The 144,179-nt window shown below is 42.5% G+C and overlaps 3 protein-coding genes across 3 annotated transcripts in view; all 3 read left to right on the top strand.

Annotated features, from left to right (window-relative positions):
• LOC311124287 (uncharacterized protein) overlaps positions 1–3,927 on the top strand; it is a 4,338-nt gene extending 411 nt beyond the window's left edge. Inside the window, exons 1-2 of the mRNA XM_084198455.1 lie at positions 1–115; positions 1,895–3,927. The exon at positions 1–115 is cut by the window's left edge and continues 411 nt beyond it. Of these exons, the coding sequence (XP_084054581.1) occupies positions 1–115; positions 1,895–2,526 (747 nt within the window). The 3' untranslated portion in view covers positions 2,527–3,927. The remainder of the gene's footprint in view (positions 116–1,894) is intronic.
• Positions 3,928–26,589: 22,662 nt separating this feature from the next.
• LOC311124280 (uncharacterized protein) lies at positions 26,590–37,612 on the top strand. Its single transcript, XM_084198449.1, has 2 exons — positions 26,590–27,480; positions 34,832–37,612. The coding sequence occupies exons 1-2, from the start codon at positions 26,820–26,822 to the stop codon at positions 35,560–35,562; spliced, it is 1,392 nt and encodes a 463-aa protein (XP_084054575.1). The 5' UTR covers positions 26,590–26,819; the 3' UTR covers positions 35,563–37,612.
• A 10,224-nt stretch (positions 37,613–47,836) lies between these two features.
• LOC311124273 (uncharacterized protein) lies at positions 47,837–125,083 on the top strand (the record flags this gene model as incomplete). The annotated part of the gene is made up of 4 exons (XM_084198442.1): positions 47,837–48,231; positions 112,057–112,202; positions 123,777–124,633; positions 125,069–125,083. 4 exons carry the CDS (start codon positions 47,837–47,839, stop codon positions 125,081–125,083), a joined length of 1,413 nt encoding a protein of 470 aa, XP_084054568.1.
• Positions 125,084–144,179: the final 19,096 nt, after the last annotated feature.

Genomic DNA, 144,179 nt, shown 5'->3' with positions numbered 1-144,179 from the left:
GAAGAGAATATTACCGTGAAAGAAGAGGATGCCGTTTTTGGAGCGAAGAGGGAGGGAGAGATAACTGTCACATTGAAGGAGGAGGAGGAAGAGACTGAAGGTCTAATTAACACCAGTAAGTGCTGTCTTAAAAATAGTATCACTAACTGTTGTTGAACTGAGACGTGGTTTTAAAACGGCATTCAACTGAAGTGATACATGTGATTAAGTTCTTTTTTAATGTAGAAATTGTAAAAACTATATTAAGTAGCCTAATAATGGACTGAAGGAGCCGTTTAAACCAGAATCTGGGCTTACAGGAGACGTTCAATATGGAGATCCTCCTTTTCAAGCTTAATAATATCAAAATACGTTCTGGACTAAGCAAAGAATGGAGTTTCGCTGAGCAACTATGATCAGTACTGCTGTCCCACCGGTATGTACTCCCAAAAAAGGTTTAAATAAAAAGTTACAAGCAACCAAAATAATACCTTAAATACCTTGTCTGGAAATAAGTGTTGTTTTTGAGCCCCAAATCCACCTCTTCTGCACCCAGGAGGATCCAATTGAGATCTTCCCTGTATGTAGCCTCTGCTTCCAGGCTGATGAGGTGAAAGCCTGGTGGACCCTTTACTCAGTACTTTGTTGAAGCACCTTTGGCAGCGATTACAGCCTCGAGTCTTCTTGGGTATGACGCTACAAGCTTGGCACACCTGTATTTGGGGAGTTTCTCCATTCTTCTCTGCAGATCCTCTCAAGCTCTGTCAGGTTGGATGGGGAGTGTCGCTGCACAGCTATTTTCAGGTCTCTCCAGAGATGTTCGATCGGGTTCAAGTCCGGGCTCTGGCTGGGCCACTCAAGGACATTCAGAGACTTGTCCCAAAGCCACTCCTGCGTTGTCTTGGCTGTGTGCTTAGGGTCGTTGTCCTGCTGGAAGGTGAACCTTTGCCCCAGTCTGAGGTCCTGAGCGCTCTAGAGTAGGTTTTCATCAAGGATCTCTCTGTACTTTGCTCTGTTCATCTTTCCCTCGATCCTGATAGTCTCCCAGTCCCTGCCTGTCTCGGAGCTCTACGGACAATTCCTTCAACCTCATGGCTTGGTTTTTGCTCTGACATGCACTGTCAACTGTGGGATCTTATATAGACAGGATGTGTGCCTTTCCAAATCATGTCAAATCAATGGAATTTACCAAAGGTGGACTCCAATCAAGTTGTAGAAACATCTCAAGGATGATCAATGGAAGCAGGATGCACCTGAGCTCAATTTCGAGTCTCATAGAAAAGGTCTGAATACTTATGTAAATAAGGTATCTCTGTTTTTTTTGTTTTTTTATAAATTTGCAAAACCTTCTAACAAGCTGTTTTTGCTTTGTCATTATGGGATATTGCGTTTAGATTTATCAGAATAAACAAATCAAAAAATGCATTTTAAAATAAGGCTGTAACAAAATGTGGAAAAAGTCAAGGGGTCTGAATACTTTCCGAATGCACTGTATTATTGTCAGCCTATAACATGACATTATCTATTATTATAGAGCTCTGATCAGCCTATAAACATGATCTATTATTATAGAGCTCTGATCAGCCTAAAAGATGACATTATCTATTATTATAGAGCTCTGATCAGCCTATAAACATGACATTATCTATTATTATAGAGCTCTGATCAGCCTATAAACATGACATGATCTATTATTATAGAGCTCTGCTCAGCCTAAAAACATGACATTCCATGAGAGCAAGATTAGATTTGAAGCTCTACATCATCTCAAGTTTATTTTTTATTGTGTTGTGAAGACTGACCTCAGGCTATTGTGGGATATAGTCTGGATTAAACCTCATAGGAAGACGGTTTTATCATGTGGAGGTTTCATTCAAGTCGCTGTTTAGCTAAATTATATGTCTGTCTTTGACAGGAGAGAGACCAGACTCTTACTCTGACAGCAGGAAGAGTCCTTCAGGGGAACCAGACCCAGAGACGCCCAAACCAGAGAGACGACATCCGTGCTCCCACTGTGCAAAGAGTTTTACTCATTTAGGGAGTCTGAAAATGCACGAGAGAATACATACAGGAGAAAAGCCTTACCACTGCTCCAACTGTGGGAAAAGTTTTACTCAGTTAGGGGCCCTGGTTGGGCATGAGAGAACACACACAGGAGAGAAGCCTTATCACTGTTCCCACTGTGGAAAGAGTTTTATGTGGTATGGGAGCCTGAAGGAGCATGAGAGGACACACACAGGAGAAAAGCCCTACCAATGTTCCCAGTGTGAAAGGAGTTTTACCCATCGAGGGAGCCTGAAAATGCATGAAAGAATACACACAGGAGAAAAGCCCTACCAATGTTCCCAGTGTGAAAAGAGTTTTACCAGATCATGGGACCTGAAAAAGCATGAGAGAACACACACAGGAGAAAAGCCTTACCAACATACTAAAACACAGGAGGACAAGACATACCACTGCTCTCATTGTGGAAAGACATTTTCCCAGTCAGAGGACCTGAAATCCCATGAGAGAATAGAGAGGCTGTGTTCTGATTTATGTTTTTGACTTTGGCTAAGTAACACTAGGCTAATGCTAACAAGCTAGCTAACATCCTCCTATCTGGCTAAGGAACACTAGGCTAATGCTAACAAGCTAGCTAACATCCTCCTATCTGGCTAAGTAACACTAGGCTAATGCTAACAAGCTAGCTAACATCCTCCTATCTGGCTAAGGAACACTAGGCTAATGCTAACTAGCTAGCTAACATCCTCCTATCTGGCTAAGTAACACTAGGCTAATGCTAACTAGCTAGCTAACATCCTCCTATCTGGCTAAGGAACACTAGGCTAATGCTAACAAGCTAGCTAACATCCTCCTATCTGGCTAAGTAACACTAGGCTAATGCTAACAAGCTAGCTAACATCCTCCTATCTGGCTAAGTAACAATAGGCTAATGCTAACAAGCTAGCTAACATCCTCCTATCTGGCTAAGTAACACTAGGCTAATGCTAACATCCTCCTATCTGGCTAAGTAACACTAGGCTAATGCTAACAAGCTAGCTAACATCCTCCTATCTGGCTAAGGAACACTAGGCTAATGCTAACAAGCTAGCTAACATCCTCCTATCTGGCTAAGTAACACTAGGCTAATGCTAACAAGCTAGCTAACATCCTCCTATCTGGCTAAGTAACACTAGGCTAATGCTAACTAGCTAGCTAACATCCTCCTATCTGGCTAAGTAACACTAGGCTAATGCTAACAAGCTAGCTAACATCCTCCTATCTGGCTAAGTAACACTAGGCTAATGCTAACTAGCTAGCTAACATCCTCCTATCTGACTAAGTAACACTAGGCTAATGCTAACTAGCTAGCTAACATCCTCCTATCTGACTAAGTAACACTAGGCTAATGCTAACTAGCTAGCTAACATCCTCCTATCTGGCTAAGTAACACTAGGCTAACGCTAACTAGCTAGCTAACATTCTCCTATCTGGCTAAGTAACACTAGGCTAATGCTAACTAGCTAGCTAACATCTCCGACCATGAGGTCACTAAGCTACTCTCCTCCTGCTAAAGAAGAGGAGGTCTGCTGGACGGAGAAAGAAGCTCTAGTTAAAGAGGAGGAGGAAGAGGAGGATGTTACAATACAAAAACAAGTAGAGGGTGAAGCTGTTACCGTGAAAGAAGAAAATATGGAAGTTACAGTGAAAGAAGAGGAGGAAGTTACAGTGAAGGAAGAGGAGGAAGTTACAGTGAAGGAAGAGGAGGAAGTTACAGCGAAAGAAGAGGAAGAATTGAATGTCAATTTCTCTACCATAAGCCGATCCCACAGACCACGTGTAACCACACCAGCCCAGGACATCCACATCCGGCTTGTTCACTTAAGGGATCGTCTGAGACCAGCCACCCGAACAGCTGATGAAACTGAGGAGTATTTCTGTCTGTAATAAAGTCCTTTTGTGTGGAAAAAACTAATTCTCATTGGCTGGCTCTGACTCCCCAGTGGGTGGACCTATGCCCTCCCAGGCCCACCCATAGCTGCACCCCTCCCCAGTCATGTGAAATCCATAGATTAGGGCCTAATGAATTTATTTCAATTGACTGATTTCCTTATATTAACTGTAACTTAGTAAAATCTTTGAAATTATTGCATGTTGCGTTTATATTTTTGTTCAGTATACTTTTTATGAGAAAATGTGCAAGAATTGAAGGTGCCAACAAATGTTATAGTCATCATAAGAATATTTTGCTGTCATATACAAACAAATCTGCTCCTCCTCGATTAACTTCACTCTTTTCAGCTTCTGCCCACCACCTAATAACACAACCACACCACAGATAGAACAATGAGCCAGATATTTCACCTGATGTGTAAATGTTAAGCATCCGGTTGACGTTTCCACTCACTACCAAATATGGTGATGAGAGGAAGCCCAGTGGCGGGAGAAGATGGAGATCGAGTGAGACATTCTGCACATTTTCTCCTCGATTAAACATTTAATCTCAATACAGTTTTATGTTTCCAAAACTTGAATCTATAATAAACACAGTGGTCTAGGTTTTGTAGACGTTACCCTTTGCCACTGTAAAAAAATAAAATAAAAGGGCGAATTGATTTATTGCCCAAGCACACTTCACAGAGTAGGCGTTCCATAATGGGATGCAAATAAATGCTAGAACGCGCCAATAGGATCTCGCTAGCTCCTGCTTGGCTCTGCCCACTTCCTTTCTTTGTTCTGCCCACAATTATTAATTTGCTCCTATTGGAAACGACAGGCTCTGGTCTATCTTGGGTTAGTTATAAAAGTATTTGACCACACAGTCTGAGAAGAGCATGAGGTGTGGCTGAGATTAGTCAGTTTGAGCTAGCATATGAACTCGGTAGCACAGAGTAGATCCCCCATATGACGTTGAGAAATAAGTTAATAAATACGTAATAACGCCAAAACATAACTGTTTGTTCTTATAGCTAACCAGATCGTGACTACAACTAATTTACTAAGTATTTAACCACACTGTGTTGTTACATTGGTGAGTAAAAACACATGCTTCCTACCTTTTCACTTTTTGTCTGAAAATAAAATCTACATTTTACTCAACTTCGTTACCCACTCCAGTCAGCAGATGGCGATGTGGGACTTTAAGGCTATGCTGCTAGTGTGACGTATAATCTAGTGGACGGGACGCTTCTTTCAACAGCAGCAACAGTTAGTCAGACACCTCGGTAGCTTGCTAGACAAAATAGCCCAACCAATAAAGCTCTTTAGACGCTTTCGTGTATATTAGATACTGTGTTTTAAACCCACTTCTGTCGTCTAGTTAGTTATCCCATTTAATTTCATATTTACGGTGTTGTTGTTATTGGTCAGCTAGCTGGCTGGTTAAGTTAGCACTAGCCTAGCTAGCTAACATCCCCGACCATGAGCTCACTAAGCTACTCTCCTCCTGCTAAAGAAGAGGAGGTCTGCTGGACGGAGAAAGAAGCTCTAGTGAAAGAGGAGGAGGAAGAGGAGGATGTTACAATACAAAAACAAGTAGAGGGTGAAGCTGTTACCGTGAAAGAAGAAGAGAAAGACGTTACAGTGAAAGAAGAGGAAGACGCGTTCAGAGTGAAAGAGGAGGAGGATGTTACAGTGAAAGAAGAGGAAGACGCGTTCAGAGTGAAAAGAGGAGGAGGATGTTACAGTGAAAGAAGAGGAAGACGCGTTCAGAGTGAAAGAGGAAGAGGATGTTACAGTGAAAGAAGAGGAGGAAGCAGTCTTTGGAGTGAAAGAGGAGGAGGAGGAGATGACTGTCACATCGAAAAAGGAGGAGGAAGAAGAGGAGGAAACTGGATATCTGGTTCCGGTTTCCCAAAGGCATCTTAAGGCATCCAATGGTTCTAATGATGAACTTAGCAGTAAGATGCTTTTGAGAAACCGGGCCCTGATTAACACTAGTAAGTACTGTCTTAAAAACAGAGGCACAAACTCTGCAGTTGTTGAACTGATGTGTGGTGTTAAAGGGGAAATCTGCAGTTGCTACATCCATATTTGGACTTTTATATTATTTATATATATCCATTGATTCTTGAAGAATATAACACATGCCTCATGAGCTTAGTTCAACTGTCGTACCCCATCAGATCCCAAAATAAGCTTTTTCTACTCCAATGTTTAGAAACAATGTAAATGTAAACCAACACTGTATCGCCTCAACATGGTTAAAACTATAATATTGATGTCATGGATGGTCAGTCCTTGCATCCATAGGTCTGTCTATGAATTTGAGAGTAGTTACATTTCTCCAGCCCCATCCTCATCTTATTACCAAAACAGTGGTGGAATGACAGCTTTGTTATTGTTTGAACTGCAGATTGGTTGATTGATTGATGTGTGGCTTTTTTTAAAGGGGCAACCTAGGTTTTAAACAGCAGCAAAATTGGGGGCTGGAGAAATGTAACCACTCTCAAATTCATAGAGAAAGTTATTGTAGCAACCTTAACCCAAAACCTAGCGACCTCATCAAGAAGTTCAGACATCTTGGTATAACAGTTATAAGGTGTTGGCTTGACAGTCTCTGGACCCAGGTTTGAGTCCAGCTCAGGGCTACCCCTGAATTCACTACACTATGAATACAAGGACTGGCCATCAATAAGGTCAAAATCATAGTTTTAACCTGTTTTTTAAGATATACAGTGTTTGTTTACAACCAGTGGCATTATACAGTGGGGGAAAAAAGTATTTAGTCAGCCACCAATTGTGCAAGTTCTCCCACTTAAAAAGATGAGAGAGGCCTGTCATTTTCATCATAGGTACACGTCAACTATGACAGACAAAATGAGAGAAAGAAAATCCAGAAAATCACATTGTAGGATTTTTTATGAATTTATTTATTTATATGCCTCCCGAGTGGCGCAGTGGTCTAAGGCACTGCATCGCAGTGCTAGCTGTGCCACTAGAGATCCTGGTTCGAATCCAGGCTCTGTCGTAGCCGGCCGTGACCGGGAGACCCATGGGGCGGCGCACAATTGGCCCAGCGTCGTCCAGGGTAGGGGAGGGAATGGCCGGCAGGGGATGTTGGTAGAGCATGGCGTTTGCAACGCCAGGGTTGTGGGTTCAATTCCCACGGGGTGGGGGGGGTGGGGGGGGCAGTATGAAAAAAAAATATATATATATAACTAACTGTGGGTCGCTCTGGATAAGAGCGTCTGCTAAATGACAAAAATGTAATGTAATGTAATGTATTTGCAAATTATGGTGGAAAATAAGTATCTGGTCAATAACAAAAGTTTCTCAATACTTTGCTATATACCCTTTGTTGGCAATGACACAGGTCAAACGTTTTCTGTAAGTCTTCACAAGGTTTTCACACACTGTTGCTGGTATTTTGGCCCATTCCTCCATGCAGATCTCCTCTAGAGTAGTGATGTTTTGGGGCTGTCGCTGGGCAACACAGACTTTCAACTCCTTCCAAAGATTTTCTATGGGATTGAGATCTGGAGACTGGCTAGGCCACTACAGGACCTTGAAATGCTTCTTACGAAGCCACTCCTTCGTTGCCCGGGCGGTGTGTTTGGGATCATTGTCATGCTGAAAGAACCAGCCACGTTTCATCTTCAATGCCCTTGCTGATGGAAGGAGGTTTTCACTCAAAATCTCACGATACATGGCCCCATTCATTCTTTCCTTTACACGGATCAGTCGTCCTGGTCCCTTTGCAGACAAACAGCCCCAAAGCATGATGTTTCCACCCCCATGCTTCACAGTAGGTATGGTGTTCTTTGGATGCAACTCAGCATTCTTTGTCCTCCAAAAACGACGAGTTGAGTTTTTACCAAAAAGTTATATTTTGGTTTCATCTGACCATATTACATTCTCCCAATCCTCTTCTGGATCATCCAAATGCACTCTAGCAAACTTCAGACGGGCCTGGACATGTACTGGCTTAAGCAGGGGGACACATCTTGTTACTTTGGTCCCAGCTCTCTGCAGGTCATTCACTAGGTGCCCCCGTGTGGTTCTGGGATTTTTGCTCACCGTTCTTGTGATCATTTTGACCCCACGGGGTGAGATCTTGCGTGGAGCCCCAGATCGAGGGAGATTATCAGTGGTCTTGTATGTCTTCCATTTCCTAATAATTGCTCCCACAGTTGATTTCTTCAAACCAAGCTGCTTACCTTTATATCCAAGATGGCGTAGTAGTGCAGTTCTGTTTTGTCGTGTGTCTGTAAATAGCCTGTAAATACCCTATTTTTCTGTATTTTTCGTACATATTTCCCTATCAGACTTTTCATCCTTCTACAAAATATACTTTCCTGCAACCCGCCTCACTCAATGTGGAACGGATTCTATTATTGACTTACCTTTATCTAGAATCTAGAATCTCCAGTTGAAACTAGCTAGCCAGCTAACTAGCTACTTGCTATTAGCCACAGCTAGCGGTATTTCACCCAGAACATTGGATTTTTTTCTGCGGGATTAATTTTAATCACTGGACATTAATCACCGGATATTCGGCCAGTCTGCACACTGTCTGATTCCGCCGGAATCACTGAATCACTGGACCTTTAACTCCGGATTCATCGCTACCAGCCAGCTACAACAAAACGGACGCTGTGGTCTGGCTAATCATCCTGAGCTAGGCCCATCTCCCGGCTATCTACCTCTCTGTCAACCGGACGGGACCACCTAGTGTTGACACGGAGCCCCGCCGATCCTACACGACTGGTCTGCCGACGAAATCGTCTGATGTGGTTACGACGTTAACCACGAAGATTCCATCCATCTGCTAGCCCCGGCCCGCTAGCACACGCTAGCCGTGGCCTCTTACTCACTAGTGCTTTACCACTGGACCTTATGATAACTCAGCTATACAGCTGATGTCTGCTGGACTGTTCCTTTTTACGGTACTACATCCTGTTTATGTTTAGCCTCAGCCCAAACATGGTTAGTTTATTGTTGTTTCGGTTATTTCTAATTTTACTATATCACTGTAGACCCCCCAGCCTAGCTAAACCTGCCTTAGATAGCTCCTTTGCCCCTCCCCCTATACACGCGGAGACCGACTCAATTGATGCCTCCAGCGATGCTATCTCTTTCATTGTTACCCAACGCTTAGGTTTACCTCCACTTTACTCATATCCTTCCATATCCTTGTCTGTACATAATGCCCTGAATCTTTTCTATAACACCCGGAAATCTGCCCCCTTTATTCTATGTACCCAACGCACTAGAAGACCAGTTCTTAAAGCCTTTAGTCGTATCCTTATTCTAGTCCTCCTCTGTTCCTCTGGTGATGTAGAGGCTAACCCAGGCCCTGCAGCCCTCAGTATCACTCCTACTCCCCAGGCGCTATCATTTGATGACTTCTGTAATCGCAAAAGTCTTGGTTTCTTGCACATAAATATCAGAAGTCTACTTCCTAAGTTTGAGTTATTCACTGCGTTAGCACACTCTGCCAACCCTGATGTTCTAGCAGTGTCTGAATCCTGGCTCAGGAAGGCCACCAAAAATTCTGAAATTTCCATCCCCAACTATAACATTTTCCGTCTAGATAGAACTGCCAAAGGGGGTGGAGTTGCAATCTACTGTAGAGATAGCCTGCAGAGCTCTATCATACTATCCAGGTCTGTGCCCAAACAGTTTGAGCTTCTACTTCTAAAAATCCACCTTTCCAGAAATAAGTCTCTCACTGTTGCCGCTTGCTACAGACCCCCCTCAGCCCCCAGCTGTGCCCTGGACACCATATGTGAATTGATTGCCCCCCATTTATCCTCAGAGTTTGTACTGCTTGGTGACCTAAATTGGGATATGCTTAATACCCCAGCCATCCTACAATCCAAGCTAGATGCCCTCAACCTCACGCAAATTATCAACGAACCTACCAGGTACAACCCTAAATCCGTAAACATGGGTACCCTCATAGATATCATCCTGACTAACATACCCTCTAAATACACCTCAGCTGTCTTCAACCAGGATCTCAGCGATCACTACCTTATTGCCTGCGTCCGTAACGGGTCCGCGGTCAAACGACCACCCCTCATCACTGTCAAACGCTCCCTAAAACACTTTAGCGAGCAGGCCTTCCTAATTGACCTGGCCCAGGTATCCTGGATGGATATAGATCTCATTCCGTCAGTAGAGGATGCCTGGTTGTTCCTTAAAAGTAATTTCCTCTCAATCTTAAATAAACATGCCCCATTCAAAAAATACAGAACTAAGAACCGATATAGCCCCTGGTTCTCCTCAGACTTGACTGCCCTTGACCAGCACAAAAACATCCTGTGGCGTACAGCATTAGCATCAAATAGCCCCCGCGATATGCAACTTTTCAGGGAAGTTAGGAACCAATATACACAAGCAGTCAGGAAAGCAAAGGCTAACTTTTTCAAACAGAAATTTGCATCCTGTAGCACTAACTCCAAAAAGTTTTGGGACACTGTAAAGTCCATGGAGAATAAGAGCACTTCCTCCCAGCTGCCCACTGCACTGAGGCTAGGAAACACTATCACCACCGATAAATCTACAATAATCGAGAATTTCAACAAGCATTTTGCTACAGCTGGCCATGCTTTCCATCTGGCTACCACTAACCCGGCCACCAACTCTGCACCCTCTGCTGCAACTTGCCCATGCCCCCCCCCCCCGCTTCTCCTTCACACAAATTCAGACAGCTGATGTTTTGAAAGCGCTGCAAAATCTGGACCCATACAAATCAGCTGGGCTAGACAATCTGGACCCTTTCTTTCTAAAACTAGCCGCCGAAATTGTCGCTACCCCTATTACTAGTCTGTTCAACCTCTCTTTCATAACGTCTGAGATCCCCAGAGATTGGAAAGCTGCCGCGGTCATCCCCCTCTTCAAAGGTGGTGACACTCTAGATCCAAATTGCTACAGACCTATATCCATCCTGCCCTGCCTTTCGAAAGTATTCGAAAGCCAAGTTAACAAACAGATCATCGACCATTTCGAATACCACCGTACCTTCTCCGCTATGCAATCCGGTTTCCGAGCTGGTCACGGGTGCACTTCAGCCACGCTCAAGGTCCTAAACAATATTATAACCGCGATTGATAATAGACAGTACTGTGCAGCCGTCTTCATCGACCTGGCCAAGGCTTTCGACTCTGTCAACCACCGTATTCTTATTGGCAGACTAAATAGCCTTGGTTTCTCAAATGACTGCCTCGCCTGGTTCACCAACTACTTCTCAGATAGAGTTCAGTGTGTCAAATCGGAGGGCCTGTTGTCTGGACCTATGGCAGTCTCTATGGGGGTGCCACAGGGTTCAATTCTTGGGCCGACACTTTTCTCCGTGTATATCAATGATGTCGCTCTTGCTGCTGGTGACTCTCAGATCCACCTCTACGCAGACGACACCATTTTGTATACATCTGGCCCTTCATTGGACACTGTGTTAACAAACCTCCAAACGAGCTTCAATGCCATACAACAATCCTTCAGTAGCCTCCAACTGCTCTTAAACACTAGTAAAACTAAATGCATGCTTTTCAATCGAACACTGCTGGCACCCGCCCACCCGACTAGAATCACCACTCTCGACGGGTCTGACCTAGAGTATGTGGACAACTACAAATACCTAGGTGTCTGGTTAGACTGTAAACTCAACTTCCAGACTCACATAAAGAATCTCCAATCCAAAGTTAAATCTAGAATCGGCTTCCTATTTCGCAACAAAGCCTCCTTCACTCATGCTGCCAAACATGCCCTCGTAAAACTGACTATCCTACCGATCCTTGACTTCGGCGATGTCATTTACAAAATAGCCTCCAACACTCTACTCAGCAAATTGGATGTAGTCTATCACAGTGCCATCCGTTTTGTCTCCAAAGCCCCATACACTACCCACCACTGTGACCTGTACGCTCTTGTTGGCTGGTCCTCACTACATGTTCGTCGTCAAACCCACTGGCTCCAGGCCATCTATAAATCACTTCTAGGCAAATCTCCGCCTTATCTTAGCTCATTGGTCACCATAGCAGCACCCACCCGTAGTCTGCGCTCCAGCAGGTATATCTCACTGGTCATTCCCAAAGCCAACACCTCCTTTGGCCGCCATTCCTTCCTGTTCTCTGCTGCCAATGACTGGAACGAATTGCAAAAATCTCTGAAGCTGGAGACTCTTATCTCCCTCAATAACTTTAAGCATCAGTTGTCAGAGCACCTTACCGATCACTGCACCTGTACACAGCCCATCTGAAATTAGCCCACCCAACTACCTCATCCCTATATTGTTATTTATTTTGCTCTTTTGCACCCCAGTATCTCTATTTGCACATAATCTCTTGCACATCTAGCATTCCAGTGTTAATACTATTGTAATTATTCTGCACTATAGCCTATTTATTGCCTTACCTCCATAACTTGCTACATTTGCACACACTGTATATATATTTTCTGTTGTATTTTTGACTTTATGTTTTTTACCCCATATGTAACTCTGTGTTGTTTTTATTGCACTGCTTTGCTTTATCTTGGCCAGGTCGCAGTTGTAAATGAGAACCTGTTCTCAACTGGCTTACCTGGTTAAATAAAGGTGAAATAAATAAAATAAAAAAACCTATTGCAGATTCAGTCTTCCCAGCCTGGTGCAGGTCTACAATTCTGTTTCTGGTGTCTTTTGACAGCTCTTTGGTCTTGGCCATAGTGGAGTTTGGAGTGTGACTGTTTGAGGTTGTGGACAGGTGTCTTTTATACTGATAACAAGTTCAAACCGATGCCATTAATACAGGTAACGAGTGGAGGACAGAGGAGCCTCTTAAAGAAGGAGTTACAGGTCTGTGAGAGCCAGAAATCTTGCTTGTTTGTAGGTGACCAAATACTTATTTTCCACCATAATTTGCAAATAAATTCATTAAAAATCCTACAATGTGATTTTCTGGAATTTTTTTCCTCAATTAGTCTGTCATAGTTGACGTGTACCTATGATGAAAAGTACAGGCCGTTCTCATCTTTTTAAGTGGGAGAACTTGCACAATTGGTGGCTGACTAAATACTTTTTCCCCCCACTGTACAAGCTTATGTTTTGGTTTTTGATGGGGAAATACATTTGAGGCATTTATAAGTTATATTCTTCAAGAATCAATGGCTATACAGTATATGGGTCTTTCTATAACTGCCAGTGAGGATTTCCTTGCATTTATGGCAGTGTGGTTCCCTTAAGGGTCAGTCAACTTTGGTACAACATACTATGGGGAGTCACACTCTCGCGACATCGAGGCTATATACAGGGGGTACCGGTACCGAGGTAATGGGCTGGGGGCTATATACAGGGGGTACCGGTACCGAGGTAATGTGCCGGGGTAAAGGTTAGTCCAGATAATAATGAGGCTATACACAGGGGGTACCGGTACCGAGGTAATGTGCTGGGGTACAGGTTAGTCCAGGTAATAATGAGGCTATATACAGGGGGTACCGGTACCGAGGTAATGTGCTGGGGTACAGGTTAGTCCAGGTAATAATGAGGCTATATACAGGGGGTACCGGTACCGAGGTAATGTGTGGGGGTACAGGTTAGTCCAGGTAATAATGAGGCTATATACAGGGGGTACCGGTACCGAGGTAATGGGCTGGGGAACAGGTTAGTCCAGGTAATAATGAGGCTATATACAGGGGGTACCGGTACCGAGGTAATGGGCTGGGGTACAGGTTAGTCCAGGTAATAATGAGGCTATATACAGGGGGTACCGGTACCGAGGTAATGTGCTGGGGTACAGGTTAGTCCAGGTAATAATGAGGCTATATACAGGGGGTACCGGTACCGAGGTAATGGGCTGGGGTACAGGTTAGTCCAGGTTATAATGAGGCTATATACAGGGGGTACCGGTACAGAGTCAATGGGCTGGGGTACACGTTAGTTCAGGTAATTTGTACATGTCGGTAGGGGTAAAGTGACTGTGCTTAGATGATAAACAGCGAGTAGCAGCAGTGTAAAAACAAAGGAGGGAGGGGATTAATTGTTCAGCAGTCTTATGGCTTGGGGGTAGAAGCTGTTAAGGAGCCTTTTGGTCCTAGACTTGGCGCTCCGGTACCGCTTGCTGTGCGGTAGCAGAGAGAACAGTCTATGACTTGGGTGACTGGAGTCTTTGACGATTTTCCTCTGACATGCCTAGTATCTAGGTCCTGGATGGCAGGAAGCTTGACCCCAGTGATGTAAAAAAACAAACAAAATATAACTATTGTAAAATAGATTGTGTCCGTAAAATGTTGGAAATAGAAGCCTAAGTGTTGTTGTTCATTAGTTTGCTGCAATTAGGGGAGAGGTGGTAGGGTTAGTAATAATACATTTACATTTAAGTCATTTAGCAGACGCTCTTATCCAGAGCGACTTACAGGAGCAATTAGGGTTAAGTGCCTTGCTTAAGGGCACATCGACAGATTTTTCACCTAGTCGGCTCGGGGATTAGAACCAGCGACCTTTCGGTTACTGGCACACCGCTCTTAACCACTAAGCTACCTGCCGCCATAATAAAGGAAAATATATTTTTAAAATATATATATGTCTGTGTATATTTATATGTGTATATTTACATTTGAGTCATTTAGCAGACGCTCTTATCCAGAGCGACTTACAGTTAGTGTACACTATGTACACTACCAGTCAAAAGTTTGGACACACCTACTCATTCAAGGGTTTTTCTTTATTTTTTACTATTTTCTACATTGTAGAATAATAGTGAAGACATCAAAACTATGAAATAACACATATGGAATCATGTAGTAACCAAAAAAGTGTTAAACAAATCAAAATATATTTTTTATTTGAGATTCTGCAAAGTAGCCACCCTTTGCCTTGATGGCAGCTTTGCACTCTTGGCATTCTCTCAACCAGCTTCATGAGGTAGTCACCTGGAATTGTCAAGGGGTGCTGAAGGTGGGTGTGGTGCAGGAATCAAGCGCAGGACGCAGAAGCTAAGTCCAAAAGACTTTAGTGAGTTATTCACGTAGTACACGAGAACAATAAGCCCGGAGGCGAAATAACGGCACACACAGGCGTCAAACAAACGGCGCACTAACATGTGCGAAAACCTCTCCAAACACGGAGGGAAGAATACGTAGCTCAGAACACCAAACAGAGGAGCAATCACACACAATACCATACACACACAACGAGAACTAAATAGGACACTAATGAGGACTAACTAGACACAGGTGTACAACATCAAGACAAAACCAAACGAACATGAAACATAGATCGGTGGCAGCTAGTACTCCGGGGACGACGACCGCCGAAACCTGCCCGAACAAGGAGGAGGAGCAGCCTCGGCCGAAACCGTGACAGTACCCCCCCCCCCTTGACGCGCGGCCCCAGCCGTGCGCCGACCCCGGCCTCGGGGACGACCAGGAGGACGCGGAGCAGGGCGCGCGGTATGGTCCCGGTGGAACTCCGACAGGAGAGATGTGTCTAGGATGTCCCTCCGCGGCACCCAGCACCGCTCCTCCGGGCCGTACCCCTCCCACTCCACGAGATACTGGAGACCCCCCATCCGGCGTCTCGAGTCCAAGATGGACCGAACGGTGTACGCCGGATCCCCCTCGATGTCCAGTGGGGGCGGAGGAGTCTCTCCTATCTCACCTTCCTGGAGTGGACCAGCTACCACCGGCCTGAGAAGAGACACATGGAACGAGGGGTTAATATTCTTGTATTCAACAGGCAGATGTAACCTATAACACACCTCGTTCAATCTTCTCAGGACTTTAAAAGGCCCCACAAACCGCCGACCCAGCTTCCGGCAGGGCAGGCGGAGGGGTAGGTTTCTGGTAGAGAGCCAGACTCGATCTCCGGGTGCGTACACCGGCCCCTCACTGCGGTGGAGATCGGCGCTCGCCTTGTGACAACGGATGGCCCGCTGCAGGTGGACGTGTGCAGCGTTCCACATCTCCTCCGAGCGCCTTATCCAATCATCCACCGCAGGGGCCTCGATCTGGCTCTGCTGCCAAGGTGCCAGAACCGGCTGGTAACCTAATACACATTGGAAGTGGGTTAGGTTGGTAGAGGAGTGGCGGAGAGAGTTCTGGGCCATCTCGGCCCAGGGAATGTACCGAGCCCACTCCTCAGGCCGGTCCTGGCAATACGACCTCAGAAACCTACCCACATCCTGGTTGACTCGTTCTACCTGCCCATTACTCTCCGGGTGGTACCCTGAGGTAAGGCTCACCGAGACCCCCAAACGCTCCATGAACGCTCTCCATACTCGGGAGGTAAACTGGGGGCCTCGATCAGACACTATATCCTCGGGTACCCCGTAATGCCGGAAGACGTGGGTAAATAGGGCCTCTGCGGTTTGTAGGGCAGTAGGAAGACCCGACATAGGGAGAAGACGACAGGCCTTAGAGAACCGGTCCACAACGACCAGGATGGTGGTATTCCCCTGAGAGAGGGGAAGGTCTGTCACAAAATCCACCGAGAGGTGGGACCATGGTCGTTGTGGAACGGGCAGGGGTTGTAACTTACCCCTGGGCAGGTGTCTGGGCGCCTTACACTAGGCGCACACCGAGCAGGAGGAGACATAAACCCTCACATCCCTGGCTAACGTGGGCCACCAGTATTTAGTGCTAAGACAATGCACTGTCCGGCCAATACCCGGATGTCCAGAGGAGGGTGACGTGTGAGCCCAGTAAATGAGTCGATCCCGAATCTCGAGCGGAACATACTTCCGACCCTCAGGACACTGTGGAGGGCTGGGGTCGGTACGCAACGCTCGCTCGATTTCGGCATCGACCTCCCACACCACCGGTGCCACAAGACAAGACTCCGGTAGTATGGGAGTAGGCTCAACGGACCTCTCCTCCGTGTCATACCGCCGGGACAGCGCATCTGCCTTACCATTCTGGGACCCAGGGATGTACGTGATTTTAAATACGAACCTGGTGAGAAACATACTCCATCGAGCCTGGCGAGGGTTCAGTCTCCTCGCTGCCCGGATGTACTCCAGGTTCCGATGGTCAGTCAAAATGAGGCCTGAACTACAGCTAACAGCTCCCTGTCCCCGACGTCATAATTACGCTCCGCCGGGCTGAGCTTTTTAGAGTAAAAAGCACAGGGGCGGAGTTTAGGTGGCGTGCCGGACCGCTGAGAGAGAACGGCCCCTATACCGGCCTCAGACGCGTCCACCTCGACCTGAAAGGGTAATGCGGGGTCCGGATGCGCCAGCACCGGGGCCGACGTAAACAGGTCCTTCAGTCTCCTAAAGGCCCTGTCCGCATCAGCTGACCACTGCAGGCGCACCGGGCCCCCTTTCAGTAGGGACGTGATGGGAGCTGCCACCTGTCCAAAACCCCAGATAAACCTCTGGTAGTAATTAGCAAAGCCCAAGAACTGCTGCACCTCTTTGACAGTGGTTGGGGTTTGCCAATTACGCACAGCGGACACACGATCCACCTCCATTCTCACCCCTGACGCGGACAACCGATAACCCAGAAAGGAGACCGACTCATGGAAAAACAGACATTTCTCTGCCTTGACATATAGGTCGTGCTCCAACAGCCTCCTCAATACACGACGCACCAGGGCTATATGCTCGGCTCGGGTAGACGAGTACACTAGAATGTCATCAATGTACACGACCACCCCTTGCCCCTGCATATCCCGGAAAATGTCATCTACGAAGGATTGGAAGACTGATGGAGCATTCATCAACCCATATGGCATGACGAGATACTCGAAATGACCTGATGTGGTACTAAACGCTGTTTTCCATTCGTCACCCTCCCTAATACGCACTAAGTTATACGCGCTCCTGAGATCCAGTTTTGTGAAAAACCACGCTCCATGCAATGACTCCGTCATGGTCGCAATCAGAGGGAGTGGATAACTGTATTTCACAGTAATCTGATTGAGACCACGGTAATCGATGCACGGGCGCAACCCTCCATCTTTTTTCTTCACAAAAAAGAAGCTTGAGGAGGCGGGAGAAGTGGAGGGCCGTATGTATCCCTGTCTCAAGGATTCGGCTATGTACGTTTCCATAGCTTTTCTCTCCTCTTGAGACAAAGGATACACGTGGCTCCGTGGGAGCGCTGCTCCTGCCTGGAGATCAATCTCACAATCCCCCTGTCTATGAGGAGGCAACTGCGTCGCCCTAGCTTTACTAAACACGAGAGCTAAATCCCCATATTCAGGCGGAATGTGCAGTGCGGGCACTTGGTTTGGACTTTCCACCGAAGTCGCCCCTACGGAAACACCCAGCCAACGCCCCTCACACTGAGCAGACCACCCATTGAGAGCCCTCTGTTGCCACGAAATAGCAGGGTTATGGGTGCTTAACCAGGGAATTCCCAGCACCACCGGGTACGCAGGAGAGTCGATCAGATACAACTGTATAGTCTCTTCATGACCCCCCTGCGCACACATCCTAAGTGGCTCTGTGACTTCCCTAATCAACCCCGACCCCAACAGGTAGGAGAGGGATCCCTAAATCTAAACAAAACTTCCGATCAACAAAATTCCCAGCTGCGCCTGAATCTACTAGCGCCTTATGCTGGGAATGAGGTGCAACCTGTGAAAAAAAATAACAGGTATACAAAAGTGCGCAACAGAGAGCTCTGGGTAAGTGGGGCATCTACTCACCTGGGAGGGCTCCCCAGTGCGTGGCCTGTTGTCTCCTCCCTCGGGGAACCCTCCCCAGCACCTGGCCGCAGTGTGCCCTCCACGACCGCACTTGGTGCAGGGGACAGGCCCCCTCGGGCTTCTCCTCCTCCTCTCTCTAGCGCCAGCACCCCCGAGCTCCATAGGGCTCGGCTCGGAGGTGCCGGAGGGTGGAATGGACGGACCCCACTCGGGACGTCCACGGGTGGCCAGCAGGGTGTCCAGACGGATGGACATATCGACCAACTGGTCGAAAGTGAAATTGGTATCCCTGCAGGCCAACTCACGTTGAACGTCCTCCCGTAGGCTACATCGAAAATGGTCGATGAGGGCCCGTTCATTCCACCCTGCGTCTGTGCGCTCCTCCTCCCCTGTCTCAGGTGGACTAGACGCTCCCCCGCCGCTTTGCCCTCTGGTGGATGGTCGAACACGGCCTTGAAGCGACGGGAGAACTCGGCGTAGGAGATGGTGGTGGCGTCCATCCTCCTCCACTCGGCGTTGGCCCATTCCAACGCCTTGCCCGTGAGACAGGAGATGAGGGCGGAAACGCTCTCGTGTCCCGAGGGCACCGGGTGTACAGTGGCCAGGTAGAGCTCCACCTGCAGGAGGAACCCCTGACACCCGGCAGCTGTTCCGTCATACGCCCTCGGGAGCGAGAGCCGAATCCCACTGGGTTCCGGACCTGGGACTGGTGGACCGGCCGATGGGGGTGGCAGGGTAGGTGGAGGTACCCCTCTGGACTCCCATCGGTGCAGGGTGTTGATGACGTCCTGTAGAGCGGTCCCCAGTTGTCGTATCTGGTCATCCTGGCCGCGGACATGCTCCTCCAACGACTCAGGCGTGATTGTTGCTCCTGCTGATTCCATTATAAATGGTGTGTGATTCTGTCAAGGGGTGCTGAAGGTGGGTGTGGTGCAGGAATCAAGCGCAGGACGCAGAAGCTAAGTCCAAAAGACTTTAGTGAGTTATTCACGTTGTACACGAGAACAATAAGCCCGGAGGCGAAATAACGGCGCACACAGGCGTCAAACAAACGGCGCACTAACATGTGCGAAAACCTCTCCAAACATGGAGGGAAGAATACGTAGCTCAGAACACCAAACAGAGAAGCAATCACACACAACACCAAAACACACAACGAGAACTAAATAGAACACTAATGAGGACTAACTAGACACAGGTGTACAACATCAAGACAAAACCAAACGAACATGAAACATAGATCGGTGGCAGCTAGTACTCCGGGGACGACGACCGCCGAAACCTGCCCGAACAAGGAGGAGGAGCAGCCTCGGCCGAAACCGTGACAGGAATGCATTTCAATTAACAGGTGTGTCTTAAGTTAATTTGTGGAATTAATTTCCTTCTTAATACATTTGAGCCAATCAGTTGTGTTGTGACAAGGTAGGGTTGGTATACAGAAGATAGCCCTATTTGGTGAAAGACCAAGTCCATATTATGGCAAGAACAGCTCAAATAAGCAAAGAGAAACGACAGTCCATCATTACTTTAAGACATGAAGGTCAGACAATACGGAACATTTCAAGAACATTGAAAGTTTCTTCAAGTGCAGTCGCAAAAACCATCAAGCGCCATGATGAAACTGGCTCTCATGAGGACCGCCACAGGAATGGAAGACCCAGAGTTAGCTCTGCTGCAGAGGATAAGTTCATTAGAGTTACCAGCCTCAGAAATTGCTGCCCAAATAAAGACTTCACAGATTTCAAGTCACAGACGTATCTCAACATCAACTGTTCAGAGGGGACTGGGTAAATCAGGCCTTCATGGTTGAATTGCTGCAAAGAAACAACTACTAAAGGACACCAATAATAAGAAGAGATCTGCTTGGGCCAAGAAACATGAGCAATGGACATTAGACCGGTGGAAATTGAGATTTTTGGTTCCAACCGCCATGTCTTTGTGCGACGCGATGTGGGTGAACGGATGATCTCCGCATGTGTAGTTCCCACCGTGAAGCATGGAGGAGGAGGTGTGGTGATGGTGACACTGTCTGTGATTTATTTAGAATTCAAGGCACACTTATCCAGCATGGCTACCACAGCATTCTGCAGTGATACGCCATCCCATCTGGTTTGGGCTTAGTGGGACTATCATTTTGCTTTTCAACAGGACAATGACCCAACACTCCTCCAGGCTGTGTAAGGGCTATTTTACCAAGAAGGAGAGTGATGGAGTGCTGCATCAGATGACCTGGCCTCCACAATCCCTCGACCTCACCCCAATTGAGATAGTTTGGGATGAGTTGAACCGCAGAGTGAAGGAAAAGCAGCCAACAAGTGCTCAGCATATGTGGGAACTCCTTCAAGACTGTTGGAAAAGCATTCCAGATGAAGCTGCTTGAGAGAATGCCAAGTGTGCAAAGTTGTCATCAAGGCAAACGGTGGCTACTTTGAAGAATCTAAAATCTAAAATATTTTGATTAGTTTAACACTATTTTGGTTACTACATGATTCCATATGTGTTATTTCATAGTTTTGATGTCTTCACTATTGTTCTACAATGTAGAAAATAGTAAAAATAAAGAACAACCCTTGAATGAGTAGTTGTGTCCAAACTTTTGACTGGTACTGTATGTTATTGTTAGATGAAGTTATGGGCCAATTTGGCATACACTTAGTGTGTAAAGGTAGCCAAAGAGCATTTTACTGAATTAGTGGTGAATTAGTGAATAGCGACACAGAGCTTAATGTGAGTTTCCTTGAGTAGCACTCCCGATCTTGCTCTGATAATGTGTGGTAATGTTCAGAATACATTGTGAAATCTTCGCTCACCATTGTTGCTCCATGCAGATATACTACATCCATAACTAGAGGTTATTAGCATGGAGGAGTTCAGATATACTACATCCATAACTAGAGGTTATTAGCATGGAGGAGTTCAGATATACTACATCCATAACTAGAGGTTATTAGCATGGAGGAGTTCAGATATACTACATCCATATCTAGAGGTTATTAGCATGGAGGAGTTCAGATATACTACATCCATAACTAGAGGTTATTAGCATGGAGGAGTTCAGATATACTACATCCATAACTAGAGGTTATTAGCATGGAGGAGTTCAGATATACTACATCCATAACTAGAGGTTATTAGCATGGAGGAGTTCAGATATACTACATCCATAACTAGAGGTTATTAGCATGGAGGAGTTCAGATATACTACATCCATAACTAGAGGTTATTAGCATGGAGGAGTTCAGATATACTACATCCATAACTAGAGGTTATTAGCATGGAGGAGTTCAGATATACTACATCCATAACTAGAGGTTATTAGCATGGAGGAGTTCAGATATACTACATCCATAACTAGAGGTTATTAGCATGGAGGAGTTCAGATATACTACATCCATAACTAGAGGTTATTAGCATGGAGGAGTTCAGATATACTACATCCATAACTAGAGGTTATTAGCATGGAGGAGTTCAGATGTACTACATCCATAACTAGAGGTTATTAGCATGGAGGAGTTTCTGCAGCCAAATTGTGTTGCATAGCAACAAACAGCAAACACAGAAAGGGTCCTATATTGGAGAGTAAAAGTCGTCTGGCACTCTGCTTAGGATTTCAACAACTTTAATAACTTATTTCGAGCCTAGAATCATCGATGTTACTACTAATGTGAAAACAAGACAAAATATGACTATTGTTGCTCACTTGACTGTATAAAAGACAATTGTCAAATAATTTAAGGCATCAATTGTTGTACAATTTAATGGGTACGCTCTGGGTATCACCTTTTACCTCAAATAAACAGTGTATTTCTGCTGTTGTGGTTCTTTAACCATCTGTCTGACTTTGTCGTTCACACAGGAGAGAGACGTGGCTATCGTGGATCCTCTGGGGAGCCTCAACAACATGATGCTGACGAGGCAGAAAGGTCTCTCTCCAGATCAGAACACCTTAAGAAAAACCATCTGAGACCCACTGGGAAGAAATCTCACTGCTGCTCTGACTGTGGGATACGTTGCAAGTTTTCATCAGAACTTAAAATACACCAGCGAGTACACACAGGAGAGAAACCTTATAGCTGTGATCAATGTGGGAGGAGTTTTACTCGGTCAAGCTACCTGATAGTACATCTGAGAATACACACAGGAGAGAAACCTTACGACTGCTCTGACTGCGGAAAGACTTTTGTTAATTTAATAGATTTCAAATCACACCAGAGAACACACACAGGAGAGAAATCACCATATAGTTGTACTCAATGTGGGAAGAGTTTTACTCGGTCAAGCTCCCTGATAGTGCACCAGAGAACACACACAGGAGAGAAACCTTATAGCTGTACTCAATGTGGGAAGAGTTTTTATGCATCTTGCCATCTGAGGAGACACCAGAGAACACACACACAGGAGAGAAACCTTACTACTGCTCTGACTGCGGAAAGACTTTTGTTAATTTAATAGATTTCAAATCACACCAGAGAACACACACAGGAGAGAAATCACCATATAGTTGTACTCAATGTGGGAAGAGTTTTACTCGGTCAAGCTCCCTGATAGTGCACCAGAGAACACACACAGGAGAGAAACCTTATAGCTGTACTCAATGTGGGAAGAGTTTTGTTGTATCTTGCCATCTGACGAGACACCAGAGAACACACACAGGAGAGAAACTATATATATAGCGGGAGATAAATGATATAGCTGTGATCATGTGACAAGAGATACTTTGATAAAAGATCTCTGATCAAACATCAGAAAATACATACATGAGTTGTTTCATGATATCAATGAAATAATGTCACAATGTAGAATGTTTTAACATTGTAGAAGGAGTACTTTAATTAATAATGTCACAATGTAGAACCCTAAACATTTCCCCCTGTTCAATTTATTTCAGCGTGATATGGATATTAGCCTCTGGGAAAAATCCAGGCTATGAATTGAAAGAGTATTTATGTGATTTAACAAAAAGTTTTAAAAAATATTTAAAAAAGTTGTGTTACACGTTAATCAAAATGCAGCTAGCTGTTTTCTACAAATTGTCCTTCAACCAGTGATGTACACATTATTCCCAGATTCCATGTGGTGTTTGAGCTATTCGTTTTAACAGGATGTGCAACCTCATCTCCCCCCTCTTGCGCAATTGATTTCAACATGATATCGATGAAATAAGTGTTGCGTTCCTTTGTTTAGCGACCCATAAATGGAAATACATCACTCCAAAATGTAGCTGACTGTCTTCTGCAGGTTGTCCTCTAATCAGTGAGGTAAAAGTTATCTCCCATTTCCATGTGTTTTTTTAGTTGTGTTAGTTTCAACAGCAGGTACAACCTGATCTCCCCCATAATCGATATCAGTGATTTATTGTTGGTGCTTGTGCAGTTTATAAGGTGCTTGTTTTAATATGATTATTGTGGCACATTTGTGTAGATAGTACAGTTTAGGTTTAGGTTTTCAATATATCACAAACTGTTTTTGCATATTGGTTATTGATTTGGACATGTTAAAACTGTGTTTTGACATTGAGGTTTCCCACGTAGCAAAATGTCATTGAAAAGACATTGAAAAGAAGACTATGCCTGATGTCCAATATAAACTCAGCAAAAAAAGAAACGTCCCTTTTTCAGGACCCTGTCTTTCAAAGATAATTTGTAAAAATCCAAAATAACTTCACAGATCTTCATTGTAAAGGGTTTAAACACTGTTTCCCATGCTTGTTCAATGAACCATAAATAATTAATGAACATGCACCTGTGGAACGGTCGTTAAGACTTACAGATGGTAGGCAATTAAGGTCACAGTTATGAAAACTTAGGACACAAAAGAGGCCTTTCTATTGACTCTGGAAAACACCAAAAGAAATATGCCCAGGATCCCTGCTCATCTGCGTGAACGTGCCTTATTCATGCTGCAAGGAGGCATCCTCCCTCATGTGGTACCCTTCCTGCAGGCTCATCCTGACATGACAATGCCACCAGCCATACTGCTCATTCTGTGCGTGATTTCCTGCAAGACAGGAATGTCAGTGTTCTGTCATGGCCAGTGAAGAACCCGGATCTCAATCCCATTGAGCACGTCTGGGACCTGTTGGATCGGAGGGTGAGGGCTAGGGCAATTCCCCCCAGAAATGTCCGGGAACTTGTATGTGCCTTGGTGGAAGAGTGGGGTAACATCTCACAGCAAGAACTGGCAAATCTGGTGCAGTCCATGAGGAGGAGATGCACTGCAGTACTTAATGCAGCTGGTGGCCACACCAGATACTGACTGTTACTTTTGATTTTGACCCCCCCAGGGACACATTATTTGTGTGTGGAACTTGTTCAGTTTATGTCTCAGTTGTTGAATCTTGTTATGTTCATACAAATATTTACACATGTTAAGTTTGCTGAAAATAAACGCAGTTGACAGTGAGAGGACTTTTTTTTGTTGCTGAGTTTACATTCGGTTTTAGTTGAAAATATGTATTTTCAGGTCGTTTTTTCAACGACTTGACAACAACTTAATTTCAACGTACTTGCAGCCTATAAACATGGACGCAGTATAATACATTGGTCTATAATCCGTTTTATTAACAATCTTACATCACTCCAGTATTTCTTTACAACATTCAAGTGCTAATTGTCTTTATTCCACTACTGAAGAAGCACGACTCAAATCACCTACTCATATTTCAAACATCCAGCCTGACAAAATATACATTTTTAATTATTCAATGCCTCACCATTAAGTGAATTATTGCCAATACATATTAACAAAGGGGTGATCATTCTGTTTTGATATTTCATATTTACAATTCATGCAACATTTAGTAATCATAATTTATGCAACGAACTGACCATTTTGGGGTACAATTATATTGACATTGTTGCCCTGCTTGTAGAATCTCTGAGTTCATTCTCAGATGTGCCAACCCAAATGTACTAGAGCATGACATTGGGGACTCGGCCCCGATCCAACAACATGCCTATCGAGTGAACCCTGAAAAGAGAGAGAAGCTCCGCAGTGAGGTGGAAAGTTACTACGGATATTGCAGGAGTTTCCTCTTGAAATCAGACATGTCCGTGGTAAGGACAACTTGGTTGCTGATTGTCTCAAGGGTGGGCAGTCAAAAGGATTTGTGTTTTGCATTTAGCCAGTGCGTTGTCATGGATCACAATTTATTTTGACTGCACGTTTTTCTGTATTGGAGATGAGTTTTGTATGGGCTCGTTCCAAGGGGACGAGAGTTCTAGAAGCTAATGAGTTTTAGGAAGACCAGAGTTCTAGAAGCTAGTGAGTTTTAGGAAGATGAGAGTTCTAGAAGCTAATGAGTTTTAGGAAGACCAGAGTTCTAGAAGCTAGTGAGTTTTAGGACGACCAGAGTTCTAGAAGCTAATGAGTTTTAGGAAGACCAGAGTTCTAGAAGCTAGTGAGTTTTAGCAAGACGAGAGTTATAGAAACTAGTGAGTTTTAGGTCAGTAACTTATAACCACGGAACCACCCCAGACCTTTCATGCATGACTTAAAGCACCTGAGTATTAGATTTACTGCCAGGGTCTAGTATGTCACTGCCAGGTCTGATTTTCTCTTTGGTTTTGAGCCCACGGCAAGAAGGCACCAGAGCCTATTGTGTTAACAGGTTCACACTAGATAACACAACCACACAGTGCATGAAAAACATGAGGTGTGGCTAACGTTTGCAAGCTTGAGCTAGCTACCGAGCTAGCATACAAACTCGGTAGCACAGAGTAGATCCTCCATATGACGTTGAGAAATAGTGCATTGTGGGTAGTTTAGAAGATATCCGGAAATAAGTTAATAAATATGAAATAACGCAAAAACATAACTGTTTGAATTTAAAAGGTAACCAGATCGTGACTACAGCTAAGTTCCTAAGTCTTTAACCACACTGTGTTGTTACATTGGTGAGTAAAAACTCATGCTTCCTACCCTTTAACTTTTTGTCTGAAAATTAAATCTACATTTTACTCAACTTCGTTACCCACTCCAGTCAGCAGATGGCGATGTGGGACTTTAAGGCTATGCTGCTAGTGTGACGTATAATCTAGTGGACGGGACGCTTCTTTCAACAGCAGCAACAGTTAGTCAGACACCTCGGTAGCTTGCTAGACAAAATAGCCGAACCAATAAAGCTCTTTAGACGCTTTCGTGTATATTAGCCACTGTGTTTTAAACCCACTTCTGTCGTCTAGTTAGTTATCCCATTTAATTTCATATTTACGGTGTTGTTGTTATTGGTCAGCTAGCTGGCTGGTTAAGTTAGCACTAGCCTAGCTAGCTAACATCCCCGACCATGAGGTCACTAAGCTACTCTCCTCCTGCTAAAGAAGAGGAGGTCTGCTGGACGGAGAAAGAAGCTCTAGTGAAAGAGGAGGAGGATGTTACAATACAAAAACAAGTAGAGGGTGAGGCTGTTACCGTGAAAGAAGAAGAGAAAGACGTTACAGTGAAAGAAGAGGAAGACGCGTTCAGAGTGAAAGAGGAGGAGGATGTTACAGTGAAAGAAGAGGAAGACGCGTTCAGAGTGAAAGAGGAGGAGGATGTTACAGTGAAAGAAGAGGAAGACGCGTTCAGAGTGAAAGAGGAGGAGGATGTTACAGTGAAAGAAGAGGAAGACGCGTTCAGAGTGAAAGAGGAGGAGGATGTTACAGTGAAAGAAGAGGAAGACGCGTTCAGAGTGAAAGAGGAGGAGGATGTTACAGTGAAAGAAGAGGAAGACGCGTTCAGAGTGAAAGAGGAAGAGGATGTTACAGTGAAAGAGGAGGAGGATGCAGTTTTTGGAGTGAAAGAAGAGGAGGGGGAGATGACTGTCACATCGAAAAAGGTGGAGGAAGAAGAGGAGGAAACTGGATATCTGGTTCCGGTTTCCCAAAGGCATCTTAAGGCATCCAATGGTTCTAATGATGAACTTAGCAGTAAGATGGTTTTGGGAAACCGAGCCCTGATTAACACTAGTAAGTACTGTCTTAAAAACAGAGACACAAACTCTGCAGTTGTTGAACTGATGTGTGGTGTTAAAGGGGAAATCTGGAGTTGCTACATCCATATTTGGACTTTTATATTATTTATATATATCCATTGATTCTTGAAGAATATAACACATGCCTCATGAGCTTAGTTCAACTGTCGTACCCCATCAGATCCCAAAATAAGCTTTTTCTACTCCAATGTTTAGAAACAATGTAAATGTAAACCAACACTGTATCGCCTCAACATGGTTAAAACTATTATGTTGATATCATGGATGGTCAGTCCTTGCATCCATAGGTCTGTCTATGATTTTGAGTGTAGTTACATTTCTCCAGTCCCATCCATCATCTTATTACCAAAACAGTGGTGGAATGACATCTTTGTTATTATTTGAACTGCAGAGTGGTCCTCTGTAGCTCAGCTGGTAGAGCACGGCGCTTGTAATGCCAGGGTAGTGGGTTCGATCCCCGGGAACACCCATTCACAAAAATTTATGCAAGCATGACTGTAAGTTGCTTTGGATAAAAACGTCTGCTAAATGGCATATTATTATTATTATTATTATTATTATTATTATTATTATTATTGATGTGTGGCTTTTTTAAGGGACATCCTAGGATTTAAACAGCAACTAAATGACCCAGAGACTTGGTTTGGTAAATAGCTGAGGGATGGAGGTTGGAGAAATGTAACCACTCTCAAATTCATAGAGAAAGCGATTGTAGCAACCTTAACCCAAAACCTAGCAACCTCATCAACAAGTTCAGACATCTTGGTATAACAGTTATAAGGTGTTGGCTTGACAGTCTCTGGACCCAGGTTTGAGTCCAGCTCAGGGCTACCCCCTGGAATTCACTACACTATGAATACAAGGACTGGCCATCCATAAGGTCAAAATCATAGTTTTAACCTGATTTTGAAGATATACAGTGTTTGTTTACAAACAGTGGCGTTATACAAGCTTATATTTTGGTTTGTGATGGGGGAATACAGTTGAAACATATGAGGCATTTATAAGGTTGATTCCTCAAGAATCAATGGCAATTAGGGCTGACCCCATTTAGTCCACTGGTTGATTGTTTGGTCGATAGGCTGTTGGTCGACCAATATTGTTTTAGTCGAACGGTCGCAAATATACACCATCATGCCGCCCAAAGTTAAAGAAGGCTGGAGTAATGGAGAGGACAGTGTTTCGCTATCACAGGTGCGTGATCTTTTAAATCAACAACAATATGTCTACAAGCAATTGTTACAGCAACAGGAAAATAGCTTTAAGAGCCTTGTCCAAATACTGGTGGACTCAACTAACATAAAAAGAGACGATCTGAACAGAGAGGTCCAAGAGACCTTAAGAACAGTGCAGTTTTCTCAGAAAGAGGTGGATTATTTTTTACAGGTGACTGGGAAAACAGACTATCTAACTGTCAAACACAAGGCCCACGGGCCCAATCCGGCCCGTGACACATTTTCCTTTTCTTCTTAAATGTATTTAGTTTTTTACCCCCTTTTTCTCCCTAATTGCGTGATTCCGATCTTGTCTCATTGCTGCAACTCCCCAACGGGCTCGGGAGAGGCGAAGGTCAAGCCATGCGTCCTCCGAAACATGACCCGCCAAGCCACGCTTCTTAACACCCGCTCGCTTAACCCGGAAGCCAGCTGCACCAATGTGTCGGGGGAAACACCATTCAACTGACGGCCGAAGTCAGCCTGCAGGCGCCCGGCCCGCCACAAGGAGTCACTAGATCGCGATGAGCCAAGTAATGCCCCCGGGCCAAACCCTCCCCTAACCCGGACGATGCTGGGCCAATTGTGCGCCGCACTATGGGACTCCCGGTCACAGCCGGTAATCACACACCCTGGGATTGAACCCCAGGCTGTAGTGACGCCGCAACACTGCGACGCAGTGCTTTAGACCTTTGGACTTGGACGTCACTGCTCCCAGTGTGCTAACAGCTGGGGGAGACTTGGACGTCACTGCTCCCAGTGTGCTAACAGCTGGGGGAGACTTGGACGTCACTGCTCCCAGTGTGCTAACAGCTGGGGGAAGTCACTAGGCAGCGCTCCATGTGTGAAATACCCAGACTGCCGCATCTTGCTGGGTCAGGTCTGGGTGGTCTGCAATGAGCCTTTTCATTTAGTATCCGTTGGGGTTGGTCTGGGGCGGGATTCTATTTCCCCATAGTATGTTGTACCGAAGTTGACCGACTGAAACGGAACGTAATGTTATGACTTTTAACTTAACAAGGAACAACACCTGTTTGGCCCTGCACCGCCCGTTCCTGGGTTCGGTGAAGAGCGGTATTAAATTGAAGGAATTAATCCGATCCTCAGGCTCGTCACCTGTGGAAGGCGAGTCGCAGATTTAATAGTATGTTGTACCTAGTTTCCCTCCTTCAGGGAACAGTAGTTATAGTCATAACGTTAAGCTTGTCATATGATGAACTCCATCTTAAATACTGGATCTTGCTGTCGGACAGTGTTTTGTATTCAGATCTCTGAAATGCGCTCTACCTACGTAACATTTTAGTGTCTCCTTATGTTACGCTTGGAAAAAACAGTTTTCATGGGCACAGAAATCCTACATTTCACGGTTCGCAAAATCCAATGCTTCTGAGAGTCGCCTTAACTTGATTGAAGGTGACAAACGGTACGCGATGCAACAGCCAAAGTGCGGTGAAAACGTCGTTCAGAAGGAATGTCGAGAATATCTTGGCATCTCATTCGTTATGCCAGGAAAGACAGTTAATGCCGTTCTCCACGTTGGATCCAATATCCCTAACAAATGGATGTTTATAATGTGTTATTGTCTGATTGATTTACAGTAGGGTCTGATTGATTTACAGTAGGGTCTGATTGGTTTACAGTAGGGTCTGATTGATTTACAGTAGGGTGTGATTGGTTTACAGTAGGGTCTGATTGGTTTACAGTAGGGTCTGATTGATTTACAGTAGGGTCTGATTGGTTTACAGTAGGGTCTGATTGATTTACAGTAGGGTCTGATTGATTTACAGTAGGGTATGATTGATTTACAGTAGGGTGTGATTGGTTTACAGTAGGGTCTGATTGGTTTACAGTAGGGTCTGATTGATTTACAGTAGGGTCTGATTGGTTTACAGTAGGGTCTGATTGATTTACAGTAGGGTCTGATTGATTTACAGTAGGGTCTGATTGATTTACAGTAGGGTGTGATTGGTTTACAGTAGGGTCTCGTTAGATCTAACATTAAACCATTAAACCCCTACAACTCATCCAGAATGCCGCAGCCCGTCTGGTGTTCAACCTTCCCAAGTTCTCTCACGTCACCCCCCTCCTCCGCACACTCCACTGGCTTCCAGTTGAAGCTCGCATCCGCTACAAGACCATGGTGCTTGCCTATGGAGCAGTGAGGGGAACGGCACCTCTGTACCTTCAGGCTCTGATCAGTCCCTACACCCAAACGAGGGCATTGCGCTCATCCACCTCTGGCCTGCTGGCTCCCCTTCCTCTGCGGAAGCATAGTTCCCGCTCAGCCCAGTCAAAACTGTTCGCTGCTCTGGCACCCCAATGGTGGAACAAGCTCCCTCACGACGCCAGGACAGCGGAGTCACTCACCACCTTCCGGAGACATTTGAAACCCCACCTCTTTAAGGAATACCTGGGATAGGATAAAGGAATCCTTCTACCCCCCCCCCCCCCCCCCAATTGTAAAGTGGTTATCCCACTGGCTATAGGGTGAACGCACCAATTTGTGAGTCGCTCTGGCTAAGAGCGTCTGCTAAATGACGTTAATGTGCCCTTGAGCAAGGCACTTAACCCTAATTGCTCCTGTAAGTCGCTCTGGATAAGAGCGTCTGCTAAATGACTAAAATGTAAATGTAAAATGTAACAGAAAGCATCAAGGTAATGTGGTCATGTTTTATATGTTTCTGTGTGTCAGTTTGGACACAGGGATACTTTCCCCATAATGTGTAGAGGACTGGTCCTTGATGGAGAGGCTTTTGCACAACACACAGAGCTATTTTCCTTTATTCAGGACATTTAGAATGACAACACTTTACAGAGTAGCCTAGTGGGATTATTCACAAAGTATTCTTGGGTCCTACAGTAGGTCTGTGTTGTTGTTAGGTGAAGTTATGGGTCCTACAGTAGGTCGATGTTATTGTTAGGTGAAGTTATGGGTCCTACAGTAGGTATATGTTGTTAGGTGAAGTTATGGGTCCTACAGTAGGTCTATGTTGTTGTTAGGTGAAGTTATAGGTCCTACAATAGGTCTATGTTATTGTTAGGTGGAGTTATGGGTCCTACAGTAGGTCTATGTTATTGTTAGGTGAAGTTATGGGTCCTACAGTAGGTCGATGTTATTGTTAGGTGAAGTTATGGGTCCTACAGTAGGTCTATGTTGTTAGGTGAAGTTATGGGTCCTACAGTAGGTCTATGTTGTTGTTAGGTGAAGTTATAGGTCCTACAATAGGTCTATGTTATTGTTAGGTGGAGTTATGGGTCCTACAGTAGGTCTATGTTATTGTTAGGTGAAGTTATGGGTCCTACAGTAGGTCTATGTTGTTGTTAGGTGAAGTTATGGGTCCTACAGTAGGTCTATGTTGTTGTTAGGTGAAGTTATGGGTCCTACAGTAGGTCTATGTTATTGTTAGGTGAAGTTATGGGTCCTACAGTAGGTCTATGTTGTTGTTAGGTGAAGTTATGGGTCCTACAGTAGGTCTATGTTGTTTTTAGGTGAAGTTATGGGTCCTACAGTAGGTCTATGTTGTTAGGTGAAGTTATGGGTCCTACAGTAGGTCTATGTTGTTGTTAGGTGAAGTTATGGGTCCTACAGTAGGTCTATGTTATTGTTAGGTGAAGTTATGGGTCCTACAGTAGGTCTATGTTATTGTTAGGTGAAGTTATGGGTCCTACAGTAGGTCTATGTTCTTAGGTGAAGTTATGGATCCTACTGTAGGTCTGTGTTGTTGTTAGGTGAAGTTATGGGTCCTACTGTAGGTCTATGTTGTTAGGTGAAGTTATGGGTCCTACAGTAGGTCTGTGTTACTGTTATGTGAAGTTATGGGTCCTACAGTAGGTCTATGTTGTTGGGAGGTGAAGTTATGGGTCCTACAGTAGGTCTGTGTTGTTAGGTGAAGTTATGGGTCCTACAGTAGGTCTATGTTATTAGGTGAAGTTATGGGTCCTACAGTAGGTCTATGTTGTTAGGTGAAGTTATGGGTCCTACAGTAGGTCTATGTTGTTAGGTGAAGTTATGGGTCCTACAGTAGGTCTATGTTGTTAGGTGAAGTTATGGGTCCTACAGTAGGTCTATGTTATTAGGTGAAGTTATGGGTCCTACAGTAGGTCTATGTTGTTAGGTGAAGTTATGGGTCCTACAGTAGGTCTATGTTGTTAGGTGAAGTTATGGGTTCTACAGTAGGTCTGTGTTGTTGTTAGGTGAAGTTATGGGTCCTACAGTAGGTCTGTGTTATTGTTAGGTGAAGTTATGGGTCCTACAGTAGGTCTATGGTATTGTTAGGTGAAGTTATGGGTCCTACAATAGGTCTATGTTGTTGTTAGGTGAAGTTATGGGTCCTACAGTAGGTCTGTGTTGTTAGGTGAAGTTATGGGTCCTACAGTAGGTCTATGTTGTTGTTAGGTGAAGTTATGGGTCCTACAGTAGGTCTATGTTGTTAGGTGAAGTCAAAGCTAGCCAAAGAGCATTTTACTGGTTGAAGTTGAAGTGTTTTTTAAGTATAAAGCAGTTGATTTGAGATGATGACACAATCATTATATTAAGCAGGACATTCAAATGAGCCTTACAATTATAATCCTAAAGTAGTGTGAAATGCAGTCATAAGCCAACCTGTAATTGGAGGCTATTGTTGCTGGCAGCCTCTGAGAACTCCCCTGAGTTTTCCCCCACGGTGGTGAATTAGTGAATAGCGACACAGAGCTTAATGTGAGTTTCCTTGAGTAGCACTCCTGATCTTCCACTGATAGTGCACTGTAATATTCAGAATACGTTGTGAAAAACTAAAATATTCGCTCACCATTGTTGCTCCATGCAGATAAACTACATCCATAACTAGAGGTTATTAGCATGGAGGAGTTCAGATATACTACATCCATAACTAGAGGTTATTAGCATGGAGGAGTTCAGATATACTACATCCATAACTAGAGGTTATTAGCATGGAGGAGTTCAGATATACTACATCCATAACTAGAGGTTATTAGCATGGAGGAGTTCAGATATACTACACCCATAACTAGAGGTTATTAGCATGGAGGAGTTCAGATATACTACATCCATAACTAGAGGTTATTAGCATGGAGGAGTTCAGATATACTACATCCATAACTAGAGGTTATTAGCATGGAGGAGTTCAGATATACTACATCCATTACTAGAGGTTATTAGCATGGAGGAGTTCAGATATACTACATCCATAACTAGAGGTTATTAGCATGGAGGAGTTCAGATATACTACATCCATAACTAGAGGTTATTAGCATGGAGGAGTTCAGATATACTACATCCATAACTAGAGGTTATTAGCATGGAGGAGTTCAGATATACTACACCCATAACTAGAGGTTATTAGCATGGAGGAGTTCAGATATACTACATCCATAACTAGAGGTTATTAGCATGGAGGAGTTCAGATATACTACATCCATTACTAGAGGTTATTAGCATGGAGGAGTTCAGATATACTACATCCATAACTAGAGGTTATTAGCATGGAGGAGTTCAGATATACTACATCCATAACTAGAGGTTATTAGCATGGAGGAGTTCAGATATACTACATCCATAACTAGAGGTTATTAGCATGGAGGAGTTCAGATATACTACATCCATAACTAGAGGTTATTAGCATGGAGGAGTTCAGATATACTACATCCATTACTAGAGGTTATTAGCATGGAGGAGTTCAGATATACTACATCCATAACTAGAGGTTATTAGCATGGAGGAGTTCAGATATACTACATCCATAACTAGAGGTTATTAGCATGGAGGTGTTTCTGCAGCCAAATTGTGTTGCATAGCAACAAACAGCAAACACAGAAAGGGTCCTATATTGGAGAGTAAAAGTCGTCTGGCACTCTGCTTAGGATTTCAACAACTTTAATAACTTATTTCGAGCCTAGATTCATCGATGTTACTACTAATCTGAAAACAAGACAAAATATGACTATTGTTGCTCACTTGACTGTCTTAAGACAATTGTCAAATAATTAAAGATGTCAGTTGTTGTACAATTTCATGGCTATGCTCTGTGTATCACTTTTTACCTCAAATAAACAGTGTATTTCTGCTGTTGTGGTTCTTTAACCATCTGTCTGACTTTGTCGTTCACACAGGAGAGAGACGTGGCTATCGTGGATCCTCTGGGGAGCCTCAACAACATGATGCTGACGAGGCAGAAAGGTCTCTCTCCAGATCAGAACACCTTAAGAAAAACCATCTGAGACCCACTTTGAAGAAATCTCACTGCTGCTCTGACTGTGGGATACGTTGCAAGTCTTCATCAGAACTTAAAATACACCAGCGAGTACACACAGGAGAGAAACCTTATAGCTGTGATCAATGTGGGAGGAGTTTTACTCGGTCAAGCTACCTGATAGTACATCTGAGAATACACACAGGAGAGAAACCTTATAGCTGTGATCAATGTGGGAGGAGTTTTACTCAGTCAAGCGGCCTGGTAGTACACCAGAGAACACACACAGGAGAGAAACCTTACGACTGCTCTGACTGCGGAAATACTTTTGTTATTTTAAAAGATTTAAAATCACACCAGAGAACACACACAGGAGAGAAACCTTATGGCTGTAATCAATGTGGGAAGAGTTTTACTCAGTCAAGCGGCCTGGTAGTACACCAGAGAACACACACAGGAGAGAAACAATATAGCTGTACTCAATGTGGGAAGAGTTTTACTCAGTCAATCAGCCTGGTAGTACACCAGAGAACACACACAGGAGAGAAACCTTATCACTGCTCTGACTGCAGAAAGAATTTTGTTATGTTAAGAGATTTAAAATCACACCAGAGAACACACACAGGAGAGAAACAATTTAGCAGGAGATAAATGATATAGCTGGAGATAAATGATATAGCTGTGATCATGTGACAAGAGATACTTTGATAAAAGATATCTGATCAAACATCAGAAAATACATACATGAGTTGTTTCATGATATCAATGAAATAATGTCACAATGTAGAATGTTTCAACATTGTACATTTACATTTACATTTTAGTCATTTAGCAGACGCTCTTATCCAGAGCGACTTACAGGAGCAATTAGGGTTAAGTGCCTTGCTCAAGGGCACATTTACGTCATTTAGCAGACGCTCTTATCCAGAGCGACTCACAAATTGGTGCGTTCACCCTATAGCCAGTGGGATAACCACTTTACAATTATTTTTTTTGTGGGGGGGGGGGTAGAAGGATTACTTTATCCTATCCCAGGTATTCCTTAAAGAGGTGGGGTTTCAAATGTCTCCGGAAGGTGGTGAGTGACTCCGCTGTCCTGGCGTCATGAGGGAGCTTGTTCCACCATTGGGGTGTAGAAGGAGGACTTTGTAGTAGGAGTACTTTAATTAATAATGTCCCAATGTAGAACCCTAAACATTTACCCCTGTTCAATTTATTTCAGCGTGATATGGATATTAGCCTCTGGGAAAAACCCAGGCTATGAATTGAAAGAGTATTTATGTGATTTAACAAAAAGTAAAATTAAAAATTAAAAAAGTTGTGTTACACGTTAATCAAAACGTAGCTAGCTGTTTTCTACAAATTGTCCTCTGACCAGAGATGTACACATTATTCCCAGATTCCATGTGGTGTTTGAGCTATTCGTTTTAACAGGATGTGCAACCTCATCTCCCCCCTCTTGCGCAATTGATTTCAACATGATATCGATGAAATAAGTGTTGCGTTCTTTTGTTTAGCGACCCATAAATGTAAATGCATCCCTCCAAAATGTAGCTGACTGTCTTCTGCAGGTTGTCCTCTAACCAGTGAGGTAAAAGTTATCTCCCATTTCCATGTGTTTTTTTAGTTGTGTTAGTTTCAACAGCAGGTACAACCTGATCTCCCCCATAATCGATATCAGTGACTTATTGTTGGTGCTTGTGCAGTTTATAAGGTGCTTGTTTTAATATGATTATTGTGGCACATTTGTGTAGATAGTACAGTTTAGGTTTCGGTTTTCAATATATCACAAACTGTTTTTGCATATTGGTTATTGATTTGGACATGTTAAAACTGTGTTTTGACATTGAGGTTTCCCACGTAGCAAAATGTCATTGAAAAGACATTGAAAAGAAGACTATGCCTGATGTCCAATATAAACTCAGCAAAAAAAGAAACGTCCCTTTTTCAGGACCCGGTCTTTCAAAGATAATTTGTAAAAATCCAAAATAACTTCACAGATCTTCATTTTAAAGGGTTTAAACACTGTTTCCCATGCTTGTTCAATGAACCATAAATAATTAATGAACATGCACCTGTGGAACGGTCGTTAAGACTTACAGATGGTAGGCAATTAAGGTCACAGTTATGAAAACTTAGGACACAAAAGAGGCCTTTCTATTGACTCTGGAAAACACCAAAAGAAATATGCCCAGGATCCCTGCTCATCTGCGTGAACGTGCCTTATGCATGCTGCAAGGAGGCATCCTCCCTCATGTGGTACCCTTCCTGCAGGCTCATCCTGACATGACAATGCCACCAGCCATACTGCTCATTCTGTGCGTGATTTCCTGCAAGACAGGAATGTCAGTGTTCTGTCATGGCCAGTGAAGAACCCGGATCTCAATCCCATTGAGCACGTCTGGGACCTGTTGGATCGGAGGGTGAGGGCTAGGGCAATTCCCCCCAGAAATGTCCGGGAACTTGTATGTGCCTTGGTGGAAGAGTGGGGTAACATCTCACAGCAAGAACTGGCAAATCTGGTGCAGTCCATGAGGAGGAGATGCACTGCAGTACTTAATGCAGCTGGTGGCCACACCAGATACTGACTGTTACTTTTGATTTTGACCCCCCTTGTTCAGTTTATGTCTCAGTTGTTGAATCTTGTTATGTTCATACAAATATTTACACATGTTAAGTTTGCTGGAAATAAACGCAGTTGACAGTGAGAGGACTTTTTTATGTTGCTGAGTTTACATTCGGTTTTAGTTGAAAATATGTATTTTCAGGTCGTTTTTTCAACGACTTGACAACTTAATTTCAACGTACTTGCCGCCTATAAACATGGACGCAGTATAATAAATTGGTCTATAATCAGTTTTATTAACAATCTTACATCACTCCAGTATTTCTTTACAACATTCAAGTGCTACTTGTCTTTATTCCACTACTGAAGAAGCATGACTCAAATAACCTACTCATATTTCAAACATCCAGCCTGACAAAATATACATTTTTAATTATTCAATGCCTCACCATTAAGTGAATTATTGCCAATACATATTAACAAAGGGGTGATCATTCTGTTTTGATATTTCATATTTACAATTCATGCAACATTTAGTAATCATAATTTATGCAACGAACTGACCATTTTGGGGTACAATTATATTGACATTGTTGCACTGCTTGTAGAATATGAGGGTTCATTCTCAGATGTGCCAACCCAAATGTACTAGAGTATGACATTGGGGACTCGGCCCCGATCCAACAACATGCCTATCGAGTGAACCCTGAAAAGAGAGAGAAGCTCCGCAGTGAGGTGGAAAGTTACTACGGATATTGCAGGAGTTTCCTCTTGAAATCAGACATGTCCGTGGTAAGGACAACTTGGTTGCTGATTGTCTCAAGGGTGGGCAGTCAAAAGGATTTGTGTTTTGCATTTAGCCAGTGCGTTGTCATGGATCACAATTTATTTTGACTGCACGTTTTTCTGTATTGGAGATGAGTTTTGTTTGGGCTCGTTCCAAGGGGACGAGAGTTCTAGAAGCTAATGAGTTTTAGGAAGACAAGAGTTCTAGAAGCTAGTGAGTTTTAGAAGCTAATGAGTTTTAGGAAGACGAGAGTTCTAGAAGCTAATGAGTTTTAGGAAGACCAGAGTTCTAGAAGCTAGTGAGTTTTAGGAAGACCAGAGTTCTAGAAGCTAATGAGTTTTAGGAAGACCAGAGTTCTAGAAGCTAGTGAGTTTTAGGAAGACCAGAGTTCTAGAAGCTAATGAGTTTTAGGAAGACGAGAGTTCTAGAAGCTAATGAGTTTTAGGAAGACCAGAGTTCTAGAAGCCAGTGAGTTTTAGGAAGACGAGACTTCTAGAAGCCAGTGAGTTTTAGGAAGACCAGAGTTCTAGAAGCTAGTGAGTTTTAGGAAGACCAGAGTTCTAGAAGCTAGTGAGTTTTAGGAAGACGAGAGTTATAGAAACTAGTGAGTTTTAGGTCAGTAACTTATAACCACGGAACCACCCCAGACCTTTCATGCATGACTTAAAGCACCTGAGTATTAGATTTATAATAATAATAATATAATATGCCATTTAGCAGACGCTTTTATCCAAAGCGACTTACAGTCATGCGTGCATACATTTTTTTTTTTTGTGTATGGGTGGTCCCGGGGATCGAACCCACTACCTTAGCGTTACAAGCGCCGTGCTCTACCAGCTGAGCTACAGAGGACCACATTTACTGCCAGGGTCTAGTATGTCACTGCCAGGTCTGATTTTCTCTTTGGTTTTGAGCCCACGGCAAGAAGGCACCAGAGCCTATTGTGGTAACAGGTTCACACTAGATAACACAACCACACAGTGCATGAAAAACATGAGGTGTGGCTAACGTTTGCAAGCTTGAGCTAGCTACCGAGCTAGCATACAAACTCGGTAGCACAGAGTAGATCCCCCATATGACGTTGAGAAATAGTGCATTGTGGGTAGTTTAGAAGATATCCGGAAATAAGTTAATAAATATGAAATAACTCAAAAACATAACTGTTTGAATTTAAAAGGTAACCAGATCGTGACTACAGCTAAGTTCCTAAGTCTTTAACCACACTGTGTTGTTACATTGGTGAGTAAAAACTCATGCTTCCTACCCTTTCACTTTTTGTCTGAAAATAAAATCTACATTTTACTCAACTTCGTTACCCACTCCAGTCAGCAGATGGCGATGTGGGACTTTAAGGCTATGCTGCTAGTGTGACGTATAATCTAGTGGACGGGACGCTTCTTTCAACAGCAGCAACAGTTAGTCAGACACCTCGGTAGCTTGCTAGACAAAATAGCCCAACCAATAAAGCTCTTTAGACGCTTTCGTGTATATTAGCCACTGTGTTTTAAACCCACTTCTGTCGTCTAGTTAGTTATCCCATTTAATTTCATATTTACGGTGTTGTTGTTATTGGTCAGCTAGCTGGCTGGTTAAGTTAGCACTAGCCTAGCTAGCTAACATCCCCGACCATGAGCTCACTAAGCTACTCTCCTCCTGCTAAAGAAGAGGAGGTCTGCTGGACGGAGAAAGAAGCTCTAGTGAAAGAGGAGGAGGAAGAGGAGGATGTTACAATACAAAAACAAGTAGAGGGTGAAGCTGTTACCGTGAAAGAAGAAGAGAAAGACGTGTTCAGAGTGAAAGAGGAGGAGGATGTTACAGTAAAAGAAGAGGAGGAAGCAGTTTTTGGAGTGAAAGAGGAGGAGGGGGAGATGACTGTCACATCGAAAAAGGAGGAGGAAGAAGAGGAGGAAACTGGATATCTGGTTCCGGTTTCCCAAAGGCATCTTAAGGCATCCAATGGTTCTAATGATGAACTTAGCAGTAAGATGGTTTTGAGAAACCGGGCCCTGATTAACACTAGTAAGTACTGTCTTAAAAACAGAGACACAAACTCTGCAGTTGTTGAACTGATGTGTGGTGTTAAAGGTGAAATCTGTAGTTGCTACATCCATATTTGGACTTTTAAATTATTTATATATAGCCATTGATTCTTGAAGAATATAACACATGCCTCATGAGCTTAGTAAAACTGTCGTACCCCATCAGACCCTAAAATAAGCTTTTTTTACTCCAATGTTTAGAAACAATGTAAATGTAAACCAACACTGTATCGCCTCAAAGTTAAAACTATGTTGATATCATGGACGGTCAGTCCTTGCATCCATAGGTATCAAATCAAATTGTATTGGCCACATGCGCCGAATACAACAGGTGCAGACATTACAGTGAAATGCTTACTTACAGCCCTTAACCAACAGTTCATTTATTTTAAACTAAAAAAATAAAAATAAAACAACAACAAAAAAAAGTGTTGAGAAAAAAAAGAGCAGAAGTAAAATAAAGTGACAGTAGGGAGGCTATATATACAGGGGGGTACCGTTGCAGAGTCAATGTGCGGGGGCACCGGCTAGTTGAGGTAGTTGAGGTAATATGTACATGTGGGTAGAGTTAAAGTGACTATGCATAAATACTTAACAGAGTAGCAGCAGCGTAAAAATGATGGGGTGGGGGGGCAGTGCAAATAGTCTGGGTAGCCATGATTAGCTGTTCAGGAGTCTTATGGCTTGGGGGTAGAAGCTGTTGAGAAGTCTTTTGGACCTAGACTTGGCACTCCGGTACCGCTTGCCGTGCGGTAGCAGAGAGAACAGTCTATGACTAGGGTGGCTGGAGTCTTTGACAATTTTGAGGGCCTTCCTCTGACACCGCCTGGTATAGAGGTCCTGGATGGCAGGAAGCTTGGCCCCAGTGATGTACTGGGCCGTACGCACTACCCTCTGTAGTGCCTTGCGGTCGGAGGCCAAGCAGTTGCCATACCAGGCGGTGATGCAACCAGTCAGGATGCTCTCGATGGTGCAGCTGTATAATTTTTTGAGGATCTGTGGACCCATGCCAAATCTTTTCAGTCTCCTTAGGGGGAATAGGCTTTGTCGTGCCCTCTTCATGACTGTCTTGGTGTGTTTGGACCATGATAGTTCATTGGTGATGTGGACACCAAGGAACTTGAAGCACTCAACCTGTTCCACTACAGCCCTTTCGATGAGAATGGGGGCGTGCTCAGTCCTCTTTTTTTTCCTGTAGTCCACAATCATCTCCTTTGTCTTGGTCACGTTGAAGGAGAGGTTGTTGTCCTGGCACCACACGGCCAGGTCTCTGACCTCCTCCCTATAGGCTGTCTCATCGTTGTCGGTGATCAGGCCTACCACTGTTGTGTCGTCGGCAAACTTAATGATGGTGTTGGAGTCGTGCCTGGCCATGCGGTCATGGCTGAACAGGGAGTACAGGGGGGGACTGAGCACGCACCCCAGAGGGGCCCCCGTGTTGAGGATCAGTGTGGCAGATGTGTTGTTACCTACCCTTACCCTTACCTACCCCAGGTGTGTCTATGATTTTGAGAGTAGTTACATTTCTCCAGTCCCATCCATCATCTTATTACCAAAACAGTGGTGGAATGACAGCTTTGTTATTGTTTGAACTGCAGATTGGTTGGTTGATTGATGTGTGGCTTTTTTTAAAGGGACAACCTAGGTTTTTAAACAGCAACAAAATGGCTGCCAAGAGAGACTTGGTTTGGTAAACAGCTGAGGGATGGGGGCTGGAGAAATGTAACCACTCTCAAATTCATAGAGAAAGCTATTGTAGCAACCGTAACCCAAAACCTAGCGACCTCGTCAAGAAGTTCAGACATCTTTGCGTAACGGTTATAAGGTGTTGTCTTGACTACTAGTATACGTTTGTACTTGCCTTTAACCAAAGCCAGTGTGAAATCGTTACAGCTTTGAAGTTCACAAGCAATGTTATTCAATTCAAAATGTTTGGTAGATATTTCCACTCTGTAGGGCAAGGATGAATGTCTGATTTGAAAACGTTTATGAGGCTGCTTTGAACCACAGCTTGTTCTAGCTATGTTAACAATCTAATCACATGATCACATCATTGTTTTCACCAGACAGCGTGGTGGTATGGAGAATCCTCACGACCAAGTGGAGAATATTGTAGTATGTGACACCCCGTCTTTGCCAGATCGTTTAGTGCGCTCACCACTACACTGGCAAGACTTAAAACTAGAGGAAAGACGGTTGTTTAATGTGAGAGGCTCAGCCATGTTAGGATTTTGAAAGTCGTGTAGTGTCCACCCGGCGTAAGATGCTCAAGGCACGTCAAAGGTCTGACTGGACAGAGATGCTGGGGGAAATGGTCACAACGGGGGACTAGTGGGTGGGTGTTTCAGGGGAAGGGGGTGGATCTGACTGGACAGAGATGCTGGGGGAAATGGTCCCAACGGGGGACTAGTGGGTGGGTGTTTCAGGGGAAGGGGGTGGATCTGACTGGACAGAGATGCTGGGGGAAATGGTCACAACGGGGGACTAGTGGGTGTGTGTTTCAGGGGAAGGGGGTGGATCTGACTGGACAGAGATGCTGGGGGAAATGGTCACAACGGGGGACTAGTGGGTGTGTGTTTCAGGGGAAGGGGGTGGATCTGATCTCCATCACCTAGGACTTGACAATGGTTCATCAAATCTCCCCGTTTCTGCCACAATGGTTAATCAAATCTCCCCGTTTCTGCCATTTTTTTATTCAATTTTGCATTGCCTTCTCCTACAGCTGCAACTGTATATGCATTTGTAAATCAAGTCCTTTCTTGAGTTGGGCTCTGGGATGGAACAACTGTTGAGCATCTGAGTTTATGGTTGTTTGTGGGGGAAAGGGGTTGAGTGTTAATGAGTGTGTGTGTGTGTGTGTGTGTGTGTATCCCACAACTTGCTAGGGATATATGGAGGCTTAAATATCCTGACCCAGTGAGACTCAATCAAGCTAGTCGTCTTCACTACTTTCGTATCTCATTCTCGCTGGCACCAAAAGTTTAAAAAGTGTTGATGGGGACAGAATTTGGTCGGACCATCATATAATTGGCATATACATTACCCTTACTGAATTTCCACGTGGGCAATGGTATTGGAATTTAATCAAAGCCTATTGGATGATAATTTGTTTTTAACTAGGACAGAGGAATTTATAACTTAATTTTTCCGACATGACATAGGTACAGCAGATCCCCTTAATTGTGTGGGACACTTTTAAATGTGCTTTTAGAGGTCATGCAATTCAGTACTCATCTCTAAAACTAAAGCAATTTAGGTCAAAAGACTCCATATTAACAAAGGAAATGGAAGGACTAACAGTACAGATAGATAGCAATAAAAACTGTACCAAAGAGGCTCAGGATAAGTTAGAGGAAAAACAAAAAGAAATGGAGGAACTTACTCAAGAAAGATCCAGTGTAATATATTATTAAAATAAAAGGAACTGGATGGAATATGGGGAAAAATGCATCAAATTATTTTGCCATCGTCAACATAGAAATGCTACCAAAAAGGATTTACTGAAACTTGTTACAAATGATGGAGTCACCCATGATTCACCAAACGATATTTTGAAAGAGGAAGCAAAGTACTTTAAGCATATGTTTTCGTTTCAGTCTCCTCCATCTCCACTAACCAAAGCTAATTGTATGGATTTCTTTTCTATTAATAATGTAAAATTAACAGCCACACAGAAAGACTCATGTGAAGGCAAATTACAGAGAACTTCTGGATGCAATTAAAGCCTTTAAGTCCGGGAAAACACCTGGGCTGGATGGCATACCAGTGGAGGTATACCAAACCTTTTTTGATATACTCAGAGGACCGTTATTTTATGTATGTTTTAACCACTCCTATATAAATGGTAGATTATCTGACACTCAACAAGAAGGTCTGATTTCATTATTACTGAAACAGGACACAAGTAGTAAATATAAAGGTCCATTAAAAAAATTGGAGGCCTTTTACACTTCAGTGTTGTGATGCAAAAAATTCTAGCAAAATGCTTAGCGCATAGAATTAAAAAGGTATTGTCGGCTATTATTCATCCTAATCAGACAGGTTTTTTACATGGACGATACATTGGAGATAATATAAGACAAGTACTGGAAACAATAGAACACTATGGAAAATCAGGGAAACCAGCCCTGGTATTCATAGCTGACTTTGAAAAGGCCTTTGATAAAGTACGACTGGAGTTTATATATAAATGCCCGGAATATTTAAATTTTGGAGAATCTCTTATAAAATGGGTTAAAGTTATGTATAGTAACCCTAGGTGTAAAATAGTCAATAATGGTTACTTCTCAGAAAGTATCAAACTGTCAAGAGGAGTAAAACAAGGTTGTCCATTATCGGCATATCTATTTATTATGCCCATTGAAATGTTAGCTGTTAAAATCAGATCCAACAATAATATTAAGGGATTAGAAATCCAGGGCTTAAAAACAAAGGTGTCATTGTACGCTGATGATTTTAATGTTTTCTTTAAAATCCACAAATTAGGATCAATCCACAGCCTCATAGAGGATCTAGACATTTTTTCTAACCAAATTATGATAAGTGTACTATATTACGTATTGGATCACTAAAAAATACAACTTTTACATTACCTTGTAGTTTACCAATAAAATGGTCTGATGGGGATGTGGACATACTCGGTATACGTATCCCGAAGTAAAGAAATGATCTCACATTTTAATAGATAGTTATCAAAAATAGATAAGATCTTGCTACCATGCAAAGGAAAATACCTGTCTATTTGTGGAAAAATCACCCTGATTATCTCTTTTGTCATATCTCAGTTTGCTTATGGTTTTGCCAACACCTAGCGACCTGTTTTTAAAGAAATTATATGAGCAAAAAATATTCAATTTTATTTGGAATGGCAAGACAGACAAAATTATAAAGGGCCTATTTATATAATGAATTTGAATTCAGAGGGCAGAAATTATTAAATATTAAAGCATTAGACCTCTCACTAAAGGCGTCAGTCATACAAAAGTTATACTTAAATCCGAACTGGTTCTCTAGCAGATTAGTAAGAATGTCTCACCCCTGTGTTCAATAATGGCCTTTTTCCTTTTATTCAGAAAAAGGCCATTATTTGAAAAATGAAATCATCTCCAAAATATAGTTATTTTTAAAACAAGCCATAGAAAGTTGGTTGCAATTTCATTTAATCTACCAGAAAGGACTGAACAAATAATACAACAAATATTGTGGTAAATCTCAAATATACTAATTGATAAAAAAAACGGTATTTTTCGATAAAATGTTTAAAAAGCTATAATCTTTGTAAATGACATCATAAATAGGACTGGTGGAGTTACAGTGAGTGAAAAAAGTATTTGATCCCCTGCTGATTTTGTACGTTTGCCCACTGACAAAGACATGATCAGTCTATCATTTTAATGGTAGGTTTATTTGAACAGTGAGAGACAGACAGAATAACAACAACAAAAATCCAGAAAAACGCATGTCAAAAATGTTATAGATTGATTTGCATTTTAATGAGGGAAATAAGTATTTGACCCCTCTGCAAAACATGACTTAGTACTTGGTGGCAAAACCCTTGTTGGCAATCACAGAGGTCAGACGTTTCTTATAGTTGGACACCAGGTTTGCACACATATCAGGAGTGATTTTGTTCCACTCCTCTTTGCAGATCTTCTCCAAGTCATTAAGGTTTCGAGGCTGACGTTTGGCAACTCGAACCTTCAGCTCCCTCCACAGATTTTCTATGGGATTAAGGTCTGGAGACTGGCTAGGCCACTCCAGGACCTTAATGTGCTTCTTCTTGAGCCACTCCTTTGTTGCCTTGGCCGTGTGTTTTGGGTCATTGTCATGCTGGAATACCCATCCATGACCCATTTTCAATGCCCTGGCTGAGGGAAGGAGGTTCTCACCCAAGATTTGACGGTACATGGCCCGTCCATCGTCCCTTTGATGCGGTGAAGTTGTCCTGTCCCCTTAGTAGAAAAACACCCCCAAAGCATAATGTTTCCACCTCCATGTTTGACGGTGGGGGATGGTGTTCTTGGGGTCATAGGCAGCATTCCTCCTCCTCCAAACACGGCGAGTTGAGTTGATGCCAAAGAGCTCGATTTTGGTCTCATCTAACCACAACACATAATTACTTAAAAATCATACAATGTGATTTTCTGGATTTTTGTTTTAGATTCCGTCTCTCACAGTTGAAAACCTGGAAAATCGGCAGTGTATCAAATACTTGTTCTCCCCACTGTATATATGGGGGATACAACCTTCCCAGCTCTGCAGATTTTGCTGCGACGTGGCAGAGTCATTAGATCATTTATTTTGGTACTGTCCATATGTAGGTAGTTTTTTGGACACAGTTCCAGGAATGGCTGAAGAATTGCAACATTTACCTGGAGCTAACCCTGCAGATAGCAATACTAGGTGATTTGAAGTCATAGTCAATCGATCAATAATATAATAATACTTTTAGCAAAAACATTTTTTTGTTATTTACAATCTGTAGAAACTATGAGAATAGAAAGGTTCAGAGCTTTTTGTGAAACATCACAGCACAGTTGAAAAATATATGGCAAATAGAAATCCAGTAGTGATGGTGTTAAGAGATAGATGGGGGGTGTTGAATGGAGCTGAAAGGTGGGACTAATAACATCAAGATAACTCATGTAAAATATACTGTGTCTGTAAAATGTATATCGGTTCAGAGCTTTTGTGAAACAGTGCAGTAAAAAATATATGGCAAATAGAAATCAATTTTTTGAGAAGATCAGGACTTCTGCAATGAAAAGGTTTATTTATCTGGAGCTTTGTTGTTGTTGTGGACACTCGGAACCAGGTTTCAGCTGCTGTGCAATGTTGACGTCCTTCCTCCCAGAGAGGTGAAAGCAACCCGGGCAAAAATATATTTTAGGAGATCAGGACTTTTGAAATGAAAAAGGCTGTGGACATGAAATGTCCAGCCCCAAAGGGATTAATTTGTTCAACCAAAGTTCCTCAGAGGATCTGATGATATAGGCCCTAGGTCTAGATATTGTTTTTGTCTTTGGGTTTTAGGTTTTCCCTAATTGTAATCGACTACCTTTAGTACTTGAAGTTAATAAAATATTTAATAGCAACAGTAGACAATGTAATACTGTTAATGGTTTGCCTAATCAGGTAACCTGGTGAGATAATGTTCAGAGAATCCATTTTGGCAATTTGGTGAAAGTATTCCTTTTCTAAATATATGTAACTACATGAGACTGAAAAGGGACGGTGGGTCACATATTTGATTGTGATAGTTGCAAAATATGTATTTTGGATGCAGCACTTGTTAGCTTGAATGCTAACGCTCATTAACAGGCTGGTAGCAAAGCTAGCCGAAGAGCATTTTACTGGTTGAAGTTTAAATGTTTTTTAAGGTATAAAGCAGTTGATTTGAGACGATGCCACAAACATTATATTAAGCAGGACATTCAAATGAGTCTTACAATTATTATCCTAAAGTAGTGGGAAATGCAGTCATAAGCAACCTGTAAATGGAGGCTATTTTACTCCCCTGAGTTTTCCCCCACGATGGTGAAATTGGCAGCCTACGAGAACTCCCCTGAGTTTTCCCCCACGGTGGTGAAATTGGCAGCCTACCAGAACTCCCCTGAGTTTTCCCCCACAGTGGTGAAATTGGCAGCCTACCAGAACTCCCCTGAGTTTTCCCCCACGGTGGTGAAATTGGCAGCCTACAAGAACTCCCCTGAGTTTTCCCCCACGGTGGTGAAATTGGCAGCCTACCAGAACTCCCCTGAGTTTTCCCCCACGGTGGTGAAATTGGCAGCCTACCAGAACTCCCCTGAGTTTTCCCCCACGGTGGTGAAATTGGCAGCCTACCAGAACTCCCCTGAGTTTTCCCCCACGGTGGTGAAATTGGCAGCCTACCAGAACTCCCCTGAGTTTTCCCCCACGGTGGTGAAATTGTGAATAGTGACACAGATCTTAATGCAGCCATTTTTGCAAACACAGAAAGGGGCTTATATTGGTGACCAAAAGTCGTCTGGCAAACTGCTTAGGGTTTCAGCAACTTTAAGAACTGATTTTTTGTCTAGAATCATCCAAACAAATTGTTGTACAACATCATGGACATCACCTTTTAGCTCAAATAAACTGGATTTCTGCTGTTGTGGGCCTTTAACCATCTGTCTGACTTTGTTGTTCACACAGGAGGGAGACGTGACTATCGTGGATCCTCTGGGGAGCCTCAACAACATCTTGAAGCTGACAAGGCAGAGAAGAGTCTCTCCACATCAGAACACCTCAAGAAACACCAGCGGAGACCCACAGGGAAGAAACCTCACCACTGCTCTGACTGTGGGAAGAGTTACTCAAGCTCAGAGTTACTAAAAGCACACCAGAGACATCACACTAGAGAGAAACCTTACAGCTGTGATCAATGTGAGAAGAGTTTTTTAAATGCTAGCTATCTTAAAATACACCAGAGAAGACACACCGGAGAGAAACCTTTCCACTGCTCTGACTGTGGAAAGAGTTTTGTTTCATCAGGATGTTTAAAATCACACCAGAGAATACACACAGGAGCGAAATCTCACTGCTGCTCTGACTGTGGGAAGAGATGCACCTGTTTAGCAACCCTCAAAATACATCAGAGAATCCATACAGGAGAAAAACCTTATAGCTGTGATCAATGCGGGAAGAGTTTTTCTCATTCAAGCTGCCTGATAGTACATCAGAGAACACACACAGGAGAGAAGCCTTATAGCTGTGATCAATGTGGGAAGAGTTTTATTCGATCATGCAACCTGATGGCACATTTGAGAACACACACTAGAGAGAAACCTTATAGCTGTGATCAATGTGGGAAGAGTTTTAGTGATTCAAGCAACCTGATGGCACATTTGAGAACACACACTAGAGAGAAACCTTATAGCTGTGATCAATGTGGCAAGAGATACGCTGGTAAAATAACTCTGATTAAACATCAGAAAGTACATACATGAAGGAGTTGTTTCATGATATCAATTAAATAATGTCACAATGTTTTAACATTGTTGTATGAGTATTTTAATGAATTTTACAATGTAGAACCATCATACATTATTTTTTTATTTTTCATACTGGCCCCCCGTGGGAATCGAACCAACAACCCTGGCGTTGCAAACGCCATGCTCTACCAACTGAGCTACATCCCTGCTGGCCATTCCCTCCCCTACCCTGGACGACGCTGGGCCAATTGTGCGCCGCCCCAACCGTTTTCCCCCTGTTCTATTGATTTCAGCGTGATATGGATATTAGCCTCATCAGGGGGAAAATCCAGGCTCTGAAATGAGTTGTGTTACACTTACCACATTGGCGACCCACTTGAATCAAAATGCAACACTTCTAAATGTAGCTAGCTGTTTTCTACAAATTGTCCTCTGACCAGTGATGTACACATTATTCCCAGATTCCGTGTGGTTTTTGAGCTATTAGGTTTAACAGGACGTGCAACCTCATCTCCCCCTTCTCGCGCAAAATAAGGTGCTTGTTTAAACAAAAATACCAGTAATTTAATTACTATTGTGGCACGTTTTTTAAATAATTTTTTTATAGGGTAGATCAGCTTAATATTGCAGATAGATTGTAACTTATAATAATAATAATAATAATATGCCATTTAGCAGACAACTTCCGTCAATGTAATTGTCTGCATCACTTCCAATCCCCCGTTTATATATATATATATACATATATATACACATACATACACACATATACATACACATTTACATACATACATACGTACATACATACACATACACATACATACATACGTACTTTTTTTCCCCACTGTACATACAGATACATATCCTTTAAAAAATATATATTTCCCTTTATTACTTTCCAACCCCACCACCCCAGATTATTTCACTTATAATTCACTGTATCACAATTCCAGTGGGTCAGAAGTTTACATACACTAAGTTGTCTGTGCCTTTAAACAGCTTGGAAAATTTCAGAAAATGATGTCATGGCTTTAGAAGCTTCTGATAGGCTAATTGATATCATTTGAGTCAATTGGAGGTGTACCTGTGGATGTATTTCAAGGCCTACCTTCAAACTCAGTGCCTCTTTGCTTGACATCATGGGAAAATCAAAATAAATCAGACAAGACCTCAGAAAAAAATTTGTAGACCTCCACAAGTCTGGTTCATCCTTGGGAGCAATTTCCAAATGCCTGAAGGTACCACGTTCATCTGTACAAACAATAGTACGCAAGTATTAACACCATGGGACCACGCAGCCGTCATACTGCTCAGGAAGGAGACGCGTTCTGTCTCCTAGAGATGAACGTACTTTGGTGCGGAAAGTGCGAATCAATCCCAGAACAACAGCAAATTACCTTGTGAAGATGCTGGAGGAAACAGGTACAAAGGAAACAGGTACAGAAGTATCTATATCCACAGTAAAACGAGTCCAATATCGACATAACCTGCAAGGCCGCTCAGCAAGGAAGAAGCCACTGCTCCAAAACCGCCATAAAAATGCCAAACTACGGTTTGCAACTGCACATGGGGACAAAGATAGTACTTTTTGGGGTAATGTCCTCTGGTCTGATGAAACAAAAATAGATCTGTTTGGCCATAATGACCATCGTTATGTTTGTAGGAAAAGGGGGTTGCTTGCAAGCCGAAGAACACCATCCCAACCGTGAAGCACGGGGGTGGCAGCATCATGCTGTGGGGGTGCTTTGCTGGAGGAGGGACTGGTGCACTTCACAAAATAGATGGCATCATGAGGAAGGAAAATTATGTGGATATATTGAAGCAACATCTCAAGACATCAGTCAGGAAGTTAAAGCTTGATCGCAAATGGGTCTTCCAAATGGACAGTGACCCCAAGCATACTTCCAAAGTTGTGGCAAAATGGCTTAAGGACAACAAAGTCAAGGTATTGGAGTGGCCATCACAAAGCCCTGACCTCAATCCTATAGAAAATGTGTGGCCAGAACTGAAAAAGCGTGTGCGAGCAAGGAGGCCTACAAACCTGACTCAGTTACACCTGCTCTGTCAGTAGGAATGGGCCAATATTCACCCAACTTATTGTGGGAAGCTTGTGGAAGGCTACCCGAAACGTTTGACCCAAGTTAAACAATTTAAAGGCAATGCTACCAAATACTTATTGAACTTCTGACCCACTGGGAATGTGATGAAAGAAAGAAAAGCTGAAATAAATAATTATCTCTACTATTATTCTGATATTTCATATTATTAAAATAAAGTGGTGATCCTAACTGACCTAAGACAGGGAATTTTTACTAGGATTAAATGTCAGGAATTGTGAAAAACTGAGTTTAAATGTATTTGGCTAAAGTGTATGTGAACTTGTGTAAATGTTTCATCATTACTATCTAACAGCTGTTGTTGGTATGGAAATGTTTTTGTAGCCTTTTTTTTTCCCTTTTCAGAAGTAGATGAACTTTGCTAGCTTTTACCAGTTGATGTACCGTTACAAATTACCCCATCCTTAACCACACTGCTAACCATAATGCTATGCTATGCTAACCATAATGCTATGCTATGCTAACCGTAATGCTATGCTATGCTAACAATAATGCTAACATTAGCTATTCTTTTTTGCCTCAATCACACTAGACCTGAATCAAATGATGAAACCAGCGGCCGAACGATTGAAGACCGATATTCAGACGTTTTTTTTCAGTGCAATGTGAGTTTTTTTATTAGTCAGTATAGCAATGTAACGTTATTGGTCTGTCAGTTTCCCAAGCTAATTCCCTACCTTTCACACTGACACGGTAATAAACAGCTCAATGGGCTTCATGGTGCAGTGTCAGTACACAACGCTGTGCTCATCATGTCTTAGCAGGATCAGATGGTGTCCCAGCAGGGTCAGACAGCCAGGGAAGACCAGTCTGCGGAGCTCAGGTGAATTTTGCAGCGGTCTAAGGCACTGTGTCTCAGTGCTTGAGGCGTCACTACAGACCGAGTGGCGCAGCGGTCCAAGGCACTGCGTTTCAGTGCTTGAGGCGTCACTACAGACCCCCTGGTTCGATTCCAGGCTGTATCACAACCGGCCGTGATTGGGAGTCCCATTGGGGCGGCGCACAATTGGCCCAGCGTCGTCCGGGTTTGGCCGGTGTAGGCCGTCATTGTAAATAAGAATATGTTCTTAACTGACTTGCCTAGTTAAATAAAGATAAAATAAATAAATACATGTACACCAAGGTATTTATTTGTCATGCCTCATTTTAGGGGGATCAGATGGTGACAGCAGGGTCAGGCAGCCAGGGAAGACCAGGCTGGGATGGAGCTGAGTTGTAATTTTTGCAGATACAACACTTTATTCTATCTGTGCAGCAAACACTGGACAAGCCAGAAGCTTCAAAGATTGAAACTATTTTAAGGCAGTCTGACAAAACCTCCAAAGTTAATTTACAAACTGTATCAGGGGTTGATAGAGGCTTTTCCCGATGACACAAAACATGTCAAACAAAAATGTGAGGAAGACCTGGTAGAAGCTATTGATGATCATGAATGGATACAGATATGTTTGAATGCCCAGTCATGTTCATATAATCTCAGACATAGTTTGAGACCATCCATAGAACGTACTATATGCCAGTGAAACTGAATTACATGCACTCAGAAATGTAATTCCTCTGCTGGAGGTGTAAAACACAAAAGGGGATATACAGTAATTGCATATGTTATGGTCTTGTGAAGGCTGGTGGAATTCTGGCAAAGAGTATGTACTTTTATCTCAGCATGTCTACAGATTCTCCCTTCTCCCTGCTTTTTGTTTGCTTGGAAATGTTGATACTGGAGACTGCTATCAGAAGAAACTGTGTAATCAAGCATTTATAGCGGCTAAGAAATGCATTGCCATTAATTGGAAGGTTGGTTATCCTCCCACAATGTCACAATGGATGGCAGAAATGTCAAGTTATGTATCACCAGATTTGATTTATTACAGGATGAAGGGTCTACTGGGCATCTTTCATAAGGTCTGGAGGCCTTATATCAGATACTGGACGACTAAAGGAGTCTGTATTGAAAACATGCCCACATCAAGGGAGATACCTATTTAGGAAATCCCTAGCTGTTGGGCTGCTCAGTCCTGGCCCTGGGGGGTCTGCTGGGCTGCTCAGTCCTGGCCCTGGGGGGTCTGCTGTACTGCTCCTGGCCCTGGGGGTCTGCTGGGCTGCTCAGTCCTGGCCCTGGGGGTCTGCTGTACTGCTCAGTCCTGGCCCTGGGGGGTCTGCTGTACTGCTCCTGGCCCTGGGGGTCTGCTGGGCTGCTCAGTCCTGGCCCTGGGGGTCTGCTGGGCTGCTCAGTCCTGGCCCTGGGGGTCTGCTGGGCTGCTCAGTCCTGGCCCTGGGGGTCTGCTGTACTGCTCAGTCCTGGCCCTGGGGGGTCTGCTGGGCTGCTCAGTCCTGGCCCTGGGGGTCTGCTGGGCTGCTCAGTCCTGGCCCTGGGGGTCTGCTGTACTGCTCAGTCCTGGCCCTGGGGGTCTGCTGTACTGCTCCTGGCCCTGGGGGTCTGCTGGGCTGCTCAGTCCTGGCCCTGGGGGTCTGCTGTACTGCTCAGTCCTGGCCCTGGGGGGTCTGCTGTAATGCTCAGTCCTTGCCCTGGGGGTCTGCTGTACTGCTCAGTCCTGGCCCTGGGGGTCTGCTGTACTGCTCAGTCCTGGCCCTGGGGGTCTGCTGGGCTGCTCAGTCCTGGCCCTGGGGGTCTGCTGTACTGCTCAGTCCTGGCCCTGGGGGTCTGCTGGGCTGCTCAGTCCTGGCCCTGGGGGTCTGCTGTACTGCTCAGTCCTGGCCCAGGGGGTCTGCTGTACTGCTCAGTCCTGGCCCTGGGGGTCTGCTGGGCTGCTCAGTCCTGGCCCTGGGGGGTCTGCTGGGCTGCTCAGTCCTGGCCCTGGGGGGGGTCTGCTGTACTGTTGGTTGTCACTCTGGCCTTGGCCTAACACACTCAAAACCAATAATGAACGTTTCACTAACATCCTAAAGCTGAGTGGGGTGTGTTGGTTTGGAGCGCTGCAGGGCGGTGGACCCCCAGGGGGGCAGGACGATCCTAAAGAGCTCTACAGTACTATTAGGCAGTGTTGTAGTACGCAAGTCGGGTCTCCAGACCAAATATTGAGTGTCTCGGTCTTAATAATAATAATAATAATATGCCATTTAACAGACGCTTTTATCCAAAGCGACTTACAGTCATGTGTGCATACATTTTTACGTATGGGTGGTCCCGGGGATCGAACCCACTACCCTGGCGTTACAAGCGCCGTGCTCTACCAGCTGAGCTACAGAGGACCGGTGTCGGATACATTTATACTCTGAATTGACTCGGTCTCGGACGGTGAGGACTCCCGAGACCAGCCGAGACCAGCAGAGTAGAAAACTCATCATTATCAGCTTCCATTTAGTCAGTGCATAAAACCGCTTATCCAGGCCAAATATATACACTCCTTCATTGATACATTAATATATTAACAACGTTATCTATTATAGACTTGTTTGATCAGTGGTGAACCTATAGGTCTTCAGTGGTGACAGTGGTGAACCTATAGGCCTTCAGTGGTGACAGTGGTGAACCTATAGGCCTTCAGTGGTGAACCTATAGGCCTTCAGTGGTGACAGTGGTGAACCTAAAGGCCTTCAGTGGTGAACCTATAGGCCTTCAGTGGTGACAGTGGTGAACCTATAGGCCTTCAGTGGTGACAGTGGTGAACCTATAGGCCTTCAGTGGTGACAGTGGTGAACCTATAGGCCTTCAGTGGTGAACCTATAGGCCTTCAGTGGTGACAGTGGTGAACCTAAAGGCCTTCAGTGGTGACAGTGGTGAACCTATAGGCCTTCAGTGGTGACAGTGGTGAACCTATAGGCCTTCAGTGGTGACAGTGGTGAACCTATAGGCCTTCAGTGGTGACAGTGGTGAACCTATAGGTCTTCAGTGGTGACAGTGGTGAACCTATAGGCCTTCAGTGGTGACAGTGGTGAACCTATAGGACTTCAGTGTGTGACAGTGGTGAACCTATAGGCCTTCAGTGGTGACAGTGGTGAACCTATAGGCCTTCAGTGGTGACAGTGGTGAACCTAAAGGCCTTCAGTGGTGAACCTATAGGCCTTCAGTGGTGACAGTGGTGAACCTATAGGCCTTCAGTGTGTGACAGTGGTGAACCTATAGGCCTTCAGTGTGTGACAGTGGTGAACCTATAGGCCTTCAGTGGTGACAGTGGTGAACCTATAGGCCTTCAGTGGTGACAGTGGTGAACCTATAGGCCTTCAGTGGTGACAGTGGTGAACCTATAGGCCTTCAGTGGTGACAGTGGTGAACCTATAGGCCTTCAGTGTGTGACAGTGGTGAACCTATAGGCCTTCAGTGGTGAACCTATAGACCTTCAGTGGTGACAGTGGTGAACCTATAGGACTTCAGAGTGTGACAGGTTCGTGATTCTGAAAGAACAGCAACCGTAATACCAGAGAACTCATGTAGGAAAGTTCACTTTTTGTAAACCCAAAGGGCCAGTGGTGTAGTGGAGGCTCTACGCAGGTATAAACCGTAAACCCAAAGGGCCAGTGGTGTAGTGGAGGCTCTACGCAGGTATAAACCGTAAACCCAAAGGGCCAGTGGTGTAGTGGAGGCTCTACGCAGGTATAAACCGTAAACCCAAAGGGCCAGTGGTGTAGTGGAGGCTCTACGCAGGTATAAACCGTAAACCCAAAGGGCCAGTGGTGTAGTGGAGGCTCTAAGCAGGTATAAACCGTAAACCCAAAGGGCCAGTGGTGTAGTGGAGGCTATACGCAGGTATAAACCGTAAACCCAAAGGGCCAGTGGTGTAGTGGAGGCTCTACGCAGGTATAAACCGTAAACCCAAAGGGCCAGTGGTGTAGTGGAGGCTATACTCAGGTATAAACCGTAAACCCAAAGGGCCGGTGGTGTAGTGGAGGCTCTACGCAGGTATAAACCGTAAACCCAAAGGGCCGGTGGTGTAGTGGAGGCTCTACGCAGGTATAAACCGTAAACCCAAAGGGCCGGTGGTGTAGTGGAGGCTCTACGCAGGTATAAACCGTAAACCCAAAGGGCCGGTGGTGTAGTGGAGGCTCTACGCAGCTATAAACCGTAAACCCAAAGGGCCGGTGGTGTAGTGGAGGCTCTACGCAGGTATAAACCGTAAACCCAAAGGGCCGGTGGTGTAGTGGAGGCTCTACGCAGGTATAAACCGTAAACCCAAAGGGCCGGTGGTGTAGTGGAGGCTCTACGCAGGTATAAACCGTAAACCCAAAGGGCCGGTGGTGTAGTGGAGGCTCTACGCAGGTATAAACCGTAAACCCAAAGGGCCGGTGGTGTAGTGGAGGCTCTACGCAGGTATAAACCGTAAACCCAAAGGGCCGGTGGTGTAGTGGAGGCTCTACGCAGGTATAAACCGTAAACCCAAAGGGCCGGTGGTGTAGTGGAGGCTCTACGCAGGTATAAACCGTAAACCCAAAGGGCCGGTGGTGTAGTGGAGGCTCTACGCAGGTATAAACCGTAAACCCAAAGGGCCGGTGGTGTAGTGGAGGCTCTACGCAGGTATAAACCGTAAACCCAAAGGGCCGGTGGTGTAGTGGAGGCTCTACGCAGGTATAAACCGTAAACCCAAAGGGCCGGTGGTGTAGTGGAGGCTCTACGCAGGTATAAACCGTAAACCCAAAGGGCCGGTGGTGTAGTGGAGGCTCTACGCAGGTATAAACCGTAAACCCAAAGGGCCGGTGGTGTAGTGGAGGCTCTACGCAGGTATAAACCGTAAACCCAAAGGGCCGGTGGTGTAGTGGAGGCTCTACGCAGGTATAAACCGTAAACCCAAAGGGCCGGTGGTGTAGTGGAGGCTCTACGCAGGTATAAACCGTAAACCCAAAGGGCCGGTGGTGTAGTGGAGGCTCTACGCAGGTATAAACCGTAAACCCAAAGGGCCGGTGGTGTAGTGGAGGCTCTACGCAGGTATAAACCGTAAACCCAAAGGGCCGGTGGTGTAGTGGAGGCTCTACGCAGGTATAAACCGTAAACCCAAAGGGCCGGTGGTGTAGTGGAGACTCTACGCAGGTATAAACCGTAAACCCAAAGGGCCGGTGGTGTAGTGGAGGCTCTACGCAGGTATAAACCGTAAACCCAAAGGGCCGGTGGTGTAGTGGAGGCTCTACGCAGGTATAAACCGTAAACCCAAAGGGCCGGTGGTGTAGTGGAGGCTCTACGCAGGTATAAACCGTAAACCCAAAGGGCCAGTGGTGTAGTGGAGGCTCTACGCAGGTATAAACCGTAAACCCAAAGGGCCAGTGGTGTAGTGGAGGCTCTACGCAGGTATAAACCGTAAACCCAAAGGGCCAGTGGTGTAGTGGAGGCTCTACGCAGGTATAAACCGTAAACCTAAAGGGCCAGTGGTGTAGTGGAGGCTCTACGCAGGTATAAACCGTAAACCCAAAGGGCCAGTGGTGTAGTGGAGGCTCTACGCAGGTATAAACCGTAAACCCAAAGGGCCAGTGGTGTAGTGGAGGCTCTACGCAGGTATAAACCGTAAACCCAAAGGGCCAGTGGTGTAGTGGAGGCTCTACGCAGGTATAAACCGTAAACCCAAAGGGCCAGTGGTGTAGTGGAGGCTCTACGCAGGTATAAACCGTAAACCCAAAGGGCCAGTGGTGTAGTGGAGGCTCTACGCAGGTATAAACCGTAAACCCAAAGGGCCAGTGGTGTAGTGGAGGCTATACGCAGGTATAAACCGTAAACCCAAAGGGCCAGTGGTGTAGTGGAGGCTCTACGCAGGTATAAACCGTAAACCCAAAGGGCCAGTGGTGTAGTGGAGGCTCTACGCAGGTATAAACCGTAAACCCAAAGGGCCAGTGGTGTAGTGGAGGCTCTACGCAGGTATAAACCGTAAACCCAAAGGGCCAGTGGTGTAGTGGAGGCTCTACGCAGGTATAAACCGTAAACCCAAAGGGCCAGTGGTGTAGTGGAGGCTCTACGCAGGTATAAACCGTAAACCCAAAGGGCCAGTGGTGTAGTGGAGGCTCTACGCAGGTATAAACCGTAAACCCAAAGGGCCAGTGGTGTAGTGGAGGCTCTACGCAGGTATAAACCGTAAACCCAAAGGGCCAGTGGTGTAGTGGAGGCTCTACGCAGGTATAAACCGTAAACCCAAAGGGCCAGTGGTGTAGTGGAGGCTCTACGCAGGTATAAACCGTAAACCCAAAGGGCCAGTGGTGTAGTGGAGGCTCTACGCAGGTATAAACCGTAAACCCAAAGGGCCAGTGGTGTAGTGGAGGCTATACGCAGGTATAAACCGTAAACCCACTTCCTTTTTCAGTGGGCGTTGCGTAATACTCATTGGTTAATCCCTACTGATGCATGTGATAGTAATGTAGTGGAGGAATACGACTTATCAATTACAGAGCCTTCGGAAAGTATTCAGACCCCTTCACTTTTTACACACTGTGTTACGTTACAGCCTTATTCTAAAATTTATTAAATAATGTTTTCCCTCATCAATCTATACACAATACCCCCATAATGACAAAGCAAAAAAACAGTTTTAAAAAATGTGTGTGCAAATGTATTGAAAATTTTAAAAAACGTATTTACATAAGTATTCAGACCCTTTGCTATTAGACTCGAAATTGAGCTCTGGTGCATCCTGTTTCCATTGATCATCCTTGAGATGTTTCTACAACTTGATTGGAGTCCACCTGTGGTAAATTCAATTGTTTTGCCATGATTTGGAAAGGCACACACCTGTCTATATAAGGTCCCACAGTTGACAGTGCATGTCAGAGCAAAAACCAAGCCATGAGGTCAAAGTAATTGTCCGTAGAGCTCCGAAACAGGATTGTGTGGAGGCACAGATCCGGTGAAGGGTACCAAAACATTTCTGCAGCATTGAAGGTCCCCAAGAACACAGTGGTCTCCATCATTCTTAATGGAAGAAGTTTGGAACCACCAAGACTCTTCCTAGAGCTGGCCGCCAGGCCAAACTGAGCAATCAGGGGAAAAGGGCCTTGGTCAGGGAAGTGACCAAGATTCCGATAGTCACTCTGACAGAGCTCCAGAGTTCCTCTGTGGAGATGGTTGTCCTTCTGGAAAGTTCTCCCATCTCTGCAGTACTCCACCAATCAGGCCTTTATGGTAGAGTGGCCAGACGGAAGCCACTCCTCAGTAAAAGGCAAATGACAGCCCGCTTGGAGTTTGCCAAAAGGCACCTAAAGGACTCTCAGACCATGAGAAACAAGATTCTCTGGTCTGATGAAACCAAGCGTCATGTCTGGAGGAAACCTGGCACCATTCCTACGGTGAAGCATGGTGGTGGCAGCATCGTGCTGTGGCGATGTTTTTCAGTGGCAGGGACTGGGAGACTAGTCAGGATAGAGGGAAAGATGAACGGAGCAAAGTACAGAGAGATCCTTTTTTACATGTTTTATTATTATTATTTAATTTTTTCGTGATATCCAATTGGTAGTTACAGTCCCGTAGGGACTCGGGAGGGGCAAAGGTCGAGAGCCAGCGTGCATGCGCCCGGCCGCCACAAGGAGTCGCTAGAGCACGATGGGACAAGGACATCCAATACGCTGGGCCAATTGTACGCCGCCTCATGGGTCTCCCGGTCGCGGCTGGCTGCGATACAACCCGGGATCGAACCCGGATCTGTAGTGATGCCTCTAGCACTGCGATGCAATGCCTTAGACCGCTGCGCCACTCGGGAGGCCCACAGAGAGATCCTTGATGAAAATCTGCTCCAGAGCGCTCAGGACTTCAGACTGGGGTGAAGGTTCACCTTCCAACAGGACAACGACCCTGAGCACACAGCCAAGACAATGCAGGAGTGGCTTCGGTCTCTGAATGTCCTTGAGTGGCCCAGCCAGAGCCGAGATCGGAAAATAGCTGTGCAGTGACACTCCCCAACCATCAAAATGTGGAAAAAGGGAAGGGGTCTGAATACTTTCCGAATGTTGCTAAAATGCTGTCAGTTCCACTTTAAATGCAACAGTGTTTCACACACAGAAGTTATTTTCAAAGAGATGGCTAACAACAGCAAGCTGCAATAAAAAGCACAGTTCCACCAGATGACGATCATTTGAAACGTAACTTCTTGTTGAAAGTTATTCTTGAAAAGGAAGAAGCTAACAAATTAGCAACATCATCCTCTTTGATAACACCTGCTGCAGCCGCTGCAAACTAGCCGACAACCAAAGCTAGCTAGCTAGACCGCGGGAAAACTACTGCTCGCTATTGCGCAGTGACATGTTGGCCTTCGAGAAGGCAGAAGTTTTTGTAAAAACGTTCCCACCCATTAAGTCAAAATGTTGCCCTAATACAGTTGAATGGCAGATGCCTTCTATCTAGCTTCTGATGACCTAGCCAATGGCTGACTTTGCCAGCTACATTTATCTCCCCAGAGACCAGAAATTTTCAAAAACTGACTGGATCTTTTTATCTCTTTAGTGTTAACCGATTCCTTTCCAACAAAAGCTGCAGAGATTAAATCAGAACATCACTGAAAATAATAGTATAATTATTATTATAATATAAATCCTTAGCCCTTCTCTGAAGGCGTAGAAGGCCCATTGTTCATGTGTTTGGGTTAGTCATCATTTTTTCCCCAAAGCATGCATTTTTTCACTAATCTGAATGTCTAAAGAATCCATATGTTGTTCTGAAATATGAACACAGAAATACTGGACATTTTGGACTCTTATTATGGTGGTGATTTGACAAAATTTCAATCATGGTCTTGAATTGGACTCGCATGGTCTTGACTCGGTCTCGGACCCCTTGTCCCCCTCCCGGTCTCGGTCTTGACTCGGTCTCGGTCTCCCTTGTCCCCCTCCCGGTCTCGGTCTTGACTCGGTCTCGAACCCCTTGTCCCCCTCCCGGTCTCGGTCTTGACTCGGTCTCGGACCCCTTGTCCCCCTCCCGGTCTCGGTCTTGACTTGGTCTCGGACCCCTTGTCCCCCTCCTGGTCTCGGTCTCGGACCCCTTGTCCCCCTCCCGGTCTCGGTCTTGACTCGGTCTCGGACCCCTTGTCCCCCTCCCGGTCTCGGTCTTGACTCGGTCTTGGACCCCTTGTCCCCCTCCCGGTCTCGGTCTCGGACCCCTTGTCCCCCTCCCGGTCTCGGTCTTGACTCGGTCTCGGGCCCCTTGTCCCCCTCCCGGTCTCGGTCTTGACTCGGTCTCAACCCCCCGCCGGTCTTGGTCTTAGAGTGTTGAAATATATATTTTTATGCGAAAATGTGCAAGAATTGAAGGTGCCAACAAATGTTATAGTCATCATAACAATATTTTACTGTCATATACAAAAAAATCAGGTCCTCCCTCGACTGGCATCGATTAACTTCGCTCTTTTCAGCTTCTGCCCACCACCTGATAACACAACCACACCACAGATAGAACAATGAGCCAGATATTTCACCTGATGTATAAATGTGAAACATAATGTGAAGCATCCGGTTGGCGTTTCAACTCACTACCAAATATGGTGATGAGAGGAAGCCCAGTGGCCGGCAGTGGGAGAAGATGGAGCGAGATGGATTTTGGCCGATATTCCGCAATTTTTCTCATGATAAACGGTTGATCTCAATAAAGTTTTCTATTTTCAAAACTAGAATCTGTGTCAAACAGAGTGGACTACGTTTTGTAGACTTTAGCCTTTGACAAAGTTTCTAATAATTGTGTTGTTTAGAAGGAGTGCAAGGGCGAATTGAGTTATTGCAGAGTAGGCGTTCCCTAACGGAAAAATGCAAATAAATGCTAGAACGGGCCAATAGGACGTCTCTTGCTCCTGCTTGGCTCTGCCCACCTCCTTGCTTGTTCTGCCCACTATGATTAATTTGCTCCTATTGGAAACGACAGGCTCTGGTCTATCTTGGGTTAGTTCAAGTCTTTAGCCACACAAGTCCAGGTGTGGCTAACGTTAGCCAGCTTGAGCTAGCTGCAGAGATAGCATTCAAACTCGATAGCACAGAGTAGACCAATATGCATGTTACTGTTCAATAAAAAATATTTTAAACAATAAATAAAAAAAGAGTACTTCAATATAACGTTGAGAAATATTGCATTGTGGGTAGTTTAGAAGATATCCGGAAATAAGTGAATAAATATGTAATAATGCTAAAACATAACTGTTTGTACTTAATAGGTAACCAGATCGTGACTACAACTAAGTTACTAAGTATTTAACCACACTGTGTTGTTACATTGGCTTCCTACCATTGAACTTTTATTCTGAAAATAAAATCTACATTTTACTCAACTTCGTTACCCACTCCAGTCAGCAGATGGCGATGTGGGACTTTAAGGCTATGCTGCTAGTGTGACGTATAATCTAGTGGACGGGACGCTTCTTTCAACAGCAGCAACAGTTAGTCAGACACCACGGTAGCTTGCTAGACAAAATAGCCCAACCAATAAAGCTCTTTAGACGCTTTCGTGTATATTAGCCACTGTGTTTTAAACCCACTTCTGTCGTCTAGTTAGTTATCCCATTTAATTTCATATTTACGGTGTTGTTGTTATTGGTCAGCTAGCTGGCTGGTTAAGTTAGCACTAGCCTAGCTAGCTAACATCCCCGACCATGAGGTCACTAAGCTACTCTCCTCCTGCTAAAGAAGAGGAGGTCTGCTGGACGGAGAAAGAAGCTCTAGTGAAAGAGGAGGAGGAAGAGGAGGATGTTACAATACAAAAACAAGTAGAGGGTGAGGCTGTTACCGTGAAAGAAGAAGAGAAAGACGTTACAGTGAAAGAAGAGGAAGACGCGTTTAGAGTGAAAGAGGAGGAGGATGTTACAGTGAAAGAAGAGGAAGACGCGTTCAGAGTGAAAGAGGAGGAGGATGTTACAGTGAAAGAAGAGGAAGACGCGTTCAGAGTGAAAGAGGAGGAGGATGTTACAGTGAAAGAAGAGGAGGATGCAGTTTTTGGAGTGAAAGAAGAGGAGCGGGAGATGACTGTCACATCGAAAAAGGAGGAGGAAGAAGAGGAGGAAACTGGATATCTGGTTCCGGTTTCCCAAAGGCATCTTAAGGCATCCAATGTTTCTAATGATGAACTTAGCAGTAAGATGCTTTTGAGAAACCGAGCCCTGGTTAACACTAGTAAGTACTGTCTTAAAAACAGAGGCACAAACTCTGCAGTTGTTGAACTGATGTGTGGTGTTAAAGGTGAAATCTGTAGTTGCTACATCCATATTTGGATGATTCTTGAAGAATATAACACATGCCTCATGAGCTTAGTTCAACTGTCGTACCCCATCAGATCCCAAAATAAGCTTTTTCTACTCCAATGTTTAGAAACAATGTAAATGTAAACCAACACTGTATAGCCTCAACATGGTTAAAACTATAATGTTGATATCATGGATGGTCAGTCCTTGGATCCATAGGTCTGTCTATGAATGTGAGAGTAGTTACATTTTTCCAGCCCCATCATCATCTTATTACCAAAACAGTGGTGGAATGACAGCTTTGTTATTGTTTGAACTGCAGATTGGTTGATTGATTGATGTGGCTTTTTTAAAAGGACAACCTAGGATTTAAACAGCAACAAAATGGCTGCCCTTAGACTTAGTTTGGTAAACAGCTGAGGGATGGGGGCTGGAGAAATGTAACCACTCTCAAATTCATAGAGAAAGCTATTGTAGCAACCTTGACCCAAAACCTAGCGACCTCATCAAGAAGTTCAGACATCTTGGTATAACAGTTATAAGGTGTTGGCTTGACAGTCTCTGGACCCAGGTTTGAGTCCAGCTCAGGGCTACCCCTGGAATTCACTACACTATGAATACAAGGACTCGCCATCCACACAGAGCCCTGACCTCAACCCCATCGAACACCTTTGGGATGAATTGGAAGGCCGACTGCGAGCCAGGCCTAATCTCCCAACGTCAGTGCCCGACCTCACTAAAGCTCTTGTGGCTGAATGGAAGCAAGTCCCCGCAGCAATGTTCCAACATCTAGTGGAAAGCCTTCCTAGAAGAGTGGAGGCTGTTATAGCAGCAAAGGGGGGACCAACTCCATATTAATGCCTCTGCTTGAAACATGTAGGTATTACAGACACGGTCAGGGAGACGTTTTAAAATGTCAGTGAAGACTCTTGCCAGCTGGTCAGTGCATGCTCTGAGTACGCGTCCTGGTAATCTGTCTGTGAAGATTAACCTGTTTAACCCCTTGGAGTCAATTGACGCAAATTTTGTGTGTATTAATATTTCTAGCCTACAATCATCGATGTTACTACTAATGTGAAAACAAGACAAAATATTACTATTATTGCTCACTTGACTGTCTTAAGACAATTGTCAAATAATTTAACAGATGTCAATTGTTGTACAGCTTCATGGGTACGCTCTGGGCATCACATTTTACCTCAAATAAACAGTATTTCTGCTGTTGTGGGCCTTTTAACCATCTGTCTGACTTTGTCGTTCACACAGAAGAGAGACGTGACTATCGTGGATCCTCTGGGGAGCCTCAACAACATCATGAAGCTGAGAAGTCACAGAAGAGTCCCTCCAGATCTGAACACCTCAAGAAACACCAGCGGAAACCCACAGGGAAGAAATCTCACTGCTGCTCTGACTGTGGGAAGATATTCAACTCTTCAGCAGACCTTAAAAGACATATGAGAATCCATACAGGAGAGAAACCTTATAGCTGTGATCAATGTGGGAAGAGTTTTACTACATCTAGCCATCTGACAATACACCAGAGAACACACACAGGAGAGAAACCTTATAGCTGTGATCAATGCGGGAAGAGTTTTTCTCATTCAAGCTGCCTGATAATACATCAGAGAACACACACAGGAGAGAAGCCTTATAGCTGTGATCAATGTGGGAAGAGTTTTAGTCGATCAAGCGACCTGATGGTACATTTGAGAACGCACACAGGAGAGAAACCTTATAGCTGTGATCAATGTGGGAAGAGTTTTACTACATCTAGCCAGCTGACGATACACAAGAGAACACACACAGGAGAGAAACCTTATAGCTGTGATCAATGTGGGAAGAGTTTTATTCGATCAAGCTACCTGATGGTACATTTGAGAACACACACTAGAGAGAAACCTTATAGCTGTGATCAATGTGGGAAGAGTTTTAGTGATTCAAGCAACCTGAGGGCACATTTGAGAACACACACTAGAGAGAAACCTTATAGCTGTGATAAATGTGGGAAGAGTTATACTACATCTAGCCAGCTGACTATACACCAGAGAAGACACACAGGAGAGAAACCTTCTAGCTGCGATCAATGTGGGAAGAGTTTTACTTCATCTAGCCAGCTGACTATACACCAGAGAACACACACAGGAGAGAAACCTTATAGCTGTGATCAATGTGGGAAGAGGTTTACTCAGCCAAACATCCTGATGTCACATCAGAGAACACACACAGGAGAGAAATCTTATAGCTGTGATCAATGTGGCAAGAGATACGCTGGTAAAATAACTCTGAATAAACATCAGAAAGTACATACATGAAGGAGTTGTTTCATGATATCAATTAAATAATGTCACAATGTTTTAACATTGTTGTATGAGTATTTTAATGAATTTCACAATGTAGAACCATTTACATTTGACATTTTTAGTCATTTAGCAGACACTTATCCAGAGCGACTTACAGTTAGTGAGTGCATACATAATTTTTTTATTTTTCATACTGGCCCCCCGTGGGAATCGAACCCACAACCCTGGAGTTGCAAACGCCATGCTCTACCAACTGAGCTACATCCCTGCTGGCCATTCCCTCCCCTACCCTGGACGACGCTGGGCCAATTGTGCGCCGCCCCAACCGTTTTCCCCCTGTTCTATTGATTTCAGCGTGATATGGATATTAGCCTCATCAGGGGGAAAATCCAGGCTCTGAAATGAGTTGTGTTACACTTACCACGTTGGCGACCCACTTGAATCAAAATGCAACACCTCTAAATGTAGCTAGCTGTTTTCTACAAATTGTCCTCTGACCAGTGATGTACACATTATTCCCAGATTCCGTGTGGTTTTTGAGCTATTAGTTTTAACAGGACGTGCAACCTCATCTCCCCCCTCGCGCAATTGATTTCAACGTGATATCGAAATGAGTGATGACAAATACGTGTTGCGTTTCTCTTCGTTTTGGGGACCGCTAAACTTAAATGCATCACTCCAAAATGTAGCTGACTGTCTTCTGCAGGTTGTCCTCTAACCAGTGAAGTAAAAGATATCGCCCGTTTCCATGTGTATTTTTTTGTTGTGTTAGTTTCAACAGCACGTACAACCAGATTTTCCCCCCTAATCGATATTAGTGATTTATTGCCACTTGTCAAAACAACAGTGTTTTTGGTGCTTGTGCAGTTAATAAGGTGGTTGTTTAAATAAATACAAGTATTATGATTACTATTGTGGAACATGTTTGTGTCGATAGTACATTTTATGTTTAGGTTTTCCATTTATCACAAACTGTTTCTGCAAATTGGTTATTGATTTTGACACGTTAAAACGGTGTTTTGACATTGGGCAGTATCCCACCTTGCAAAATATAGTTGAAAAGACGTTGAAAAGAAGACTATGCTCGAGGTCCAATCTACGTTTGGTTTTGGTTGAAAGTTAAAGTTAAAAATATGTATTTTTTAGGTCGTTGTTTCAACGACTTGAAAACAACTTCATTTCAACGTACTTGCAGCCTATAAACATGGACGCAGGATAACAAATGCGTCTATGAACTGTTAACAATCTTACATCACTCCAGTATTTCTTTACAACATTCAAGTGCTAATTGTCTTTATTCCACTACTGAAGAAGCATGACTCAAATCACCTACTCATATTTCAAACATCCAGCCTGACAAAATATACATTTTTAATTATTCCATGCCTCCCTATTGGAAATGAATTATTGCCAATACATATTAACAAAGGGGTGTACATTCAGTTTTGATATTTCATAATATTTCCATTTCATGTAACATTTAGTAATCATAATAATTTATGTGATTAACTGATTTTTTTTTTGTTGCACAATTATATTGTTTACAAACAGTGTAGTAAAACCAGCTTATATTTTGGGCTGGATATTACATCATATTCTTACTGTTTTAACCAATGTTATTTCCTTAGATGCTCTTTAGTCTTTCAGCTTTTATTGATATTCTTTAGTTTTTTATCCACTGTTTGTTGTCTAGTAAATATTTCCGTTTTTATTTTCATAGTTTTTATTAATTTTTTCCTGTGAATTGCGTTGCATTTCATGTCTGAAATGTGGTATATAAATAAACTATACTGAACAAAAATATAAACGCAACAACGTAAAGTGTTGGTCCCATGTTTCATGAGCTGAAATAAAAGATCCCAGACATTTTCCATACTCACAAAAAGCTTCTTTCTCTCAAATGTTGTTCACATCCCTGTTAGTGAGCATTTCTCCTCCCTTGCCATAATAATCCATCCACTTCACAGCTGTGGCATATCAAGAAGCTGATTAAACAGCATGATCATTACACAGGTGCACCTTGTGCTAGGCACAATAAAAGGCCACTTTAAAATATGCAGTTTTATCACACAATGCAATGCCACAGATGACTAGAGTTTTGAAGAAGTGTGCAATTGGCGTGCTGACTGCAGGAATGTCCACCAGAGTTGTTGCCAGAGAATTGAATGTTAATTTCTCTACCATAAGCCGCCTCCAACGTTGTTTTAGAGAATTTGGCCGTACGTCTAACCGGCCTCACAACTGCAGAGCACGTGTATGGCGTCGTGTGGGTGAGCGGTTTGCTGATGTGAACAGAATGCCCCATGGTGGGGTTATGGTATGGGCAGGCATAAGCTACGGACACAATTGCATTTTACCGATGGCAATTTAAATGCCAAAGATACCGTGACGAGATCCTGACGCCAATTTTGAGGCCCATTTTTTTTGCGCCGCCTCATGGGTCTCACAGTCACGGCAGGCTGTGACACCGCCTGGGATCGAACCCGGGTCTGTAGTGACGCCTCATGGGTCTCACAGTCACGGCAGGCTGTGACACCGCCTGGGATCGAACCCGGGTCTGTAGTGACGCCTCATGGGTCTCACAGTCACGGCAGGCTGTGACACCGCCTGGGATCGAACCCGGGTCTGTAGTGACGCCTCATGGGTCTCACAGTCATAACTCTTAATAAAAATGTGAATTGGAACAATTAAATACATTACAATCAACAGAGGTTCATAAATTATACTGACTTTTTATTAAGAGTTATCCAAAGAAATATTGATTCAAATCCTGACACTGAGTCAGTATAATTTATGAACCTCTGTTGATTGTAATGTATTTAATTGTTCCATTTCCAGTGTTGCTTCCGTCCCTCTCCTCGCCCCTACCTGGGCTTGAACCAGGGATCCTCTGCAAACATCGACAACAGTCACCCTCGAAACACCGTTACCCGTCGCTCCACAAAAGGCCGCGGCCCTTGCAGAGTGACGTCACCGATTGAAACGCTACTAGAGCGCACCGCTAACTAGCTAGCCATTTCACACCGGTTACATCAGCATTGTCAACGCTGGGAGAACAAGTACAGGGAACAATTAGGATGACCTGGCAGAATAGACAGGCTCTGGATTGGCTCCTAGCAGAAAAAGGCAGAGTCTGTGTTATGTTCGGAAGCAAGGGCTGCACTTTTAGTCCTAATAATACTGCCCCAGGAGGAATATCCTCTGAGGCAATGATCAAGCTCAAAGGATTGAGACAGGAAGTCAAGATAATACTGCCCCAGGAGGAATATTCTCTGAAGCAATGATCAAGCTTAAAGGATTGAGACAGGAAGTCAAGATAATACTGCCCCAGGAGGAATATTCTCTGAGGCAATGATCAAGCTCAAAGGATTGAGACAGGAAGTCAAGATAATACTGCCCCAGGAGGAATATTCTCTGAGGCAATGATCAAGTTTAAAGGATGGAGACAGGAAGTCAAGATAATACTGCCCCAGGAGGAATATTCTCTGAAGCAATGATCAAGCTTAAAGGATTGAGACAGGAAGTCAATAATAAAGCTGGGCAGGACACATGTGCCTGGGATTGGCTGAATTTGACATTTGGAAAACGGGGAGCAATGTTCACTAAAAATGGCAATGATAATAAGCATAGCACTGGTAGTAACGGGAATAGTCTTTTTGCTGTTTGTTGCCATTGCTGAAAACCCAGTTGATCAGAACCACGGTGAAACAAATGACTGTGAGGAGAACGACCATAAGGGCCGGAACCCGAATGGGACATGAACTTGACAGAGGTGATCCCAGTTACCAGGGAAACCAGGACATTATACGAATTCTAATGGGAAGCAACGTCAAAGGAGGACCAGAATTGACTGCCCTTAAGGAAACCCAGAATGTCTTTTATAGGGTGGTGGCAGGAGGAAGAGGAGGGGCTTGTCATGACTACAAGGACCAGCAACAGCTGGAGAAACCTGGACTTGGAGATATTCATCCTCCCAGACTTATATATCCTGTTCCATATTACTTTTGTGGTGATAATGACTCTAGAATGACGTCAGAAATGGGATAATAAGCAAACATAGATGAAGCATTAGTTAAGGGAAGTAGGTGAGGTAACATTTGAAATGGATTTTGGTGTTGGAACTGGGAGTCACATATGGGGACGCCTGAGGAAAACCAGGAATCCTAAAAAAGATAGACTACGCCTCTCTCATGTCTTACCTATGTAGTAGATGTATGTTACAAAGGGTTTTCCGGTTACGAGTGTCCACGGACAAGTCTCTTAATCCCCTAAACAAGGTTCTGCTTAGATTCAGAAGTCGGTTGTTAGGGAGGTGAACAGGTTCTGCTTAGATTCAGAAGTCGGTTGTTAGGGAAGTGAACAGGTTCTGCTTAGATTCAGAAGTCGGTTGTTAGGGAAGTGAACAGGTTCTGCTTAGATTCAGAAGTCGGTTGTTAGGGAAGTGAACAGGTTCTGCTTAGATTCAGAAGTCTGTTTTTAGGGAGGTGAACAGGTTCTGCTTAGATTCAGAAGTCGGTTGTTAGGGAAGTGAACAGGTTCTGCTTAGATTCAGAAGTCGGTTGTTAGGGAAGTAAACAGGTTCTGCTTAGATTCAGAAGTCGGTTGTTAGGGAAGTAAACAGGTTCTGCTTAGATTCAGACGTCTGTTGTTAGGGAAGTGTCCGAAATGGAGAGCAAGCATTACTAGACCTTGTAAACATTAATAAATTATATTATGAGAAATAATATTAGAAATAATCCACTAGTTCATGTATTGCTTATACAATTGCAAGATAACTGTCTTAAATAGATATTATGGTTGAAACAGAGCTGCATTATTGTTGTGTATTTTTCATGTGTTTGGATACTGACACTTATATTTTATTTTGAGTAGAAACACTTATTTTATTTCAAGTAGAAACCTTATATTGTAAACATGGTTCTTCTTATGTTAGTCACTACATATCCCTGTTTTCATATATTAGTCACTGTATCCATTTGTAAAGATGTGGGACCAATAAAGTCCCAGAGTGGGGATAAGATGGGAATTATTCAGTGGACCATACAGTAGTTACATCTCTTCAGACTCAGACTACAGATAAACATAGTTAATCACAACATGACCAACACGGAGCTAAAAAAAAGAGATGTTATTTTTTAAAATTGTATATATTGTAAAGTGGTTATCCCACTGGCTATCATAAGGTGAATGCACCAATTTGTAAGTCGCTCTGGATAAGAGCGTCTGCTAAATGACGAAAATGTAAATGTTAATCACAACATGACGAACACAGAGACAGAGTTAAACATGGGTACATCTCTGTTGCTAGGCAAGAACTTAATTGGTTCCTCTCACTGGTGTAGTTACTGCCCTGCCTGGTATACAGTTGAAGTCGGAAGTTTACATACACCTTAGCCAAAGACATTTAAACTCAGTTTCACAATTCCTGACATTTAATCCTAGTAAAAATTCCCTGTCTTAGGTCAGTTAGGATCACCACTTTATTTTAAGAATGTGAAATGTCAGAATAAAAGTAGAGAGAATGATTTCTTTAAGCTTTTATTTCTTTCATCACATTCACAGTGGGTCAGAAGTTTACATACCCTCAATTAGTATTTGGTAGCATTGCCTTTAAATTGTTTGACTTGGGTCAAACGTTTCGGGTAGCCTTCCACAAGCTTCCCACAATAAGTTGGTTGAATTTTGGCCCATTCCTCCTGACAGAGCTGGTGTAATGGAGTCAGGTTTGTAGGCCTCCTTGCTCGCACACACTTTTTCAGTTCTGCCCACAAATGTTCTATAGGATTGAGGTCAGGGCTTTGTGATGGCCACTCCAATACCTTGACTTTGTTGTCCTTAAACCATTTTGCCACAACTTTGGAAGTATGCTTGGGGTCATTGTCCATTTGGAAGACCCATTTGCGACCAAGCTTTAACTTCCTGACTACTGTCTTGAGATGTTGCTTCAATATATCCACATACTTTTCCTTCCTCATGATGCCATCTATTTTGTGAAGTGCACCAGTCCCTCCTGCAGCAAAGCACCCCCACAGCATGATGCTGCCACCCCCGTGCTTCGCGGTTGGGATGGTGTTCTTCGGCTTGCAAGACCCCCTTTTTCCTCCAAACATAACGATAATTATTATGGCCAAAAAGTTCAATTTTTGTTTCATCAGACCAGAGGACATTTCTCCAAAAAGTACGATCTTTGTCCCCATGTGCAGTTGCAAACCGTAGTCTGGCTTTTTTATGGCGGTTTTGGAGCAGTGGCTTCTTCCTTGCTGAGCGGCCTTTCAGGTTATGTCGATATAGGACTCATTTTACTGTGGATATAGATACTTTTGTACCTGTTTCCTCCAGCATCTTCACAAGGTCCTTTGCTGTTGTTCTGGGATTGATTTGCACTTTTCGCACCAAAGTATGTTCATCTCTAAGAGACAGAACGCGTCTCCTTCCTGAGTGGTATGACGGCTGCGTGGTCCCATGGTGTTTATACTTGCGTACTATTGTTTGTACAGATGAACGTGGTACCTTCAGGCGTTTGGAAATTGCTCCCAAGGATGAACCAGACTTGTGGAGGTCTACAATTTTTTTTCTGAGGTCTTGGCTGATTTATTTTGATTTTCCCATGATGTCAAGCAAAGAGACACTGAGTTTGAAGGTAGGCCTTGAAATACATCCACAGGTACACCTCCAATTGACTCAAATTATGTCAAATAGCCTATCAGAAGCTTATAAAGCCATTACATCATTTTCTGGAATTTTCCAAGCTGTTTAAAGGCACAGTCAACTTAGTGTATGTAAACTTCTGACCCACTGGAATTGTGATACAGTGAATTATAAGTCTGTAAACAATTGTTGGAAAAATTACTTGTGACATGCACAAAGTAGATGTCCTAACCGACATGCCAAAACTATAGTTTGTTAACAATACATTTGTGGAGTGGTTGAAAAACAAGTTTTAATGACTCCAACCTAAGTGTATGTAAACTTCCGACTTCAACTGTACATATACACACACACACACACACACACATCAAGTGTGTCTCAAATGGCTCCCTGTTCCCTATATAGTGCACTACTTTTGACCAGAGCTCTATGGGGATAGGATGCCGTTTGGGATACCAGTACATACAGGTAGAGTACACCAACAGAACTCATACAGTAGTAAATATACCCAGTATAACATAGACATCTCTCTTCATACCTCAACGAGTTTTAATGACTCCCACCTGTAAGTGTCTGTAAACTTCCGACTTCTCTTTTCATCTGACCTGTCTTCGGGTCTAATTCCTCGCTCCTCTCTAATCCACGGCTGTCCTGCCTTATCAGTGACTGAAACCAGACTGCTGCCCTTCGCCTCTCTCCTTAGGCATAGTCCTGGAACAGAGCCAGGGGTTGAACAGAGTTCAGACTAAACTTGGTTAATCACAGCATGACGGGGGGCGTTTTGGACTGGGTGGTTACAGAGGGAGGAGGCTTGTGTATGTTTGAGAAAATTGATTATGGACCTGCCATGTTTTTTAAGTATTGATTGATAGGTTTGGGAATCAATTAGGGGGTCAGAACGGAGCCAGGAAATGGCTCTGTTATTTTTGCATGACAGGGCTTCGTCCCACCACTATTGTTTCCAGACACGGAACTAGAAGGGAGGGAAGTCAGATACCGCCATTAAGGAAGTGGGCGGAGCGGTCAAGATGTGAAAACTGGAGACAGTGGTGGAGGAACCAAAGAGGGAGGGATTAAGCTAAAATGTAATTAATTGACTGTGTAAACTGAGAGCTGAGAGGTGGAAAGTTAGATGCTCTGCAGACCACCTCGGCTATATTGATTGTAATAAAGTCTATCTGAATTCTACAAAAAACTCTGAAAGTACTTTGTGTTTGACTGAGGACAAAGACAATTTTTTACAACATTAATAATTCGATTGTTCTCTTGCAATATTCTAACCTTAATGGTCCTCTGTAGCTCAATTGGTAGAGCATGGTTTGATCCCCGGGACCACCCATACGTAAAAATTTATGCACGCATGACTGTAAGTCGCTTTGGATAAAAGCGTCTGCTAAATGGCATATTATTATTATTATTATTATTAATATGCTTGTCCTTAACAGTGTTGATTTAAATAAGAGCGTTAGTTTGCTGTGACCGTTACTAGTTTAGGCCACGCCCCTCCTGGTTGTATCTCTTCCATATTTCAGCGTTGGGTCGGGAGGGTGCTACCATTTTTGTTTCCGGCCGCCTCGGACCCAATCAAAATCAACTTGAAACCCTCGTCATTTTCATCTCCAGATCTGTTGCTTCCTCTAACCCCGGTCAATCTACGTTTTCTATGGCGGTTAAATTACATGGAAAGACTCAAATACACCATGGAAAACTACCTTGCCATGCAACTGAATCCACTTCTGAGCATTGTTAAATTTGCTGCCGTTTTACAATGCTGGTTTTGTTTTAAAAAATAGTTTATCCGACAGACACCTTGACAGACTAGCCTTACCTTTGTGCTTTAAGTGAAAGGTGCGTTAACCAAGTCAAGTTACTGGACTAAAAGGAGGAGAATAGTGAGGGGAGATCAGAGGGACATGCAGGAGATTGGGGAGTTCAGAGGGACATGCAGGAGATTGGGGAGTTCAGAAGGACATGCAGGAGATTGGGGAGTTCAGAGGGACATGCAGGAGATTGGGGAGTTCAGAGGGACATGCAGGAGATTGGGGAGTTCAGAAGGACATGCAGGAGATTGGGGAGTTCAGAGGGACATGCAGGAGATTGGGGAGTTCAGAGGGACATGCAGGAGATTGGGGAGTTCAGAGGGACATGCAGGAGATTGGGGAGTTCAGAGGGACATGCAGGAGATTGGGGAGTTCAGAGGGACATGCAGGAGATTGGGGAGTTCAGAGGAACATGCAGGAGATTGGGGAGTTCAGAGGAACATGCAGGAGATTGGGGAGTTCAGAGGGACATGCAGGAGATTGGGGAGTTCAGAGGGACATGGAGGAGATTGGGGAGTTCAGAGGGACAAGCAGGAGATTGGGGAGTTCAGAGGGACATGCAGGAGATTGGGGAGTTCAGAGGGACAAGCAGGAGATTGGGGAGTTCAGAGCATTACATTGAAGATGATTCTCTGGTAACAGCTCTGGTGGACATTCCTGCAGCCAGCATGCCAATTGCACGCTCCTTCAAAACTTGAGACATCGGTGGCATTGTGTTATGTGACAAAACTGCACATTTTAAAGTGGCCTTTTATTGTCCCCAGCACAGGTACACCTGTGTAATGATCATACTGTTTAATCGGCTTCTTGATTTGCCACACCTGTCAAGTGGATGGATTATCTTGGCAAAGGAGAAATGCTCACTGACAGGGATATAAACAAAAATATTGTGCGTATGAAAAATTTATTATTTCTGGCTCATGAAATCAAAACTTTAAATGTTGCATTTACAGAGTATTAATAGATTTACGAAATACATCTCCAAAGACAAATGTTTTAAGGGCATGAAAAATAGTAATGTTCTACTTTATCCCTGTAGCTCAGTTGGTAGAGCATGGCGCTTGCAACGCCAGGGTTGTGGGTTCGTTTCCCACGGGGGGGGGGGGCAGTATGAAAATGTGATCACTCACTAACTGTAAGTCGCTCTGGATAAGAGCGTCTGCTAAAATGACTAAAAAGTGTATCGAAGGCTTTATAAAATCCCAAAAGAGAATAAAACTCTCATCAGAGACCAAATCTGAGTAATCTATGATATTTAATACCAGTGTGACATTATTCGAGATTTGTCTATTTCTCATCAACCCTGACCGGGACTCATCTATAACGGCATCCAAAACCAGAGCTATTAGCTTAGAATCGTTATTTAAAAGACAAAATGGACGCCAATTATCAATGAGTAACAAGTATTTTTGTAGGTTAGAGTAATTAAACCTTGCGTTAGAGGGGCTAGCATACAAACTGTAGCACAGACTAGATCAATATGATGTTGAGAAATAGTGCATTGTGGGTAGTTTAGAAGATATTGGAAATAAGTTAATAAATATGTAATAACCCCAAAAACATAACAATGTTTGTACTTATAGGTAACCAGATTATGACTACAACTACGTTATTAAGTCTTTAAAACGCCACTGTGTTGTTACATTGGTGAGTAAAAACTCATGCTCCTACCCTTTAACTTTTTGTCTGAAAATAAAATCTACATTTTACTCAACTTCGTTACCCACTCCAGTCAGCAGATGGCGATGTGGGACTTTAAGGCTATGCTGCTAGTGTGACGTATAATCTAGTGGACGGGACGCTTCTTTCAACAGCAGCAACAGTTAGTCAGACACCTCGGTAGCTTGCTAGACAAAATAGCCCAACCAATAAAGCTCTTTAGACGCTTTCGTGTATATTAGCCACTGTGTTTTAAACCCACTTCTGTCGTCTAGTTAGTTATCTAATTTAATTTCATATTTACGGTGTTGTTGTTATTAGTCAGCTAGCTGGCTGGTTAAGTTAGCACTAGCCTAGCTAGCTAACATCCCCGACCATGAGCTCACTAAGCTACTCTCCTCCTGCTAAAGAAGAGGAGGTCTGCTGGACGGAGAAAGAAGCTCTAGTGAAAGAGGAGGAGGAAGAGGAGGATGTTACAATACAAAAACAAGTAGAGGGTGAAGCTGTTACCGTGAAAGAAGAAGAGAAAGACGTTACAGTGAAAGAAGAGGAAGACGCGTTCAGAGTGAAAGAGGAGGAGGATGTTACAGTGAAAGAAGAGGAAGACGCGTTCAGAGTGAAAGAGGAGGAGGATGTTACAGTGAAAGAAGAGGAAGACGCGTTCAGAGTGAAAGAGGAGGAGGATGTTACAGTGAAAGAAGAGGAAGACGCGTTCAGAGTGAAAGAGGAGGAGGATGTTACAGTGAAAGAAGAGGAAGACGCGTTCAGAGTGAAAGAGGAGGAGGATGTTACAGTGAGAGAAGAGAAAGATGCGTTCAGAGTGAAAGAGGAGGAGGGGGGGATGACCGTCACATGGAAAATGGAGGAGGAGGAAACTGGATATCTGGTTCCGGTTTCCCAAAGGCATCTTATGGCATCCAATGGTTCTAATGATGAACTTAGCAGTAAGATGGTTTTGGGAAACCAGGCCCTGATTAACACTAGTAAGTACTGTCTTAAAAACAGAGGCACAAACTCTGCAGTTGTTGAACTGATGTGTGGTGTTAAAGGTGAAATCTGTAGTTGCTACATCCATATTTTGACTTGGGTTTAATAATATGTTGTACCTAGTTTCCCTCCTTCAGGGAACAGTAGTTATAGTCATACCGTTACGCTTGTCATATGATGTATTAAGCATTTAACAGTTAAATTAGGCCTCGACATTGAACTACACTGAACAAATATATAAGCGCAACATGTAAAGTGTTGGTCCCATGTATTTGTAACCAGGGCCTGTAGGACCTGCCTTGTTGATAGTGCTGTTAAGAAGGCAGAGTAGCGCTTTATTATGGACAGACTTCTCCCCATCCTATCAACATGTTTTGACCATGACAGTTTACAATCCAGGGTTACTCCAAGCAGTTTAGTCACCTCAACTTGCTCAATTTCCACATTATTCATAACAAGAATTAGAGGTTTAGGGTTTAGTGAATGATTTGTCCCAAATACAATGCTTTTAGTTGTTGTAATATTTAGGACTAACTTATTTCTCGACACTAATTCTGAAACTATCTGCAGATCTTTGTTTGTTAAGTGTTGCAGTGATTTCATCCGCATACATACACACTGTCTTTTCTCAAAGCCAGTGGCATGTCGTTAGTAAAGATTGAAAAAGTAAGGGGCCTAGACAGCTGCCCTGGGGAATTTCCTGATTCTACCTGTTAATGTAAAATAGCATTGTATCTGGTCAAACCATTTTTTTCTCCAAAAGTGTACTAAGTTTTGGTAACAGGCTGATTGGTCGGCTATTTGAGGCAGTAAAGGAGGCTTTACTATTCTTAGGTAGCGGAATGACTTTAGCTTCCCTCCAGGCCTGAGGGCACACACTTTCTAGTAGGCGTAGATTGAAGATATGGCAAATAGGAATGGCAATATCGTCCGCTGTTATCCTCAGTAGTTTTCCATCCAAGTTGTCAGACCCCGGTGGCTTGTCATTGTTGATAGACAACAATACTTTTTCACCTCTTCCACACTCACTTTACGGAATTCAAAATTACAATGCTTGTCTTTCATAATTTGATCAGTTGTACTTGGATGTGTAGTGTCAGCGTTTGTTGCTGGCATGTCATGCCTAAATTTGCTAATCTTGCCAATGAAAAAATCATTAAAGTAATTGGCAATATCAGTGGGTTTTGTGATGAATGAGCCAACTGATTCAATGAATGATGGAGCCGAGTTTGTATTTTTGTCCAAAATGTCATTTAAGCTGTTCCAAAGCTTTATACTATCATTCTTTGTAATTTATCTTTGTTTCATTGGGTAGTTTCTTATTTTTATTCAGTTTAGACACAGGATTTCTCAATTTGCAGTACATTTTTTTACATTTACATTTTAGTCATTTAGCAGACGCTCTTATCCAGAGTGCATACACTTTTTTTTTTTTTCAGTACGTTTGCTAATTGGTTATGCAGCCAGACTTATATGCCATTCCTTTTGCGTCATGCCTCTCAACCATACAGATTTACCAGGTTATTACTTCTAAATAAACTGCTGTTCATCATCTGGGACCATTCAACATCCTAGATTTACCAGGTTATTACTTCTAAATAAACTGCTGTTCACCATCTGGGACCATTCAACATCCTAGATTTACCAGGTTATTACTTCTAAATAAACTGCTGTTCACCATCTGGGACCATTCAACATCCTAGATTTACCAGGTTATTACTTCTAAATAAACTGCTGTTCGTTATCTGGGACCATTCAACATCCTAGATTTACCAGGTTATTACTTCTAAATAAACTGCAGTTCATCATCTGGGACCATTCAACATCCTAGATTTACCAGGTTATTACTTCTAAATAAACTGCTGTTCACCATCTGGGACCATTCAACATCCTAGATTTACCAGGTTATTACTTCTAAATAAACTGCTGTTCACCATCTGGGACCATTCAACATCCTAGATTTACCAGGTTATTACTTCTAAATAAACTGCTGTTCATCATCTGGGACCATTCAACATCCTAGATTTACCAGGTTATTACTTCTAAATAAACTGCTGTTCGTTATCTGGGACCATTCAACATCCTAGATTTACCAGGTTATTACTTCTAAATAAACTGCAGTTCATCATCTGGGACCATTCAACATCCTAGATTTACCAGGTTATTACTTCTAAATAAACTGCTGTTCACCATCTGGGACCATTCAACATCCTAGATTTACCAGGTTATTACTTCTAAATAAACTGCTGTTCACCATCTGGGACCATTCAACATCCTAGATTTACCAGGTTATTACTTCTAAATAAACTGCTGTTCATCATCTGGGACCATTCAACATCCTAGATTTACCAGGTTATTACTTCTAAACAAACTGCTGTTCATCATCTGGGACCATTCAACATCCTAGATTTACCAGGTTATTACTTCTAAATAAACTGCTGTTCACCATCTGGGACCATTCAACATCCTGGATTTACCAGGTTATTACTTCTAAATAAACTGCTGTTCACCATCTGGGACCATTCAACATCCTAGATTTACCAGGTTATTACTTCTAAATAAACTGCTGTTCACCATCTGGGACCATTCAACATCCTAGATTTACCAGGTTATTACTTCTAAATAAACTGCTGTTCATCATCTGGGACCATTCAACATCCTAGATTTACCAGGTTATTACTTCTAAATAAACTGCTGTTCACCATCTGGGACCATTCAACATCCTAGATTTACCAGGTTATTACTTCTAAATAAACTGCTGTTCATCATCTGGGACCATTCAACATCCTAGATTTACCAGGTTATTACTTCTAAATAAACTGCTGTTCATCATCTGGGACCATTCAACATCCTAGATTTACCAGGTTATTACTTCTAAATAAACTGCTGTTCATCATCTGGGACCATTCAACATCCTAGATTTACCAGGTTATTACTTCTAAATAAACTGCTGTTCACCATCTGGGACCATTCAACATCCTAGATTTACCAGGTTATTACTTCTAAATAAACTGCTGTTCACCATCTGGGACCATTCAACATCCTAGATTTACCAGGTTATTACTTCTAAATAAACTGCTGTTCACCATCTGGGACCATTCAACATCCTAGATTTACCAGGTTATTACTTCTAAATAAACTGCTGTTCACCATCTGGGACCATTCAACATCCTAGATTTACCAGGTTATTACTTCTAAATAAACTGCTGTTCATCATCTGGGACCATTCAACATCCTAGATTTACCAGGTTATTACTTCTAAATAAACTGCTGTTCATCATCTGGGACCATTCAACATCCTAGATTTACCAGGTTATTACTTCTAAATAAACTGCTGTTCACCATCTGGGACCATTCAACATCCTAGATTTACCAGGTTATTACTTCTAAATAAACTGCTGTTCATCATCTGGGACCGTTCAACATCCTAGATTTACCAGGTTATTCCCATCTGGGACCATTCAACATCCTAGATTTACCAGGTTATTACTTCTAAATAAACTGCTGTTCACCATCTGGGACCATTCAACATCCTAGATTTACCAGGTTATTACTTCTAAATAAACTGCTGTTCACCATCTGGGACCATTCAACATCCTAGATTTACCAGGTTATTACTTCTAAATAAACTGCTGTTCACCATCTGGGACCATTCAACATCCTAGATTTACCAGGTTATTACTTCTAAATAAACTGCTGTTCATCATCTGGGACCATTCAACATCCTAGATTTACCAGGTTATTACTTCTAAATAAACTGCTGTTCACCATCTGGGACCATTCAACATCCTAGATTTACCAGGTTATTACTTCTAAATAAACTGCTGTTCATCATCTGGGACCATTCAACATCCTAGATTTACCAGGTTATTACTTCTAAATAAACTGCTGTTCATCATCTGGGACCATTCAACATCCTAGATTTACCAGGTTATTACTTCTAAATAAACTGCTGTTCACCATCTGGGACCATTCAACATCCTAGATTTACCAGGTTATTACTTCTAAATAAACTGCTGTTCACCATCTGGGACCATTCAACATCCTAGATTTACCAGGTTATTACTTCTAAATAAACTGCTGTTCACCATCTGGGACCATTCAACATCCTAGATTTACCAGGTTATTACTTCTAAATAAACTGCTGTTCACCATCTGGGACCATTCAACATCCTAGATTTACCAGGTTATTACTTCTAAATAAACTGCTGTTCACCATCTGGGACCATTCAACATCCTAGATTTACCAGGTTATTACTTCTAAATAAACTGCTGTTCACCATCTGGGACCATTCACCATCCTAGATTTACCAGGTTATTACTTCTAAATAAACTGCTGTTCACCATCTGGGACCATTCAACATCCTAGATTTACCAGGTTATTACTTCTAAATAAACTGCTGTTCATCATCTGGGACCATTCAACATCCTAGATTTACCAGGTTATTACTTCTAAATAAACTGCTGTTCATCATCTGGGACCATTCAACATCCTAGATTTACCAGGTTATTACTTCTAAATAAACTGCTGTTCATCATCTGGGACCATTCAACATCCTAGATTTACCAGGTTATTACTTCTAAATAAACTGCTGTTCATCATCTGGGACCATTCAACATCCTAGATTTACCAGGTTATTACTTCTAAATAAACTGCTGTTCATCATCTGGGACCATTCAACATCCTAGATTTACCAGGTTATTACTTCTAAATAAACTGCTGTTCATCATCTGGGACCATTCAACATCCTAGATTTACCAGGTTATTACTTCTAAATAAACTGCTGTTCATCATCTGGGACCATTCAACATCCTAGATTTACCAGGTTATTACTTCTAAATAAACTGCTGTTCATCATCTGGGACCATTCAACATCCTAGATTTACCAGGTTATTACTTCTAAATAAACTGCTGTTCACCATCTGGTACCATTCAACATCCTAGATTTACCAGGATATTACTTCTAAATAAACTGCTGTTCACCATCTGGGACCATTCAACATCCTAGATTTACCAGGTTATTACTTCTAAATAAACTGCTGTTCACCATCTGGGACCATTCAACATCCTAGATTTACCAGGTTATTACTTCTAAATAAACTGCTGTTCACCATCTGGGACCATTCAACATCCTAGATTTACCAGGTTATTACTTCTAAATAAACTGCTGTTCATCATCTGGGACCATTCAACATCCTAGATTTACCAGGTTATTACTTCTAAATAAACTGCTGTTCACCATCTGGGACCATTCAACATCCTAGATTTACCAGGTTATTACTTCTAAATAAACTGCTGTTCATCATCTGGGACTATTCAACATCCTAGATTTACCAGGTTATTACTTCTAAATAAACTGCTGTTCATCATCTGGGACCATTCAACATCCTAGATTTACCAGGTTATTACTTCTAAATAAACTGCTGTTCATCATCTGGGACTATTCAACATCCTAGATTTACCAGGTTATTACTTCTAAATAAACTGCTGTTCATCATCTGGGACCATTCAACATCCTAGATTTACCAGGTTATTACTTCTAAATAAACTGCTGTTCATCATCTGGGACCATTCAACATCCTAGATTTACCAGGTTATTACTTCTAAATAAACTGCTGTTCACCATCTGGGACCATTCAACATCCTAGATTTACCAGGTTATTACTTCTAAATAAACTGCTGTTCATCATCTGGGACCATTCAACATCCTAGATTTACCAGGTTATTACTTCTAAATAAACTGCTGTTCATCATCTGGGACCATTCAACATCCTAGATTTACCAGGTTATTACTTCTAAATAAACTGCTGTTCACCATCTGGGACCATTCAACATCCTAGATTTACCAGGTTATTACTTCTAAATAAACTGCTGTTCATCATCTGGGACCATTCAACATCCTAGATTTACCAGGTTATTACTTCTAAATAAACTGCTGTTCATCATCTGGGACCATTCAACATCCTAGATTTACCAGGTTATTACTTCTAAATAAACTGCTGTTCATCATCTGGGACCATTCAACATCCTAGATTTACCAGGTTATTACTTCTAAATAAACTGCTGTTCATCATCTGGGACCATTCAACATCCTAGATTTACCAGGTTATTACTTCTAAATAAACTGCTGTTCATCATCTGGGACCATTCAACATCCTAGATTTACCAGGTTATTACTTCTAAATAAACTGCTGTTCATCATCTGGGACCATTCAACATCCTAGATTTACCAGGTTATTACTTCTAAATAAACTGCTGTTCACCATCTGGGACCATTCAACATCCTAGATTTACCAGGTTATTACTTCTAAACAATACACTTTTTGGGTTGTCATGGGAATACAATTTTTGTTTTGATTATTGCTTGAACAGTCGCTAAGATAATATTTAGTTGTGATAGTTGCAAAATACCTATTTTGGATGCAGCTCTTGTTAGCTTGAATGCTAACGCTCATTAACAGGCTGGTAGCAAAGCTAGCCAAAGAGCATTTTACTCAAACATTATATTGAACAAGACATTCAAATGAGCCTTATCAATTATAATCCAAAAGTAGTGTGACATGCACTCATAAGCAACCTGTAAATGGAGGCTAATGTGAGTTTCCTTGAGTAGCTCCCGATCTTGCTCTGACAATGTGTGGTAATATTCAGAATACATTGTGAATACATTTTTGCCCACGCAGATATAGTAGCGGTTTCCGCATTAGCAGGGAGGAGTTTCTGCAACCAAATTGCGTACGCATCGCCCTCGTGCGGCAATTTTTGCATACACAGAAAGGGTCCTATATTGGTGACCAAGTCGTCTGGCACACTGCTTAGGGATTCAGCAACTTTAATAACTTATTTATATCCCAGAATCTTCCACTACTGTGAAAAAAAACAAGACTAAATATATCTGTTGTTGCTCAGTTGTTATTAAAACAATAGTCAAAAAGGTTTAAAGCATTTAAACATTCATTACAGATATACATTGTTGTACAACATCATGTGCATCACCTTTTAGCTCAAATAAAAAGTGGATTTCTGCTGTTGTGGGCCTTTAACCATTTGTCTGACTTTGTCGTTCACACAGAAGAGAGACGTGACTATCGTGGATCCTCTGGGGAGCCTCAACAACATCATGAAGCTGAGGAGTCAGAGAAGAGTCTCTCCACATCAGAACACCTCAAGAAACACCAGCGGAAACCCACAGGGAAGAAATCTCACTGCTGCTCTGACTGCGGGAAGATATTCAACACTTCAGCAGACCTTAAAAGACATCAGAGAATCCATACAGGAGAGAAACCTTATAGCTGTGATAAATGTGGGAAGAGTTTTCCTACATCTAGCCAGCTGACTATACACCAGAGAAAACACACAGGAGAGACACCTTACCACTGCTCTGACTGTGGAAAGAGTTTTGTTTCTTCCCAATATTTAAAATCTCACAAGAGAAGACACACAATAGCGAAACCTTACCACTGCTCTGACTGTGGAAAGAGTTTTGTTTCATCCCAATATTTAAAATCACACCAGAAAACCCACACAGGGGAGAAGCCTTATAGCTGTGATCAATGTGGGAAGCTTTTTGCTCACTCAAGTAACCTGATGGTACATTTGAGAACGCACACTGGAGAGAAACCTTATATCTGTGATCAATGTGGGAAGAGTTTTACTTCATTTAGCCATCTGACTATACACCAGAGAACACACACAGGAGAGAAACCTTATAGCTGTGATCAATGCGGGAAGAGTTTTACTACATCTAGCCATCTGACTATACACCAGAGAACACACACAGGAGAGAAATCTTATAGCTGTGATCAATGTGGGAAGAGTTTTACTACATCTAGCCAGCTGACCATACACCAGAGAACACACACAGGAGAGAAATCTTATAGCTGCGATCAATGTGGGAAGAGTTTTAGTCGATCAAGCACCCTGATGGCACATTTGAGAACACACACAGGAGAGAAACCTTATAGCTGCGATCAATGTGGGAAGAGTTTTAGTCGATCAAGCACCCTGATGGCACATTTGAGAACACACACAGGAGAGAAATCTTATAGCTGTGCTTAATGTGATAAGAGTTTTGTTACATCTAGCTGTCTGACCATACACCAGAGAACGCACACAGGAGAGAAACCTTACCACTGCTCCGACTGTGGAAAGAGTTTTGTTTCATCCCAATATTTAAAATCACACCAGAGAACACACACAGGAGAGAAACCTTATAGCTGTGCTCAATGTGGGAAGAGAAATGCTGGTAAAAGAGCTCTGATTTAAACATCAGCAAGTCCATACATGGAGTTGTTTCATGATATCAATGAAATAATGTTTTAACATTGTAGTAGGAGGATTTTAATGAATTTCACAATGTAGAACCCTAAACGAGTACTTTTATGTGATTAACAAAAACACAAAGTAAGTGTTTTGAGTTTTCTTTTCGTTTTGGGGACCCCTAAATGTAAATGCATCACTGTAGCTGACTGTCTTCTGCAGGTTGTCCTCTAACCAGTGAGGTAAAAGATATCTCCCGTTTCCATGTGTTTTTTTAGTTGTGTTAGTTTCAACAGCAGGTACAACCTGATTTTCCCCCCTAATCGATATTAGTGATTTATTGCCACTTGTCAAAACAACAGTGTTTTTGGTGCTTGTGCAGTTTATAAGGTGCTTGTTAAAAAAATATTTCCCAAAAGCTCCCAACATACAACCTATATACTTATTATGGACACAGTATGCTTACATTATTAGCTATCTTTGTTATTATTTGTTGTTATTTGTTATTAGTCCCATCCTTCAACTCTATTCATTACCTCCCATCTATCTCTTAACACCATCCATATAGGATTTCTATTTGCCATATATATTTCAACCGTACTGTGATGTTTTACAGACACATTTAATCTGGAGGATTAAATTGAAATTGCAACCAACTTTCTATGGCTTGTTTTAGAAATAGTGACATTTGGGAGATTATTTCCTTTTCAAATAACTGAAAGTGAGAGGTTGTAATCTGAATAAAGGGAAAAAGGCCTTTTTTGAACAGTGGGTGAGACAATCTTACTAATTTGCTTGAGAACCAGTTCGGATTTAAGTATAACTTTTGTATGACTGAAGCTTTTAGTGATAGGTCTAATGCTTTAATATTTAATCATTTCTGTCCTCCGAATTCATATTCATTATATAAATATGCTCTTTTAATTTTGTCTGGCTTGCCGTTCCAAATAAAATTGAATATTTTTTTCTCATATAATTTAAAAAACTGTTTGCTAGGCGTAGGCAAGACCATAAGCAAATAGGTAAACTGGGATAATACTAAAGAGTATTAGTATTTTCCTTTCCATGGTAGTAAGATCTTATCTATTTTTGCTAACTTTCTATTAAAATTTATTGAAGTGAGATCATTTATTTCCTTTGGGATATGTATTCCGAGTATATTCACATCACCATCAGACCATTTTATTGGTAAACTACATGGTAATGTAAAATTTTTATTTTTTAGTGATCCAATACGTAATATAGTACATTTGTCATAATTTGGTTTTAATCCAGAGAGGTTAGAAAATGTATCTAGATCCTCTATGAGGCTGTGGAGGGATTCTAGTTGTGGATCTAGGCTGTGGAGGGATTCTAGTTGTGGATCTAAAAGAAAACATGAATCATCTGCGTACAATGACACCTTTGTTTTTAAGCCCTGTATTTCTAATCCTCTGATATTATTATTGGATCTGATTTTAATAGCTAACATCTCGATGGCCACAATAAATAGATATGCCGATAGTGGACAACCTTGTTTCACTCCTCTTGACCGTTTAAAACTTTCTGAGAAATAGCCATTATTTACTATTTTACACCTAGGGTTACTATACATGATTTTGACCCATTTTATAAGAGATTCTCCAAAATTGAAATGCTCCAGGCATTTATATATAAACCCCAGTCGAACTTTATCAAATGCCTTTTCGAAGTCTGCTATGAATAGCAGGCCTGGTTTCCCTTATTTTCCTTAGTGTTCTATTGTTTCCAATACTTGCCTTATACTATCTCCAATGTATCGTCCATGTAAAAAACCTGTCTGATTAGAATGAATAATATCCGACAATACCTTTTTAATTCTATGCGCTATACATTTTGCTAGGATTTTTGCATCACAACACTGAAGTGTAAGGGTCCTCCAATTTTGTAAATGGACTGGATCTTTATATTTTCCACTTGTATCCTGTTTCAGTAATAATGAGATCAGACCTTCTTCTTGAGTGTCAGATAATCTACCATTTACATAGGAGTGGTTAAAACATGCTAATAACGGTCCTCTTAGTATATCAAAAAAGGTTTGGTATACCTCGATTGGTATGCCATCCAACCCTGGAGTTTTCCCGGACTTAAAGTCTTTAATTGCATCCAGAAGTTCCTCCTCTGTAATTTCACCTTCACATGAGTCTTTCTGTGTGGCTGTTAATTTGACATTATCAATAGGAAAAAAATCTCTACAATTAGCTTCAGTTAGAGGAGATGGAGGCGACTGAAAAGAAAACATATGCTTAAAGTACTTTGTTTCTTCCTTCAAAATATAATTTGGTGAATTATGGGTGACTCCGTCAATTGTAACCAGTTTCATTAAGTTATTTTTGGTAGCATTCCTATGTTGAAGATTAAAAAAGAATTTTGTACAAGTATTATGATTACTATTGTGGCATGTTTGTGTTGATAGTACATTTTATGTTTAGGTTTTCCATTTATCACAAACTGTTTCTGCATAATGGTTATTGATTTGGACACGTTAAAACGGTGTTTTGACATTGGGCAGTATCCCACCTTGCAAAATGTAGTTGAAAAGACGACTATGCCCGAGATCCAATCTATGTTCGGTTTTGGTTGAAAGTGAAAGTTGAAGAGATTTCTCAGGTCATTGTTTCAACGACTTCAAAATAACTTATTTCAACGTACTTGCAGCCTATAAACATTGACGCAGTATAGAAAATGGGTCTATGAACTGTTTTATGAACAATCTTACATCACTCCAGTATTTTCTTTACAACATTCAAGTGCTAATTGTCTTTATTCCACTACTGAAGAAGCATGACTCAAATCACCTACTCATATTTCAAACATCCAGCCTGACAAAATATACATTTTTTTATTATTCCATGCCTCCCTATTGGAAGTGAATTATTGCCAATACATATTAACAAAGGGGTTTCGGTTTTGATATTTCATCATGTTCAATGTAATGTAACATTTAGTCATCACAATCATTTATGCGACTAACTGAATTTTATTGGCACAATTCTATTGTTTACAATGTAGTAAAACTAGCTTATACTTTGGGTTGGATATTACATCATATTCTTACTATTTTAATCAATGTTATTTCCTTAGATGCTCTTTAGTCTTTCAGTTTTTATTGATATTCTTTAGTTTTTTTATCCTTGCGATTGTTGTGTAAATATTTCAGTTTTTATTTTCATTGTTTTTATTAGTTATTTCCTGTGAAGCGCATTGTGTCGCATCAATGTCTGAAATGTGCTGTATAAATAAAGCTTGATTTGAATTGAACATATTGCAAAACAAATGAACCCAATGACAGACCAATATGGTGCAAAATCAACACATATCTTGGTCAATATAGTATGTAACTTCAGTATCAGTTTTCAACCAATCCAGGAGAAGACTCAGATGTTGACAGTGTCGAAGTAACAAAAGGTTATTGCAAAATCAGGGGGCAGGTAAACAACAGGTCAAGGGCAGGCAGAGATCAGTAATCCAGATCAGAGTCCAAAACGTACAGAACGGCAGGCAGTCTCAGGGCAGGCAGAGATCAGTAATCCAGATCAGAGTCCAAAAAGTACAGAACGGCAGGCAGTCTCAGGGAAGGCAGAGGTCAATAATCCAGGGTGGTGTGACAAGGTACAGAACGGCTGGCAGGGTCAGGCTAATATGTAGCTGTCGTTTCTAAACCTCCATTCTAGCAGATATGACACACACACTTCTTTCTATATACATGCTTTTATTTGGGTTTCTGTGCAAAGTATATGATTGGAATGTTTCTTTAAGCCTGCAGCTAGTTACTTGAAATGAGAAATATTATCATGACAAAACATGATTCAAATTCAATTCACTTGACAGAGAGATAGCTAGCTAATGAAACACACATTGCCATTTCCAGTAGCTGGCTAGGCTATTCAAACTGTAACATTGACTAGCTTTCAATACATTTGATAAAATGTCCGTGGAGGTACCTCTTCATACTATCAAGACAATTCTTATTGCATGCTGGATATTTCAAGTGCACTCGAAACATTATATTTATCTTATTTCAGTCTTCGGGAGCTAGATATTTCTGTTTCTCTCCATCAGACAGCAGTTTTCACAAGAAGTTACATCGTAGATAGAAACAGGCCATTGGCTGCCTTCATTACGAGGGATATGTACGGGACCTCTGATTGGTTCCAAGTTTAGGAGTTCATCAATGTTGCCTGAGCAGACAGAGTGTTGAAATATACGTTTTAATGCGAAAATGTGCAAGAATTTAAGGTGCCAACAAATGTTATAGTCATCATAACAATATTTTACTGTCATATACAAAAAAATCAGGTCCTTCCTCGACTGGGATCTTATACAAAAAAATCTGGTCCTCTCTCGACTGGCATCGATTAACTTCACTCTTTTCAGCTTCTGCCCACCACCTGATAACACAACCACACCACAGATAGAACAATGGGCCAGATATTTCACCTGATGTATAAATGTGAAACATCCGGTTGGCGTTTCAACTCAGTACCAAATATGGTGATGAGAGGAAGCCCAGTGGCGGGAGAAGATGGAGCGAGATGGATTTTGGCCGATATTCTGCTTTTTTATTTTTTAATCTATGAAACATTTGATCTCAATACAGTTTTCTGTTTCCATCACTAGAATCTGTAACAAACAGAGTGGACTACGTTTTGTAGACTTTGCCCTTTGTCAAAGTTGTAAAAAATTGCGTTGTTTAGGAGTGCAAGGGCGAATTGAGTTATTGCACATGGGCAATCTTCACAAAGTAGGCGTTCCCTAAAGGAAATATGCAAATAGATTCTAGAATGCGCCAATAGGACCTCTCTTGCTCCTGCTTGGCTCTGCCCACCTCCTTGCTTGTTCTGCCCACTATGATTAATTTGCTCCCATTGGAAACGACAGGCTCTGGTCTATCTTGGATTAGTTATAAAAGTCTTTGGCCACACAGTCTGAGAAGAGCATGAGGTGTGGCTGAGATTAGTCAGTTTGAGCTAGCATATGAACTCGGTAGCACAGAGTAGATCCCCCATATGACGTTGAGAACTATGGGTAGTTTAGAAGATAGAAATACGTAATAACGCAAAAACATAACTGTTTGTTCTTATAGCTAACCAGATCGTGACTACAACTAATTTACTAAGTCTTTAACCACACTGTGTTGTTACATTGGTGGGTAAAAAAAACTCATGCTTCCTACGCTTTAACTTTTTGTCTGAAAATAAAATCTACATTTTACTCAACTTCGTTACCCACTCCAGTCAGCAGATGGCGATGTGGGACTTTAAGGCTATGCTGCTAGTGTGACGTATAATCTAGTGGACGGGACGCTTCTTTCAACAGCAGCAACAGTTAGTCAGACACCTCGGTAGCTTGCTAGACAAAATAGCCCAACCAACAGTGGCGGCTCCTGAAAAAATTCTCAGGAGGGGCAATTTTTCTGATGATTTAGGTGACCTACACACATTTTAAAAAAGATATGTCCAGCAACAACATGAAGACAGGGGCAGCATATAAGTCAATACCAGAAGCATTTATTGACTGATCTGGGGAGATGGATTCCAGTTTCTGTGACAGATTATAAATAATCTCTGATGCCTTTGTTATATTAGCTTTTGGTTGAATGTACTGTCGTAGTAAATATATAATGTTATAGCTTGGTCTGACTAAAATCTTGTGCATGACCCATTTTGTGTTGGGCCTTTGTATTCAATACAATGAACAAGAGTCCTATCTTGTCAGCCTTGTCAGCAGGTGGCTAAGGATAACACCCACGCCATAGGTCTCTCAGTTCTTCCAACTCACGAGTTATTGCCCTGAGGACACACACACACACACCCACACACACACACACACACATCATCACTGATAAACACACACACACACACACACACATCATCACTGATAACAAACACACACACACACACACACACACTGATAACAAACACACACACACACACACACAAATCCTCTTCTCTTAGGCTGAACATCTGAAGACAGAGAACCCGACTCAGAGCCAATGCAACAGTGACACTAGCCTGGAGGTGACATCGCCCAACTCATCAGGACCAATCAGAAGATCAGAACTACTAGATTCAACCTACTTCATTTTATTGTATAAAATGTCAGCACACAATGTTTAGGGGCTCTTCTGATAAACTCCCTACGAGTTTGACGAACGGGTCCGTGCACACGATTCCAGATATCTTTACCTCTGAATAAACTGCATATATTATACAATTATCCACCTTGTCCAAAAGTCTCTACTTTTTCTCCGTTCTCCAGTAAACTTGTTTTATCAACAATAGTAAGGTTCAATGACACAGAAAGCAGTTCAATGTCGGGGTACAGAGTCGCTCTCTTACCAGGATCGCGGTCCACTCTGACCAGGGTGAAGCCGCCAGCTCCACCTCTCTGTCCGGGACTCTGTCATCCAGCCAAGTCTCCCAGCTGTATTGGGATTCCGCTGCCAGCAGCGTTTTCATTATTTAGTCCGTTCGTAGCGGGTATGTACACGATCAACAAGATCAGTCCAAAACCGAAGATCAGTCCAAAGCAGAATGTTTGCAGAATGTTTGTAAACTAAGTCTACAAATTAAAAACATAAAATAACGCCACACTGCAGGTCGCAACATAGACGCTGCTAGCGGCCATTGTCTTAGTTACGTTCAACGTTACGTCACGTATGACGAAAGCGCGTAAGTGCATGCACACAGACACCCATAGAGAATGTATTGAAAGCTTTGAAATGTGAAAAAAATAGATTTTACATGACAGGCTATGAGAGACTTCTGGGCGATTTTCAACCTGACTGAAATCGCCCAAAAAACGGGCGGGGCCATTTGAAGCACGACTTTAGCCTGATTTGACATTTAGTGGCTGGCAGATCAGACGTGAACACTGATAACTGCTGTTGCCGTGATATAATTGATTAGAAAAAAAATCCCTTCCTTTTCCCGTTTGGCAGTGCGTCGCCCATATCGCCCTATTGGACAAGCCGTCCCTGCCAACCAATAAAGCTCTTTAGACGCTTTCTGGTATATTAGCCACTGTGTTTTAAACCCACTTCTGTCGTCTAGTTAGTTATCCCATTTAATTTCATATTTACGGTGTTGTTGTTATTGGTCAGCTAGCTGGCTGGTTAAGTTAGCACTAGCCTAGCTAGCTAACATCCCCGACCATGAGCTCACTAAGCTACTCTCCTCCTGCTAAAGAAGAGGAGGTCTGCTGGACGGAGAAAGAAGCTCTAGTGAAAGAGGAGGAGGAAGAGGAGGATGTTACAATACAAAAACAAGTAGAGGGTGAGGCTGTTACCGTGAAAGAAGAAGAGAAAGACGTTACAGTGAAAGAAGAGGAAGACGCGTTCAGAGTGAAAGAGGAGGAGGATGTTGTCGTATATGATGAATGGTGGCAATTATTGCTGATGAACAAAAAGTCCGTTATGCTGCATCGTGTCAGAAGTTTTTATTCATACCACGAGGTTACAGCATAAATCACAGACACGCGTTGCCTGGAGAACGACTCCCCAGATTGATATGGTCGTTCTGCCGTCTCAACGTTTACCCCCTATTTATAAACAATGAGAAAAGAGGAGTGACTCCCCTCTTCTGGCCAATCACCAGTCTCCCCTGGGGAATCACCCTCTCAACGCTACATTTGAACTACGATCATAAAACAACATTCTCTGTTCCTCCAAAACATTTAACAAAGGCATAATCTCCAGATACGATATTCCCCCCTTTCGAGACGAACTAAACGTCTCGAAACCAAACAGAATCAGATTATGACTATTAACCATTTATCTCATTGAGTATCTTTAACATTAAACCAAACCCATTCTCCTCTTGAGTGTAAATACCTTTCTATGAAATACCTGTTTATGAAGTGTGAATACATTACTATGACATATGAACAACTGTTTATGAAGTATGAATACATTACTATGACATATGAACAACCGTTTATGAAGTATGAATACATTACTATGACATATGAAGAAATCTCTATGGAGTGTAAGAGCGAAAAACTGTCCAGCAGCCATCCATCCATATCAATCAAGACAGTAAAATTCTCTCACGGTCCCTCTGCCCCAGGCAACCACCGTCGGTACTCCAGATAACCTCATTAACCATGTAAATGCATTTGAAACTATGATGTAATTAAATACACATGTAAACAAAATCCTATCCATAAATATTCATTGTACGGCTGGTCAACCCATAGGACCGGACAATGAAACTCTCCCTTCCTATCCTCTCTGTCCCTAAACATTCACCGAAATAAACAAAAACATCTAAGATCCTTACATGTAGTCAATAACATCAAACATCATTCTACCAAAATTAATACCTAAAAATATGTCACAATTATGTATTACACATGTCTATATTTCATTGCAGACACTGGAATGTAGTCCACTACACTTCATCTCCTCCGTAGTCTCGACTTCCAATGGACTTGTTGATGATGGAATCAGCCACACCCTCCTCCTTGTTTCATCTCCTCCAGTCATATTGTCCCTTCATATTGTCTTTGTTTGAGTATTCCAATCTCCACATGTTCTCCCAAATGCTTCTGGAATGACAAGAAAATAAACGACCAAACAGTATCTTTTGCAAAACAACCACTTTCAAATTAAACCTCAATTTCACCTAAGAATTAAAAAAATGAATTTAAAAAAATGATACATAAATGATGTATGAATCACATTAACCTATTCCCCCCTTGATTCATAAATCATACTAAACATCACACTAATATTGAAAAAACACTTTGAAAAATCATCAAATAATCCAAAATGATATTTATCCATCAGTTCCACTTGTCCATCTTTATCCAGATCAGGAACAGTCAACACCGGCATCTGTGTGTTGTCTCCAGGAATCACTCTCCAACCTATCTCAATATCATAACTTTTTCAAAGATCAGTCACAAATTACAAACATCACAGTGTTATCAAAGCTGAAACTAGAATCTGACCCATCACTGCCCCTACTGGCCTAATTGATCTTGTAACCAAATCCTTTCAAATGCATCCCTTATAATGCATCTATAACCCCAGTGATATTATCTGAACTATCTGGACTCACAGTATAACTAATATTTATCAATATTATCTTCCCAAATGTTACACCATACCATGAATGAAGTCCCCCCTTCTCCCTATAATTCATCCTTCAATGATAGACCTGAAGACTATGACATGTCCCTTTCCATCCTATTTTGAACTCTAGTTTCAAATTTCTGTGTTGGTACCACTCCTCTTTTAATGGTAAAAACCTCATATGGAAGCTTAAACGTTGACCTGTAACAACATCCTATCCCCCATAGGGTAAGAAAATACTCTATCATCACAAACCTACCAAATATCTCTAAAATTCCCATAGTCACATTGTCAGTCAAAAGCTAATCTTTTAACCATCAAAGTCCTGCTCTTCTTACTACCTGATATATAAAAATAACCTATTATTTGTCATTACTACACTTAAGGTCATACTTATCCAAAGTTATCATTTAACATCACACTCTGATATTCCCATAAACATACCCCTTACCTCATATGTTTTATAAAACAACTTTTATCCTCACTGGTTCACCTGAATACTTCAGGGTTCCGTTGTTATCTGATTTTCCTTTCCCTCTAACCAATGCTCATAGGGTAATCCCTTCACCCAAGAACACTTAAACCCTACTGGTCTGACAACTACATTATTTTATCGGTCAATGACTGTTGCCGATACCACAGTCATGCCAAAGCATAACCCTAACCCACACCTGCCAGAGGCCGCGCGACCGTCTAACACGTCTTGGGCTGGTATCCCCAACAGACATCAACCCTCAAGATTCCTCACTGACCCTACAGAATGAGTTAATCTATCTCTAACCTTCACAACAGAGGAACGAGCAGTACTGATCAGATACCCCCCCCCCTCTGTCATGAAAATCAAAAGACCCCATCCTGCAGCTTTCATGATGAATCTATATTCTCCATTTCAGATTAATCTATATTGTTTCTATCTGCTCTCCTATTTTAAAATTATCATCCTTAACATAAACCCCTGAGATCTTCTTGCTAACCCCCTTTAATTTCAGAACAGTTGTTGTCAGTATCATACTCCTATATTTGCTATTGCCATAGTATCATTAATCCCTTCCAAAGTTACCATTAAAGTAGTTGATTTAGTTGATGAATTAAAACCCTTAATTCCTTCTAGTGGAAAAGCTCCCCATATCCCATGTGTATTATTCACTGTTGGAGTGACTACTGTAATCTACTCTTCCTGAACTCCTTCGGTGACTGCGGAAGCTTCAACAGATTTCAAATCTTCCATTATAAGCATCACCTTACAAATTACATAGCCCTTTAACCAATAATTCTTAACCAAAACAAATTTGAATGCTTTCACTAGATAAGTACACATATTCTCCCTGATCTTTCTCTGTAACATTACGCCAAATAAGTGAACAGTCACTCCTAACCCTCTTCTAAACTATACCTCCTTTTACTCCTGGTCCTCATAACAATACTTCTTCTCCATAATTATCTCTCCATATGGGAGAAACGTCCCCCTCCTAAACCCTAATAAGTATTTTTCCCCCTAAAATTGGTGCTGTATCGGTTCCCTTATAATCAAATGCGATATATTTATGACTTTAATAACTATCAATGTTGAAAGAGTTAAATTGCTTCTTACTGTTGTTATAATAGACTCACGTGTTGATGTCCTTAGTTACTCCTAATTTTCCCCTAAGACTTTGAACTCTTTACTTGTACTTCCATCTATCCCCACTAGTGTCACCCTTTCCCCAAATCTCAGTCCTATCTCTAAATCCCTGACTTTCAAACTTTTGATTACCCAAAATACACCTATAATGAACTTGATCTCCCTGCTGGAAACTGTAAATATAGATACTCAATCACCCTCAATCTTCTCTTATCATTCAGCAACACATACTTTCTCAATGCATCTGCTCCTAACAGATCTAAACTCCTACCATATCTTCCCACTAAACTTTAAAATGTCCTTCCTCACTGTTCTCTCTCTGTCTTACTACTAACTTTGAAACTTAGCTTACTGTCTCAGAGTTCTTCAAACCCTAATCTACTCCTAACTTATTTTAATCTAATCTTTTCCCTCATAACATTTAAAACCTTTTCCCCTGACTTATTGACAAAATCTCTTACCACCAAATTTTAGAATATGTGATTGGGAAAGTTCCCCACCTGCTTCTGACTCATTACACACAGACTTGGCAAAACCGACTAAACACCTTTAGCCTAACCTCAAATCTCTTTGTGTCAAGATGTAACCCAGAATAACAGTCACTCTATTAAGTTTATTTTCCCAGACAGATTGTCTAACATGTAATCTAATACATTATCATCCTTCCTATGATATTATCTTTTAAGCAAATGATTCCCAAAAAACCCTACTTCTTAAAATATTCTACCAGACAGTCAGTCATCTAGTGTGCCTCTGATTGAACACTTCAATTTACACCATGCATCTCTTCCCAACACTGCCATAACAGCATCTTCTAATATTAGTATGTCTCTTTTACTTCCTCTTTGACTTTTATAGCAGAGCTCAATTGATTCCCTAAGAGTAATTAAACTATTTTACTACTTCCAATCCCTATCCTAACCTAATTAGTTTATTTTACAGAGTGATATGTTTAACCTTTTTAGACTGAACCCAGATAAGTTTTTCCCCTATTCACTATCACTTCTAATGGTCAGTTGTTTCAACTGTTAGCTATTTCCTCTTCTTCTCTAATCGATGCTCTCAGCAATGCACCCCCCTTCATCTCTTCTAGAACAGGTGATCTTCACTTTCTCCTTCATCTTCCTCTGTTGTTTTCTCCTGTTCTTGGGATTCTCTCAGCAGTTTTCTTGGTCCTGTTCCTTCTCGTCGTTGACATATCAGTATTCTTCAACCTTAGTTCCAAGTTCTGTCCTCGAAATATCATCTTCCATCATCTTCTTACTAGTGGCCTCAATGTGTTCTTCTTCTTCAATTCTTGGGATCCTTTCCTCAGCAGTTTCTCCTCTTCTGTATCTTCAGCAGTGTTACTTCTTCTAAACTATTCGCTTTATCCAGGCATGATAAGCATCGGTCTATACCTCCATTTCTTCTTTGCTAGTCATTGTAGGATAAAATCCTCTTGAACATACAACACCTTTAATCTCCAAATCTTCATCACTTTCTTCATCAGAACTCGAATCTCTTGTCTCCTTCTTCGTTCAACTTTCATCAGAGATCAAGTCTCCAGTATCCTTCTTTCCTCTCTTGCCACTTCCTTCTGATCAGAGTCATATCCACCCATGACCTCTCTCAATCACTCATCTTCATCCTCCTCATCTCCTTAAGTTCCCAGACATCCCATTTTCTTCCTTCTGGAGTTTTGAATTCATCTTCATCGTCGTTTCTGCTCGTATTCGTCTTCATCTCTGATGCCATAATCACCCTGCTAGATGATCACTGAAAGCTTCCTTCTCGTAAGGTGGGTGTCTTTCTGCTGAATCCGTATGTGAGAAAGGTGTACTAACATCTGCCATTAGTCTTTCTAACACTACTCTCTAACCCTACTTTGATTAAAAAATGACTATTTTAATCCATTTTCCCCTATATCAAGCCTTTTATATTCCTTTATTGTGACCTATGTTATTTTAGACTATATAACTTATTTAGGCTTCCCCCCTTAAATTATTAATATAACCCTAACAACCTTCAAAAAAATAAAAAATAATTTTTTTTTTTTTTCCTTTCTCCTCCCAAAAAATTCAATTAAATAAACTATGAATATTTAAAAAAATTCAATTAAATGCCTTATTCAAAAACCCTTCAATTAAAAATAAAAACCAATTAAAAAAACTCAATTAAAAATTATGAATAATTTAAAACCAATTTTTTATTCCTATATCACCAATTTATCAATTAGTGTTGAGTATATTACCACAACCCATCAAATGCAAGTAAATGCAAGTTAGTAATCTTCAGACTAAAATACCCATAAACAAAACCTTCTAACCTTACAACCCTTCAATACTCCAATTCCCATAACCCCTTGCTCTATTAGCTCTAATTATCTTAAATTTACAGAACAATCCTCCATCCATCCTTGATTCCCAACACATCCGTAATCAAACCTCAGTGATACACAGAGCCACCAAAATGCAATTTTTAATGAAATAGTATTTGCCAAGCCCATGTAAAATTGTCATAACATCACATATCTTGTTAGGATGATTTGGTGTACTAGCCTGATCCGATCTTCTCCTGCATCATGTGATGTCACGTCATGTGACGTCACCCCTCCTCTCTCTCTCATCTCGCCGTTCCATGTTCCTCTCATATTTCAAAAAACATAGAAACACACAAGATTTCAGCAGTTTATGCAATTAAATAAGTTATCCACATTCAATATTCGTCCGTTTTACATTCGCTCTAAGACTTTAACTCAGGACGAATAGATCGCTCAAAACCATTATTTTAATCCGTTATTTAATTATTTAATTCAATCTATTATAATCCATTATCATATATTTAATGCATTATACTTCGTCAACATATATTTAATTTATAAATTTAATAGGTCCCAAAACAAGTTTCATCTTAATCCACCGCCGTTTAAACTTATAAGATTCGTGTTAAAATTTCTCCTCTGTCTATTTTCCCTTGCAGGGTAACGCCAAATGGGACCTATGACCTTAAGCCACCATTTTGTGTTGTAGGCTTAGCCAACCTCATTTCGTAGTTTTTAGCCCCGTAAAATCAACACGTGTCCTAATCTCGTGTCATAACCTTCCCTTTCTGTAGGGTAGTATCGCAAAATTAAACGCATGCGCACAACCATTCAAAAATCCCTTCTCACCGTGGAAGGAAGATTTTCTACTCTCTCTCCCCAAACAGAAAGAATAACAGCCAGCTGTAACTTCCCATTTCCCCCTTATAGTCAAACAACATTTAACAGCGCTCACAAAACATACAACCTGACTTACAGACAGAGACAAATTTAAGAGACTTTAATCCATCGCAATGGAATCTCTAAGGATATCCGTTAGCATGTAGCACGCAACACAATTAGCCTTAACAGTTAGCATTAGCTTAGCCTAAGGTACCCCGTGGCACAAAACACAATTAGCATTTAGCCTTAACCATACAATCAAGCCTTAGCCACGAGGCACCACGTGGCCTGAAACAATCCAGCATTAACACCAACCTCCAGCTAACTGCAGCCTACTAGCTATACAAATGAACACCCCGCACCGCGGCCCAATCATTGTCCATGATTATCAATAATATCTCCATCTAACTTTATGCTGCCTTGAAAGATGAATCTCATATCAAGCGGTTAACCCCAAACAATTTCCCGTCGGCCAGAGGAGAAGTATAACATAAATACACCAATTCACTTCATAATTCCCGCTTAAGGAATCAACCTGATTCAGTCTAACTAAGCCCAGGATTTGTAGCCCATCCCTAATGAATCGCCTCGATTAAGAGGTCTTTTCCAGATCCCCCGGTGCCCTAAAAATGCAGATATATTCCAGCCTTTATTCTCTATCAATCCATTGTCCTCGTTACCAATGAATTATACACTTTCAATACTTAAATCCTACCGTTTAATGCTCTACATTCCAATTAACTGTCGTTTCCGATGGAATAAATTTTAGCAGACTCCAGTCGACCAGCAACAACACCACTTGAGGCCAGGTCATATGAAACATCTCCTCAGTGTACACAAGTCATATCCAATCTAACCAACTCCGAAGCGGTAAGAACACACTCACCCTTTTTTGGCCATGCTTCAGAGCAGGTTAGGCCGGCGGTTGACTGAAACAAAGAGGAGACGCAAAACCAGCCCCACGTTGGGCGCCATTATGTCGTATATGATGAATGGTGGCAATTATTGCTGATGAACAAAAAGTCCGTTATGCTGCATCGTGTCAGAAGTTTTTATTCATACCACGAGGTTACAGCATAAATCACAGACACGCGTTGCCTGGAGAACGACTCCCCAGATTGATATGGTCGTTCTGCCGTCTCAACGTTTACCCCCTATTTATAAACAATGAGAAAAGAGGAGTGACTCCCCTCTTCTGGCCAATCACCAGTCTCCCCTGGGGCATCACCCTCTCAACGCTACATTTGAACTAAGATCATAAAACAACATTCTCTGTTCCTCCAAAACATTTAACAAAGGCATAATCTCCAGATACGATAATGTTACAGTGAAAGAAGAGGAAGACGTGTTCAGAGTGGAAGAGGAGGAGGATGTTACAGTGAAAGAAGAGGAGGCTCCCGTGTTTGGAGTGAAAGAGGAGGAGGAGGAGATGACTGTCACATCGAAAAAGGAGGAGGAAGAAGAGGAGGAAACTGGATATTGGTTCCGGTTTCCCAAAGGCATCTTAAGGCATCCAATGATTCTAATGATGAACTTAGCAGTAAGATGGTTTTGAGAAACCGAGCCCTGATTAACACTAGTAAGTACTGTCTTAAAAACAGAGGCACAAACTCTGCAGTTGTTGAACTGATGCGTGGTGTTAAAGGGGAAATCTGCAGTTGCTACATCCATATTTGGTCTTTTAAATTATTTATATATAGCCAATGATTCTTGAAGAATTACAGCTTTGTTATTGTTTGAACTGCAGATTGTTTGATTGATGTGTGGCTTTTTTAAAGGGACAACCTAGGATTTAAACAGCAACAAAATGGCTGCCCTTAGACTTGGTTTGGTAAACAGCGGAGGGATGGGGGCTGGAGAAATGTAACCACTCTCAAATTCATAGAGAAAGCTATTGTAGCAACCTTAACCCAAAACCTAGCGACCTCATCAAGAAGTTCAGACATCTTGGTATAACAGTTATAAGGTGTTGGCTTGACAGTCTCTGGACCCAGGTTTGAGTCCAGCTCAGGGCTACCCCTGGAATTCACTACACTATGAATACAAGGACTGGCCGTCCATGAGGTCAAAATCACAGTTTTAACCAGATTGAGGCTATACAGTGTTTGTTTACAAACAGTGGCCTTATATGAGCTCATGTTTTGGTTTCTGATGGGGTAAGACAGTTGAAACATTTGAGGCATTTAAAAGTTATATTCTTAAAGAATCAATAGCTATACAGTTTATGGGTCTTTCTATATCTGCCAGTGAGGCTTTCCTGTCGGGGTCAAATTGTTGGAGCTGTTGATAAGTCATTGTATAATATTCTGCAAATGTATTTTCATTTTTTTTAGGGCTGACCCTAGTCGACTGGTCGATTGTTTGGTCGATAGGCTGTTTTGTCGACAGAGATGCTAGGAGCAACAACGGCTGAACCGCGAAGTAGTAGGCCACACAAGCTCACAGAACGGGCCCGCCGAGTGCTGAAGCGCATTCCAAACTGCCTCTCGAAGCAACGTCAGCAGAATAACTGTTAGTCGGGAGCTTCATGAAATGGGTTTCCATGGCCGAGCAGCCGCACACAAGGCCCAGATCACCATGCGCAATGCCAAGTGTCGGCTGGAGTGGTGTAAAGCTCCCTGCCATTGGACTCTGGAGCAGTAGAAAGGCGTTCTCTGGAGTGATCATTCCGACGGACGAATCTGGGTTTAGTGGACGCCCGGAGAACACTACTTGCCCCAATGCATAGTGCCAACTGTAATGTTTGGTGGAGGAGGAATAATGGCCTGGGGCTGTTATTCATGGTTCGGTCCCCTTAGTTCCAGTGAAGGGAAATCTTAACGCTACAGCATACAGTGACATTCTAGACGATTCTGTGCTTCCAACTTTGTGGCAACAGTTTGGGGAAGGCCCTTTCCTGTTTCAGCATGACAATGCCCCTGTGCGTAAAGCGAAGTCCAAACAGAAATGGTTTGTCGAGATCGGTGTGGAAGAACTTGACTTGCCTGCACAGAGCCCTGACCTCAACCCCATAGAACACCTTTGGGATGAATTGGAAGGCCGACTGCGAGCCAGGCCTAATCGCCCAACGTCAGTGCCCGACCTCACTAAAGCTCTTGTGGCTGAATGGAAGCAAGTCCCCGCAGCAATGTTCCAACATCTAGTGGAAAGCCTTCCTAGAAGAGTGGAGGCTGTTATAGCAGCAAAGGGGGGACCAACTCCATATTAATGCCTCTTAATCTGTCTGTGAAGATTAACCTGTTTAACCCCTTGGAGTCAATTGACGCAAATTTGCTTCAATCTAAGTAATTGAAGTAATCCATAGTACGGCCATCTTAAAACAATTCCATATGTCAGTTTAGCCCCCCTCCCCCAACGGCTTAGATTTACAGGGGTTAAAGGTCTTACTCACATCGGCTAAGGAGAGAGTGATCATACAGTCGTCCGGAACAGCTGGTGCACAAGACTTTGTGGAGGCCACGGAGATGGCACAGTCCATCGCTCTAAGACATGTGATACATAAATTGTATATGGTTATATTATGTACAAATAATGATGCAACACTAATAAATCTAATATTATTTTATAACAAATGTACTTTCTCCCGCTTTGGATACTGTCGCTGTCCGCGGTTCTGAATGTAATTATATGCACAAGCACAAAACACCACATCTGCAATTTTAGTCGCGTCTGAATCTGCCATGGCAGTCATTTTTACATGGCAGGAGAGTAACAATTCAAGCCAGAATAACCTACTGTTTTTTGGCGAACTCCATGGTCCTCTGGTATTACTAGTCCCGTGGGAATCGACATCCCTGTGTTTTGAGAGAAATGAGTTTGACAGGTGTTGCTCACGGTTTGATCAAGGAAAACAATAACTGATTTGATCAATTTAACGAAGTGCTGCTCATAGCCTACATATGAAGGGCCTGCAAGTATCAACTTTCACAGTGGATGATTTTGTTCATATGTTTTGTGGGTATTAATATTTCTAGCCTACAATCATCGATGTTACTACTAATGTGAAAACAAGACAAGATATTACTATTATTGCTCACTTGACTGTCTTAAGACAATTGTCAAATAATTTAACAGATGTCAATTGTTATACAGCTTCATGGGTACGCTCTGGGCATCACCTTTTACCTCAAATAAACAGTATTTCTGCTGTTGTGGGCCTTTAACCATCTGTCTGACTTTGTCGTTCACACAGAAGAGAGACGTGACTATCGTGGATCCTCTGGGGAGCCTCAACAACATCATGAAGCTGAGGAGGCAGAGAAGAGTCCCTCCAGATCAGAACACCTCAAGAAACACCAGCGGAATCCCACAGGGAAGAAATCTCACTGCTGCTCTGACTGTGGGAAGATATTCAACTATTCAGCAGACCTTAAAAGACATATGAGAATCCATACAGGAGAGAAAACCTATAGCTGTAATCAATGCGGGAAGAGTTTTACTACATCAAGCTGCCTGATAGTACATCAGAGAACACACACAGGAGAGAAACCTTATAGCTGTGATCAATGCGGGAAGAGTTTTACTCAATCAAGCTGCCTGATAGTACATCAGAGAACACACACTAGAGAGAAACCTTATAGCTGTGATCAATGTGGGAAGAGTTTTAGTCGATCAAGCAACCTGATGGTACATTTGAGAACACACACTAGAGAGAAACCTTATAGCTGTGATCAATGTGGGAAGAGTTTTAGCGATTCAAGCAACCTGATGGCACATTTGAGAACGCACACTGGAGAGAAGCCTTATAGCTGTGATCAATGTGGGAAGAGTTTTAGTGATTCAAGCAACCTGATGATACATTTGAGAACGCACACTGGAGAGGAACCTTATAGCTGTGATCAATGTGGGACGAGTTTTAGTGATTCAAGCAACCTGATGGTACATTTGAGAACACACACTGGAGAGAAACCTTATAGCTGTGATCAATGTGGGAAGAGTTTTAGTGCATCAAGCAACCTGATGGTACATTTGAGAACACACACTAGATAGAAACCTTATAGCTGTGATCAATGTGGGAAGAGTTTTAGTGGATCAAGCATCCTGATGGTACATTTGAGAACGCACACTGGAGAGAAACATTATAGCTGTGATCAATGTGGCAAGAGATACGCTGGTAAAAGAACTCTGATTAAACATCAGAAAGTACATACATGAAGGAGTTGTTTCATGATATCAATTAAATAATGTCACAATGTTTTAACATTGTTGTATGAGTATTTTAATGAATTTCACAATGTAGAACCATTTACATTTTACATTTTTAGTCATTTAGCAGACGCTCTTATCCAGAGCAAGTTAGTAAGTGCATACATTATTTTTTTATTTTTCATACTGGCGCCCCGTGGGAATCGAACCCACAACCCTGGCGTTGCAAACGCCATGCTCTACCAACTGAGCTACATCCCTGCTGGCCATTCCCTCCCCTACCCTGGACGACGCTGGGCCAATTGTGCGCCGCCCCAACCGTTTTCCCCCTGTTCTATTGATTTCAGCGTGATATGGATATTAGCCTCATCAGGGGGAAAATCCAGGCTCTGAAATGAGTTGTGTTACACTTACCACGTTGGCGACCCACTTGAATCAAAATGCAACACTTCTAAATGTAGCTAGCTGTTTCCTACAAATTGTCCTCTGACCAGTGATGTACACATTATTCCCAGATTCCGTGTGGTTTTTGAGCTGTTAGTTTTAACAGGACGTGCAACCTCATCTCACCCCTCTCCTGCAATTGATTTCAACGTGATATCGATATGAGTGATGACAAATAAGTGTTGCGTTTCTCTTCGTTTTGGGGACCGCTAAATTAAAATGCATCACTCCAAAATGTAGCTGACTGTCTTCTGCAGGTTGTCCTCTAACCAGTGAAGTAAAATATATCGCCCGTTTCCATGGGTATTTTTTTGTTGTGTTAGTTGTGTTAGTTTCAACAGCACGTACAACCTGATTTTCCCCCCTAATCGATATTAGTGATTTATTGGCACTTGTCAAAACAACAGTGTTTTTGGTGCTTGTGCAGTTAATAAGGTGGTTGTTTAAAAAAATACAAGTAATATGATTACTATTGTGGAACATGTTTGTGTCGATAGTACATGTTATGTTTAGGTTTTCCATTTATCACAAACTGTTTCTGCATATTGGTTATTGATTTGGACACGTTAAAACGGTGTTTTGACATTGGGCAGTATCCCACCTTGCAAAATATAGTTGAAAACACGACTATGCTCGAGGTCCAATCTATGTTTGGTTTTGGTTGAAAGTTAAAGTTAAAAATATGTATTTTTTAGGTCGTTGTTTCAACGACTTGAAAACAACTTCATTTCAACGTACTTGCAGCCTATAAACATGGACGCAGGATAACACATGCGTCTATGAACTGTTTTATTAACAATCTTACATCACTCCAGTATTTCTTTACAACATTCAAGTGCTAATTGTCTTTATTCCACTGCTGAAGAAGCATGACTCAAATCACCTACTCATATTTCAAACATCCATTCTGACAAAATATACATTTTTAATTATTCCATGCCTCCCTATTGGAAATGAATTATTGCCAATACATATTAACAAAGGGGTGTACATTCGGTTTTGATATTTCATAATATTTCCATTTCATGTAACATTTAGTAATCATAATAATTTATGTAACTAACTGATTTTTTTTGTTGCACAATTATATTGTTTATAAACAGTGTAGTAAAACCAGCTTATATTTTGGGATATTACATCATATTCTTACTGTTTTAACCAATGTTATTTCCTTAGATGCTCTTTAGTCTTTCAGCTTTTATTGATAGTCTTTAGTTTTTTATCCACTGTTGGTTGTCTAGTAAATATTTCAGTTTTTATTTTCATAGTTTTTATTCATTTTTTCCTGTGAATTGCGTTGCATTTCATGTCTGAAATGTGCTATATAAATAAACTATACTGAACAAAAATATAAAAGCAACAACGTAAAGTGTTGGTCCCATGTTTCATGAGCTGAAATAAAAGATCCCAGAAATGTTCCATACTCACTAAAAGCTTCTTTCTCTCAAATGTTGTTCACATCCCTGTTAGCGAGCATTTCTCCTCCTTTGCCATAATAATCCATCCACTTCACAGCTGTGGCATATCAAGAAGCTGATTAAACAGCATGATCATTACACAGGTGCACCTTGTGCTAGGCACAATAAAAGGCCACTTTAAAATATGCAGTTTTATCACACAATGCAATGCCACAGATGACTAGAGTTTTGAAGAAGCATGTAATTGGCGTGCTGACTGCAGGAATGTCCACCAGAGTTGTTGCCAGATAATTGAATGTTAATTTCTCTACCATAAGCCGCCTCCAACGTTGTTTTAGAGAATTTGGCCGTACGTCCAACCGGCCTCACAACTGCAGAGCACGTGTATGGCGTCGTGTGGGTGAGCGGTTTGCTGATGTCAACAGAATGCCCCATGGTGGGGTTATGGTATGAGCAGGCTTAAGCTACGGACACAATTGCATTTTACCGATGGCAATTTAAATGCCAAAGATACCGTGACGAGATCCTGACGGCAATTTTGAGGCCCATTTTTTTTGCGCCGCCTCATGGGTCTCACAGTCACGGCAGGCTGTGACACCGCCTGGGATCGAACCCGGGTCTGTAGTGACGCCTCATGGGTCTCACAGTCACGGCAGGCTGTGACACCGCCTGGGATCGAACCCGGGTCCGTAGTGACGCCTCATGGGTCTCACAGTCACGGCAGGCTGTGACACCGCCTGGGATCGAACCCGGGTCTGTAGTGACGCCTCAAGCACTGCGACACAGTGCCTTAGACCGCTACACCACTTGGGAGGCCTGGGTAGGTTACTTTCTAAATCTACAGTCCAGAATTCTCATCAGTAACTAACTTTTGGATTACTGACACTCAGTAATGTAATCTGATTACTTTCAGTTACTTTACACTGCTAACCCTAATGCCTAACCCTAACATGAAATAACCCTAACCTTAACCACACTGCTAACCCTAATGCCTAACCCTAACATGAAATAACCCTAACCTTAACCACACTGCTAACCCTAATGCCTAACCCTAACATTAAATAACCCTAACCTTAACCACACTGCTAACCCTAATGCCTAACCCTAACATGAAATAACCCTAACCTTAACCACACTGCTAACCCTAATGCCTAACCCTAACATGAAATAACCCTAACCTTAACCACACTGCTAACCCTAATGCCTAAACCTTACCTTAAATAACCCTAACCTTAACCACACTGCTAACCCTAATGCCTAACCCTAACCTTAAATAACCCTAACCTTAACCACACTGCTATCCCTAATGCCTAACTCTTACCTTAAATAACCCTAACCTTAACCACACTGCTAACCCTAATGCCTAACCTTAACCACACTGCTAACCCTAATGCCTAACCCTAACCTTAAATAACCCTAACCTTAACCACACTGCAAACCCTAATGCCTAACCCTAACCTTAACCACACTGCTAACCCTAATGCCTAACCCTAACCTTAACCACACTGCTAACCCTAATGCCTAAACCTTACCTTAAATAACCCTAACCTTAACCACACTGCTAACCCTAATGCCTAACCCTAACATTAAATATCCCTAACCTTAACCACACTGCTAACCCTAATGCCTAACCCTAACATTAAATAACCCTAACCTTAACCACACTGCTAACCCTAATGCCTAACCCTAACATTAAATAACCCTAACCTTAACCACACTGCTAACCCTAATGCCTAACCCTAACATTAAATAACCCTAACCTTAACCACATTGCTAACCCTAATGCCTAACCCTAACATGAAATAACCCTAACCTTAACCACACTGCTAACCCTAATGCCTAACCCTAACATGAAATAACCCTAACCTTAACCACACTGCTAACCCTAATGCCAAACCCTAACATTAAATAACCCTAACCTTAACCACACTGCTAACCCTAATGCCTAACCCTAACATTAAATAACCCTAACCTTAACCACACTGCTAACCCTAATGCCTAACCCTAACATGAAATATCCCTAACCTTAACCACACTGCTAACCCTAATGCCTAACCCTAACATTAAATAACCCTAACCTTAACCACATTGCTAACCCTAATGCCTAACCCTAACATTAAATAACCCTAACCTTAACCACACTGCTAACCCTAATGCCTAACCCTAACATTAAATAACCCTAACCTTAACCACACTGCTAACCCTAATGCCTAACCCTAACATGAAATAACCCTAACCTTAACCACACTGCTAACCCTAATGCCTAACCCTAACATTAAATAACCCTAACCTTAACCACACTGCTAACCCTAATGCCTAACCCTAACATGAAATAACCCTAACCTTACATTTGTGTTTTCATGAAAATTGACAGTATAGCCAATGTTGACTGCAGCTGGCCCATCTAGCAGAAATCCCTCAGTTCTGCCTCCAGGACAAGACTCATCACAATAAACGTCAACCTGCTTAAGAGGCATTAGAAGAAGACACATGTAATATTACCAATTGAACATCTATTGCAGGATAAATCAATGTTAGAGGTTATGTAGCTGGCCATATTAGATGTTGCATTTAACTTTATGAGTTTGTTATGTAGGCTTCTTCTAACCCATTGCTTTCTACTACAGATAATAATATGATTAGGTTATATCTTTAGGCCTACTGAAAAAACTGTCTGTCGGATTTCCAGTCTTCAATAATAGGATTTGGAATAATGGAAGTATAGATTAGCCAAATAGTTTTACCTGAGCAGAACTCATAAACTAAGGACTTATTAACCTACTCTGTTGTTTATGATTGTGTTGTCATGGATTCATTGCTTCCAGTTGAAAAATAAACGCTGCTCTCGGAAAAGCATGATTTATTTGAGCAGCACCTAAAAGTGCTATTTGAAGGGGCGTAACTTTCACTGGAGACAGGGGGGTGTTCCTCCCACATACTGAAATTGCGCCAACGGTGTGCTTTAGGACCATGCGGCCGCCTGAGAGCTGTTTAGAGTTTTCAGATGGCTGGATTTAGGACTGCACGGGAGAGTTAAACAGAGGCAGCTGCTGTCAGTTTGTTGCGTTATTTTTCTGAGTTTTAAAAGCAAGCAGAGCAGAAACTGGCTGCTCTTTAATTGATTGATTTGCTGGCAAGATAACTGCTGTTTAACTTAACAGAAAAAAACTAAAGTAGTGTTTATTCCCGGTGCTGAGCTGTTAGCTAGTGTAACGACATGTAACGACATGCAGTGGGGAGAATTCTATTGTCTCCATCAGGAGCCCAGGCCTTTGGCGTAGATGGTAAAATTCTCATTTCTGGACTGCAACATTGTAAGATTGTGCCCTCCATGGCACTTGAAACACATTGATTGGTAGGTTAAACTATATTTAGATACTTCACATACTGCCTGAGACACCTTTGCTATTTGTCTCCCTACTCAATAAATCGTGAAACACTATTTGTGATGGTGTTCTTTGTTCAAATGTATATGTATGAAACGTACATTATGGAAAACATGTCTCGTTCATAGTTAGTAGAATAATGAATGGATCGGCAAGATTTTGGCACCGTCGACTTTTAGAAGGTTAGTAGGAAAGTGAATCATGAAAACCACCTAAATATACTCACATTCACTAAACATTTAGTATTTGAAAGTCAAACATTAATTTCCCAACAGTTTTTTCTATAATCCTACAGGCTCTTTATCAGTTTCCATACCTTATATTCCAATGCATCCAACATTATGCCCACCATGGTATTGGTCAGCTGCTATTTGAGAACTCATCTGGTTTAGAAATCAAACTCTGGGTATCTTATTGCACAGCACATTGTACAACTGTTTTTAGTTTTTAGAATAGATTGTACTGCAAGGTATACTATATGTGTAGGCTTTGCCATATGTACTGGTTAATATGCTGCTGTCGTTTCTAAACCTCCATTCTAGCAGACATGACACACACACTTCTTTCTATATACATGCTTTTATTTGGGTTTCTGTGCAAAGTATATGATTGGAATGTTTATTTAAGCCTGCAGCTAGTTACTTGAAATGAGAAATATTTTTACACTAAAACATGAATGAAAATGTCAATTAACTGACAGAGAGAGCACTAGATAATGAAACACACATTGACATTTACAGTAGCTGGCTAAGCTATTCAAACTGTAACATTGACTAGCTTTCAATACATTTGATAAATGGTCCATGGAGTTACCTCTTAATTCTATCAAGACAATTCGTATTGCATGCTGGATATTTCAAGTACACTCGAAAACATATTTGTCTTATTTCAGTCTTCGGGAGCTAGATATATCTGTTACTCTTCATCAAACAGCAGTTTTCACAAGAGGCTGTAGTTACATCGTAGATAGAAGCAGGCCATTGGCTGCCTTCATTACGAGGGATATGTACGGGACCTCTGATTGGTTCCGAGTTTAGGAGTTCGGAAAATACATACTTTTTATGAGGAAATGTGCAAGAATTGAAGGTGACAACAAATGTTATAGTCATCATAATATTTCACTGTGATATTTTACCCACTCCAGTCAGCAGATGGCGATGTGGGACTTTAAGGCTATGCTGCTAGTGTGACGTATAATCTAGTGGACGGGACGCTTCTTTCAACAGCAGCAACAGTTAGTCAGACACCTCGGTAGCTTGCTAGACAAAATAGCCCAACCAATAAAGCTCTTTAGACGCTTTCGTGTATATTAGCCACTGTGTTTTAAACCCACTTCTGTCGTCTAGTTAGTTATCCCATTTAATTTCATATTTACGGTGTTGTTGTTATTGGTCAGCTAGCTGGCTGGTTAAGTTAGCACTAGCCTAGCTAGCTAACATCCCCGACCATGAGGTCACTAAGCTACTCTCCTCCTGCTAAAGAAGAGGAGGTCTGCTGGACGGAGAAAGAAGCTCTAGTGAAAGAGGAGGAGGAAGAGGAGGATGTTACAATACAAAAACAAGTAGAAGGTGAAGCTGTTACCGTGAAAGAAGAAGAGAAAGACGTTACAGTGAAAGAAGAGGAAGATGCGTTCAGAGTAAAAGAGGAGGAGGATGTTACAGTGAAAGAAGAGGAAGACGCGTTCAGAGTGAAAGAGGAGGAGGATGTTACAGTGAAAGAAGAGGAAGACGCGTTCAGAGTGAAAGAGGAGGAGGATGTTACAGTGAAAGAAGAGGAGGATGCAGTTTTTGGAGTGAAAGACGAGGGGGAGATGACTGTCGCATCGAAAAAGGAGGAGGAAGAAGAGGAGGAAACTGGATATCTGGTTCCGGTTTCCCAAAGGCATCTTAAGGCATCCAATGGTTCTAATGATGAACTAAGCAGTAAGATGCGTCTTAAAAACAGAGGCACAACCTCTGCAGTTGTTGAACTGATGTGTGGTGTTAAAGGTGAAATCTGCAGTTGCTACATCCATATTTGGACTTTTAAATTATTTACATTCTTGAGGAATATAACACATGCCTCATAAGCTTAGTTCAACTGTCGTACCCCATCAGATCCCAAAATAAGCTTTTTTTACTCCAATGTTTAGTAACAGTGTAAATATGAACCAACACTGTATCGCCTCAACATGGTTAAAACTATAATGGTGATATCACGCTTTCGTGTATATTAGCCACTGTGTTTTAAACCCACTTCTGTCGTCTAGTTAGTTATCCCATTTAATTTCATATTTACGGTGTTGTTGTTATTGGTCAGCTAGCTGGCTGGTTAAGTTAGCACTAGCCTAGCTAGCTAACATCCCCGACCATGAGCTCACTAAGCTACTCTCCTCCTGCTAAAGAAGAGGAGGTCTGCTGGACGGAGAAAGAAGCTCTAGTGAAAGAGGAGGAGGAAGAGGAGGATGTTACAATACAAAAACAAGTAGAGGGTGAAGCTGTTACCGTGAAAGAAGAAGAGAAAGACGTTACAGTGAAAGAAGAGGAAGACGCGTTCAGAGTGAAAGAGGAGGAGGATGTTACAGTGAAAGAAGAGGAAGACGCGTTCAGAGTGAAAGAGGAGGAGGATGTTACAGTGAAAGAAGAGGAAGACGCGTTCAGAGTGAAAGAGGAGGAGGATGTTACAGTGAAAGAGGAGGAGGAAGAAGAGATAGAGGAGGATGCAGGTTTTGGAGTGAAGAAGGAGGGAGAGATTACTGTCACGTTGAAAGATGAAGAGGAGGAGATAGGAGATCTGATTAACACCAGTAAGTACCGCCTTAAATGTGTTTTTCACTTTGGATATTTGGAGTTCGCTCGTCAATTCAATGGAGAGAGATGCTATGCTACTAGCATCATGTTATGAATTTCCAAAGCCATCTCCTATAGTGTTTTTTCTCAAAGTTGTCGGTATGTCACGTGTCCTTCTTATCAGTACACTCAGAACAACTTAAGCATCACGAAACTTATATTCGATCAAAGTAAACATCACGTAGCACGTAAGCCATTCATTTAGTTGACCAACACGCAGTGTGGGACGAGGTTAGCCAGCTAGCTACATTCCCTCGGCGTAAAGCAGTGCTCGGCAGGCCGGGGCTAAGGACACAGTGTACCGATGCAAAATCGGCAGTGTATCAAATACTTGTTCTCAAACATATACTCATTAAAATACAAAAACACAGTCATGGGAAGATATATTGAGACCTAGGTGTCTTTTACACATGTATATACAGTGGGGAGAACAAGTATTTGCTACACTGCCGATTTTCCTACTTACAAAGCATGTAGAGGTCTGTAATTTTTATCATAGGTACACTTCAACCGTGAGAGACGGAATCTAAAACAAAAATCCAGAAAATCACATTGTATGATTTTTAAGTAATTCATTTGCATTTTATTGCATGACATAGGTATTTGATACATCAGAAAAGCAGAACTTAATATTTGGTACAGAAACCTTTGTTTGCAATTACAGAGATCATACGTTTCCTGTAGGTCTTGACCAGGTTTGCACACACTGCAGCAGGGATTTTGGCCCATTCCTCCATACAGACCTTCTCCAGATCCTTCAGGTTTCGGGGCTGTCGCTGAGCAATACGGACTTTCAGCTCCCTCCAAAGATTTTCTATTGGGTTCAGGTCTGGAGACTGGCTAGGCCACTCCAGGACCTTGAGATGCTTTTTACGGAGCCACTCCTTAGTTGCCCTGGCTGTGTGTTTCGGGTCTTTGGACTGATCCATTGTGGAGGCCTGTCTGAGTGGACTGATCCATTGTGGAGGCCTGTCCGAGTGGACTGATCCATTGAGGAGGCCTGTCCGAGTGGACTGATCCATTGTGGAGGCCTGTCTGAGTGGACTGATCCATTGTGGAGGCCTGTCTGAGTGGACTGATCCATTGTGGAGGCCTGTCTGAGTGGACTGATCCATTGTGGAGGTCTGTCCGAGTGGACTGATCCATTGTGGAGGTCTGTCCGAGTGGACTGATCCATTGTGGAGGCTTGTCTGAGTGGACTGATCCATTGTGGAGGTCGTGGGGATGGCACAGTCCATCACTCTAAGACATTGTATATGGTTAGAACAATGGTGCAAAACTAATAAAAATTATATTATTTCATAACAAATGCGCTTTCTCCCTCGTTGGATAGCAGTCGCTGTCCACGGTTCTGAAACAGTCTTCAGTGCGACGTTGAACAGGCGCCTTTCCCTAGACCATGTTGCATGTGCATAATAGGGCATCCAATGGTGGAAAACCAACGTTTTGGAAATACATAACGCCATCTAACCAAAATATCATAGAACGTTATCTATATGCAGTTATCTTAGCCAGCCAGCTAACGTTAGCTATTTAGCCAACTAGCTATGGTCTATATCAAATCATGTTATCTATATGCAGTTATCTTAGCCAGCCAGCTAACGTTAGCTATTTAGCCAACTAGCTATGTTATCTATATGCAGTTATCTTAGCCAGCCAGCTAACGTTAGCTATTTAGCCAACTAGCTATGTTATCTATATGCAGTTATCTTAGCCAGCCAGCTAACGTTAGCTATTTAGCCAACTAGCTATGTTATCTATATGCAGTTATCTTAGCCAGCCAGCTAACGTTAGCTATTTAGCCAACTACCTATGGTCTATATCAAATCATGTTATCTATATGCAGTTATCTTAGCCAGCCAGCTAACGTTAGCTATTTAGCCAACTAGCTATGGTCCATATCAAATCATGTTATCTATATGCAGTTATCTTAGCCAGCCAGCTAATGTTAGCTATTTAGCCAACTAGCTATGGTCTACGAGCTGGAGCCCAACTTCCGGAGACCCAGTTAGAACCCAACTAACAAAACCCAACTGAAACATAACTGCAGATCAAAAGAGCAGAGACATACAGAATGATGGCAGGGGAAAATCCCCAACATCCAAAATAGATAGATTCCAGATGTCAGTCAGCTAGCGCGCTAGCAGTAAAGCCAAAAGTGGGAAAAAGTTACAAAAACTCCCGTAGTCTACTTCCCAGAGAACATGCTGAGAAGTAGTGATGAGGGGGAAACGAAGCTTCCTGTAGCATTGACACTTTCCAGCCAAATGTGTCAAAAATAGGTTCATTACTCAAGGCTTTGAGCAACACAGAATTTAGAACAGCCACATTTTTATAGACGACATCCCACACGCCCTACTGACTGTGCAGCGTCGCCTTTATGTCTTCTACTAAACCACTGGCCGTGTTGGAGAGCATCAAATCCATGCTGCATTGTGGGTAAATGTTGACTGATTTATAAATAATATAATGAGTAGTTATTTATGATGCAAGGTGATTTGTAGATCAGTCAATCGGCAGTCGCCTGCATTTTGTCGGCTGCATTGTCGAACAAGCCTATTACTAAACCAATCAGGTGGTTGTTTGACGAAATGAAGCTTCAGACGTCATTGATCACGTGCTGCTGATAAAGTGATACAGGAATCGGCACACTGCTTTGAAGTATACTGCTTAGGGATTTCAACGCATTCCTTGTAGCTCCGGTATCAAACCTAAGATCCCTACTGAAAAGTTAATAAAACAAAAAGGAACAAGCAGGTCTGATTTTCTCTTTTCTTTTGAGCCCATGGCAAGAAGGTACCAGAGCCGAACCGTGTTAACGGGTTCCCACTAGATAACACAACCACACAGTGCATGAAAAACATGAGACGTGGCTAACGTTAGCCAGCTTGAGCTAGCTTCCGAGCTAGCATACAAACTCGGTAGCACAGAGTAGATCCCCCATATGACGTTGAGAAATAGTGCATTGTGGGTAGTTTAGAAGATATCCCGAAATAAGTTAATAAATATGTAATAAAGCAAAAACATAACTGTTTGAACTTAATAGGTAACCAGATCGTGACTACAACTAAGTTCTTAAGTCTTTAACTACACTGTGTTGTTACATTGGTGAGTAAAAACACATGCTTCCTACCCTTCAACTTTTTGTCTGAAAATAAAATCTAAATTTTACTCAACTTCGTTTCCCACTCCAGTCAGCAGATGGCGATGTGGGACTTTAAGGCTATGCTGCTAGTGTGACGTATAATCTAGTGGACGGGACGCTTCTTTCAACAGCAGCAACAGTTAGTCAGACACCTCGGTAGCTTGCAGTTAGTCAGACACCTCGGAGAAAGAAGTTCTAGTGGAAGAGGAGGAGGAAGAGGAGGATGTTACAATACAAAAACAAGTAGAGGGTGATGCTGTTACCGTGAAAGAAGAAGAGAAAGACGTTACAGTGAAAGAAGAGGAAGACGCGTTCAGAGTGAAAGAGGAGGAGGATGTTACAGTGAAAGAAGAGGAAGACGCGTTCAGAGTGAAAGAGGAGGAGGATGTTACAGTGAAAGTAGAGGAAGACGCGTTCAGAGTGAAAGAGGAGGAGGATGTTACAGTGAAAGAAGAGGGGGCTCCCGTTTTTGGAGTGAAAGAGGAGGAGGAGGAGATGACTGTCACATCGAAAAAGGAGGAGGAAGAAGAGGAGGAAACTGGATATCTGGTTCCGGTTTCCCAAAGGCATCTTAAGGCATCCAATGGTTCTAATGATCAACTTAGCAGTAAGATGCTTTTGAGAAACCGGGCCCTGATTAACACTAGTAAGTACTGTCTTAAAAACAGAGGCACAAACTCTGCAGTTGTTGAACTGATGTGTGGTGTTAAAGGGGGAATCTGCAGTTGCTACATCCATATTTGGACTTTTATATTATTTATATATATCCATTGATTCTTGAAGAATATAACACATGCCTCATTGAGCTTAGTTCATCTGTCGTACCCCATCAGATCCCAAAATAAGCTTTTTCTACTCCAATGTTTAGAAACAATGTAAATGTAAACCAACACTGTATCGCCTCAACATGGTTAAAACTATAATATTGATATCATGGATGGTCCGACCTTGCATCCATAGGTCTGTCTATGATTTTGAGAGTAGTTACATTTCTCCAGTCCCATCCTCATCTTATTACCAAAACAGTGGTGGAATGACAGCTTTGTTATTGTTTGAACTGCAGATTGGTTGATTGATTGAGGTGTGGCTTTTTTTAAAGGGGCAACCTAGGTTTTAAACAGCAGCAAAATTGGGGGCTGGAGAAATGTAACCACTCTCAAATTCATAGAGAAAGTTATTGTAGCAACCTTAACCCAAAACCTAGCGACCTCATCAAGAAGTTCAGACATCTTGGTATAACAGTTATAAGGTGTTGGCTTGACAGTCTCTGGACCCAGGTTTGAGTCCAGCTCAGGGCTACCCCCTGAATTCACTACACGATGAATACAAGGACTGGCCATCCATGAGGTCAAAATCATAGTTTTAACCTGTTTTTGAAGATATACAGTGTTTGTTTACAACCAGTGGCATTATACAGTGGGGAAAAAAAGTATTTAGTCAGCCACCAATTGTGCAAGTTCTCCCACTTAAAAAGATGAGAGAGGCCTGTAATTTTCATCATAGGTTCACGTCAACTATGACTGACAAAATGAGAGAAAAAAAATCCAGAAAATTACATTGTAGGATTTTTTATGAATTTATTAGCAAATTATGGTGGAAAACAAGTATTTGGTCAATAACAAAAGTTTCTCAATACTTTGTTATATACCCTTTGTTGGCAATGACACAGGTCAAACGTTTTCTGTAAGTCTTCACAAGGTTTTCACACACTGTTGCTGGTATTTTGGCCCATTCCTCCATGCAGATCTCCTCTAGAGCAGTGATGTTTTGGGGCTGTCGCTAGGCAACACAGACTTTCAACTCCCTCCAAAGATTTTCTATGGGATTGAGATCTGGAGACTGGCTAGGCCACTCCAGGACCTTGAAATGCTTCTTACGAAGCCACTCCTTCGTTGCCCGGGCGGTGTGTTTGGGATCATTGTCATGCTGAAAGACCCAGCCACGTTTCATCTTCAATGCCCTTGCTGATGGAAGGAGGTTTTCACTCAAAATCTCACGATACATGGCCCCATTCATTCTTTCCTTTACACGGATCAGTCGTCCTGGTCCCTTTGCAGACAAACAGCCCCAAAGCATGATGTTTCCACCCCCATGCTTCACAGTAGGTATGGTGATCTTTGGATGCAACTCAGCATTCTTTGTCCTCCAAACACGACGAGTTGAGTTTTTACCAAAAAGTTATATTTTGGTTTCATCTGACCATATGACATTCTCCCAATCCTCTTCTGGATCATCCAAATGCACTCTAGCAATCTTCAGACGGGCCTGGACATGTACTGGCTTAAGCAGGGGGACACATCTGGCACTGCAGGATTTGAGTCCCTGGCGGCGTAGTGTGTTACTGATGGTAGGCTTTGTTACTTTGGTCCCAGCTCTCTGCAGGTCATTCACTAGGTCCCCCCGTGTGGTTCTGGGATTTTTGCTCACCGTTCTTGTGATCATTTTGACCCCACGGGGTGAGATCTTGCGTGGAGCCCCAGATCGAGGGAGATTATCAGTGGTCTTGTATGTCTTCCATTTCCTAATAATTGCTCCCACAGTTGATTTCTTCAAACCAAGCTGCTTACCTATTGCAGATTCAGTCTTCCCAGCCTGGTGCAGGTCTACAATTTTGTTTCTGGTGTCCTTTGACAGCTCTTTGGTCTTGGCCATAGTGGAGTTTGGAGTGTGACTGTTTGAGGTTGTGGACAGGTGTCTTTTATACTGATAACAAGTTCAAACAGGTGCCATTAATACAGATAACGAGTGGAGGACAGAGGAGCCTCTTAAAGAAGAAGTTACAGGTCTGTGAGAGCCAGAATTCTTGCTTGTTTGTAGGTGACCAAATACTTATTTTCCACCATAATTTGCAAATAAATTCATAAAAAATCCTACAATGTGATTTTATGGAATTTTTTTCCTCAATTAGTCTGTCATAGTTGACGTGTACCTATGATGAAAAGTACAGGCCTCTCGCATCTTTTTAAGTGGGAGAACCTGCACAATTGGTGGCTGACTAAATACTTTTTTACCCCACTGTACAAGCTTATGTTTTGGTTTTTGATGGGGAAATACATTTGAGGCATTTATAAGTTATATTCTTCAAGAATCAATGGCTATACAGTATATGGGTCTTTCTATAACTGCCAGTGAGGGTTTCCTTGCATTTATGGCAGTGTAGTTCCCTTAAGGGTCAGTCAACTTTGGTAAAACATACTATGGGGAGTCACACTCTCGCGACTTCGAGGCTATATACAGGGGGTACCGGTACCGAGGTAATGTGCTGGGGTACAGGTTAGTCCAGGTTATAATGAGGCTATATACAGGGGGTACCGGTACCGAGGTAATGGGCTGGGGTACAGGTTAGTCCAGGTAATAATGAGGCTATATATAGGGGGTACCGGTACCGAGGTAATGGGCTGGGGTACAGGTTAGTCCAGGTAATAATGAGGCTATATACAGGGGGTACCGGTACTGAGGTAATGGGCTGGGGTACAGGTTAGTTCAGGTAATTTGTACATGTCGGTAGGGGTAAAGTGACTGTGCTTAGATGATAAACAGCGAGTAGCAGCAGTGTAAAAACAAAGGAGGGAGGGGATTAATTGTTCAGCAGTCTTATGAATTGGGGGTAGAAGCTGTTAAGGAGCCTTTTGGTCCTAGACTTGGCGCTCCGGTACCGCTTGCTGTGCGGTAGCAGAGAGAACAGTCTATGACTTGGGTGACTGGAGTCTTTGACCATTTTCCTCTGACATGCCTAGTATCTAGGTCCTGGATGGCAGAAAGCTTGACCCCAGTGATGTAAAAAAACAAACAAAATATAACTATTGTAAAATAGATTGTGTCCGTAAAATGTATATAGAATGTATAAGTTGGAAATAGAAGCCTAAGTGTTGTTGTTCATTACTTTGCTGCAATTAGGGGAGAGGTGGTAGGGTTAGTGGAAAATAATACATTTACATTTTAGTCATTTAGCAGACGCTCTTATCCAGAGCGACTTACAGGAGCAATTAGGGTTAAGTGCCTTGCTTAAGGGCACATCGACAGATTTTTCACCTAGTCGGCTCGGGGATTAGAACCAGCGACCTTTCGGTTACTTGGCACACCGCTCTTAACCACTAAGCTACCTGCCGCCATAATAAAGGAAAATATATTTTTAAAAGATACAGTGGGGAGAACAAGTATTTGATACACTGCCGATTTTGCAGGTTTTCCTACTTACAAAGCATGTAGAGGTCTGTTATTTTTATCATAGGTACACTTCAACTGTGAGAGACAGAATGTAAAACAAAAATCCAGAAAATCACTTTGTATGATTTTTAAGTAATTAATTTGCATTTTATTGCATGACATAATTATTTGAAACATCAGAAAAGCAGAACTTAATATTTGGTACAGAAACCTTTGTTTGCAATTACAGAGATCATACGTTTCCTTTAGGTCTTGACCAGGTTTGCACACACTGCAGCAGGGATTTTGGCACACTCCTCCATACAGACCTTCTCCAGATCCTTCAGGTTTCGGGGCTGTCGCTGGGCAATGCGGACTTTCAGCTCCCTCCAAAGATTTTCTATTGGGTTCAGGTCTGGAGACTGGCTAGGCCACTCCAGGACCTTGAGATGCTTCTTACGGAGCCACTCCTTAGTTGCCCTGGCTGTGTGTTTCGGGTCGTTGTTATGCTGGAAGACCCAGCCACGACCCATCTTCAATGCTCTTACTGAGGGAAGGAGGTTGTTGGCCAAGATCTCGCGATACATGGCCCCATCCATCCTCCCCTCAATACGGTGCAGTCGTCCTGTCCCCTTTTCAGAAAAGCATCTCCAAAGAATGATGTTTCCACCTCCATGCTTCACAGTTGGGATGGTGTTCTTGGGGTTGTACTCATCCTTCTTCTTCCTCCAAACACGGTGACCAAAAAGCTATATTTTTGTCTCATCAGACCACATGACCTTCTCCCATTCCTCCTCTGGATCATCCAGATGGTCATTGGCAAACTTCAGACGGGCCTGGACATGCGCTGGCTTGAGCAGGGGGACCTTGCGTGCGCTGCAGGATTTTAATTCATGACGGCGTAGTGTGTTACTAATGGTTTTCTTTGAGACTGTGGTCCCAGCTCTCTTCAGGTCATTGACCAGGTCCTGTCGTGTAGTTCTGGGCTGATCTCTCACCTTCCTCATGATCATTGATGCCCCACGAGGTGAGATCTTGCATGGAGCCCCAGACCGAGGGTGATTTACCGTCATCTTGAACTTCTTCCATTTTCTAATAATTGTGCCAACAGTTGTTGCCTTCTCACCAAGCTGCTTGCCTATTGTCCTGTAGCCCATCCCAGCCTTGTGCAGGTCTACAATTTTATCCCTGATGTCCTTACACAGCTCTCTGGTCTTGGCCATTGTGGAGAGGTTGGAGTCTGTTTGATTGAGTGTGTGGACAGGTGTCTTTTATACAGGTAACGAGTTCAAACAGGTGCAGTTAATACAGGTAATGAGTGGAGAACAGGAGGGCCTCTTAAAGAAAAACTAACAGGTCTGTGAGAGCCGGAATTCTTACTGGTTGGTAGGTGATCAAATACTTATGGCATGCAATAAAATGCAAATTAATTACTTAAAAATCATACAATGTGATTTTTGTTTTAGATTCCGTCTCTCACAGTTGAAGTGTACCTATGATAAAAATGACAGACCTGTACATGCTTTGTAAGTAGGAAAACCTGCAAAATCGGCATTGTATCAAATACTTGTTCTCCCCACTGTATATATATATATATATATATATATATATTTTACATTTACATTTGAGTCATTGAGTCACTTATCCAGAGCAACTTACAGTTAGTACACTACCAGTCAAAAGTTTGGACACACCTACTCATTCAAGGGTTTTTCTTTATTTTTTACTATTTTCTACATTGTAGAATAATAGTGAAGACATCAAAACTATGAAATAACACATATGGAATCATGTAGTAACAAAAAAAGTGTTAAACAAAGAGATTCTGTAAAGTAGCCACCCTTTGCCTTGATGGCAGCTTTGCACTCTTGGCATTCTCTCAACCAGCTTCATGAGGTAGTCACCTGGAATGCATTTCAATTAACAGGTGTGCCTTAAGTTAATTTGTGGAATTTATTTCCTTCTTAATGCATTTGAGCCAATCAGTTGTGTTGTGACAAGGTAGGGTTGGTATACAGAAGATAGCCCTATTTGGTGAAAGACCAAGTCCATATTATGGCAAGAACAGCTCAAATAAGCAAAGAGAAACGACAGTCCATCATTACTTTAAGACATGAAGGTCAGACAATACGGAACATTTCAAGAACTTTGAAAGTTTCTTCAAGTGCAGTCGCAAAAACCATCAAGTGCTATGATGAAACTGGCTCTCATGAGGACCGCCACAGGAATGGAAGACCCAGAGTTAGCTCTGCTGCAGAGGATAAGTTCATTAGAGTTACCAGCCTCAGAAATTGCAGCCCAAATAAAGACTTCACAGATTTCAAGTCACAGACATATCTCAACATCAACTGTTCAGAGGGGACTGGGTAAATCAGGCCTTCATGGTTGAATTGCTACAAAGAAACCACTACTGAAGGACACCAATAAGAAGAAGAGATCTGCTAGGGCCAAGAAACACGAGCAATGGACATTAGACCGGTGGAAATTGAGATATTTGGTTCCAACCGCCGTGTCTTTATGCGACGCGATGTGGGTGAACAGATGATCTCCGCGTGTGTAGTTCCCACCGTGAAGCATGGAGGAGGAGGTGTGGTGATGTGGGGGTGCTTTGATGGTGACACTGTCTGTGATTCATTTAGAATTCAAGGCACACATAACCAGCATGGCTACCACAGTATTCTGCAGTGATACGCCATCCCATCTGGTTTGGGCTTAGTGGGACTATCATTTTGCTTTTCAACAGGACAATGACCCAACACACCTCCAGGCTGTGTAAGGGCTATTTTACCAAGAAGGAGAGTGATGGAGTGCTGCATCAGATGACCTGGCCTCCACAATCCCCCGACCTCAACCCAATTGAGATGGTTTGGGATGAGTTGAACCGCAGAGTGAAGGAAAAGCAGCCAACAAGTGCTCAGCATATGTGGGAACTCATTCAAGACTGTTGGAAAAGCATTCCAGATGAAGCTGCTTGAGAGAATGCCAAGAGTGCAAAGTTGTCTTCAAGGCAAACGGTGGCTACTTTGAAGAATCTAAAATCAAAAATATTTTGATTAGTTTAACACTATTTTGGTTACTACATGATTCCATATGTGTTATTTCATAGTTTTCATGTCTTCACTATTGTTCTACAATGTAGAAAATAGTAAAAATAAAGATCAACCCTTGAATGAGTAGTTGTGTCCAAACTTTTGACTGGTACTGTATGTTATTGTTAGATGAAGTTATGGGCCAATTTGGCATACACTTAGTGTGTAAAGGTAGCCAAAGAGCATTTTACGACACAGAGCTTAATGTGAGTTTCCTTGAGTAGCTCCCGATCTTGCTCTGATAATGTGTGGTAATATTCAGAATACATTGTGAAATCTTCGCTCACCATTGTTCCTCCATGCAGATATACTACATCCATAACTAGAGGTTATTAGCATGGAGGAGTTCAGATATACTACATCCATAACTAGAGGTTATTAGCATGGAGGAGTTCAGATATACTACATCCATAACTAGAGGTTATTAGCATGGAGGAGTTCAGATATACTACATCCATAACTAGAGGTTATTAGCATGGAGGAGTTCAGATATACTACATCCATAACTAGAGGTTATTAGCATGGAGGAGTTCAGATATACTACATCCATAACTAGAGGTTATTAGCATGGAGGAGTTCAGATACACTACATCCATAACTAGAGGTTATTAGCATGGAGGAGTTCAGATATACTACATCCATAACTAGAGGTTATTAGCATGGAGGAGTTCAGATATACTACATCCATAACTAGAGGTTATTAGCATGGAGGAGTTCAGATATACTACATCCATAACTAGAGGTTATTAGCATGGAGGAGTTCAGATATACTACATCCATATCTATCGGTTATTAGCATGGAGGAGTTTCTGCAGCCAAATTGTGTTGCATAGCAACAAACAGCAAACACAGAAAGGGTCCTATATTGGAGAGTAAAAGTCGTCTTGCACTCTGCTTAGGATTTCAACAACTTTAAACTTTAACTTATTTCTAGCCTACAGTCATCGATGTTACTACTAATGTGAAAACAAGACAAAATATGACTATTGTTGCTCACTTGACTGTATAAAAGACAATTGTCAAATAATTTAAGGCATCAATTGTTGTACAATTTAATGGGTACGCTCTGGGTATCACCTTTTACCTCAAATAAACAGTGTATTTCTGCTGTTGTGGTTCTTTAACCATCTGTCTGACTGTCGTTCACACAGGAGAGAGACGTGGCTATCGTGGATCCTCTGGGGAGCCTCAACAACATGATGCTGACGAGGCAGAAAGGTCTCTCTCCAGATCAGAACACCTTAAGAAAAACCATCTGATACCCACTGGGAAGAAATCTCACTGCTGCTCTGACTGTGGGAAACGTTGCAAGTTTTCATCAGAACTTAAAATACACCAGCGAGTACACACAGGAGAGAAACCTTATAGCTGTGATCAATGTGGGAAGAGTTTTACTCGGTCAAGCTACCTGATAGTACATCTGAGAAGACACACAGGAGAGAAACCTTACGACTGCTCTGACTGCGGAAAGACTTTTGTTAATTTAATAGATTTAAAATCACACCAGAGAACACACACAGGAGAGAAATCACCATATAGTTGTACTCAATGTGGGAAGAGTTTTACTCGGCCAAACGCCCTGATAGTGCACCAGAGAACACACACAGGAGAGAAATCTTATAGCTGTACTCAATGTGGGAGGAGTTTTACTCGGTCAAGCTCCCTGATATTGCACCAGAGAACACACACAGGAGAGAAACCTTACAACTGCTCTGACTGCGGAAAGACTTTTGTTAGTTTAAGAGATTTAAAATCACACCAGAGAACACACACAGGAGAGAAATCACCATATAGCTGTACTCAATGTGGGAAGAGTTTTACTCGGTCAAGCTCCCTGATAGTGCACCAGAGAACACACACAGGAGAAAAACCTTATAGCGGTACTCAATGTGGGAAGAGTTTTGTTGCATCTTGCGATCTGACGATACACCAGAGAACACACACAGGAGAAAAACGTTATTGCTGTGATCAATGTGGGAAGATTTTTACTCGGTCAAGCACCCTGATAGTGCACCAGAGAACACACACAGGAGAAAAACCTTATCGCTGTACTCAATGTGGGAAGAGTTTTGGTGCATCTTGCTATCTGATGATACACCAGAGAACACACACAGGAGAGAAACCTTATAGCTGTGATCAATGTGGGAAGAGTTTTACTCAGTCAAACTCCCTGATAGTGCACCAGAGAACACACACAGGAGAGAAACCTTACAGCTGTACTCAATGTGGGAAGAGTTTTGTTAGATCTAGCCATCTGACGAGACACCAGAGAACACACACAGGAGAGAAACTCTATAGCAGGAGATAAATAATAAAGCTGTGATCATGTGACAAGAGATACTTTGATAAAAGATCTCTGATCAAACATCAGAAAATACATACATGAGTTGTTTCATGATATCAATGAAATAATGTCACAATGTAGAATGTTTTAACATTGTAGGAGTACTGTAATTAATAATGTCACAATGTAGAACCCTAAACATTTCCCCCTGTTCAATTTATTTCAGCGTGATATGGATATTAGCCTCTGGGAAAAATCCAGGCTCTGAATTGAAAGAGTATTTATGTGATTTAACAAAAAGTAAAAAATAAAAAATAAAAAGTTGTGTTACACGTTAATCAAAATGTATCTAGCTGTTTTCTACCAATTGTCCTCTGACCAGTGATGTACATATTATTCCCAGATTCCGTGTGGTTTTTGAGCTATTTGTTTTAACAGGACGTGCAACCTCATCTCCCCCCTCTTGCGCAATTGATTTCAACATGATATCGATGAAATAAGTGTTGCGTTCCTTTGTTTAGCGACCCATAAATGTAAATGCATCATTCCAAAATGTAGCTGACTGTCTTCTGCAGGTTGTCCTCTAACCAGTGAGGTAAAAGATATCTCCCATTTCCATGTATTGTTTTAGTTGTGTTAGTTTCAACAGCAGGTACAACCTGATCTCCCCCATAATCGATATCAGTGACTTATTGTTGGTGCTTGTGCAGTTTATAAAGTGCTTGTTTTAATATGATTATTGTGGCACATTTGTGTAGATAGTACAGTTTCGGTTTCGGTTTTCAATATATCACAAACTGTTTTTGCATATTGGTTATTGATTTGGACATGTTAAAACTGTGTTTTGACATTGAGGTTTCCCACGTAGCAAAATGTCATTGAAAAGACATTGAAAAGAAGACTATGCCTGATGTCCAATATAAACTCTGCAAAAAAAGAAACGTCCCTTTTTCAGGACCCTGTCTTTCAAAGATAATTTGTAAAAATCCAAAATAACTTCACAGATCTTCATTGTAAAGGGTTTAAACACTGTTTCCCATGCTTGTTCAATGAACCATAAATAATTAATGAACATGCACCTGTGGAACGGTCGTTAAGACTTACAGATGGTAGGCAATTAAGGTCACAGTTATGAAAACTTAGGACACAAAAGAGGCCTACTATTGACTCTGGAAAACACCAAAAGAAATATGCCCTGGGTCCCTGCTCATCTGCGTGAACGTGCCTTATTCATGCTGCAAGGAGGCATCCTCCCTCATGTGGTACCCTTCCTGCAGGCTCATCCTGACATGACAATGCCACCAGCCATACTGCTCATTCTGTGCGTGATTTCCTGCAAGACAGGAATGTCAGTGTTCTGTCATGGCCAGTGAAGAACCCGGATCTCAATCCCATTGAGCACGTCTGGGACCTGTTGGATCGGAGGGTGAGGGCTAGGGCAATTCCCCCCAGAAATGTCTCGGAACTTGTATGTGCCTTGGTGGAAGAGTGGGGTAACATCTCACAGCAAGAACTGGCAAATCTGGTGCAGTCCATGAGGAGGAGATGCACTGCAGTACTTAATGCAGCTGGTGGCCACACCAGATACTGACTGTTACTTTTGATTTTGATAATGTGTCCCCCCAGGGACACATTATTTGTGTGTGGAACTTGTTCAGTTTATGTCTCAGTTGTTGAATCTTGTTATGTTCATACAAATATTTACACATGTTAAGTTTGCTGAAAATAAACGCAGTTGACAGTGAGAGGACTTTTTTTTGTTGCTGAGTTTACATTCGGTTTTAGTTGAAAATATGTATTTTCAGGTCGTTTTTTCAACGACTTGACAACAACTTAATTTCAACGTACTTGCAGCCTATAAACATGGACGCAGTATAATAAATTGGTCTATAATCAGTTTTATTAACAATCTTACATCAATCCAGTATTTCTTTACAATATTCAAGTGCTACTTGTCTTTATTCCACTACTGAAGAAGCATGACTCAAATAACCTACTCATATTTCAAACATCCAGCCTGACAAAATATATATGTTTTATTATTCAATGCCTCACCATTAAGTGAATTATTGCCAATACATATTAACAAAGGGGTGATCATTCTGTTTTGATATTTCATATTTACAATTCATGCAACATTTAGTAATCATAATTTATGCAACGAACTGACCATTTTGGGGTACAATTATATTGACATTGTTGCACTGCTTGTAGAATATCAGGGTTCATTCTCAGATGTGCCAACCCAAATGTACTAGAGTATGACATTGGGGACTCGGCCCCGATCCAACAACATGCCTATCGAGTGAACCCTGAAAAGAGAGAGAAGCTCCGCAGTTAGGTGGAAAGTTACTACGGATATTGCAGGAGTTTCCTCTTGAAATCAGACATGTCCGTGGTTAGGACAACTTGGTTGCTGATTGTCTCAAGGGTGGGCAGTCAAAAGGATTTGTGTTTTGCATTTAGCCAGTGCGTTGTCATGGATCACAATTTATTTTGACTGCACGTTTTTCTGTATTGGAGATGAGTTTTGTTTGGGCTCGTTCCAAGGGGACGAGAGTTCTAGAAGCTAGTGAGTTTTAGGAAGACCAGAGTTCTAGAAGCTAGTGAGTTTTAGGAAGACCAGAGTTCTAGAAGCTAGTGAGTTTTAGGAAGACCAGAGTTCTAGAAGCTAGTGAGTTTTAGGAAGACCAGAGTTCTAGAAGCTAGTGAGTTTTAGGACGACCAGAGTTCTAGAAGCTAGTGAGTTTTAGGAAGACCAGAGCTCTAGAAACTAGTGAGTTTTAGGAAGACCAGAGTTCTAGAAGCTAGTGAGTTTTAGCAAGACGAGAGTTCTAGAAGCTAGTGAGTTTTAGGAAGACCAGAGTTCTAGAAGCTAGTGAGTTTTAGAAGCTAGTGAGTTTTAGAAAGACCAGAGTTCTAGAAGCTAGTGAGTTTTAGGAAGACCAGAGTTCTAGAAGCTAGTGAGTTTTAGGACGACCAGAGTTCTAGAAGCTAGTGAGTTTTAGGACGACCAGAGTTCTAGAAGCTAGTGAGTTTTAGGACGACCAGAGTTCTATAAGCTAGTGAGTTTTAGGACGACCAGAGTTCTAGAAGCTAGTGAGTTTTAGGAAGACCAGAGTTCTAGAAGCTAGTGAGTTTTAGGAAGACCAGAGTTCTAGAAGCTAGTGAGTTTTAGGAAGACCAGAGTTCTAGAAGCTAGTGAGTTTTAGGACGACCAGAGTTCTAGAAGCTAGTGAGTTTTAGGAAGACCAGAGTTCTAGAAGCTAGTGAGTTTTAGGAAGACCAGAGTTCTAGAAGCTATTGAGTTTTAGGAAGACGAGAGTTATAGAAACTAGTGAGTTTTAGGTCAGTAACTTATAACCACGGAACCACCCCAGACCTTTCATGCATGACTTAAAGCACCTGAGTATTAGATTTACTGCCAGGGTCTAAAATGTCACTGCCAGGTCTGATTTTCTCTTTGGTTTTGAGCCCACGGCAAGAAGGCACCCCAGAGCCTATTGTGGTAACAGGTTCACACTAGATAACACAACCACACAGTGCATGAAAAACATGAGGTGTGGCTAACGTTTGCAAGCTTGAGCTAGCTACCGAGCTAGCATACAAACTCGGTAGCACAGAGTAGATTCTCCATATGACGTTGAGAAATAGTGCATTGTGGGTAGTTTAGAAGATATCTGGAAATAAGTTAATAAATATGTAATAACGCAAAAACATAACTGTTTGAACTTAATAGGTAACCAGATCGTGACTACAACTAAGTTCCTAAGTCTTTAACCACACTGTGTTGTTACATTGGTGAGTAAAAACTCATGCTTCCTACCCTTTAACATTTTGTCTGAAAATAAAATCTACATTTTACTCAACTTCGTTACCCACTCCAGTCAGCAGATGGCGATGTGGGACTTTAAGGCTATGCTGCTAGTGTGACGTATAATCTAGTGGACGGGACGCTTCTTTCAACAGCAGCAACAGTTAGTCAGACACCTCGGTAGCTTGCTAGACAAAATAGCCCAACCAATAAAGCTCTTTAGACGCTTTCGTGTATATTAGGCACTGTGTTTTAAACCCACTTCTGTCGTCTAGTTAGTTATCCCATTTAATTTCATATTTACGGTGTTGTTGTTATTGGTCAGCTAGCTGGCTGGTTAAGTTAGCACTAGCCTAGCTAGCTAACATCCCCGACCATGAGCTCACTAAGCTACTCTCCTCCTGCTAAAGAAGAGGAGGTCTGCTGGACGGAGAAAGAAGCTCTAGTGAAAGAGGAGGAAGAGGAGGATGTTACAATACAAAAACAAGTAGAGGGTGAAGCTGTTACCGTGAAAGAAGAAGAGAAAGACGTTACAGTGACAGAAGAGGAAGACGCGTTCAGAGTGAAAGAGGAGGAGGATGTTACAGTGAAATTCAATTCATTGACAGAGAGACCACCAGATAATGAAACACACATTGACATTTCCAGTAGCTGGCTAGGCTATTCAAACTGTAACATTAACTAGCTTTCAATAAATCGAATAAATGGTCCATGGAGTTACCTCTTCATACTGTAATGACTAGATCATAAAAGAACAACTGTCCAGACAGAGGATTGAGTTTACGAATGGACGGTTTATTAAACCAACTTTACACAGGCTACTGTTTGGCCGTAGCCCACGCCAAATAAATGCAAGATAACCCACAAGCCAATCGTGACCTTCTCTCGTGAAGCCCAGACGTAAAAGAGAGTACTGGTAGGTACAACACAACCATCTACTAGCCTAACACATGACACACAGCTGTCTGTGCGGGTCGCTACAGTATGTTGAAATGAAGTTGTTTTCAAGTCGTTGAAACAACGACCTAAAAAAACATATTTTTAACTTTAACTTTCAACCAAAACCAAAAGTAGATTGGACCTCGAGCATAGTCTTCTTTTCAATGTCTTTTCAACTATATTTTGCAAGGTGGGATACTGCCCAATGTCAAAACACAGTTTTAACGTGTCCAAATCAATAACCAATATGCAGAAATAGTTTGTGATAAATGGAAAACCTAAACATAAAATGTACTATCGACACAAACATGTTCCACAATAGTAATCATAATACTTGTATTTTTTTAAACAACCACCTTATTAACTGCACAAGCACCAAAAACACAGTTGTTTTGACAAGTGGCAATAAATCACTGTTATCGATTAGGGGGGGAAATCAGGTTGTACTTGATGTTGAAACTAACACAACAAAAAAATACACATGGAAACGGGCGATATCTTTTACTTCACTGGTTAGAGGACAACCTGCAGAAGACAGTCAGCTACATTTTGGAGTGATCCATTTAAATGTAGCGGTCCCCAAAACGAAGAGAAACGCAACACTTATTTGTCATCACTCATATCGATATCACGTTGAAATCAATTGCGCGAGGGGGGAGATGAGGTTGCACGTCCTGTTAAAACTAACAGCACAAAAACCACACGGAATCTGGGAATAATGTGTACATCACTGGTCAGAGGACAATTTGTAGAAAACAGCTAGCTACATTTAGAAGTGTTGCATTTTGATTCAAGTGGGTCGCCAACGTGGTAAGTGTAACACAACTCATTTCAGAGCCTGGATTTTCCCCCTGATGAGGCTAATATCCATATCACGCTGAAATCAATAGACCAGGGGGAAAACGGTTGGGGCGGCGCACAATTGGCCCAGCGTCGTCCAGGTTAGGGGAGGGAATAGCCAGCAGGGATGTAGCTCAGTTGGTAGAGCATGGCGTTTGCAACGCCAGGGTTGTGGGTTCGATTCCCACGGGGGGCCAGTATGAAAAATAAAAAAATTATGTATGCACTTACTAACTGTAAGTCGATCTGGATAAGAGCGTCTGCTAAATGACTAAAAATGTAAATGGTTCTACATTGTGAAATTCATTAAAATACTCATACAACAATGTTAAAACATTGTGACATTATTTAATTGATATCATGAAACAACTCCTTCATGTATGTACTTTCTGATGTTTAATCAGAGTTCTTTTACCAGCGTATCTCTTCCCACATTGATCACAGCTATAAGGTTTCTCTCCAGTGTGCGTTCTCAAATGTACCATCAGGATGCTTGATCGACTAAAACTCTTCCCACATTGATCACAGCTATAAGGTTTCTCTCCAGTGTGCGTTCTCAAATGTGCCATCAGGTTGCTTGAATCACTAAAACTCTTCCCACATTGATCACAGCTATAAGGTTTCTCTCCAGTGTGCGTTCTCAAATGTGCCATCAGGTTGCTTGAATCACTAAAACTCTTCCCACATTGATCACAGCTATAAGATTTCTCTCTAGTGTGTGTTCTCAAATGTACCATCAGGCAGCTTGATTGAGTAAAACGCTTCCCACATTGATCACAGCTATAAGGTTTCTCTCCTGTGTGTGTTCTCTGATGTTCTATCAGGCAGCTTGATTGAGTAAAACTCTTCCCGCATTGATCACAGCTATAAGGTTTCTCTCCTGTGTGTGTTCTCTGGTGCCTAGTCAGATGGCTAGATGTAGTAAAACTTTTCCCGCATTGATTACAGCTATAAGGTTTCTCTCCTGTATGGATTCTCATATGTCTTTTAAGGTCTGCTGAAGAGTTGAATATCTTCCCACAGTCAGAGCAGCAGTGAGATTTCTTCCCTGTGGGTTTCCGCTGGTGTTTCTTGAGGTGTTCTGATCTGGAGGGACTCTTCTCTGCCTCCTTAGCTTCATGATGTTGTTGAGGCTCCCCAGAGGATCCACGATAGTCACGTCTCTCTTCTGTGTGAATGACAAAGTCAGACAGATGGTTAAAGGCCCACAACAGCAGAAATACTGTTTATTTGAGATAAAAGGTTATGCCCAGAGCGTACCCATGAAGCTGTACAACAATTGACATCTGTTAAATTATTTGACAATTGTCTTAAGACAGTCAAGTGAGCAATAATAGTAATATCTTGTCTTGTTTTCACATTAGTAGTAACATCGATGATTGTAGGCTAGAAATATTAATACGCACAAAACATATGAACAAAATCATCCACTGTGAAAGTTGATACTTGCAGGCCCTTCATATGTAGGCTATGAGCAGCACTTCGTTAAATTGATCAAATCAGTTATTGTTTTCTTGATCAAACCGTGAGCAACACCTGTCAAACTAATTTCTCTCAAAACACAGGGATGTCGATTCACACGGGACTAGTAATACCAGAGGACCTTGGAGTTCGCCAAAAAACAGTAGGTTATTCTGGCTTGAATTGTTACTCTCCTGCCATGTAAAAATGACTGCCATGGCAGATTCAGACGGGACTAAAATTGCAGATGTGGTGTTTTTGTGCTTGTGCATATAATTACATTCAGAACCGCGGACAGCGACAGTATCCAAAGCGGGAGAAAGTACATTTGTTATAAAATAATATTAGATTTATTAGTGTTGCATCATTATTTTGTACATAATATAACCATATACAATTTATGTATCACATGTCTTAGAGCGATGGACTGTGCCATCTCCGTGGCCTCCACAAAGTCTTGTGCACCAGCTGTTCCGGACGACTGTATGATCACTCTCTCCTTAGCCGATGTGAGTATGACCTTTAACCCCTGTAAATCTAAGCCGTTGGGGGAGGGGGGCTAAACTGACATATGGAATTGTTTTAAGATGGTCGTACTATGGATTACTTAAATTACTTAGATTGAAGCAAATTTGCGTCAATTGACTCCAAGGGGTTAAACAGGTTAATCTTCACAGACAGATTACCAGGACGCGTACTCAGAGCATGCACTGACCAGCTGGCAAGAGTCTTCACTGACATTTTAAAACGTCTCCCTGACCGCGTCTGTAATACCTACATGTTTCAAGCAGAGGCATTAATATGGAGTTGGTCCCCCCTTTGCTGCTATAACAGCCTCCACTCTTCTAGGAAGGCTTTCCACTAGATGTTGGAACATTGCTGCGGGGACTTGCTTCCATTCAGCCACAAGAGCTTTAGTTAGGTCGGGCACTGACGTTGGGCAATTAGGCCTGGCTCGCAGTCGGCCTTCCAATTCATCCCAAAGGTGTTCGATGGGGTTGAGGTCAGGGCTCTGTGCAGGCAAGTCAAGTTCTTCCACACCGATCTCGACAAACTATTTCTGTTTGGACTTCGCTTTACGCACAGGGGCATTGTCATGCTGAAACAGGAAAGGGCCTTCCCCAAACTGTTGCCACAAAGTTGGAAGCACAGAATCGTCTAGAATGTCACTGTATGCTGTAGCGTTAAGATTTCCCTTCACTGGAACTAAGGGGACCGAACCATGAATAACAGCCCCAGGCCATTATTCCTCCTCCACCAAACATGACAGTTGGCACTATGCATTGGGGCAAGTAGTGTTCTCCGGGCGTCCGCTAAACCCAGATTCGTCCGTCGGATTGATCACTCCAGAGAACGCCTTTCTACTGCTCCAGAGTCCAATGGCAGCGAGCTTTACACCACTCCAGCCGACACTTGGCATTAAGCATGGTGATCTGGGCCTTGTGTGCGGCTGCTCGGCCATGGAAGCCCATTTCATGAAGCTCCCGACTAACAGTTATTTATTTTTTTTGGGGGGGGGGAATGGATCAGCTTAATATTGCAGATAGATTGTATCTTCTATCAATGTAATTGTCTGCATCACTTCCAATCCCCCATGTTTTTTAAAAAAGTTTTATATATATATTCCCCTTTATTACTTTTCAACCCCACCATCCTTTCCCTACTTGGAGTAAATTAGTGAACAACAATGCCCAGGCCTCTACTTCCGGTCTATACTTACTATCTACACCTTATGGACAGAGTTAATTTTACAATAATTCTCTCTCTCTCTCTCTATATATATATATATATATATATATATATATATATATATATATATATATATATATATATATATATTTATTTATGTTTTTTTTTTTTTTTTGGCTCCTGAACTTCTACTCTCAACCTCTCCGATCATTTTCATGATGTCCATCCGGTTTGCTTCTAAATGCCATATCTTTCTAACTGTGCTCTTTCCCAAAAGCTCCCAACATACAACCTATATTCTTATTATGGACACAGTATGCTTACATTATTAGCTATCTTTGTTATTATTTGTTGTTATTTGTTATTAGTCCCATCCTTCAACTCTATTCAATACCTCCCATCTATCTCTTAACACCATCCATATAGGATTTCTATTTGCCATATTTATTTCAACCGTACTGTGATGTTTTACAAAAGTTCTGAACCTTTCTATTCTCATTGCTTCTACAGATTGTGAATTAAAAATAAACATTTTTGCTAAAAGTATTATTATATTATTGATTGATTGACTATGACTTTTCAGATCACCCAGTAATGCTATCTGCAAGGTTAGTTCCAGGTAAATATTGCAATCCTTTAGCCATTCCTGGACCTGTGTCCAAAAACAAGCTACAAATGGACAGAACCAAAACAAATGATCTAATGATTCTGTCTCTTCACAGCAAAATCTGCAGAGCTGGGAAGATTGTATCCCCCATATAAATAACATTCTATTGGTAGCAAGAATTTTATATAATAATTTAAATTGAAAGATTCTAATTTTTGAATCCGGTGTCGTTTTGCGTGTCAGTTCATAAACACTATGCCATGGGATCGGTACGTCAAAGATCTCTTCCCAACTATTTTGCAATCTATATGGGACGGCTGACTAACAGTTATTCTGCTGACGTTGCTTCCAGAGGCAGTTTGGAATGCGCTTCAGCACTCGGCGGGCCCGTTCTGTGAGCTTGTGTGGCCTACCACTTCGCGCTTCAGCCGTTGTTGCTCCTAGCATCTCTGTCGACAAAACAGCCTATCGACCAAACAATCGACCAGTCGACTAGGGTCAGCCCTAATAAAAATGAAAATACATTTGCAGAATATTATACAATGACTTATCAACAGCTCCAACAATTTGACCCCCACAGGAAAGCCTCACTGGCAGATATAGAAAGACCCATAAACTGGATAGCCATTGATTCTTTAAGAATATAACTTTTAAAATCCTCAAATGTTTCAACAGTCTTACCCCATCAGAAACCAAAACATAAGCTCATATAACGCCACTGTTTGTAAACAAACACTGTTTAGTCTCAATTTGGTTAAAACTGTGATTTTGACCTTATGGACGGCCAGTCCTTGTATTCATAGTGTAGTGAATTCCAGGGGGTAGCCCTGAGCTGGACTCAAACCTGGGTCCAGAGACTGTCAAGCCAACACCTTATAACGATTAGTTACCGGAGTGTAACTCCAGTTCTATGAGTGGAGCGGAGCCCCATAGGGGAGCTCTGCTCCTAGTGGTTTACCCTCTGCCCTAAGGCAGCAACAGCCTGAGACAAAATTATGCACACACCTACAGCCAATAGGAGTACAGGTGTCCCTATAAGAGGGGATGCCTCCCCTCAATCAGCCTCCCGATATATTTTTCTTCAGCGAGACTAGAGAGCGTCGGCAGGGCCTTAAGTCCTATGGGGCTCCGCTCCACTCATAGAACTGGAGTTACACTCCGGTAACTAATCGTTCTATATCGTGGAGCTCCGCCCCATAGGGGAGCTCTGCTCCTAGTGGTTTAAGGCGGAGCGTAGCGCTCCAAAATGTACTCCCTGCCGAGCCTAACACTTCCCATCGAAACGAGAAAGTCAGGCCCAGCAATGGCTGCAACCGAGTCCCGCTGTACTGCAACTAAAAAAAACCTACAGGCGTCACAATATACCGCGTCATCGGTTAAAAGACCCGCCCCACCTAGTCCAATGGCAATGCCAATGACTAGTGGGCAGATCACCAGAATAGAAGCCATACTAATCTGTACTAGCAGATAGATGTGCCTCAATATCCTGTGAAAACACTACCGACCACTAATGGAATGACATCAAGTGTCACTCTACATTGTGAACACGGTAGACCGCCTCACTCACTCAATGGAATCCCAGAGATTAGTGGGCAGGAACAAAAACATGAGTCATACTAACTGAACAAGCAGATAGATGACCTCACATTCTGTTCATCAACGCATGCCTCTACTGTACTGACCCTGTCAGTCAGGATTCATGCCACAAAATATGTTTTCTTATCCAAAGCGGACCTGATGGAAACCCTGTCCATAGTCCTGCTTTTCCCTCTCTTCCTAGCTCAAGATCTCCCTTCAGCTATGCTGAGTACAGACCGAGCCAAAGAGTTAGAAAACACATCTGTCAAAAACACGTCTTCCTAACCAAAGCGGACCTGATGGAAACCTGTGTCCACAGTCCTGCTTCTCCTCTCTTTCTTGCTCAAAATCTCCCTTCAGCCACGCTGAGTACAGATCGAGCCAGAGAGTAGAAGACATATCTAAGAGATAGAAACGTATAAATGGAGACGGCGTCGACCAGGATGCTGCTCTACAGATATCCTCTACTCCTGTTCCTCTGAAAAGGGCAGTAGAAGCCGCTACTCCACGAGTGGAGTGAGCTCTGATACCCTGAGGCAATTGCCGCCCTGCTGCCTCATAAGCTGTCTCAATGCCTTCACAAAGCCAGTGAGACAACCTCTGTTTTGAAAGTGGTCTACCTAGTGCAGCCGCACCGTGACACACAAACAACTGAGGCGATGACCTAATCGCTGCTGTGCGCTCGACGTAACACGCCAAAGCGCGTACCGGGCACAGGCGATGGAGCTTTTCCTCACTCCTCTCTCTATGAGGAGGAGGAGAAAAATCCCACAGCTCCACGGTCTGTGACCTATATGAACTCTTAATAACCTTCGGCATAAATGCCGGGTTAGGACGTAACACTGCTCTGCTCAGGTCACCATTGATGGCCAAGCAGTCAGGTCCCGTTGAAAGAGCACACAAATCACTGACCCGCTTAGCTGTAGTCAAAGCGAGCAACAGTGCTGTCTTTATAGACAGCATCTTGAGGGGTATTTGATTCAATGGCTCGAACGGCGACTTACATAGCGCTTCGAGTACCAAAGCCAAATCCCACTGAGGAAGCGTGACTCTAGGTGTTGGCCTAAGTCGCCGCGTTCCTAATAGGAAGCGTTTCACTAGAGGGTGGCTAAAGACATTGTCTCTGCCAAACCCCTCATGACAAGCTGAAATCGCTGCTGCAAACACTCTAATCGTGGCAGGCGATTTTTGCTTATCAAACATGAGCTGTAGAAAAGAGAGAATACTCTCCACCTGACAGCTCATGGGGTCCACACCTTGTGTGACACACCATCGTGAAAACACGTTCCATCTATTGGCATACATCTTAGAAGTGGAACTGGCACGTGAAACCTGTATGGTCCTGATCACTGCATCAGATAACCCACGGCGCTCTAGCCTGTCCCTCTCAGCAGCCAGGCCTTCAGTGGTTGGCCGATTATGGGCAATTTCCCTATCGTGCCAGCTGCCTGAGACAACGCGTCCCGTCCTATGTGGAATTGGCCAAGGTGGCGCAGTCAACATCTGACTCATCTCCGCAAACCACGGAGCCCCCGGGCGATCGGGCGCTATCAGTATCACTGACAGCCCCCCTGACCTCACCCTGGCTAGCAGTGGGAGAATGCAGGACAGCGGAGGGAATGCATACAGGAGAACTCTCGGCCATGGTTGGTGCGCAAAGGCGTCCCTTCCCAGTGGCGGTTCGTCCTGTTCCCTCAGAGAGAACCACAGAGGACATTGCGCGTTCACGCGTGACGCGAATAGGTCCACCTCGGCTCTCCCGAATTGTTCCCAAATCTGGAGAACAATGTCTGGATGCAGACACCACTCGTCGTCTCGAGGACCCCCTCTTGACATGAGGTCTGCTCCTACGTTCAAGTAGCCCGGAATGTGTGCTGCTCTCAATGAGCGAAGGTGCTCGTGAGCCCATAGCCACAATTCCTCTGCCGCCCGATGGAGAGCAGGAGACCTGACTCCTTCCTGGCGATTTATGTGGGCTACTGTGGTCCGGTTGTCTGACCAGACCAGCACATCGCGACCCCGAAGGGTAGACGCGAAGTGGGTCAGAACCAGTCGAACCGTTTCCAACTCCAGGAGGTTGATGTGACGACCTGATTGAGGCCACACACCTCCTATCGCTTGTGTCTGACATGTCCCTCTCCATCCCGTCAGGGAATGAATAATGGTGAATAATGGGATGTGAGAGGACACCTTTCCCATCGGGACTCCGTTCGTGAGAACGCGCGAGTTTCTCCAATAGTTTAGGTCTGCACTGAGCGAGAGGGGAACCACCACCAACCGATGACATTGACGCAATGGGTCTAGTCTTAGTTGGGCGATCCATCGCTGCGTCCTGCGCATGTGCAGGAGTCCCAGCGGAACCACAGAGTGGGCTGACGACATGAGACCCAAAAGTGACATGATCGACAGCGCCGTCACCGTGTGATTCGGACGACACTTCCTTAGGGCTAGCAGGGCGCCATCCCCAGCAAGCGAGTGTGGTGAGACTGGGCGCGTTCAGAAAAAGGTGGGGGCGCCAATACACTGGGCACCTTCGTGACCGTGGTAATCGGGCCCTTCTTGAACGCAGCACGGGTCTGGGTCGTACTAACAGAGACCTTAGTCTGTGATAGTGCGCCATCCCCAATGTGGTTATTATCAGCACGTTCTGAGAGAAACGGGGGCGCCGATACGTTGGTTACGCCCGTAACCGTAGTAATCAGGCCCTCCGTGAACGCAGCACGGGTCTGAACTGCACTGACTGAGGCGTTAGCCTGAGACAGAGCGCCGCCCCGAATAGCGGTCGCGTCATCATGCCATTATCTGGCTGAGACTGCAGCCTGCTATGTGAGACACTCACTACAGCACTCCTAGGAGTCTGTAAAGTGAGGTCTTTATAAGGTACACTTAATACCTTTTATATACCTGCCTTATGTGTGCATTCAGCAACGCACCATGGTGGGCTGAGCTGCACTCATAGTGGTAAGAGAGACAGCGAGAGTGAGGAAGGTCGAACGCTCTCGGATGTATTATGGAAAAGGGGCTCTTTTTTGACAGTGTCAAGTAGAGCCAACTCTTTATTACACACATCAACAAAAAACATTCTCCTCCATACACTCAACGGTAGAGTGGGGGGGGGGGACAGTGGGCTCGGTCACAGCAGGCGCTGTGCCGTCTTCCGTTCTCTCCCCCTCGCCTGTCATAAACGGCGTCTCTTCTGGCCGCCCTTCGGGTGATGCCAGGATGACGCTTTAATGACCTCTCTCGCCGGCACCTCTGGCGCTGCAGGGGGGGGGCGAGGCCCGCTCCCTTGCTGCTGGAGGCCGCCGTCTGACGCCAAGCTGTAGCGAGAGTAACGGCCGCCCTTCCTCATATCCACTTCCGGGTTGGAGGGAATGGGGGGCAGCTTAATCTCCCGCTGTTTAGCAGCCCACTCAATGAGACCTGAGAATTCAGGCACAGAGAGGCTGTGGCGTCATCATCCAGGGATGTAATGACCTCACAATTTCCCGAAGGAAAAGGGGTGTTAAACATCTGGGTCAGTGTAATGAATTGTTCCAATAGAATATTCATTTCTTCCCCAATAGCCCTGTCATTTCCTGAGTCAGCGCCTTCAGATGATGCCTCAGAAGCTGAGACTAACACTGATAGCACGTCCTCAAGAGGAATATCCTCCCTAAAAATGCCCAACGCTGCTTCCACTCCTTCAAAAAGGAGGGCGCAGCTGGCGCATAGTGGGGGATTAATGAAGCTGTCCCTGGCGTGCTGTGTCCCTCAACCCACGAAACATATGTCGGGGGGGTCGACAGCCGCCAAGGGGAACAGCGACATTGAGCTCTGAAAATAGCTTTTGTTAAATACTTACCCTATGGATAAGCTTGGTGTGCTCATTGTAGGACGACGTCGATGATCTGGAAAATCGACGGCGTTTTCTTCGTCCTGAGTCTTCTCTTCGTCTCTTCTTGGCTTCTTCCGTCTAGTCCAGTCGCTGAAGAAAAAGGGAGGCTGATTGAGGGGAGGCATCCCCTCTTATAGGGACACCTGTACTCCTATTGGCTGTAGGTGTGTGCATAATTTTGTCTCAGGCTGCTGCTGCCTTAGGGCAGAGGGTAAACCACTAGGAGCAGAGCTCCCCTATGGGGCGGAGCTCCACGATATAGAACTGTTATACCAAGATGTCTGAACTTCTTGATGAGATCGCTAGGTTTTGGGTTAAGGTTGCTACAATAGCTTTCTCTATGAATTTGAGAGTGGTTACATTTCTCCAGCCCCCATCCCTCAGCTGTTTACCAAACCAAGTCTAAGGGCAGCCATTTTGTTGCTGTTTAAATCCTAGGTTGTTCCTTTAAAAAGCCACATCAATCAATCAACCAATCTGCAGTTCAAACAATTACAAAGCTGTCATTCCACCACTGTTTTGGTAATAAGATGATGATGGGGCTGGAGAAATGTAACTACTCTCACATTCATAGACAGACCTATGGATGCAAGGACTGACCATCCATGACATCAATATTATAGTTTTAACCATGTTGAGGCGATACAGTGTTGGTTTACATTTACACTGTTTCTAAACATTGGAGTAGAAAAAGCTTATTTTGGGATCTGATGGGGTAAGACAGTTGAACTAAGCTCATGAGGCATGTGTTATATTCTTCAAGAATCAATGGCTATATATAAATAATTTAAAAGTCCAAATATGGATGTAGCAACTGCAGATTTCACCTTTAACACCACACATCAGTTCAACAACTGCAGAGTTTGTGCCTCTGTTTTTAAGACAGTACTTACTAGTGTTAATCAGGGCCTGGTTTCTCAAAAGCATCTTACTGCTAAGTTCATCATTAGAACCATTGGATGCCTTAAGGTGCCTTTGGGAAACCGGAACCAGATATCCAGTTTCCTACTCTTCTTCCTCCTCCTTTTTCGATGTGACAGTCATCTCCTCCTCCTCCTCCTCTTTCACTCCAAAAACGGGAGCCTCCTCTTCTTTCACTGTAACATCCTCCTCCTCTTTCACTCTGAACACGTCTTTCTCTTCTTCTTTCACGGTAACAGCTTCACCCTCTACTTGTTTTTGTATTGTAACATCCTCCTCTTCCTCCTCCTCTTTCACTAGAGCTTCTTTCTCCATCCAGCAGACCTCCTCTTCTTTAGCAGGAGGAGAGTAGCTTAGTGACCTCATGGTCGGGGGTGTTAGCTAGCTAGGCTAGTGCTAACTTAACCAGCCAGCTAGCTGACCAATAACAACAACACCGTAAATATGAAATTAAATGGATAACTAACTACACGACAGAAGTGGGTTGAAAACACAGTGGCTAATATACACGAAAGCGTCTAAAGAGCTTTATTGGTTGGGCTATTTTGTCTAGCAAGCTACCGAGGTGTCTGACTAACTGTTGCTGCTGTTGAAAGAAGCGTCCCGTCCACTAGATTATACGTCACACTAGCAGCATAGCCTTAAAGTCCCACATCGCCATCTGCTGACTGGAGTGGGTAACGAAGTTGAGTAAAATGTAGATTTTATTTTTAGACAAAAAGTTAAAGGGTAGGAAGCATGTGTTTTTACTCACCAATGTAACAACATAGTGTGGTTAAAGACTTAGGAACTTAGCTGTAGTCACGATCTGGTTACCTTTTAAATTCAAACAGTTATGTTTTTGCGTTATTTCATATTTATTAACTTATTTCCGGATATCTTCTAAACTACCCACAATGCACTATTTCTCAACGTCATATGGAGGATCTACTCTGTGCTACCGAGTTTGTATGCTAGCTCGGTAGCTAGCTCAAGCTTGCAAACGTTAGCCACACCTCATGTTTTTCATGCACTGTGTGGTTGTGTTATCTAGTGTGAACCTGTTACCACAATAGGCTCTGGTGCCTTCTTGCCGTGGGCTCAAAACCAAAGAGAAAATCAGACCTGGCAGTGACATTTTAGACCCTGGCTGTAAATCTAATACTTAGGTGCTTTAAGTCATGCATGAAAGGTCTGGGGTGGTTCCGTGGTTATAAGTTACTGACCTAAAACTCACTAGTTTCTATAACTCTCGTCTTCCTAAAACTCACTAGCTTCTAGAACTCTGGTCTTCCTAAAACTCACTAGCTTCTAGAACTCTGGTCTTCCTAAAACTCATTAGCTTCTAGAACTCTGGTCTTCCTAAAACTCACTAGCTTCTAGAACTCTGGTCTTCCTAAAACTCACTAGCTTCTAGAACTCTGGTCTTCCTAAAACTCACTAGCTTCTAGAACTCTGGTCTTCCTAAAACTCATTAGCTTCTAGAACTCTGGTCTTCCTAAAACTCACTGGCTTCTAGAACTCTGGTCTTCCTAAAACTCATTAGCTTCTAGAACTCTGGTCGTCCTAAAACTCATTAGCTTCTAGAACTCTCGTCTCCGTGGAACGAGCCCAAACAAAACTCATCTCCAATACAGAAAAACGTGCAGTCAAAATAAATTGTGATCCATGACAATTCACTGGCTAAATGCAAAACACAAATCCTTTTGACTGTCCACCCTTGAGACAATCAGCAACCAAGTTGTCCATACCACGGACATGTCTGATTTCAAGAGGAAACTCCTGCAATATCCTCAGTAACTTTACACCTCACTGCAGAGCTTCTCTCTCTTTTCAGGGTTCACTCGATAGGCATGTTGTTGGATCGGGGCCGAGTCCCCAATGTCATGCTCTAGTACATTTGGGTTGGCACATCTGAGAATGAACCCTGATATTCTACAAGCAAGGCAACAATGTCAATATAATTGTACCCCAAAATGGTCAGTTCGTTGCATAAATTATGATTACTAAATGTTGCATGAATTGTAAATATAAAATATCAAAACCAAATGATCACCCCTTTGTTAATATGTATTGGCAATAATTCACTTAAAGGTGAGGCATTGAATAATTAAAAATGTATATTTTGTCAGGCTGGATGTTTGAAATATGAGTAGGTGATTTGAGTCATGCTTCTTCAGTAGTGGAATAAAGACAAGTAGCACTTGAACGTTGTAAAGAAATACTGGAGTGATGTAAGATTGTTAATAAAACTGATTATAGACCAATTTATTATACTGCGTCCATGTGTAAGCTGCAAGTACGTTGAAATTAAGTTGTTTTCAAGTCGTTGAAAAAACGACCTGAAAATACATATTTTCAACTAAAACCGAATGTAAACTCAGCAACAAAAAAAGTCCTCTCACTGTCAACTGCGTTTATTTTCAGCAAACTTAACATGTGTAAATATTTGTATGAACATAACAAGATTCAACAACTGAGACATAAACTGAACAAGGGGGGTCAAAATCAAAAGTAACAGTCAGTATCTGGTGTGGCCACCAGCTGCATTAAGTACTGCAGTGCATCTCCTCCTCATGGACTGCACCAGATTTGCCAGTTCTTGCTGTGAGATGTTACCCCACTCTTCCACCAAGGCACATACAAGTTCCCGGACATTTCTGGGGGGAATTGCCCTAGCCCTCACCCTCCGATCCAACAGGTCCCAGACGTGCTCAATGGGATTGAGATCCGGGTTCTTCACTGGCCATGACAGAACACTGACATTCCTGTCTTGCAGGAAATCACGCACAGAATGAGCAGTATGGCTGGTGGCATTGTCATGTCAGGATGAGCCTGCAGGAAGGGTACCACATGAGGGAGGATGCCTCCTTGCAGCATGAATAAGGCACGTTCACGCAGATGAGCAGGGATCCTGGGCATATTTCTTTTGGTGTTTTCCAGAGTCAATAGAAAGGCCTCTTTTGTGTCCTAAGTTTTCATAACTGTGACCTTAATTGCCTACCATCTGTAAGTCTTAACGACCGTTCCACAGGTGCATGTTCATTAATTATTTATGGTTCATTGAACAAGCATGGGAAACTTGATGGCATGGGTTATTGATTTTGGATTTTTACAAATTATCTTTGAAAGACAGGGTCCTGAAAAATGGATGTTTCTTTTTTTGCTGAGTTTATATTGGACATCAGGCATAGTCTTCTTTTCAATGACTTTTCAATGACATTTTGCTACGTGGGAAACCTCAATGTCAAAACACAGTTTTAACATGTCCAAATCAATAACCAATATGCAAAAACAGTTTGTGATATATTGAAAACCGAAACCGAAACTGTACTATCTACACAAATGTGCCACAATAATCATATTAAAACAAGCACCTTATAAACTGCACAAGCACCAACAATAAGTCACTGATATCGATTATGGGGGAGATCAGGTTGTACCTGCTGTTGAAACTAACACAACTAAAAAAACACATGGAAATGGGAGATATCTTTTACCTCACTGGTTAGAGGACAACCTGCAGAAGACAGTCAGCTACATTTTGGAGTGATGTATTTACATG

The sequence above is a fragment of the Coregonus lavaretus genome (genome assembly GCF_964263955.1).
Source record: "Coregonus lavaretus genome assembly, contig: HAP1_SCAFFOLD_69, whole genome shotgun sequence".
In the NCBI taxonomy this organism is placed as follows: Eukaryota; Metazoa; Chordata; class Actinopteri; order Salmoniformes; family Salmonidae; genus Coregonus; species Coregonus lavaretus.
Note: the sequence above shows the minus strand (reverse complement) of the source record. Positions and strands in the feature narration are given on the sequence as shown.

Excerpts from the sequence above, each read along its gene's own strand:
- LOC311124280 (XM_084198449.1), top strand. The coding sequence starts at position 26,820 with ATGAGGTCACTAAGCTACTCTCCTCCTGCTAAAGAAGAGGAGGTCTGC. Across the intron at positions 27,481-34,831 it reads CCGAGCCCTGATTAACACTA|GAGAGAGACGTGGCTATCGT; the intron begins GTAAGTACTGTC and ends TCGTTCACACAG.